Source organism: Chelon labrosus, assembly GCF_963514085.1.
Source record: "Chelon labrosus genome assembly, chromosome: 12".
NCBI lineage: Eukaryota > Metazoa > Chordata > Actinopteri > Mugiliformes > Mugilidae > Chelon > Chelon labrosus.
In genome coordinates, this window is record NC_140345.1 from 4,767,430 (window position 1) to 4,902,770 (window position 135,341).

Genomic DNA, 135,341 nt, shown 5'->3' on the forward strand with positions numbered 1-135,341 from the left:
TTGCTTTTGCTTAAGACTTGTGGCGCTGGTCAGTAGAAATGCGTCAGAAAAGCAAAATGGATAGACTTGTTTTAAAGCTGCATTACAATCAATGCATATAGTATTTCTTTTGACTAGTGTGAAAAAAATGTAATGATGCAAATTGGCATCCAATGACAATGTTGGTAATTTGATAAGTGCAATGCACAGTCCTCCAGGAATGTGTGTAATAAATTAGGTTTCATATTGCTAAAAAATATCACTGTAACTTTTGTGTTCATTATGTTGTGCGCACAAAAAAAAATATTTCTACCAGGCTTGGCTTCAGGAGTCTTGGTTGCACATAATCATCCCCACCAAGTAGAGGTGATGAGTCCTGATATCTTAGACCAATAGGTAGGTATTAATATACTCCTTATATTCATGTGGTGTGATTGAATCAAAAAGTGTGTGAGAGCTGCGATCAGGTGATTTCAGATCAAACTGTTCCTGGAATTCTTTGACGGTACCGACCTCTAGCACATTCTTCTGTTTGCACTCCCATCAATAGGAGTGCTGTAGTTGCTGGCCAGCAATTTGAATAACAACACCGCTTAACTATACGTAACCCAGAGCCTATACATCCCAGCAGTTCCTGGTGCTGCTTTCATTGGTTCAACAAAGCAACATACACTTAAAGGTCTCTCTTGTGTTACCCTGAAGAAAACTCTCCTAAAGACCCATCCACCTATCAAGCAATTAGCTTGTCATTCAACATTTGAAGCCGACAGTTGGTCACTAGTACACTTTCCAGTCACTGGTTGCCTTGGAAACACTCTTGCATATATTCAACTGTTTGACAGTTAAACCAAAATATTGCTGGCATACGGATGGAGCTAACTGTCGTTGTCGTCCCTGCTCTCTATTGTAAAAGATAATACGGTAAACAATGCCACCACTACATCTGGGTTCAGCCAATGCTCAATTTGGTGGTAGGGACCAAAGTCACAGATGATGATGCAGTTAATTCTGTACATGAGTCCTATTATATGTCAACCAGCCATAATAGACACTTCCACTGTGTATTGCCTCAGTAGCATCTGTTCAAAGCTTATTAGGTTAGTTCAACTTGATTCTCTCAATTTTTTTTCGTGAACCATTGCTACAACTCACTGAATTTCATTCAGTGGTCTCTTTCACTACATCGCTTGTAGTCACTTAAGCTCCTCGCATACACCCCTTACAACTGTAGTTTTAATATCCATGTCTGGATATATAACAATGAATGAATAGGTGACGAAATAACATGTATCAAAAAATAATATCTAGTAAATGAGATGACTGACAATACTGGTTGACTGATTTCATTGTTAAATTGAATGCAGTTTAGATATTGGTAAGATTCAGTAGTTTAAGTCAGTAAGTGCAGACTGGGTAAAAAAGGTGTTGAAAAGTTACATTGTATGGAAGTCTCTTTGAATTCTCTCTACAGCCCTGCAAAAAAAAGTGAAACATATCATTTACTGTATAGCCAAAGAAAATATGAAAGTTCAATACTGGATCTCTCACCAGATATTTCTGAGCAAATTGAGGCCACACTTCCAGTGAAAATAAGACAGAATTACCGGGGAACTGAGCCTAGAGGGGTAATACATCCTACTTGGATGGAAGACCAGCAGTGCATCTTGAAGCTAAGCTTTTGGAAGCAGCCACCCAGAAGAGGTGCCTGAAGCTAGAATTATACTGCTCTACTCTCTGAGTCAATCTTAACTGTGGGAAATGGGCACTTTTGGCCTCCTTAAGCAGGCTCAGTATCCGACACCTGCTGCAGTCTTGGGTTACAGGTGTGTGCTGTCCCTTAAGGGAATTGGTTAGCAGCTCAGACCATCTTCCAGAAGCTGGAAGATGGTCAGGAATGAAGCAAACTCATGCCAAAAGTTATCTGATAGATTCCAGGATACAGATCATGAGATGAGTAGTTGTTCAGAATGACATTTCACGAGTACAAGTACACAAGACTTTGAGAATAGAGAGAAAGAAAAGATAGAGAAAAGATATTTTAAAAGAATTCTCATGGAAAAATTCATTTTGAACATACTACTGTATTCCAGTGTAATAAGCAACGCTTAATGTCCAATTTTAATCGTGTAATTTCTGCCACAATGCAAACAGCAGAAGCAATGTAATACCCTTTCAGAACATGTCTAACGGCAAATTTTTCAAGGCAGCTTTTTCATCGCCTGCTTTCACTGTGAGGAGCTTTTCACAGCAAGGCTTAAATGCTTGAGATGGAACATGAGGGCCATCATTCACTGATGCCTTCTGCCAGAGCCACTTTGCACCAATGGAGATTAGCACATCTTTTTTGTACAGAGTCAAATTGCAGTGCTTTTAAAGTGTCAAGGCCTTTAGTCGCGTGCCTTCAAAGACAAAGAACGAAACAAGTCCAGGAGAAGTCGGATTCTTTCCTTTTCTTTCGTCACTTGAAAGAAGACAGTGTACTGTGGCATTTCTGCTGTGGTAGGAATTTTCTGAAAGCACAGGGGGGAGAACCAGATCAGTGAACAACCAGTGCTTTCCCAGGGAGGAGTTTTCCAAAGGTCATACCGCCCATTCACACACCAATTTACATTGATCAGCACTCTTCTCGACTGTATATGCGCTAGTAGTTTTGCCCACAAACCCCTCCATAAACCTGAATAAAGCACCTTCCCGCAACAATAGCTGAAGCAGAAGCTTTTTTTTTCTTGACGTATTTCTGTGTGCTGTTGGACGCCGTTTGGTTTTCCCTCCCCAAGTTTAGTTCGCAGTTGATGTAGATCAAAGCACAGAACATTTCACAAAGAATCAGGCAGTGAATCCCAGCGGTCACTTGAAAGCACTGACAAAATAAATAAAGAAAGAGGGGAAATGAATTCTCCTTGACATGTATCCAGTCACTCTATGTCTCAATATTATGGAGCTATTTGTCTAATTAATACATCAGTGTTCACAAGTTTGATCAGGGTAAAGTGAATAATTACTGTAATAGCTCAATCAGGTTTAACCCTCTGTTTTGCTTTGGGAGGTATGTGTCTTCTTTTTCTGTCTATCTACACACCCTCAGCTGTTTACCCATGATACTGGATATTAGACTTTCATGCGCTCCACTGTCAGCTGAATATATACATAATACAACACATAAGTCCATCAATATGAAAATTGTGCACAACAGGTGGTGACAGCAAAGAGCAAAGTTAAATTTTTTCCTGGTGTGTAAGAAAAAAAAATTGTCATGGGAAACCCGGTACCAGACCTTGTTCTAGAAGAGTTTGACAGTATTCTATATTTTCTTACTCTTAAAGAATAAATAAATAACAATAACACTAATAATAAATTAACCAACATGTATTGCCTACTTAGCCAAATTCAAATATAGTTTGTTTAACTACGATAGCCCTCCAATGGTGAAAGCTTACTTTTTTTTTTTTAATTTACATGCATTGTTTTTTCTGGGACATTTTTATTTTTGGAGATTGGTGCAATGTGCTGTAGCAGCTGGAGATTTACCTCCAAAAAATGTGCCTCTGGGATTAAGATATCTTTTGGTAACGAGGCTCGAGTTGAACCAAGCGTCACATGCTAACATGCTCACTATGCTAATATTTAGCTGATATATTTTTGTTGACCATTTTAGTGTCACCAAGCTAACAAGTGACAATTCGCACAAGTATAACCGCATTTGAAATTTCGTGTGTTAGCGTGCTAATATTTGCTAATTAGCGCTGAAATCCAGCTATAACCCCATTGGAATTTTGTCCTCATCAGTTTAGTCTGATATTATGTTAGCATAATTGCTAATTAGCACTAAACTCAAAGTACTTCATGTTTGATTTGCAGCCTGTTATTTTGTAGGTTTTGGTTATAAACAAGAGGATGATTTTATAGTTGGCATTGAATATATTTCAGTCTGGATCAAAGTGCTAGGCTATTTGCCATGCCATTAGCATAAGAAAATGAAACAAAATGATGCTGCATGATTAGACATACATATAAACAAGCTCAGAGTTACATTTCGTTAAGTCAGAGATTTTTTTATGTTTCACAGTTTATTTTAACACTTGTTGACGATAAGAAAAAAGTAATGATAATAGCCCCATTATCATTTCACTCAATGATTTTGTCAAACTAAATACATTGTTTCCAGAGAAGGTGGCCTTTTTCTCCAAACAGGTGGCACACTGCTATGATCCCAATGGCAAAATACATTATCCTAAAGGTGATGCAATTTCGCAAATGTATGATAATGAGATTCACGCTGAGTTGCAAATCTGCTTGCTTCAGAGATGTCAGTGGACTACGGTACAACAACAGCTGCTGGCCTGTCATGACGACTCAATCAAACAAGACAAAGCATCCAGTCTCAGCAGTCATTTTCGCTCCACACTGCTTCGCGTGGTTTGAGTAGGAACGTTACAGTTTGCAAAGTACCGCCAAAAACTTGGGACACGGCATCTGATTAGACATGATCAATGTGTATTGAGCAGAGAGATATTGAGGGAGGTCAAAAGAAATGGAAGAAAAAGCTGGAGGGGATGAGAGATAGATGGATATCAGCTGAATGATCGAGATGCAGAGCAACAGGGACGGACAAGTTGAGAAGCAGGTGATGCATCATTGATTGGCACTGTCATAGAGTTGAGACAGATCCCACATCAGCACTGAGGTATTCGATTCTAAATGTATTGACATGTTCCCTTGTGCTTCAGAAGGCTGGTGTATGTTTAAAGGGCAAAACAAGGGCTATATGTTAGAGGGCAAGGACAGAGGGGATGGACAAAATGATGACTCCTTTACGCAGAGAAGCTTGGCAGTGTCGACAATCAATACGCTAATTACGGTAGCGTGTGATAATCACGCAGAGATGTTGATGACAGTCCAACTTTGATTAATGAATTTACTGGGAACTGGTCCAAGCAGAAAAAGCAAATGTGCCAGAACCGTGACATTGATAGTAAAACATATCCGGTATACGACTGTTTAAATGTGCACTGATGGACCATGATAAATGGGTTAAGAGACAGCCAGTGAAAAGAATGGCAGCGCCATAAACAATCAAACATTTAATTGTACATTCCATTCCACTTAGCGTCTCTGTCTCTGAAAATAATCAATTTTAAAGCCCTGCGAGTTAAGTCTCAGGAGTGCTGAATCTGTTTCTGTGTAAATTTAATGCACTGTAGTCGTATCACCATCATGTTGAAACCCTTAATACTTCAAGTGTGTACAAAAATGATTGCATTTCTGAATCTCCGGCTCTGTATCTTCCTCCTTCCTCCTCTCTTCCAGATCTTGTTCTGCCTCTCTTCCTCTCTCTCTCTTTTATCTCTCTGTGAGCATTATAAACACAGCAGAAACCTTCTGAGAAAATACATCATGGCACAGATTGATTATAGGTCTCTGCTAATACATTGGAGACTGCCACTTTGTAGGGATGTCGCTGAGTTTTGAGGGGGCATGGATAAATCTAGCAGCACATCCCTGTCTGCTGACTGTAGCTTCTTTTAGAATTCTTTAAATCTACAAACTGATGAGAAGTTTACTAGCAGTGATGAGTGTATATGTTTCTCTTATGGTTCTGGCTGTCAATCCAAAAGTTGCTTACCAGTTCACTTTCACTACTCCCCCCATCAATCACACGTCCAACACTGCAGTACTTTTTCTCGAAAAATTTGTTTCCAAGCAACTGCTCAACAGCTTACTGAGAGACAACTATCAAAGTGAAGAATGAAAACAACTCATTTGTGTGCAGGACCATTTAGCTGCTTTCCACCATAGTTTGGGTGTTTAGTAGAATCAATCAATATCTGTCCTTCCCATTACTTGTATGGTTGTTTGCTATACAATGAGACAGTGCTGAAGTTAACGGTACAAAACAAGTGAGTACATGTTTAGTGTGCCTTTGTAGAGTTGAAAGCCCAATTTACTATTCAAAGGATGTTTAGAGATCTGAGTTTCAGGACAACGTTTATTATCCAGTGGACATTGTCTCTTTGCTAGGTTTAAACCAGAACCAAGAGACATTTTCAAATTGTTGGCGTTATTTTGAAAGGCAGCTAGAAGTAGCCACATATGGCTTCTCTCATAAATATGCTGGAATTTTCATTAAGCCATGAATAGAAGTCGATATGGTACTTACATGTTTGGCAGGGTTTCCTTCCTCCTGCTTTGAAACTTGCTCCATGTGTTGCCACGAAGCACTTGGCAGAGTGATGAATGTGTCCTTCCTCTCCAAGTATCTCGGATTCTGATATGTAAGGATCATACCAATGTTTCTGCAACCTTCAGCCTGTTACTACAGTTATCTGTGTTTGCTGCTCAAACATTTCGTGCAGTAGATTGGCTTCCAGACAGAGAATATAATATGTAAATAAGCTACAGTATTGTGCATGACATTCAAGCCCTTGCCAAATAAGTTCACGGAATACTGATTACGCTCATCAGTGGCAGGTAAAACTCTTTGTATCTGTTTTCTGTGGTGACATTCTTATGCTGACACACTGCTAGTCATGAATTTTACTAGATGGACAATGAGAGGCACTTTTCTTATTATTTTCAGATGTCGGACAGTCGTTTTGACGGATGACGCCGTTCGCCTCCGCGTGCACCCACACACAGTATGCCGATCTCTACCCAGGACAGATTAGCAGTCACACTGCCAATATTAGCATCTGCAAGAACTCCCAAACAAGGGAGTATGCAACGGCCTTAAGGCAGAAAATCAGTTACATGTGTAACTTGGATACTATGAATTCCCCATCTCTGATTAAACAGTACTAATGAAACTCCAGATAAAAAAGTAACTCAGGATTCAGAGGTAGGATTACCAAAAAATGAAATGACTGATGGTGAGGACGAACACAGAATTCCCCATATGTGTTTTTTTCTCATTGGAGAATGCTAAGAAACAAAAGGACTGAGGGACTGTAGCCATACTTCATATACATGCAGTATGTCCACAGTGCTTGTGTAGTCACACTCACCGACAAACAGGTTGGGGGAGTACTGCACTGTAGCTTCAGTGCGTCAATAAAAAACAAAATCAATCCTTCCTCATTAGTTTCTAGAATTCAATCTTCAGACATGCTGTAGATGGAAGACGATACGTGAAAAAACGTGTGATATATTTTTCATCAATAATGACGTGCAGAATTGTTTCATGTGCATTTATTTTATTGATGCACTGTTTTCTTGACATTTAGTTCCTCCACATACAGTTACTGCCGTTATTCCACTTAAGCTATAGGAGACTGAATGTTTTAACACTACGTGATCAAACTCTAAGATTTTCTGCTGTTGTTGCTAAGAATGAGCACTCAGTTATATATATATATATATATATATATATAGATTCATTTCCAGTGAATTTACATTTAATCTCACTGGACCTCACATGACTTGAACGTGGAGTTTATGATTTAGCTTACTGTGCCAAAGTCGCCACAGTTCAGCTTTGTCCCCGGGCGAATGCTTTTTTAATTCTGCCCTGTTGACAAACATGATTATTTTGCTGTCAGAGCAGATCTGTCTCTGGGACATGTTTGTATGAGGAAAAACATAATCTATACTACATAAGCGCTGGCCTTCTGTACACATGTTCACGAAGCAGTGAGAGGTAATAAATACAGTTTGTGCCTTCCTGAAACAAATGTGGTTTAGAGATGTTGAGATTAATGCACGGCAGCTGTTAAACTAGAACTGTTTTATTTATTTATTTATTCATTTATGTAATAGATGTGCATACAGAATCATTTGTAAACAAGAAAGTGAAATACTTTGGAAAAATGTTGTGCATCAGCATACTTTGAGAGAACAATTATGATTGGTAAAATATCCTCCCAGTTCTGTATATCAGTGCTCTGTTAATAATGGACTGCTGGCGAGGAACGTAATATCATATGCATGGCATCAATTCTGCTCAGCAATCCCAACCACATTCAATCAAGACACTGTTCCGCAACTCTGCGGAGGTTACCAAGTAAGGGGAGACCCATTTGTAATGAGCTGTAGGATAGACAGATAGATAGAGAACGAGATAGAGCACAAAAGAGCAAAAAGATAGAGCGGAATAGGACTGGATGAGTTAGTAACAGCGGATTGCGGAATTGTGTCCGCAAAATCAATTCGGGACAAAATGAGAACGATTGATCTGTGAGCGTGACAAAGGAAACAGTGACGAGAGAAGGTATGGGTTAGACCTAGGTAGAGGTGACAGAAATATAGATGTCGCCTATACAAAGCTGAACATTAACTTTCCGAGGCACTTGTTTTCGGACGAGTAAATTTCAAGTCTTTCACTTGCCTTGCTTGACAATTCTATCCATTCATTGAAAATAGTGGGACATTTACGGCCTGTACGTATGGCCACAATGACATTTATAAAACTCAATCAAGCCTCGTCCATATAATGCAATCTTTGTAGATGACAGTTAGTCGCTAATGGATGTTCCTATAAAACTCTTATTTTCCAGTGAAACAAGCACAACAGAAAGGTGAAAAATAAAGGTGGTGAATGGACCGATCTAGCTCTGAAAAATAAAATGGCGTCAACTGTGCCAGCTTGCTTTTTGCTCCAAGTCCACTAACAGCCTGATCAATTTGGTGGTATAGGAACCAAACTTGTAAGCTGTTTCCTTGTGGTAAATGTTTGCGGAACACTGTGTTGGCTTCATTTTGTTTGGTTGAGACAAGTTCCATCTGGTACCCACTTTGCATCGCCAAAGGGTTGTTTTTTTTTTTTGCCGCTACAACTCGCTGAACTGCTTTAACATTTCATGGTCTCTGGTCGCCACATCGCCGTTAGTTTTATGCATCTGAAGTCAGGTCAGGTCCTTTGGCTCACAGTTTGAGAACCCCTGGTCTGTTTGGATTATTTTCCCTGAGAGTATTTCCAACACCAACCACATGACAGATGTGTCAGTTTAGGTAACGTCAAACTTGGCTAGCACGTTATCGCTCCGCTCCTTTAGGTGACTAGAAGTCAGAGGAGAAAGCATTCCACTGACTATGGAGTCAATCCTGACCATTTTCCTAAGACATTTTTTCTGCATTTTAAATCTGAAAACCTATATTTTTTAAAAACTTGTTAATTTATTAATTCATTTACTTTTATGAATTAAATAAAAGCATTTACTCTCTGACTTAGCAAGTTCTAGTAATATTAGCAATCCCCAGTGGTCTTCCAGATGAATGAGAAATTCTGCAGCAGCATTACTCACCAGCCTCCTCTTAGCAGAGCTGCTGAACTGGGTGGGCGGCTTCATGTATTTAACACTCTGTCCTTGTTTGATTTTTAATTTTCACAACCACAGGAACCTTGGTGAGGCAATTAATAGATAATAATAATAATTCTGAAGATGGCTACATTTTTTATCAAACTGAATTTATAAATACATTGATTAATAGCACATTATGATTGGTTACAATTTTAAATTATAATCGCTGTCAATCTTAAAGAGCTGCATAATTTCTGACGCAGGGCCACCGTCACTTTCAGTTTGACCCTGGTCACGCTGTTGGACATGAGAGCATTTCCACACCAGCTGAATTCACCATTGCAAACATGAAAAAAAAAAAAAAAACATCTGTCAGTCTGTCTGTCTGTCTGTCTCTTGGCCTTGCTCAATCTTCTATCTCTTCTTCACTCATCAGTTTACTCTCTTTTTACACCTCGGGCAAAAAGCGAGGTTCCTATCCTCATTAACCTCCCTGCCTCTATCCATCTCACCTCAGGCCAGCCCCACCTTAAGCTACACTCATTACTGCTGAATCAAGCTGGGGAGATGGAAGCGAAGAAAGCAAGATGGGGCTAGACAAACGGTCTGCTGGAGAGGGAAGATTGTCATAATGGGTGAGAGACAGGGAAATGAAAATGAGGAGGGAGACAACAGCAAAGCAAAAGAAAAAAAAAAACAAACCGAAGTGATTCACTTTAGTGTGGTTAAATGAAAAAAAGTATAAAAGAGAGAGAACGACAGACGACAGGGGCTGAGAATCCATTAGGGAACTCGGGAGTGATGTGAGGCAGTCATAAGAAGACAAGCTCAAAGCTTAAACTATGGCACTTGGCATGGTTATCCATGATATATATATATCCACCTTCAGAAACCAGTTATTCATCAATGCCACATTTCTGTTGGCTCAAGACTACCAGTTCAGGGTCTGTATTAAGTCTTTCAAGGCATCTCCTGCTTTTGAGGACCTCTCTGCTGTGGCTTTATGGCTGAGTCTGAGTTCAATAATCCCAACTAACATATCATTGATTAATGAGTTGCTGCTTAAAGCGAAACAGTTATGGATACAAATGGATGCGAAAGTACTCTTGATGGTAATGAAGCACACAGTTTTTTCTTCCCACGACTAAAAAGTTCTGTTTTTCTGCTGCCCAGATCTCTGGGATATGAAAATGATTAATGGCGTAAGGAATGCTCTTGAAGTACTATCATTAAGAATTTTTTAATTAGCTTGGGGATGGTTTGTAGAGTGAGAAGCGGCACTTATTCTCAGACAGAGGAAAAACAACGGGGCTCATCGGCAAAAGCCTCCTCGCGGCCATTAGGCAAATAGTGGACAGTAAATAGCAAGACATGATGTGACATGAAACATGGCCGCCTGGTGTGACATGAGTCTGCACTAATAAAGTAATTATGCTGACTTTTTGTTTTGTCAGTGTACTTCAATAGCCCACGCCACTTGCTTGGAGTCCAAAGTCAGAATGTTGCAGTAATGGAAAAATTTGATGTGTGGGGTTAGGGTTAGCACTGATGACTCACAGCAAGAAGGTTCTGGGTTCGATTCCATCTGGGGCCTTTCTGTGTAGAGTTCATGTTCTCCCTGTGTCTGCGTGGGTTCTCTCCAGGTGCTCCAGCTTCCTCCCACTGTCCAAAGACATGCTGGTTAGGTTCACTGGTGATTCTAAATTATCTGTAGGTGTGCATGCGAGTGTGAATGGTTGTCTGTCTCTCTGTGTTAGCCCTGCGATAGACTGGAGACCTGTCCGGGGTGTACCCCATCTCTCGCCCAATGACAGCTGGGATAGGCTCCAGCTCCCCTGCGACCCCCCAGAGGACAAGCTGTTACAGAAAATGAATGAGAATTAAAATGAATGGAAATGGTAGGTGCATTTTGAAAGCCATAAACAGAGAGAGAAAGAGCAGGACAGAGAGTGCTAGGCAGCAGACATGATTAAATTCCGTCATCTATTACTGCTCGGCTCGTGGCTTTGATCTGGCTTCAAGGCCACACTCTCTGACATGCTCGGGCTCCATTCACTCCTTAAAAGGTGGCTCTCCTTGTGCCTTGTTTCATCATTTACTATCTGTCACTCTCCACCTACGGGGAACCACAGCCGTGCATATATGCCCATATACGCCCACACACACACTTAACCACACACTCACCCTTTGGTTGGAACAATTAGCAGTCTATACCACAGTCATCTACCGGTTAACCTTCAAAGAAAGAAACAGTGTTTGTCTTCATATTTTAATACCTCACTTTTCTCTCCATTTCTCTCGACAAGCTCTCTTAGTCATCTCATCTTCAGATTCAGAAGCAGTTCCTCGAGGATTTCGCGTTGGTGGCAGCAGCAATCAACAGCAATTCTGTTCTTAAAGTGGATGTAACGGCATCAACTTGTGAGACGCAAACAGCACGGGTTGTGTCAGGGGTGGGAATGAACCAAATTAATAGGTCCTGGTTAACAAATCAATTTATTTGAAATGAAATGTGAGGCCTGATCCTCTCTGATTTTTTCTCTCAATTTTAAAGGTTTACAGAGGATGAAAGTCAATTAAATTACAAAAGGTCCAGCTTTAATGTCAGTTGACCTCTTTCATCTTTTTATGACCTACCACTCCCTTCTTTTTTCGATCAAACATCCTCAACCCCTCTGTGCCTTTTCCCGTAGATCCAACTATCACTCTCTACCCATAATCCCCTACATGAATCTCCCATTTCTTCCAGATTCTCCTCATCTTCCATCTGCAGTCCTCCGTTTGTCTGGCAGCAGAGAGCTCACATCACATTCCTTCCCAGCTTCTTTTTCTCTTCCCTCCTCATTCTATATCTTCCTTTCCTGTGTTACCCTCCCCATCTTTCTGCCTCCTTGCACCTCTTGGGATAACACAATTCAGAGGACAAGCCTTTTGAGACCAAAGGCTCTCACTCCTTCTGCCTCCATCCTTCCCTCCTTCAGTCCTTCTCAGAGGGGTTCTCAGAGGGACAGTGATTACAACCAAGTGACTGCCGCCTCTGCCATGCCAATTAATGTGGGGGGCTTAAAGACGGAGCAAGGGAAAAGAGGGAAAAAGTGCCCGTGCCCGCATCTCCATACATTACCATACTAAACAGGCTGGTGGGGTGTCTCAGCCCAACTGGTAGCTCTACAGCAGACACTTCAGGGACAAGTTCCCTCAGCTAGACCCACTCCAAGCCAGACATGTGTGCATAAACTGCCCCAGCTCTCCAAACAAGCTCAGAGACATGTCCTTCTGTGTGTGTCCTCACAGTCAAGGTACCAACATTTGACATTACAGTATGGGTCTGTTTGTACTCTATTAATTGGGTCATTTCAGCTCGAGCCTTCAAGTTGTCTCAATGATTCTAGCTGTGGATCAGGGGTGCACAGACTCTGGTATATACTGCAGATTCTAATAGAAGCGTACACAGGCGACACACATATACATCTTGCAGCAAAAGGGTTTGTACGTTATAATCCATCAAAGTCACCGTGCCTCCCCTTGATGAGTAATGATGCACTCAGTGGCACTGTGGCCACTTATACTCAACTATGCATCAAGACCATTATCATACATTAGTTATGTTTCCCTACAACAAAACCACCGTCACTGTGACTCTTAGAGTTAACCGTAGGAAAGCCAAAGGAGGAATTAAAGAATCATACCAGTTCAGTGTAATTGCACCATGACAGCGCTGTGAAGCTTGTTAGCTCGGTACAAGAAGAGCTACAAGAAAATGGTCACTCACGAAAGTCATGAAACTTGGGAGATGGTGATAGTGTAACATTTTTCCTGAGACGATTGGGATTATTAAGTCAAAAGTTAGTTCCAGTAATTGGTTACCGCAGCCACTTAAAATGAAATTAAAGACTAAAAGTAAAAACAGAAAATCTGCAAAAGGTCAGTGCTCTGATATGATTATACTAATTAGTGTTACCTTGGAAGAAGATGAGGTCTTCCTCTACTTCTCGGTGAGTAAGTGGTGCTCTTCGTTCTATGGTTTATTACCTTGAACAAGACAGAAGCTTCCCTATCTGTTGCATTCCACCTGCTTTTAACATTATCATACCACAAAGCCACTTACTTGCACTTGTCTTTTGCATTACATTGCCATCAGCCAAATGCTTAAATTCCTGGACGAGTACATATCCACACTAATAGCTAACCTTTGGGAATGGACTCACTGAACCAACACCAAAGAGCTACCGGTCACTAAGGCCGACTCTGACGTCACCTCACTTCCCCTGTGCAGGACCAAAATGTTTTACTTAAACCCAACACAAAGGCTAGAGCCAACGGACAAATAGCAAGTGTGTGCTATGTCTACATCAGAGGAAATACAGGTAACAGGAGGGGGCAGTAGGGGTTGTACTGACTAGTCGACTTTACTGCTGTGCCATGACGTGTTAAACAGGAAGTCGTCTAGTCGCAGATCACGTGACAATAACAACACACTACTTGCACTACTGCAATGGACACTCATCTGAAAAGTCATCCGCTAACGCTAGCAGAGGAACGGTCCAAATCCTCTCGACAGCAGTCAATTAACAACTTCACCAAACATCCTGTGGTAACAGAGAGAAGGAGGCTGCACATAAACAATTTGATGGTGACTTTCATTGTCTAAAGTTATTAGACTTTTAGCAGCTATACACGGAAAAGGCTTAGGAGATATACCGCTTTTTTTTATCTCGACTACATTATCTTCAACACGCTGTGAATTATTATTAAACGTCACTGACGGTGCTGATTTTATATAGGCTAAACACATCTGCAGCGCACAGTATTGATAAGTGTTCTATCAGACACAACATTGTTGCTGTGGTTGTAAAGCATGTTTTTTGTCCTTGATGTCAGTTAATGCACCATGTGAGGGACAGACGTTGGCAGAGCTGAGAGTTTGCCAAGTGAGTCATATTAGAAGAGTCAGACTGACGGTGTTTATGGTGTTGGTGTGGTCTACTGCCGACAGTGTTCAAGCTTCAGTTACCATGCAGAAAAGCCTCCGTAGCTTCTTTTGTGTGAGACGCTACAATACGTATTCAGGTCAAGAATATAGATTTCATTGTTGCAAAGCATTACTTTCTACTGTGTTTTTATGTGTGTTGTCATCGACAAGTCAACGTCGACTTTCACCACATATTAGTCGACTTTAAAAATTCGGAAGTCGTTCAACCCCAAGGTGACAGTAGTATGTATTCTTCATTCAAAAGGGAAATCAGAAGGGATGGGATTAGCTGATAAACTAGAAAGTGCATGTACAAGCCTGGCCTCGTCTGAGTCACGCTGATCAGCTGGTCTATAGTTTATTCATTCTAGATGATCGTGTCATTGTGAAAATAATGAGATGATGATGAAAAAGGGGAGAAGAGCCGTCTGTGTGTGCCCTCTTGTCTTTGTCTTTTGTCACATCTGCTTCTCTTCTCGCTAAACTGATCAGCCCATCAGAATGAGTTCTCTCACCGATTCAGCATGCTGTCAGAAGTCAGAGTACTGGCAATGGTACAAGACTCACAGCCAAACAATAAAGGTCTCTGATGCTTCATGACTCCCCAGCACCAGCAAATGGCCTACCATTAACTTGGTGTGCCACGGCCTTAAACATGTACCTTCCAACGTCCGTTGTCTAAAGGTCTTTTCTTTCTCTTTTTGCCAATAACAATAAAACATTTCTTCCTCCAACATTTAGTCTGAATTGAGAATTCACTATCAATTTTTGTAAGTCCAGAGAGTTAGTGAGTTTAATCAGTCTCTGTGGGCTCTCCAAGTCTGCAGGAAGTCTCAATTCTGGAACAAAATCAGAGACAATAACGCTTTCAGATCAAACAGCGAATTAATAAAATAAATCGATGGAAATTTGAAAACATCAAACCAGACTCAACAGCCAAGATGACTCTAAACTGAGCAATCAGAGGATAAAAAGACATAATAACTCCCTTTTGTTTATTTCAGCCCTCAAATGATAATAGAAGAACCTTGTTTTTCCAACATGAGATATCCAGCATTTGATAAAATTGCCACCTCTCAAAAGATTATCTGAAGCACAAAATTGGGGCAAATTACAGTGGAGTTTGTGCAGCTTTCTCATCTCATGCCATTAACAATGCTGTTTGTCTCCTGTTTTGCTGTCCCAGTTTAAATCTAACTTGTCTGACATGTGCTAATAATTATTTTTATACCTTGTACAGCACCGGTCATAAAATGTTGGAAAATGTTAATTACGTTCTGAAAAAAAAAAAATGTTCAATCCTATAATCTTTTTTGCTGGACAAAGTCAAGTTCATTGGAGTGTTACTAAATTCAACATCCTGACCTACTGCATCCCTTTGTTCCATTGTGTTGTTTCAGTGTGAAACTCTCGTGCTTGGTGCTTGGTGCTTGGTGCTCATTTATTAGTCCAGTAATACTTGATGGCATTCTTCCTACACAAAGTACTATATACTGCCACTGGTTCACAGCAAGAAGGTTCTGGGTTTGAATCCAGGATGACTGGGCTTTTGCATGTTTGCATGTTCTCCCTGTGCCTGCATGGGTTCTCTCCAGGTACTCCAGCTTCCTCCCACTGTCCAAAGACATGCTGGTTAGGTTCATTGGTGATTCTAAATTGGCCGTAGGTGTGAGTGTGAATGGTTGTCTGTCTCTCTGTGTTAGTCCTGCAATAGACTGGAGACCTGTCCAGGGTGTACCCCGCCTCTCGCCCGATGACAGCTGCGACAGTCCCCAGCTCCCCCATGATCCTCCAGGGGACAAGTGGTTACAGAAGATGAATGAATGAATGAATGAATGAATGAATGGTTCACAGACAGGGCTGGTCAGAAGGGAAGCCGGAGACATACAGTATTTTGGCCTCACTATTGCATAATGGGAGAAAGTTGGAAATTCAACCTTGTTTCCTTTCACTGATGCATGCCGGTCTTTCCAAAATTGAGAAATATTCCTCACCCTACCTGCTTGTTTGTTTTCACTGTTCTCAGGCTGTCACGCAGTGTGACGGGAGCTGGCGAGGTCTGAGGGTAATTAGCTTTGTGAAATCTGAGTCAAAATGCAAATTTATGTCAACATTTTCTCAGGTGCTTCTACTTTTATCGAATAACTTGGAACAACTGAATACAAACAAACTGCTGCTTGTGACAGGTCTATAAATAATATCTGTGAGTACATGGGAACCCAGTTGAATTGCTGATTGCAATCATGATTGCCAGTAATGAAGCGTCACGAGCACAAATACTATATCTCTTGTTTGGATCAGAGCTTTTTAGTGTCACACGGATGCAAGGTTTCTGCTCTAATGTGGAGGTTGCACAATTACTGTCCTGCGGCATTTCAGTGCGAACACTGAACGTCCAAATGAAGAAGAGGAGGGGGAGGACATGCTGATTTGAGGAACAGCAGACCATACTGTGCTCAGCTTAATTGTTTTGTGCAAACAATAGCATATAGTCGAGGGTGTATAAGCCCATTTGGAAACAGTTTCCCTTAAGCCAAAGACTAGACCTGCTGTTTTCTTTACTGTACACCCTTTGTGATATATTTATACTGTTGTTTCCCCGTTTGCATAAGCAACTTTGCTGCTGCTCATATGAAGACTCTTATCAGCATATTGATTATCTATCTCTGACATATCATCTGCCATAAGTTATTTATGTTGCATCAGTTAACAAAAATCAGGAAGTAATGCTTAAACACAGCTATCTAATGAGCCAGAGGTTAACATGATAAACATGAACCCTGATTCATGGTTTGTATAAGACCTAACAGTTATTGAATAAGGAGTATTTGCAAAAAAACTCACCCAATGCATAACTAATGCTGGACTTTGATTAGCTGACTCATTAATCAGTCCTGGCTTCTCTTGCCCATTCGTCTTCCTCATCTCATCTGATGCAGATCTGCAGTTTATCCCCTACTGTATTTATTTTAATTCTGTCCGAATACCATAAATCAGCAAGCAGTGCTTTATTACTTGTGCACTCAGCAGTAATAAAGCATTAATTGGCTATTTAGGGAATAAGGAAACAAAGTGTATCAGTCAGAAGTAAAACAATACATTAGCTAAAATGGAAATAATCATCTCGGGGACACAGTAAATATTACAACAAAAAAAATGGACCCGAGGGCACTACATGAGCTGTGTGTTTCTGACCGAGGCCTGCTGATGTGATGCAACATGACTGCAATGAACAGCCAAATGTGAGGAAAGTGTGCATACATTTAGCAATAAAGTTTTCAGCGAGTTTCATGGCCTCTTGTCAGTCTCCGGTTTCTAGCTTCCGAGCAAGATGATTAGCTCACAGTGTGAGTGGCCGTTTATATCTTCACTAGAGGCAACAGCCTTTTACACTTTTAGTACCAGATGCAGCACAGAGACTAAGAGGCCAACATGTTTACAAATGGCTCATTAGTACCTCTGCATAAATATAAAGTGCCTTCCTAAATGGGTTTATGTTGTCTACCATTAAGTCAGCAGCAGAATCAGATGGTGTGTTTTCCGCTGTGCTACAGTAATCAGTGAATGGGCAACTTCTTTACAAGCTTCACCTCTTGTGATCTGTGCTCATCTTCAGCCACTAACATCTGCTCATCAAATGCAAAATGACTCCATACCTCACTCTATTTCATTCAGCATGGGAAACGATGGGCTATGGCTCCGCCTGACCCTCACGCACCCTCCACCTCTGTCTCTGTAGTTATTATGCCTGCCTGTCCCCCTGTGGACTGCTTTCTCCGAGTACTGCAGCAACACCAAACTGGCTATAAATCACATTGCATTATCACCGCGCCGTGCTTCGCCTCGCTCTCCGCCCGCCCACTGCACGCCACGGATTGGCCGGCGAGGCTCCTTGCTCGGCCTCTCCGAACGGGACATCGGTGCAATCGTAAATCCCGCCTCCTTCCTTGGGGCCGTTGATTGGGAGAAAGGGGCTCTCCTTGAACTGTCAATCATGCTCTTTCTTGTGCGCCTCGCATTCAGTGCTGCTGCCTGCGACGCGCTGAGTGCGGAGCGACGAGACGCGCTGCATACCAACAGAGACATACAGAGCAGGCTCATTTTTGGTCAGGACGCGCAGACTCGCATGGTGACAGAAAATCCATTCATGTCAAGTCATTGGGCTGTTTGAATTTTGCATTCCATTCCCATGCATTTCCCAGAACAGTGTCTTCTGTTCTTCAAGGTGTTAAGAAACTAATTGTCTGGGATATTTGTTCTTGCTGCTGTGATACATTTCTGGTTGAGTGTGCCTGCACCGGAGAGAAGATAAACAGACCTCCCTGCCGCTCTCTCCAACGGGAGTCATCTAAAGGAAAAGTCAAGACTGATGTTTTCGTCCACTCACATGTAGAAGCGTTGGACTATTGCTGTTGACATTCATCCACTGGGTCGTTTTTTATAAACACATTCCCTGCAGCGGCACCAAAAGGGAGGAATACCGAAACATTTGGCTGCAAAAACAAGAGAGAGAAAAAAAAAATCAATCAGAACTCCATCATGGGCTGCCCCCTCTTGCGGAACGCGTTTGCTGGTTTGTTCCTGGTTTTGCTGTCAAAAGGTAAGTTCTTACGAGCTACTTAGTGATGTGCTGACGGTTCTGTGTCCGCGCATGCATCTCTGCCTTTCATTTTCTATAAGTGGTTATGGAGGTGAATACTAATGATGAGGAGAGAGAGAGGGATGGGGGGGGGGGGATCTACCTGCATGTGAATCACGCGTGACTACTGTGCCACTACGCCTCAGCTTTCTGTTTGCGCGCACAGAAATGTGGCGTACTGTTGTGCACCGGTACGCGCGCCCGACCGAGGTGCGTGTGCATGTGAGCGCAGCGCCAGGTTCATCTCCGAGCCAACCTCGTGGTTCAGTCTAAGCATCGGGTGGTGCATGTTAAGATGTTTACTATGGGGGGTTGGAGGGGGGGGGGGCAGACTCCAGTCTTCTGCGAACATTCCTTTACGTGACATGAATGGCCCGGCATCCCCGCGCGCACGACGCAATATCGGTGCGGGTGGGGGTTGTGGAGTAAACGTGAGTAGAAGCATTGCAGAGAGAGACTCACGAGAGAGGCAGTGTTTTGTTGTCTGTCTTCAAAATCAAGGTCGACAGAGTCACAGAGAGATAGCTGGTGACGGATGGACAATTGGGGAGTCTTGGGCGAACTGGCTGGGTAGTCAAGCCTCAAGCCGTTCTTTTTTATCACTGGCATTAAACATCACTTCATCTGGGAAGAGACTAACACACTTAATTGAGCTACCCCACAGTTCCTTCAGTTGAAGCTGCTCATAGTTTCGAGATAAATTTCAGATTCGGATGACATTTTAAACTTCCTCATTATGAATGCTACAAACTGACAGTGTTCTTAGGTTGTTGTTCTCAGGGAGCACTGACTGGAGAATATTTAAAACCTTCTCCCATTTTTCATAAGGTCATCGTCTAATATTGTCACCGTGCTATGGGATGTCCCACTGTATATTAGCTGTATACACTACCATCATGTGATCTTATCCACCTGCCCTCCCTTCTAGCACGAACAAACACAAATACAAACCTGGCTCAATTAGTCCTGCTTTAGTCCTGTGGGAAATCAGTATATAAATAAATTACTCTGGTCCTTAATAACAATAATTGATGTGTCAGTGCATTAAGATGTGAGGTTAACAACCTGCAGATGCAGGCAGGCTATAGCCTCCTGCTCCTGAGCTCCTTGTGGGCAGGAGAGCCCAGCTGGTCATGGATGGCTTGACACAGCAAGCCCCTTCTCCACACCAGGCGGAGAGCAGACGGACAGCCCCGCAGGGCGCACACAGCACACAAACACAATGGGCTCAGCTCCACACAAACCAACCCCACAGCCACTTTTGAGTGTCATTTCAGGTTTCATCCCTCCGAATTTGTGACCTGTGGGGAAGGTGTGCCCAATCATGTAATCATGTACAGTTGAGGAATGATTGGATATTGATGTGAGTTGTGCACATTGTAGCACACGTGAATCAGCTTCATCTTGGAGAGGGTTCCTGCCTGCTCCTGGGAGTTCTCTAGGTGCACAACATGTCCATCTTTTAAGCATGCATTATGAAGGAAGAACATGACTGTTAAAAGGGCACCATTCCTTGCTTGATAAATCATGCACCAGTGGAATAATCCTTTGTATCGGTGGCCCTGAGTACTCAGTAAAATGTGGTATGCGGTTGTTAAACGCTTCACTCCCACTGTTTAGTAGATTGTGTTTGACTTATTATTGCCTGTATAATGATGTGTAAGACACATTCATCTGAATGACTGTGCTGCTCCTACATCGTTTTATTCACCTGAAGATATTTCATCCTCCGAAGACATTTGGTCCACTAATTATCACTCATTTAGCCACATTATTCATTAATCACGACAAATATTCTTATGTGAGCAGTATTTATCATACATATTCTCAGAAACATACTAAAATGTACATCAAATCTGAACAATGGCATGCCAACCAGGTCGAAAGGGGGCCTTTTTTTCTGCTTCAAAACACCATTAGGCCATTCAAAGGTTTCCTACGGGCTTGGCATGTAAATGCACAAACCACTCCATGGGTGTGATGACCAGCTACTGGCATGCCATTGTACCTTTCTTTCCCTTCCTCATTTATTTTCCCTTTTTGTATGAGTACACTGCTTCTAGAAAAAACTCCTACATAGGCCTATAATAAAAAAAATATCCAGATATTTCTGGCACACAAGTCGTCTGCAATTACTCAAAATCTGCTACATTAGTGAGACCAGACCAACAATGGAACATTAAGGCTGGAAATTAAATAAATTACCCTCTGCTCAAAGGATTTCTGTCATAACAGAAACCTGCAATATCTAATAATGAGAGATATTATTTCATTATTTCACTGTACGAAGTGTTACGTCACTAATGTTCAAACAGACCAACAGATGGGTCTTTCCACCGACATGATGAAGGTTGTGGTAAGAGGAAGTGGATGGGGCAGGAGCACAGGTGAAAACAAGCGGGGCCGCTTTGTAGCTTGCCATCCCTCTTGTTTCAGCAACATATGGAGGCCAAGTGGGGTCAATGCATGTTGCACATGTGGCACATAGCCACCCTCCTTTTCCCCTGCCTCCTAACACACACACACGCACACACACACACACTCGACTGGATCACCAGTCTTGGCTTGGAGATGAAGAGAAGGGAGATGCCAGCATCAACAGATGCCTTGCGCTCTTATTCTGGAGGGGCCTCTGCTTTTTCTCCCTCCCTTTGAAATCCACGATTTCTGTGTGCTGTTGTTCTCCATGTTTGGCTTAGAAATGCTCTGCCATTTTGGCAGGTTTTATTTATCTGCAAGTGTTGGAGTGAGAGTGCCTGGATTCGGACCGAAGAGCCTTGGGGACAAGGATTGGAGGTGTAACCAGGCTGAAGTGGGCCTGTGGTCTGAATGTTTTCCCCAAAGGTTTCATTTTTTTCCCCCCTTGGTGTTTAATGTGCCCTGTGGTGCAGTGAATCCTTCCCTCACATATAGTGGAGCAGATCCCGCCTTAGGAAAATCCAACTGTGTTTTAATACAGTATTGGCGGGGACAGGTGGTGTGATGGAAAATTAATCGACATGTCTGGGGTTGTATGTAAACCTCATTTCAATTAATGGTTGGGAACTGATGTGTCGAAATGAAAGCACTGTCGAACATGCTTACTGAGTGCTTAAAGGACAGACATCAGAGGATGAGAACAAACTTGAGATTTTCTGGTCTTAAAGCAACAGAAACATGCAGTACAAGTACAAGGAATTCTTTAAAATAGTTATTTCTACCCCCTCAAGATTCTGCAGAATCACGTCAATTAGCTGACTACTTTCATTAATTTACAAATTAAAGGGTTATTGTGATTCTAAATTGGTCGTAGGTGTGCACGTGAGTGTGAATGGTTGTCTGTCTCTCTGTGTTGGCCCTGTGATAGACTCGAGACCTGTCCAGGGTGTACCCCACCTCTCGCCCAATAACAGCTGGGATAGGCTCCAGCCCCGGCGTGACCCTTCAAGCGGTTACAGAAGATGAATGGATGAATGAATGAATGAAAGGGCCATTGTACCACGACTTTAGTCTGGTGAATGCAGTGCAGTCAGTCATATTATACTTGGCAACCAATGAAAGTATTTGTATTTGATTTCATGGTGTTAAGGTTCCACACAAGAGACTGTAAAATACAACCAGTTCATTTTGTTTTTTATAATGTCTGTAATGGGAAATTTGGCTTGCAGCATAGCAAAAACAAACATAGAAAACCAGCAGCAATGCAACACAACTTGACTTCTTTGAAGTTTCTTCCAGTTTGTTGCACACACTCAAAAGATCAGGTTGAATTTAACATCTGCAGTATGCAATGACAGCAGCAGAAATTAATATTTGCTCCGTTTCTTGTTATTCTCTCACTAAGGGAGTTGTGCAGCATTTCCAATTATTGGCTAGACAGAGATGAATAACCCCTGAGCCGGTGACCCCGCAACCTGTCAGGCTGAAGCTGAACTCTGCATCTCGCAGTGTTAGCAGCTCTCTGTCCGTAGCGGTGACTGAGAGGTCACTGGTTCAAATCCCTCGAGGATGGCTTGGCTCACCGCTACTGTCGATGATAGGTGGGTGCAGCACCACCTCGCTGCCCTTGAGATTTCTCCTGTCGGTTTTGATAAACACTTCGCCGGTCCTCACATATTGGTTTGGGGGTCTGGCAATTACACATAGTGTCAGTGTCATAAATAATGATTACAGCAGGGCTTGTTTGCAATTATAATTAGAGTTATGATATATGGAGTTCGGTGTAATGGAAAGGAACTGGGACTGCTTTCAGCTTGGGACAGGTGGTTATACTGTGTTTAATTACTGTTGTAATTTGCTTCCTTACATCGTCCCTGTGTACCAGTTCCAGTTTAAAGACCTGCATTGGTCCAGGTGAGAATATGAACATGAGCTCTGGGTTCTCAGTGTAACGGATGAAAATGAGCCATGTTTTATTTAGTGCAAGGGAAGGATCATTCAAGAGGGAGCAGAGTGGCTGTAGAAGAAGGAATAAGTGGTGGCTGGTGCACTCACATCGACCCCCACCCACGCAGGGAAACACACACACACACACACATGCACACATGCACAGATATAAACACATGCAAGCACAAACTGGAATCCTTCGCTTGGGCTAATGAAAAGATGTATTTCAGCATCTTCCTTACTAGAGGTGTTGGCTGTGAATCGATGGAAGGCCAATGGTTAAGAGACATCTTTATATATACATTAGTGTGGATATGAATAACTCTCATTGATCTGCTCAGTAGCATGCATATAGAGGAATCAAATTAGCTTCAGAGTGGTGCAAATTTCTTCCATTCGAAGCTTCAGTCCACTCTGCAGATTGAGCTATCTGCGGGGAAGGGGAGAGAGAAAGGAATGTTTTCTTGTTTGGTTATGTGCAGATGTTACACAGTTAGGAGGGATGAATACTGTTAGAGGGCGAGAAACAGTGCCGTGTGATTTTCTCCCCCCTATTTCTCTTCCTTCTAGTCTTTTTTGTGCCAGGGAGTTAGCATCATTGGAAACACAATTCAGATTAGTGCAGGCGGCTCGTCCTCGGGGAGCCGGGAGGGACGAGGGTCCCGCTTTCCTCCCTGTCCTCATTACCAAAAGACAAGGAGCTCGCCGGCAAATCAATGGAAAAGGCTTAGGCACTAATGCAGGCCATGTCTGGTGGTGGGACTTAGCTTTGCGTGTGTGTGTGTGTATTTTTTTTTCTTTTTCTTGTGTGTGTCCCGGAGTGTTGTTTATGTGTGCGATTCCCCCGTTTTGTGTGTATGTGGAAGTTTAATCATTTGTGCTACAATAGAAGGGCTGGAGAAAAAACATTACTTTCAAGCGAATGCTGACTTGCTCGCTTTTGGAGTAACCTCAAAACACCCGGTTAATGCGCTGATATATACCACGGGGACATACGATAGCACGGAAGCCCTTTAATTACACAGAGATAACGTCAGATTCATCTGCGAATCCATTTAGTCCAGCGCTAAGGTTGCTGTTACCATTGTAATTATAATTGCTCAGAGCATTGTTGCTATGACGACTGCAACTTCAATAGCTAGCACTTGTGTACATCTTCCTTTAGACTGACAAAAAAAGAGCAGCACCTTTGTGTTCCCTGTCAACAACCCCCTGCAGCGGATGCCGGCATCAAACTATGTCAAACCATCCACCTGTCTCGCGGCTCAATCTGTGCCGCATCTGCTCCGGCTGTAGCTGATGCTGCTGTTGTTCTCACATTTGCCTTCATCTCACCCTTGTGCCTCTTATTTTTGTTTACACAGGTAAAACTACTGGGTGCAACAAATGCTAAATAATGGGTTTTATGTTGTGGATTTTCAGCCCCTCTGCTGCCTCTGACACCTCGTGGCGCTTGAGGTGTTGCTGGGTCTGCGTGGAGGGGAAGGGAGAGCGAGAGAGAAGAGAGGGAAATAAATAAAACTGAGGAAAACAGATCAATAAATATTTCAGCAGCTGCTCCCTTCACAGACTCCTCCTGAAGCCATAAGAGGTGGAGAGAGAGACAGAGGGAGAGGGAGGGATGGATAAAGTGCAAGAAAGAAGGAGAGAGAGAGAGGACAGAAGTAATTGTGTTCCAGTGTCTCATTCATAGTGAGCAGGAGAGATGGGGGGTGAAAGAGAGCAACAGAGAATAGGGATAATTGTGTCCCAGACTTTAATAGACAGAGAGGGAAGGCAGGAGTGAGGGGTGGAGAAGCGACACGGGACGTGCTAACGAGCACCACATACCAACACTGTCTTCTATGGGAACAAAAAAAAAAAAGCCATGTGAGAGCCTGTGCTCCCAGACTTTGGCACTGTATAATAGTCGCTGTAAGAATCCCTCTTCCTGACTTTCACATAATTCTAATTCCCGTCAGGAGTAAGCGACAGGCTGTGTGGGTGTGTAAGTTTGTGCAGCGAGCAGTTCTAAATGATAATGAGCCGGTCAACAGCTGAGACGTCTAACGTGTAGCCGCGAACCAGGCGTGGCCACCGCCGGTGCCAGCGCGCTCCAATCACCGGCTGATGTGTTCTCACATTGGTGTGAAATTTGCACACACACACACACACACACATTACGAGCAGCTCGTGTAGCACGGAATGTATGTATAATGTGGAGAGCAGAAACAGCGGGGGAAAAGACAGGGAGCTTATGAGGATGGACAGGCCACAGAGATGGAGGAGTTATAAAAAAACAAAAAAATGATTGAAGGAGGGCTGCTGGGAGGAAGCGAGGGAAGAGAGACAGATGGTGTGAGGGAGGAAGGGGAGGAGGGATTCAAAGACCCGCAACAGGCAGTGATCGAGATGGATTGATTTTGCAGGCAGATGATTAGGTGGAATAAAAATACATGGCAGGTTTATCCTGCCAATGAAAACCGTGTTTGGGTGATATTGCTGTGAGTGGGAGTAGTAAAACTGTTTCAGGGTCACTTGTGGTGTGATATTGCGGCATTAAGGAGCTGGTGCTAATGTGATATGCCACCGGTGAGGGAGTCATTCCAGCGAGGCAGCACACCTCTAATAAGACGCTCATGCAGTGTGCCCACATGATAATAAGTGGGTTGGAGCTTGTCAAGAATCTGCAGATTACATAAAATGTTATGTTTGGATGCTCTTTAAAATCGTCCGCAATCAAATACAAATGTTACATGTTTCTGTGTTCTGCTCTTTGGAAATCTACATAATTAGGAAAACAGCCATGCCGATGCCCAGTGGTAGGCAGCGCTTGGCACATCCGCTGCCATCCACACACAGCTTACGCAGCGATTTAAAGATATGCCACAATTCTCCTGTCGTTTAAGGGCTGACACGTGGCTCTGGCTCCAGCTGTGAAGGTGCCAGTGGGACTTCTCGTGATAAAGAGTCCGTGTTAGCATGACATCCTGACAGTGAAGACTCCGTTATAGGCAGAATTTCACCAAGGATTTGGCTCTGACAGCCCCGTAAATAGACAGAAAATGTTCCGCACTGTCTTGAAAAAATGTTGATTCCTTTCTCCGTGCCCTCTGGATTTTGGGTGTTAAAATTGCGTGACACATTTTGAAGCAAAAGATCACAGGAGTGGTTTTTGAACAAACTGTGATATTGTGATCTTAGTGTGGTAATTGGGATGTTAGGTGAGATTTCATCAAACATGTGTGTTGTTGTAGACCATTAATTGGGTTTGGGGAAAGAGGCTGCTGTATTATTGTGTTACGATATTTCACTAATTAGATGTGGAGTTGGATAACACTGAAAGCCTGTGCTTCTCTTCCCAGTTCTGTAATGCGGTGAGTGAAATTCCATTAGTGTTTGGAGCTGTATGGGAGCAAATGCCAGCACGGCATTGGGCTGGATTGTCTAAGACATTTAAAGTAAATGCTGGGCTTTGAAATTGTTCGGCAATCACAATTTATTCCTTTATTCATCGAGGGATGGGGATGAATAGCGCTATCTAATTTGCTGAGTAATGTCATTCCTGAGGCGCCAGTGTGACTTTGAAATTCCTCTGGAAAAAAAAAAAAAACCCAAAACATTCTCTAGGCATTTTCAAGGCTGCAGTCCACTTCAAAACCCTTTTTTTTTTCTTCCCCTCTTGTGGTCGAGCAGCACTAAACACAAAGACATTTGGTCAAATTGTGCTTAATAAAAATGCGTAATGTGATTCTGGAGATGCAAGACAAATTTCCAATTAAAATTTCTCATCATGCCATCCTTGCTCAGCTGCTGTTTACTTCATGTTGCGGCAGTAATTGCTAGATACCAGAGCACACGTGAATGTATGAATAAGAATGATTACCTGTTCGAGGCTGGGCTAATGCTATGTTTGATATACTGATCAAATATAGAAGCTCCAAGTAGGTTCAGTATACAAACGCAACCCTCCCTTTAGAAATGGGTTTGTGAAATCATTTTGTCACAGCGCCAAAACATCTCACTCTCTTCCCATCAAGGGGGCGCCGGCAGTATCGATGTGACCTTTATCTGGCCAGCAGACCTCCAATTCCATTAAGAAATAATGAAGGTGTCAGAAAAGGGCAATTAGCTGCTTAATGTTGGGCAACAGTACTCTAATACAACATATTTGTGCTGACAAGTCAATATCTATACCTGACAACACCCACTGTACTATAGGACACTACAAGATGTTAGTGGAATTGTCGACATTATGGAGATAATTTTGCTGATTTAGCTTTCACTGCCTCCCATTTTTCTGCTGTAGTAGACAACTGTGATCCAAAAGTCTTTAAATGTTATCGTAAAACAGCAAAAATAAAGTTATAGACGGAGCAATAATGAGATAAGGTGCGGCCTATAAAAAGTTCAAGAGAAAACATGCACTTTTGCAAAACAACAAAACAGAATTAGCATTAAGCTGATGCCAGAGCAAGACTCACAGCGTTGACAATTTGAATCAGAAATTCATGAATCTGAACCATAGCAGACAAACAGCTTCATTCAGTAGTTGCTATCAAGCTTCGTGTTGGCCTATTTACCGTAAATATATGCTTTATTAAACCTTTACTTAGCTTTGTTTGTTATTTTGGGTCTGACAGCTGTAATCAGAATTGATTTGTATGCTACAGGGAGGCGGTTAAATCAGACATGACAAATGCGGGGCAGACGGTGCAGGTGGTCTCTCAATCAGGCTGACTTGATTGATCCTGTCTGGAATCTATCATGATCAAGCCTTATTGACACTGGGCTTCTATTAAGACTTCTTTGACAGTAGAGAGAAAGGAAAGATACAAGGTGATCGACTACTGTAGAAAAAGTTTAAGGCGCATTGAGCCCTGTGTAGAGAGCATTTCTAAATCCAGAAAGGTTGGAAGGACTTCGGCCCGTGATATTGATTTTACTTTAATTAGATTTTTTTGTTTGTTTGTTTTTTACCAGACTGGTTTTGTGTGGTGAGTTAATGTGAAGACTGATGATGGCAGGAGAACACTCGCCTTAAGGTTCAATTATTTCAGCAAAAGTAATGACATCGTATGCGTAGTATCTTGGATTTAACTGAAACATGTTCGTATGAAGGGCTTAATATGATGCTCTCACGCGGATATGATTGATATAATGTAGTGCATAAAAAGCGTCATTTAATGCTTCATTTCTGCTCCCCGCATCACAGCGAGGTTTTTTGATTCTCATGTATATACATGTCTCCTGTCAGCATTTTGACAGGGCAGTTTGATGTAGCTCAGTGATTTTCTTTTTAGAGACAGGGCTTCTAAATGAGCAAAGATTCCCTTTTATATGAGTGTGCTGCAAGGGCTGAAAGCAAAGATGGCACAACACAAGTTGTCAAGCCATATAGACTGAATGGCTTTGAAATACTGCGTCTTTGAAATGGCAATATTTCAATTCAGAGGACAGCAATTACACAGTCAAACATCGAAGTGGATAGAATTGCATTAGAGTAGTGCCACATTTATTATAATGTAAAACCCAGCCAGTGTGTGTACGCTGTAAGTTACGCCTTAGTGCTCAGCCCTGGGGACCCCGCAGCCCCTCTCCGTACCCACTCACCCACTTCTACTTCCTGCTCTCGTCTCACACTTAAAGACACGGGCGCACAACCTAAGGCCATCTGTTTGTTTTATCTGGAGCAACTGGGGGTCTACAGGGACGTGGGCATATGTGAAACGTAAAAAAAGTTGTCAAACCGCTATATGTGCTCTGATTACCTGGGGAACACCACATGTTCACATTCGCAGCGAGTTTAATGTGCACAGATATGAATGTCTTTATTTGTGCCATTCTTATTCCATTCAAGAGGTTTAATATAAGATCAGATGGTGGATCTACCCTCCGGGCTGATAACTTTAGTGCAGGGCAATTTGACTATTATCACAATAAGAAAAATGCTTTTCCATCAAAGTGAAAAACTGAGCCCCGCGTGGGAGCTCCGGCTTCCTCCCACAGTCCACAGACTTCTATGTTCAGTTAATTGCTGATTCTAAATTGCCTCCTATGTGTGAGCTGGAGTGGTTACCAAACTGCATAAATTTTATTTTTCATGAAATAGTAAATCATTCCATGAGCACCTCGCAGGAGACCCAGAGCCCAAACTTTACCCCAGTCTGCTGTAGGCGGTCAACACCAATGGCTTGACGAGGCGCTATCCATCCCTACGGCATATGTATGAGCCAGAGCCAAAGCCAGTAGGGTCGCAGGTGGAAGAAGGGACCTGAAGCACCTGACGAAAAAAAGCGTTTTTTAAATGGTTTTCTAGGAAAGTAAAAACCCTAATATATTCGAATAACACCCATTAAATGCCCTTTTTGTTAATGTTGAGTTAGATACTACCTCGCTACTACCTCGCTGTCTGTAAATCTGAATTCTGAATCCAGCAGGGATCAGCACATGCAGTGCCACTTACATGTCGGGAAGTGCTAAGAGTAAAAAATGCTGCACCACAAGAGGTGAGTGGCTGGGCTGGAAAGGGTAAGACCACTCCTGAGATGGACTGTGCTTTTCACCAAGGATGAATGAGACAGACAGAGTTGGTTGAAATGGAAGAACACCATATGGAGGGCTGGGTGTGGCTGTGGCTGGTTGTTTTATTTATTATCCCTGTAAGGTTGGTTGCTACATTCATTTCATGCATGTGTTACCCACCGACACCTTCAGCTGAATCTGCTGACTTCAAGTGGCTCCAAGCTTTTTTTGTCAAACTGCAGAAAAAAGCTCAGCCAATATGTAATATGTAAGATTAAGTGATCAATAATGTGTGTTTCTCTGTAATGTCTTTAAGCTCCGAGTCTTTTGACCTTATATATTCCTTTTTCAGATATTGTGGGCTGTATCGTTGTACACAGATTGTATACAGCTTTCATGTAACCATAAAATCCTGATGTGAGCAGCAGTCACAACATAACTAAGGCTGACAAATCAACTCAGCTCTCCTGCACTGACTAACGTTTACTTACATCATGTTCCTTGGCGCGTTAGCTTTAGTTTTATTTCTCACCAGTGTTCTATGTAGTTGCTCATCATCATGCCAGTCACCTGAGTCATGGCTGATTGGAGCCAAATTTGTTTGAGTGAAAATAAAGAATACTTGAAGGCTAAATATATTGATTGTGACAGCGCTCCATTTCCAGAATATCTTAACAAATAAAATGTACGGGTGGGTTTGAGTAGCATACATATCGGCCTCACACATCTGTTGTGCCACAAAGCGGGTCTGTGTAAATTCAGCCCTGGTCAGAAAGGTGAGCTGTTTATAAATTGCTAGCGACAGACTGAACTGAAGGGTGGTAGAGTCTAGTGGCTCAAGAGTGGAAAGGAGTAAAGTAGTCTGACCTCTTAACCAATCAGTGAGGATTTGGGAGGGAAAGAGAACCTCTCAAAGTTGTTTTTTTCTATCATACTGAAAATACACCCAACCTCAAGCATCTATCCAATACCACACCATCATTATGTCCCTCCTAAAATCTGTTTTTTTATTTTTTTTATTTGCAGGTTTCCATACATAAGATTTTCTGCAGCAAGTGTGTCTGAGAACTCAATCCCTACTTGGCCTCTGTTTGTGTCTGCCCAAAAAGACTGTCTGAGACCACAGTCGAGGTGCTCAGCCCCAGACTTGTCTCTTGGTTTATCAAAACCCACTGGGGAAACGACTTTCCCATCTCATTTCCCCTATTATTCCTTCCCCCATATCAAACAGACAGCCTCTACTAAAAGATTCATGTGTGTGGACTTTGGGGTCATTAAAGAATGATCCACAGCAAAGCTGTTTTTTTCACCCTCATAATGAAATCCAATATTCATGAAATGGATTTTCCTCTCTGCTCGCCCACTCACTCTAGCCACAGATGTGTGTTTGCCGGTGTATTTAGTCGGTGTTTGCTCAGCCTTGTTAGGCTGGCACGGGTTAATGGTATCCTAAAGGCGTATTTTCAGGCCACCCAGTTAATTACACAGGGCTGACGGATGATCTTGCCACATTACCTGTGCAAAGCAATGCAGAGTTACGCCATATCTGGGCTTTTCTAAGACCGGAGTCAGAGTAAAGAGCAGTTTACACAAATATGGTGCTCACCACGCAGAGCTTCCACTTAGAGGTTACAAAACAACATAATAACACAATTGGCACACGTGTATCTAAAACATATAATGTGTAGGTTTTGCCATTAATATACTATAATGAAGTCATTTTGTAGACCATCAATCATAATGTTTTGGACTGCCACCTGTGGAGAGGACTGAAGTGGACTACCTTAGAAAGGCAAGTCAGTGGTCCATAACATGCATGTCACATCCTCGTATGGTTGAGTGGTGTTATTGAGGTCACTACGTTGTGTTCATGTTCACCTCTCTGGGAAATTGTTTGATAAATGAAGCAGCCAGAACAAACCAGCAGAGCCCATGTGAGGCGCAGCAGGTAAAACCAAAATCTGAAGTGGTCTTAAAGGTCTCAGTATTGAGAGGTCTCAGTATCAAGGTATTGCTTTTGTTCCCAGTACGCTGGGCTGAGCGCCTCCAGATTTAAAAGGTATTTTCTCTTTTGAAATGTGATTCTCTCCAAATTATTTTTAAATGTCTGTCTTGTTTAAACAAGCGTCTACTGGTGGAGCTCCAGTATGTGTTTTGAATTTGATTTCCTGCATGTATCAGGTATTCATCCAACATGACTCAGACTTTAACAGACACAATTCCCCAACACTTGATCCTCTCAGTCCAACACAATGTAATAACTCTCCTGTAACATCCAGGGACACAAGTAAAGGTCCTTTATCAATTCAGTAGAAAGTAGAGTTGTTGTGAGTCTAACCACTAGATGGCATTACTATAAATATTCACCTACTTCTTGGCATTTGGGTTAAACGGACATAGATTGAACTAATCAAGAAAGAAATTATTCATCTATATTACCGATTTCCATTTTCTTCTTCTAACACACCTGTGCTGAGCCTTATGGATGCTGGCCAGCCTCAGGCGAGAGGGCAGACAGCTCATCAGTATGGGTGACAGGATTTGGGGTGGCACCTTCATCGACTGAGGGGGAAATAAGGGTGGAAAAGCTGGAAAGTTTAAAGTAATAATTCGCTTCTTGTAGGTATAAGTTGGTCATGTAAGTCCAACTTAATTTTTACGGTTGGCATTCATACTAGATTTAAAATAAAAGCAAGTGGGTGACACCAGTGTTGATACCTCAGGGCAGCATTGTTGGTTGAATATTCATGAAGTCATATGGGGTTACAGTGATCTAAAAAAAAAAAAAAAGAAGAAGAAAGAAGGGAGGGTGATTATGTGATGCAAAACAGTTTCCTCTTATGCCGCATTCTAGCAGAATTTGTGAAATCTGGAACCTCCATGATTAAAATTGTGCCAACAAAATACCACTATCATCGCTGGCATCAGTAGCAATTTTAATCAAGTCATTTTTATTTTGTCATATCATCAAGACATTATGCCGCATTTGATCTTCACCACCTTCATTATGATAACCACCAGCACTGTTATCCTCAGCGCTGATAATCAGCTGAATCTTTCCTCCCCATCTTCTCACTGTTATCTCCATCTTTATCACCGCTGCTAATTCCCAGCATTACACTCGGCTCTCTGTGGCACAATTGTGTTTTGTTGTCACAGCAAGTCACAGTGTTTTTTTTGTATTACAATTTCATACTCCACTGAAGCAAAGGAGGTAATCCTTTTTCTCACTTTGATTATATTTTATTGTACTCATTCTTCCACCCATGGTCACCGAGCTCCTTCGCCACTCCTTTGCACCTTCTTCTGGAACCTGCTGCCACATCAGATGTGGACATGTGTCCTGACCTCTTTCAGTTCTCACTTCAATTCCCATTTCCATTTCCTCTTTTTCTGTGTGTGTCCTCCCGAAACCCATTTCCATGTTTCTCTTGTGAAACCTCTTTCCGTGCCTTTGGGTGTTCCTCTCCGAACCCATATGCTGCCATTTCTGTTCCGTTCAGTTTGCCCTTCCCATCAGCGGTTTCTTCATTCGTATGTGCCGGACTTCTGTTGCTCTTCCACTCTCGCTGTGACATAAACTGTGAGATCGCTGTGCATCACAGAAGGTACTGCTCTGCATGGGGTTGCTTGGAGTGCAGATGGTGTGCAACAGGGGTGTGAGCTCTTGAAGTGGAGGGGCAGAGCGCGTTTTTACATTTTACATGCATGTGTTTGTGTAGATTTGTGTGCATACATCGCTGTCATGTACACGTGTACGTGCGCACATATGTTAACCAGGACTATTCTCTGTGTGAATCTAACTGAATACTAGAGGCCTTGGAAGAACAACTGAAAGAAACCATGAGGATCTGTGGCTGTACACAGGCAGCAGAGAGTTCATGAGCTGGGCATGTGTGTGACGAGGAGGAGGGGTCACGTCTGTGTCGCCTGAGGCTTTGAGTGCATAAGGAGGCTGGGTTAAAAGGTCACCGTGGGGTAAGCACTCCTCCTACGAGGCATGAGTCACCACAGGAAGTGGAAGCCAGTGGAGGGTCCTGTGCCTCATGCTCCCCCCCGCCCCGCCCCCTGAAGGGACCTTCACCCACGGGGGCAAACACGTCGTTATCTCTGCTACTGCCTTCCACACCTCCAGTTCCGTCACTGCGTGGGAGAATAAAGTCATCGCCCCCCCCCCCCCCCCCCCCCCCAACACACACTGTGGCAGGAGGGGGGAACGTTTGCTCCATTAACAAGTGTTTCCTAATTGGCTCTGAGCGCTGACATACAGCCATGCGCTGAACAAGAACAAGCGCTCTCTATAAATACAGTCTTGCATCGCCCCAATGTGAAGTGCAGTGAGGGGAATGTTCACATGCACACTGAATCATGCACACACCTGCCTTCACAGAGAGACACAAATGGGCACACACGAAGCAGGAGTTAGACAAACAAGTGAATAAATCAGTGCTTGAATAAATCTGGAGATCTGGATATGTTTTTCCCCCCTCTTTCCTTTCGCCTCATCCGTTCCTGCCTTCTGCTTGATCTTTCAGCCTCAGCAGGAAAAGAGAAATTGAATTAAAAAGTGCTTTTGATATCTCTTCCTTGCTGCAGATAAATAAAATGATCAGACTCTGTCAACACGATGACTTCCGCCCCTGTTTCACCCTCCTCCTCCTCCTCCTCCTCCTCCTCCTTCGAACAAGCCCTCATCCTTCCATCTTTTCACCCCTTCCTCCTATCCCACTCCTCTCCTCTGATTGGAATCTGGAAACCCATTTGCTGTGTTGCTCTCAGACCCAACTCAGTCCGTGTCAGGTAGTCTGCGCACGTCCCCTTCAGTGCTTGTTCCCTCGTTCCCCTCCCTCTCTCCTCCCTTCCCTTTTTTCTCTCTTTTGCTCTCTTCTTTCGTCTTTATCCCCTCGCCGTCTGCTGCAGGCTCTGTGGAGAATTTGCCCAAATTACCTGTCATACTGGCAGCTACGTGTAAATAAGCCAGGAAAGTGTGTCGCTTTTTCTGTGTGTCCCCCTCCCTCCCTCCCTCCTACGCTCTCTCTTTCTCTCCCCCTCCCTCGCCCCACCTCGACGCTATCTCGTCTCTCTTCAAACCTTCCCCTTCTGTTCAATCCATCACATCTTTCCCCCATTTCTTTTTCTTCGAGCTCTCAACCTCAGTCTCCCCTAGCTGTTTATTCCTACCTCTCTCTTCCTCCGTCTTTGCGCTCTCAGTTCACCAACAGAACTATGAGGAGGCTCGGGAAGACTTTGTGGTTCTTTCTAGAGTGGAAAATGACTATGTTGCTGATTCTGTGGGAGATACTGAAAGCAGAGAAGCATTGACTACCAGTCATTAGCTTCTGGGCTTAGTGAATTAGAAATTGCAGCCTTTGGTCTGCTGTTCTGCTCTGAGCAGCTTTAGATGGCGAAGACTGAGGAGCAGAACCAATAGTTCTCGCACTTATCAGTAAAAAAAAAGCACTCATCTAGTGCACGTATGTTGGGATACACATGATGACGAGTTCATATGTGCTTCATCCATTTATTATTTATCACGTCGAGCACCGTTGTTCATCCAGTGGTCGTTCTTTCCGTGTGATAGTCGAGACAGGTTGAGGAGGAGGTGTGCAAGCGAGGTCGGGGCCAAACTCTCTGTTCAATTTCTGCTTCGGAAGGTGTAATCATCAGTCACCCAGGGGTTACAGGTGCAAAGACTGTGATTTGGAGTGAGGGAGGTGGAGGCAAAACCTGGAGGAGGATGTTGTAGCGCAGTGGAAAAAAAATGATAGGATGGAGGACATGGAGAAAAAGAGTTCTTAAATCTTGTGATTGTAACCGAGTCAGACTCCAGATTCCAGCCATCTTGTGACATATTTCAAGGCGCCCCACACATGCACACGCTCTACAAATCTGCTTCCTCTAATTATAAACCGGAGGAGACGAGATTTCTTCCTAATAAATTGAGGAGGTTTGTGTTATTTCTGGGATGTTTTAAGGAGCCTGTTGGGAGCAAACACTCCCCAAACTTGTCCTAAATTGAGGACAGTGGTTTATAAAACACTGGGTACTTCTTTCAACAACGTGCAGTGTCTATTTGATGTCCCCAGGTTGATTCAACGTGGGCCAAATCACCAGGATTTGCCTGCACAAATCCAGAAAACCGCGTCCACCTCTGAAATTCAGCACCTTTTTTTCAGCTCTCATCCTGAAGCCCTCTTTTCAGTGTTCATCCAATCTGGGATTTCACGCTGCGCCTCTCCTTGTGATCCGATCATTTATACATTCGTCCATCTTATACACCTTTTGTGGGGATGATGAGTGTGAGGTGTTGGCAAAGGTTTGCAGAGATGATAGCACCTGTTAGCTAAAGGGGGCTCAATCATGAGCAGTCACGCATCACTTCGCTGCGATCCCACCATGTGGGAAAGAGGGCACGATATGCACACTCGGCCCAGGGCTGTGGTGGGGCGTGCAGTGTAAATCTCCTAACTGAAGATGGCTTGAAGCTCAACAAAATACATACAGAAAAGGAGGAGGAGGCGGTGAAACACAGGCAGGTAGACGATCAAGATTATATTTGCATGTGTGTTTCTCTTAGGGTATGTAACGTTGAGTTTCTGCACAAACGGCACACACATGCACGCTTCAACAGACTCATGCTAATTCATGTGTAGTAATATAATATATGCATAGCAGTCCGTAGAGGGATGGCACATCCGTAAGGAACAAAAACTAAGAGAGAAATTCCTCCTTCTAGAGAACCTTATTAGCATTCCTGCTGAAACTACACACCTCAGGCCCTTTTTTCACGTGTGCAGGTTCCCCAGACCTGCAGGATATAGGAGATAGAGGTGGGCGAATGTGGAGGAACATTCAACGAAAACAACAGGCGCTGTTGCCCCTGCTGGATCATCTTTTACCTGTGCAGCGTTTTCTCTGAACTTTAAAGATAACGGTGGATCTTAAAGGCGACAAGTGTGGCAGGGATCTGCACACCCAGACCCACAAACTGATTACATACTCACACCAGCGTGTTGCGGGCAGCGCCTTCATATCTGCGGGAGTATGCTTTGTTCACATTAGTCCGCGGCCTCTACTTGTCAGTCAGCCACGAAGGCAGAGACGAAACAGAGAGGACGTTAGAAACTGACAGCGAGCTGAGAGAGTCGCCTTTGATCAGGGCAGCTCTGTGACTCCACACAGCCCTATTTACTCTGGTCTCTCTGACACACAGCTGCCCTATTGTCACAAATCATGGCGAGGCTTCAGAATCCTCTTCCACATCTCCTCTACGGCCCTCTGTTAATTTACAAGCCGAAGCCAGGCTTGATTCCTCCCGCTGCTGGTATGCCGAAGAATATCTGTAGAACAAAAAAACAAAGATTTCGTTAAAAAGCATTCAGCAAAACGTGGGAGACAGAGAGAGAAGAAAAAATCTATCAGCATATTGTGTCCGGTTATGAGCAAAGAAGGAAACATGCTTTTCCTAATGAGCTCAGGATAAATTCCCCACCATGTCACGTTGGCTTTTCATAGCTTGATTTCACATCTATTTATCCGCCCCCTCACAGCAAATGGGCTTGAGAATTTATGCTTTTCTACGACAGTGCTGCTTTGAAAGTGGAAAGCTGCCTTTGGATGGAAGAAGAGATAATAAAAGGCGGTATACGACTGGATCAATACCGCCGCACTCGTTTGTGTTCAGGCAGCAGTATAAAGGTGTAACGGAGATTGAAGCTCTTGAGCCAGATGGCAAGAAGACATGGCTGTGTAAAGAAGTTTTGTAGGTTTAATTTTGTTTCCATTCCCTGAAAGGGTAATTTATGTGCACGCAGCCAGGACATCCTTGGCTTTTTGGAGATGGCGCTGTGTTACGTTTACGCTCTGCTGGTGTCTGGTTCAATGTCTCCTCTTTTTTTCCCCTCCGTTTGATCTGTTTTTTTTTCTTTTGTTTTTTTTTTTTTTTTTGCTCGTGTACGCAGGACACAGACACCAAGGCGGAGCTGGATCACATAAAGCTTTGGCTCTCCAAAGCTGATTGAATTCCTAAGCCCATTTCCCTTCAAAAAGGGAACGAGAGAAAGCAAAAAATTATGCATCTCCTGAGCGCTGCAATAGTATCTTCCTCCTTTTCATTCTTTTTCCAGTTTAAGTGCGTAACAAAATCCCAAGTTCAGACTAAACAATATGACCTTCATATTCACTCTGCCGCTGTACTCGTGATAACCAGAAGCCTTCTTTTATTCTAAACAGAATAAACATAACTTTCATTTGATTCCCTTCATAAACCTAGTTTGACCTTTTAAAAAAGGAAGAGCTAAAGGAGCGAGCTTTGAGTCATTGACTACTGCACATTTTCTTGATGAAAATGCTGTGCAGCTGTTCCAATGAGCACATAATGGCGTCCAGCATCCAGGAACATGTGGGCTCAATATGTTGGAAGTGCAGTAGTGAGAAGAGAGTGAGTGAACACGCTCAGATTGGGATTAATTTAGCAGACTGCGTCGCTGGAGAGCTTGTGTTTCCCCAACCGCCAAATTATCTGGAAGACCCAACCAAATTAGGCCTAATATCTGTAATAAGAGGTACGCCGAGTGGGCTTGTGCTGCACTGTCCAACAAATGCGTCCTGCATGGTGACTTGAAGCTAAATTCTCAGAAGGGTAGTTGCACTCGGCTACACAATTTAATGATAGAGAATCTGCAACGAGAAGTACATCCGCAGGACTATTAGTCATGCTTCTTTTTTTTTCTGTTTTGTTTTTTTACTACAAATGACACATAGGAGCATTTCTATTTGATGTGATTCCCCGGGCGGATTAGCACCGCAGCTCAGTGGGAGACTGAAGCCTGTCCACCGTTGCTTTCCTGTGCTGCTAAGAGGCCTTGCAGATCTACCACAGAGAAGTGCTGGGGTCCCGTCAACTCCCATACATTTTATTGGGCACAAAAGCGAGCTAAGAGGAAGAGCTTAAATACTAAGAGGGAGAGCAGAGAATCGGGAGGAACACAGACAGATGGAGAATAATAGAAGTATTTGTTGTAACTGAGATGAGAAGTCATGGCAGTGTCGAGGGAAAATACTTTGCTGATGACGGAAACACTGAAGAGTATTGTTAGACTTGGCAGGGAGAGTAGTGCAAGTGAGAGTTGGGGGGGGGGGCGAAAAAAAGGATTGGTGGAGGGAGATAATGAGGTGGTCAGAGTTGAAAAGGCAGCTCGCATTTTACAGTGAGCTTGAGAAAGAATCAGAGAGGCAGACGAAGAAAAGGTGAGGCGTATACGCGGCTCATGTGTTAGTGCTGAGAATATTGACTAAGATGGAAAGGCAGAAAAAAAGAAGACTGCCTTGAAACCAATGGATGGGAGGATAACAATAATGTTATTTAGATGATGGAGGCATGTGTTCTCTGCAGTGATCAAAGTCCCAGAGCCTGGTATTCAGAGGAGTGTATATACAAGAGTTCATCCTGACATCACATCGTTTTCTAGCTTACGAGGGAGTTGCTGTTATCCCTATTGGTTAGAGGCAGATGATCTGCTAACAGAATGATTGTCATTAACACTCCCAGGGAGGGCAAACTGCATGTTTACCATCACTGATTGTTTTTTGAATGACTAATACAGGCAAATACAACACGGTTGTTGTCTGTACCACTTTTCCCCCACGGGCCACAACCTCTTACAGAGGCAATTAGAAATCGAGCAAAGACATAGACATGCGAACGGAGGGAGTTGCACGTCTGGCTCTGTCTCCCCCTCAGGGTAAACCACTGTCTGTGACCTTGAGCAAGGTGCGCAATTTTCAGTCAGCGAGCATGTGACAGCGCCGCGGCAATTGCATTGAACGGAGGGTCTTATCAACGCTGGAGACGTCTCATCAAGCTGACGCGCCGATAATAATATGACGGAAGAACGAGAAAGACAGAATGTTGCAAAATGGAAGCAAATGCTCTCGGCTCAGCACGTCAGTCTGCGGATGAGCTCTCGTCCTTGGACCCGTTGTTTAGTTCACGTATGCGTGGATTCCGTGTGTGTGTGTGTGCCTGCGACGTACCTGGCAATGATTGTGTTTGTGTGCGTGCCAGTGAGTCTGCGCATGAGTGATCTGTAGCTAGAGCCATCCCTCAGGTGTCTGATATCTGATCGCCTGGATTGATCGGCCCAAGGAGAGCGTGACATTCAGCTCGTACTATCACGCCACAAGCTCACCCTGTAATAAGGCCGTGGAACAACAGCGGTAGAGCCCTTTGTTACTAGAAGTTAATTAGACCTGCTCAAATCACAGCGGTGAGAAAAAAGGAAAAAGGGCAGGGCAGCTACTAGGAGTAGTGATGATTTCCCTGCAGTTTCCATGACCATGATGCAGTCGGGTGGTGGTGGCGGTGGTGAGGGGGGGGGTTCCCTCTTTCTGCTGTAAGGCGAATCCCCAGGGATGCCAGCTCCATCTTCAGACGAGATGCAGAGGCTTTTAGGAGGGCTCCAGGCAGCACAGGTGGTACCCCTGCATGCATTGATCTCTCAGTGCCTTATAGGGAATGTCATCCCTGACAATGGAATAGACCCAGGCATGGCTATAAGACGCGGTGCTCTATAACCACATAGCGAAGGCTGCGCAGTATTACTGTCAACATGTCTTTATGTCAAATGAAAACTACACGAAATGCAGATTTTACTAATGGAGTCTAATAGCCAGAGTACTGAGTATACACTGCCATTTGACCTCACTGAGTGCATGAGAGCAGTCCTCCGGTCTATCCACTTACTGCAAGTATGGTGGGAGCTCACCTAGACTACAAGCATTCTATAGATTTCTGTACGTTTGGAGCAAAATCCGTCTTCTACCCAACCTTTTTTCATCTCACTTTTCATCCTTTGAATACATTGTCAGTCCCTTATACATATGTTATCATTCTTTTTTGATCTTGCATTGCAAGGAAGGTTTGGTGTTATGCACAAGGCTGCAATCGAGTCTAAATGCAAAGCACCTCAAATTATGAAATGACGTTGACTACTATTTAAAACAAAAGCACCTTTCGTGCTGGATCTAAGAGGATGACTGGAAACAGTGCAAGAGCCATCTGAGAGAGCAGACCAGGAATCATGGTCCAGTTGAAAGAAATGTGGCATTTCCATTGAACAGTGATACATGACTACACAGGAAGTTTAGTGTCCTTGTTGCTGCTCCATAGTCGAAGTTATTTTGAAAATAACTCCACGTGTTGTAATCTGTATTCCAACTGCTTTAATTTGTTACTCTGCAGCTGCTGCAATAAACACTTTACATGTTTCAGTTCAGCTTTTTCAAACGGAGGCTTTTCAAGAGAGAGACTGAAATGATGAGGAGAGAAAGAAAAGAGGGACGGTTTTAGTATGCAACGGCGGAGACAGAAGTGTGTAAAAGATAAAAGTAGGAGAAGATTAACAGAAAAGGAGGACGAGAAAACTGATTCATAACTAGTCCAGGAGACACATGATAGAGAGGCATGCAGGCTACAAAATCTGATAGAGCAAAAAAAAAAAAAAAAGTTTTATGGTCCAATGTAATTACTTTTTTAAGACTTAATCTGAGGGCCCGTCCACACGTACGAAAACGATCTTTTCCCTCTCCGTTTTCGATCATCGTTTCAAGAAATATCCGCGTCCACACGGATCCGTTTCAGCACGACCGAAAACGCTACTTCCTATTCCAGGCCTATAAGTGGCGCTGTTTCGGTTTCAGAAATTCACCAAAAATGGAGAGGAAGATGCGGAGCATGCGCATAAAGCTTGAGCGCTGTTTACAAATCGCCTTTTTTGCTCAGCGTGGTGGCACAGGAGCGTGATATTTTGCCCTAGTAACCCTAATAGGCTCAACATCGTCTCCAGCATGAAAACTAGCATGTAGTCCGCCATTGTTGTTGATGTTGTTACGAGACGTCTCGCGGGATGTGGAAGGCTGCTCGGGAGTGTGGCGATGACGTCATCGTTTTCCCCGTATTCGCCGTCCACATGAAAACGCAAGAGCTGCGTTTTCGAATTTCTCCACCCTGGGACCCGTTTTCAGAAAAGTGCGTTTTAGGGCAATGCGTTTACAGGATACGTGTGGACGAAAGGCCAAAACGATGAAAAACTTATGCGTTTCGGCGTTTTTGCGTTTCCGTGTGGACGGGCCCTGAGTCTGACCAAGTAATAAACGCACATGTGGAGTCATTCTTTTGTGTTTGGAGTATATAGATTGTGTTTGAGTCCTGTTTGTGTCCATCTCTCCATCATCATGGTCCGTGTGGCACTGTGATAGCTGAGGTGAAATAGGATTTAGACATGTTTTATTTTACTAATACGGCCCTGGTTATGGACTTCAGTGATATAATGTGTCGTTATGTGAAGGCGTTTAAGACGACAGATCAAGCCCTAGCCATCAATTCAATGAATGGTCTTTTCTTATGTGGTCCACAGGGCCACTTTCTCACAGCAGAGCACTGGGACACTGTGACAGCTCTCTCCCATTTAAAAGGTTTTTTTTCTTCTTCTTCTTCTTCTATAAGATCCCTCTGACAAAGCTTTCTCAGTTACTGCCGACAGGGGAGAAGTTCTCTATCTGCATACCCTGGAAGACCTAAGAGCACGTGACTTGACAAGACTGATAATATTCTTACTGATTTTTTTTTTTTAATCAAGAGTTTATGAATTATGAAAAATGAATTATTAGCAGTTATCAGAGGGCTCCTAGAAGTTGTCATGGATCCCCCTGGATGTAGATCAGGAGTCTTTACAGTGGAGGATCCCACAAGACATCATTAACATTATCTTGCTTGACTGGCTGGAGGGACAGAGTCTTTCTTTAATTCCATGTCCTAAATAATCCCCAGTTACCTCTTTAAAATTGGCAACCAAAGTGTGGTCATTACCGACTAAATGAGGGAATTTAAGGTTAGTAAAAGCAGACAAAGAATTTTATGGAAAATTGATGAGACGTTATTCAGTTTAATGCTTCCTGTGTGGATGTGCTGTGTTGCCGTGGTGCCGCCCATTGTATTTTTCTAGCTGGCATTGCCTTGTTGCAGCAGACATCGTGGTCCGCATTGTGCATTTGGTCTGGCCTGCAGCCATGTTCATCAGAGGCAGTTATGCCTGTCTTTGATCATCAGCTGGTGGGGCAGAGGCTCACACTTCGCAGCACCTCTCACCCCCACATACCATACACCTACCAGTCCTTCCTGTAGTCTGCTGTGTCCTTCCAAACTCCTTTAGCTACTGTTGCTGTCCAGATGGCCGCCATGGCAAACAGGATGGAGGCGCAAGGTTGTGTTATGGAGCAGGACCAATTTGTAAATATCGTCCAGTCGTACAGGTGCATGCAGCAAGGCTTGGTCAGGTTCGGTGCAGACTCTTTGTGCGTTTTTGTTTTAAAAATTTCCAAAAAGTTTCCAGTGAAAAGCAATGTTGCAAATATGCAAATTATGCATTCTGTGAAATTCTAACCGGCATGTAAACGATGAACTAAAAAAGCAGCAGGTTAAGGACGGGATGAATAATCCCGTGGTGAGCCAGCCTGTCTGTGACTCTGCTGGACATGCAGCCCTAGACGTTCCCTCGTATCTTCAGGCCCCAGATATCAAAGGCCGTGACCAACACTCTCTTAATGTGCGTGTTTTTTCTGAGGTCAGTGCTTCCCTTCCTCACCAGTCATATGCACGGCACCTACTAAACCTTTCATAATTTGCTAATGTAGCATTTGAGTTCTGAGGTCAGCCGTAATAACACATTTCTCTGAACATTTAGTCTTATCCTGGCTTTTTTGCTCAGAAAGCACTATTAATGTTCCATTCCAATTTGTTATTGGTAAACACTGTGAAATTGCATGAGTCAACAGCTTCACTGAAGACCTGATTTGCATGAGTTTGCCTTTTGAAACAACATCCTCCCTCTTAAAGTATGTTTTAGTATGCACCATCTGGTCTTTAGTTCGGCGCTGTATCAAGCACTGAACAGTCATTCTCCTACCAGGAACGGAAGGTTTCAATTTTCTCCTCAATATAGGCCTCTGTGGCATTGAGCATCAAAAATCTGTGCAAATTACATGATGTAGGGCTGCATTTCATCTGCTCTGCTGAGTTAAACCAAATGACTATTTTGCGGATGGACTAACATTCGTCTTCCCGGTCTATCTCTGATTTGTATCTTTTAGTTTTTGCTGTGAAGAGTGTTTATTTTCCTCATGCTGTAACGTCAGACTCTACACTCTCCGTAAAACTGTCTGCCACATAGCAGCTGCAGTGAATGTATCTAATGTGTATTTTTATCACGCCTTTGAAAATGGGTGACTGCCAAGTGGAAGGATAATAAGATGTGGAACGTGCGGGTGAATTTTAAAACAATTCCAATTTTGCCCTCCGTTTCCATTATCATAATCTTCAAAGATGCTTGTCTTGTTCATTTTGCTCATGACCCTGGAAAGTAAGTCATTGAATTTCCTGAAATAACTGCAAATAAGAGAGCCATCATTAAGATCCCCAGTGTGTAGGAGTGATAGGACAGCAGAGACTTTGGATATGAAAGGACATCCAGTTGATGGCTTTGCAAATGATCTGAACCCCACTCATGACATGAATGCAAATCTGTCAAGTTTTCCTCTTCCTTCTGCAGTGCTGACTGACCCCATAATTAGATGAGTACTGAGAGATGTGCTTAGCTTGTGGCAGTGCTGATGTGAAATAGAATGAAGTGTTTTCTATACACGGTTTAAAGGTCATAAGACACAGGGCAACTCTGATAGCAACATCGTACCTTGAATTAGCTCAGCACTGTGCTTCCAATCTCATGGGAATATTTTATTGCAGAAATACAGGATATGACTCAATTATCCAGCTTTCAAAATAGACTTTTGTAAGGGTGGGAATTTTTTTTTTATATGTCAGAGCTAACAGTAGTTGTGTAAAAATGTTTTACTGTATATCTCATCTAACAAAATATGCCAGCCTTTCTAAAACATTACTGCTGGATGTCATCTTTACTCATGCAACTGAGAGCTTTGCCGAAGGAACACAGTACATTCTAAAAGCTGCAGCATTATCCGATTTCTCAATATTGATTGAGAAACATTTGATCACAGAATGAGTAAATAGGAATCATGCTAAGAACACGGTTCAGTGGCTTAGATGTACACACTGTAATGCCCCTTGAAGTAAAATTGAAGTAAATTTAGGATTTGTAATACGAGGTTATATAAATGAAGCTGACTTGACTCGACTTGATATTCACAGCTCTAGTCACCTAAAGCACCAGCAATTATGAGTCATTCGCAAGAGGGCATACAAGTCCAGGAAGAGATGCACACAAACAGACAAAATCCCCAAAGAGAATGGGATCACGGACAGACAATCAAAACAGAAAGGGATCATGGTGGGAGGGGTATTTTAGGATAGAAAAAAATAAAAATAAAAACATCTCACAGAGGGCTGGTATTTGTAGGATGGAACATACTGTATACTCAGCAGGGTAGAACTCTAGATTCAGAATTGGAATGTGGAAATTTTAAACAAAAATATGGAGAAGTTGGTTTATTGTCAAAGCAAACTGGTACAAACCATGTGACACCACTGAAACAAATACATACACAAATAAAACTTTTGGACCTGGCATTCATGTGGATGTTACTGAGACATGTAGCACCCAGCTAGACCAGACCAGGCACCCCCACCCCATAGCAATGACACTCCTTGATGGCAGCAGCCATCCCCAGCAGGATGCAGCCTGACACAGACACACACACAAAAACGCTTTAGGAACAACTAAAAAAAAACATGAAGAACAGCACAAGGTGTTGACCTGGCCTCCAAATTCACTAGATCCCAAACTGATCAAGTATCTGTGGGATGATCCACAGAGGCCCCTCCCCTCAACCCATAGGACCCAAAGGCCCCCACTAACAACATTCTGTTACCAGACACCACAGGACACCCTCAGAAGGCCCATGTCCATTCTCTGATGAGTCACAACTGTTTTGGAGGCACAAGGGAGACATACACAATATTAGGAAGGTGGTCATAATGTTATGCCTGATTGGTTTATGTGTAGACTGTAAGCTTACTCAAATGAATGCATAAAACAAATATAAATGCCATATTTCCATTAGTTCATCACTGGTTTGAATGGTGCTCGTTTACTTAAAACATCATTCGACTTATTTTTTCAGCAATGGTCAATTACCACTCAACAGAACAATTAGTGTTTATCTTGATGATCCAACTCCAGACATTGAAAGCCACATTAATTTGTTCCTTTTTTACTTATTTTTTTTTTTTTAATTCAAACTGTGCTCCATGGGGTGCTGGGACGAATGGCTGCAAATCATCCAGATTGTCCTCAGTGACTGTCATATCAAGGCAGTTGTTTTTGTAACTGCAGACACGTCAGTACAATCTGAATGGGTTCTGGGAGGGCTCGTACTACGGCACTTTCCTTGCATAACCTTCATTTATTTATTTATTTCTTTGATAGCCAGTGAGCAAGCGATGAAGACGTTCCCGCAAAAGCCAGTGGGCCAGGAACGCTCTGGCCTCGCATTACATGGAGAAGGACCCAGTCAGAAACATGACTGATTTGATTTGAGAGAGTAATTTCACTGCTTTTAAAGAGAGACAAGCAACATTTTAAAATAAGTGAGTAATGTAATTTGAAAAGCCGGTTACATGATTGTTGTATATTAATTGCAGCAGTTTAATTATAAATGCTTCAATTAATTATGCATTATCAACCCCAGTGCCACTGCTCTTTATTCTGGATTTGCAGCAAAGTGAGATGTACTGTATGTGATAAACTGAATCAGATGTTAGGAAGGAGTCGATTCATTTTGTATTAATATTAAAAGTAGTTGCTTTTACATTGTAATGGGACTATGTCTAGTTAGCTCCCTGTTAATTTACCAACTGGACGGTTCACTTTAGCCATTATTGCCACTCTGTCCAACGTTGCCCCCCCCCCCCCCCCCCCCCCGTGCAGTCCAGTGTTAGCAGACCAAAGCAGTGGCATCATGTACGCTGAAGCAAATTCATCAAGTTTCTCCAACTGGAGGAGACAAAATATAATTATCTTTGTCTTTCAGACGATTATGAAGATATCATTAGGAAAGGATCATTTCAGACCATCAAGGGGAACTGGCCAATGAACCAAGCTAAAGCCATTCCACACAGAAATAAATTAACGGTAATACTGAAGTCGTTTCATTTGGTCCTATTTGGCGATAGTGTTTTTGTAGTCTACAGGCAGAACTTAAAACTTAAGTGTTAGATAAATGGGAGTATGTGTGTGGCTTCTTTTTTTTACATTAACTATTAAATTCAATTCAATTTATTTATGTGGTGTCAACAACAATACAAATCGTCTCAAGACGCTTTTCAGACCCAGAGCCTGAAAACCCCAGAGCAAGCACTAAAGCGACGGTGGCAAGAATTACTCCCTTTTAAAAGGAAGAAACCTTGAGCAGAACCCAGCTCATATGGAGGGACTCATCTGCCTGAGGCCAGCCGGGCCGAGGAGGAAAAAGAGAGCAGCAGGAGGAATGAGATAAACATACATCTGTCATAGATACATACGTCTGACTAAAGCGTACATGTAGAATCTGACGGTGATACAAATACAACATATAGCTGATGATGTTACATGATGGTTTGATAATGAATACAAATAGAACTGTTAGAGACAGCAGTTGTTCTATCACAGGTGGTTAGCTGCTATAATGATTGAATATAAGCACTATCACAGACAGGTTAAATAAACTAAATAAATAAAATGTTTTTATCCTGTAACATATTTAGAGAATGTTATCAGTAAGATAAAATTATTGAGCTTAGTTATTTTTTTTTTCCAAGTATTTTTTTTTATAATTAGAATTCAATATATATACAGATATTAATAATACTTTATACGTATCACTCATAATATTACCACTTACACGTTACATAAGTGTTATGACTGCAGAGCCTTGTTTCTGTTTCTGTAGATAGGGAATCTTTAGCTGGCCCGGGGGCTTCCGCTGCACGGTTTTACGAGCTTCCACCAAGATACACAGAGCCTCAAGGTGAACGGGAGCATCCGCACTTGGCCTACTTTGCTGAACTATCCTTGTTCTGTGCTGCTCTCGCAAACATTTCACATTCCCCTTCCCTTAATGTGAAATCATGAAAATTTATTAAAATGTATATCATTTTATAATGGACAAGAAAGACTGAAATACTACTTTACAAATTAAAAAATTCCACCCCGAGCTGCTGACCATACTGATCACATAGAAAAGTGATTTATGATTTATTGAGCTGCTGTATAGTGTGAAGGTAAGAAGTCAAACTGAGAAACAGCAATTAGTGATAAGCTCTTCCATAAATTATTCTTTTGGGTCTTTGCTCTAATTAGCTAATCCAGAAGTCTCTATTTTGAGGGCTGACTTTATTATTCTTGTCAGTTATAGGTCAACTGTGACTTTTTTTTTTTTAGAGGTCAGTCGAAATGTTTCTGATGAAAAATATCTGCGCAAATCCGCCCAGCACAAGTCCTGAACTAACGCACAAAGTTCCGCCGTAAGACTTCGTGGACAGCGGTTTGGGATCGAGGGACACAGCTGGGGACAAAGAAGGACTCTGATTTGCCGCGTTACGTACACACCAAGCGCAGCTCGACCTGGCGCTGCAGAAAACTAAAAGCGGTGGTAAGAAAAATGCAATGCAGCACTTTGATCCGTTTTCAGGTGTGTCACGGACACATGCCGCTGCAGGAAACAAATTGCCGTGGCGGTAGAGTAAATAAATAAATAAAAAAACAAAGTTACGAGACCACGTTTGAGGTTATAGGATTGTAATTTAACTCAATATTTACACAGAGGACAAGGTAACAAGCATAAAATCCCCTACACCTGACTGTGGCGCGTGTCCAACTGGCTGTCGGCAGCAAGGAGCCAGCAGCAGCAGGCCTGGGGACTAAAACAACATGCCACATGCTTCTTTTTTCCCCCTTGCAGTTGCTACTCATATTGAGACTTATTGTTTTATTCTGTCACTTATTCGCTTCATGGCTGCCTTAATCCAATGCAATTTATGCCACTTACATTTTTCATACAGTGCACGTTAGCATGTTAGCACTGCCTGAGCAGATCAGGTTAAGGACTTTCCTGAAGGGCATCGCCACTGTTACACTCTCCCTTGTCGTGGGACTTATGAGCTGTCTTATACACTCTCTTTCACTGTGCCTTTCTCCACTTTTCTGAGAAGTGGAGGCTGGCCCACGACATGCCGGGGTTCCTCAATGGGTGGCTCAAAACCCATTTGCAGGCTTGAATGGCCTGGTTCTGCTCCAAAATACAGCTCTTTGTTTTCCTGACTTTTTTTTTTTTCTTGTATTGACTGGACAGTATATCACACGGCGTGAGAGGAAAGGCCTAGAGTGCGGTAGTATGGGAAATAAAGACAAACATAAATCTCCCCGTGGCTCACCTAGGCCCGAGCATAATGCTATCTAGTAAATGGCAGCGTCGTGGCTTCACATTAACATTACACTTATAGTAGCTGGCAGAACGGAGGTGAGGCCTTGTTAAACTTTATGCATATGTGTCTTTATTCGTGTGGATTTATGGGCACGTCCAGCCCTGATGAGCATGTTCAACCTTGTACAGAGACCCTCCCCATGCTCACTTCCTACAGCTTATTAACGTATGGCATGGCAATCCAAGGTTCTTCATTCAGTATTCAGGAATATATAATTGTCGTGCTTTACTTGTGTGTGTGTCGGTTAAGGGCAAATGTGTCAGGGCAGGATATGTTTCAGAAAACAGATGACATCTGGACTTAATAAAAAATATATGCTGGTTGCAGCGGGTTCAAGGGCCTTGCACTCCATCGCTCCTATGCTCAATTTTTTTTTTTCTCGCTTTTGCTCATTCCCTTGTTTTGCTGCCTCCATCTTCCATCCCAGTGGTCTATCACACCATGGTGGAACTTGTCAGAGATGGAGGAGAGTATTCTGGCTATAGAAACTCACATCGATCCACTCGCCCGCAGTCCACACCCAAACCTGCTGACTCCCAGCAGAAAATAGAGAGAGACTACAAAAAAAAGTCAACCCTCAGCTTCTTTCTTCTCCCTCCACCCTTTCATTATCACAACTATCAACAATACAGGTCACTCTTTCGCTCTTTGGCTTCTCTTCCCCCCTGATCATACCTGCCACCTTCCGTGCCACCCTTTTTTCGCCCACAACCCTTTCTGTTCCATATATCGTCTGTGTCTTCCCCGTCTTTGCTCCCCCTTTGCACCATTTGTTTTTCATTCCGAGATCCAATTTTCCAATTCTCTTCCCCATCTCTCATATTCCTGCCTCACGCCCCATCTATCTTTCACCCTCTTCTTTCTGCATCCGCTCTGTTCTGCCTCCCCTCTGCACATCTATTGCTCTGTGTACACAAACACAGATGATGAAACGCATACACTCACACGCCCTCCCCACCCACCCCTGCTGTTTGTAGCCCATATTGGAGGCTCAGTCATAGGGGATTAGCCACAGACTTGATCAAAGTCTCAGTGGTTGCCATGGTTGAATCTGCGGCGTGGAGATTTTTCACCCGACACTTAATAGCACACATGTTGAGGTCCTGAGCTTGATGTCTGTTTGTCAGCTGTACGGGTCAGGTTGAACTGTTCATTCTATGCTTGTCTGGAGAAAAGCCTGCTTTGCACATGTCATTTCTGCAACCTGAATGTTTTCTGTCATGTGTCAATTACTTGATCAAATCATCTTTCATCACATGGTGCCCTCTAGGTATAACATTATTCCTGTCAGTAGTTACAAAAATATCAAAGGTCATAAAATCTGTGAAAGAGCTCACAACAAAAGATGTATCTGTCTTTGAAGCTGATCTTTTTGAAGACTGTAACACCTTAACACATCGTAGCCCTGGCATTTTGGAGATATTTATTCACGAGTTTAAGATAATTATTTTGTCATTCAGAACTGGAAATCGAGCCCTTGAAATATTATCCGATGAGAGAAGTGCAAGATTTACTTTTCAGAAAAGATGGAAGGAGAGCTTACCCACTGCTGTGTGCACACGTGCCCTGCAATTTACTGTATATGGATTTCATCTTTCTCCTAGCAGAAAGGCGTGATACATAATTTTTTGAAAGGGCCGACTAATTTCCCTGATTGGTGAGTCAATATGTTCCATTTTTCCAGATCAATCACCATTTAGGAATTTTATTGGAGTTGTAAAAGGATTCTCGACATGATACACCTCCATAATGGCTGCTCTTGCCCGTGTTTGAGCATTAGCACGGAGACCTGGTGATTTGATGCATTGCATATTCACTGTCCAATCAAAGCAAGGCGGGAGCGCATTACACATTCAGTTTTCCATCTTACAGCCCTAATTTATAGAGCGTTTTCATCCAGGCTTGCGCTAAGCTACGGGATCAATGGCCGTCAAGTCTCCTGATGTTGATTGATGCCGGACGACAGGAGAATCAGTAACAATTCGGCTCGCGTCTGTTTACAGTTTGGTATGCAGCCATGCTATTACGATACCGCGGCTGCCAATGAGTTGACAGTCAGAAGGCTAAGAGCTATCCCTACTGCGATAAGACAGATCTGATCCGCTCCTTCGCTTGGCTGATGTCAGCAGTATCATTAGAATAAATGAATCACCATATTGCATGGTTTCTGCTTCTTCGCTTCATGCATACAGGAGGAGGCGTCTGTTGGCAAAAACCTGTGTACACGCTCTGTTATTTTGTTTTTCGTTTATTGACCTCTGCGCAAGAACACACGCATTTGAGCCGTCCAAATGCAGTCAAAAAAAAAAAAAATCCCTGTTTATTTACACAAATGAGTGTCCATGTTCCTCATTAGGCATCTAAACGAGGTCTTAATTAGTTAATTGGCTTGTTACGCCGATTGCTCCCAGGGCAGCCGGTGTGGGTTGGCTGTCATTCATCGGAGGCTTCCATAAGCAGTAATACGGGCTGAGCTGTGCGGGCCAATGAGAAACAAGGAGAGAAGGAATAGGAGGAGGCACAGTGTGAAAAATGCGGCGACCGCTTGTTGATTTAATAAAGTGTGGCAGTTCAGTGGCTCGCCGTTCCAGTGTGGGATGGTCGCAATCTCTCAGTCTGCCCTCAGTCTCACAGCGGAACAGTGGGTGAGGGGTGACTTTCAATTAGCGGAATGAGCCTAATTAATCAGGGAGGAGGTGATCTGTAATGGGGACCAGCAGCATCGCCTGCTCATCACTGTGACGGGGTGAGAGGGTGGGTTTGCTGGTTCTGCCTCCGTGTCGTGGTGACCTTCACTGCTACAGATGGGGGACCCGCAGTCTGCGCACATGACAGCCCAGAATCACTATCATCCTCATTACTGAGCAATATGGTTGAAGTTTCTTTCGGCGTCGTACATATTGCACGTGGCCTGCGCTTGATGGAGTTGTCGGCTACAAGATTTGGTGCATCTTCTGCATTTAAGTGGACTCATCAGTTTGGTAAATCAGAATTATCCCACCAAAAAAAAAAAAAGAAAACCATACTCTTGGTCCCCTTGGTTCCCTTGGTCGGTTAAAAATGCAGATTTTTTTTATTTTTCTGTTGCTACTTCCCTCACTTAACTGGCCCAGAAAAGAGCAATAAACATCCTTTGATTAAAGGAGATTTATGTTGATTGACGGGGCCTCCTAGAGTGGTGACTTGGAGGGACTCAGGAAGACTCTCAGAGCAGAAGAATTTATTTAAAAAAAAATAAAATAAAATCATCAAGGGTATATTTCAGGGTACGCCCAACGTTGGCGGTTTATTCACTTGGAACCTGTGTTAAGTTTTTCATTACAAGACACTCAAAATAATGCGGTTCTAAAGAAGTAGCATAGCATTTATATTTCACAGTGAAAGGTTTGCAGTGGGTGAAAATGTGTTATTGTGGGGAATTTTGTTTTCACATTTGCCAAGTAGCTGTAAATAGTCATAGCTCAATAATAGGTTTGGCATAACAGGAAATGTTCATCTGATTAGTTTTTGGAAAGGTCATAAAATGTTCTGATGCCCTGGGAAATTTCTTGTTTTGTTTGGGGTGTGAGCATGAGTCAGTATGAAGGCAGAAATGATCAGACACTCAAGTGAATGTTTTTCTAGCTTTGGGTCTGTGCTCTGTACTGTATACGTTGATGTAACAGACTAATTACCCTGACGTGTGAATTTGCAAGTTCACATGCTTGCACATTGTACAGACATGTTGGAATCCACACAAGACCACGAAATCACTTACACATGGGGAAATGCGCATGTGGCGTGTGTCTGTTCGCATGTATGAGGCGCGTACTCGGCTTACTTGGAATGACGTGGGCGTTGATGTTGCATTCGTATTGGCAGCATACTCTGGCAGATCTCCCTCTTAAGGCTAAAATGTTTGCACTCGACTAAAAGCAGGACACCCACACACACCGGGGCTTTTCATAACTAGTTGGCTGTTATACAAGTTGAATGCTGACGCTAGCAGCTCCATGGGACCCGTCTTTTTCTGCCTCTGCTTCTTGCTCTCCGTAGTGCGTCCTAGATCGCTTCAGAAGCAAAGTTTCACAAATGGTGTTACAAGGGCGCAAATTATCGTCAAATCCATTCGCATTCTATTCATCACCGTAGCATTGTGTTTTGTTTAATTGACTGTGAACCTGCTGGTGTGCATCCAGCTCGTGTTCAGCAGACGCCAGGCCTCACAAATGAGTCTGGGGGGAAATAAGAGGAGGCAGCAAATTAGCCAATTCGCATGCATGTCAGAGTGCTGCATTTAGGGTGACGGTGGAATGATGGACTCGATAGACAGAGGGAAGAGAGCAACATAAAGACGTCCACAACTGCGAGATGATGTCACGGCTGCATCACTTCTTCTTCACTGACACCTGGGAGCATCGGAAGGAGGTTTCCGCTCCTCTTTTTCTGTTCTGCTTAGCAGCTCCACACATCACTAATTACTGAGGTACATGCACATGAAAACAGGAGTTTCAATTCCTGTTGCATTTTAAGTAATGCTCCAAAAGAGGTGAATACTCGTAACACTGAAATTTACCTTCATTACTAATGTGAAGAAGCGAGCAAAAGAAAGCACACCATATGAGTCAGTGCTGATATTTGTGATTTTCTCCGTTTGACTGTAGCCCCTAGAGAAATGAGTCTCTTTATGTCCGTGAAAAGGCGACCAGTGACATGGAGTGGCAGGGATGTCACAGATCACTGGGTTTAATTGTCGCTGATGGGTGGCACCCGGGGCATTGCCGGGACTGCTTTACTTGACTTGGTCAATATGAGCTTATGGTGTATGTGTGCCAGTGCATCTGTGCGTGAAAGAGAGGGACAGAAAGATAGAGGGAAGCGGAAAGTGAGTGGCATTTTCCTCCTACTTGCGTTCTGTTTTAACTCTCGTCCCATCAAATGTCCCATCACTTTAACATCACTTTGTCACTCCCCGCGCACGACACAACTCCGGGGCCTGTTTCATTAGCTGCTATTTTCAGCTGCAGCCCTTGTTGTCTTGCTTAAATTATACTTAGTTATGAGTAATGTGCCTGCAGACTTTAAGAATCCTGTCAGGATCTCATTTTCAGATGACCCTCTCCCCAGAAGGTGGTTTGTGAAGTGCAATCAAGCGTCGGCTGTCGCTCATATTGATAGTTGTTGTTTGTTTGCTTTTTTTTCTCATATCCTTTTACTGAGCAGCTGGCCACCATGCATTTTTATGTCTCCATCAAATGGAAATAGGACTTTAAATTCCCGTCTGAGCGAAGTTAAATCGTAAATCGTCTACAAGCCAGACCAGGACTTCTTGTGACAGTGAGGGACATGGCCTTTCACATCAGGACTCGTGTTTTCCGGAGGCTGTGGAAGTGGCCCGGCCTGTTCAGATAATTAACAAATGAAGTGGTTCTCCTATGTAAGTCCGTAAGCCCATCATGTTGGCCTCCTAGCATGCTGATACTGACAGTCATGCATTTAATAACTGTAATTAGCAAAGTCCCTCTTTCCCTCATTCTGACAAGAGTTTATCTGCATGCAAAAGGGATTGTTGCATCAAGATTTATGTCCAAGCTAATGTATTTCTCGGATGTGTAGGGAATCCTCATAATCCATATAACTGCGGTGATGATTATCATGGCAACTCTGTATCTATTAATTTTCTTACAAATTGACGAATAATTACATAGAAGTGGTAATTATCCACTATAATAGTCACCAGTATTGCAGTATCTATGACTTTGACTCATGACTGACTTCATAAAACACGTGGCTACACTATAATTATATGCTTCTACTGCAAAAGACCTGCACTCAGGAAGTATGTTATTGCTGATTTACCACGAATATTTGTTACAATTCATTCATTCATTCATCTTCTGTACCCGCTTGACCCTTTAAGGGTCGTGGGGGGTCTGGAGCCTATCCCAGCTGTCATTGGGCGAGAGGTAGGGTACACCCTGGACAGGTCACCAGTCTATCGCAGGGCTAACACAGACAACCATTCACACTCATTCCCATCTTCCCACTTTGAGAAGAAAGAACGCATCTAGGTATAAGTAATTCTTAAACTAGGGTACAAGGTACAAAGTCATATTTTTGAACAATTTCAGAGCCTAATTTAATTAAATCTCCTTAAAGATGTATCAACTAATAAAACTTTATTAGCTGATACACCTGGATAGGTTTCTTCTGTGGACAACTATAGCCTAGCATTTTTTTTTTCCTGCAGACCAACTCACCACCTACCGTCAAAGTCCCCTCCAACACCAGCGCCTCCTGCATCAGCCCAAGCTGTGCCAAAAACTCATTAGAACTTCCACCGAGCAGAATGAGAGTCACGGGATAGAGAGAACGGGATGTAAAGCAATTCCTCCGACTTTCAAAGATTTGAGCAAGTGGAAGCCGCATATCCACACAGAACCAGGTTTTTTTTTTTTTTATCACGGGTGGAATCGGATCAGTCACTTCTGATTGCCAAAGCAATTCACAACGGGGAGCATTAGTATGGTGGTCTAGGCTTGGTGGACTCGTCACCTAGGAGACAGGCGGTACATATACAGGGAGAATCACCAGTTTTGATGGGTGAGCTTCAGAGCCATACTAATACAAAAAGCATCAAAGAATCACAATGAAGCCCACCAGCACCCCCATACATCTTGTAAATCAAGACTGCAGCTCATCAGTGTTGCCTGTCCAGTCCATGTAATGATTAGTCAGCTCTGGTCTGCAGAGCAGGACTCTTAACACGCTTGAATGGGCTAATTAAAGGGATCACTGTAAATCATTTTCGTGTCTGCTTAGTGGTCAAACTTTGTCCTATGCTCTGACCTTCAGCCTTTTCCGGCTAACTGTACTCATTACACTGGACTAGTCCTCTGGATTCAGGCTAACAAGCTATTAGACCATCCAGATGGTTACAGTGGCTGGGGAAACAGACTTACGCAAGGCTGGTCCATTGTCTGCAGCAACTCTGTGTGTGGCAATATGTCTGATGCCATGTTGTCTCCCTGGGAGCCTTCTCAAACTCATGGTTGCAGGCTGATATGAAGTGAAAAAGATGAGAATTCCACACATTTTTCCTTGAAGTCATTTCACAAGCACTTATAATCTCTTTAGAGGGAAGAAGAAGAAAGCTACTGCTGCTGCTCCTTTTGTTTCCCCTCTACCCCTTCAGAAGCACTCTGGAAAGGAAGCAAACTGGAACAAAGAGACAACGGGGACCAACGCAGAAAAATAGATCTGCTGATTTAATCAGGCGGCTATGCCTGTCTCTCACCAAGTGGGTTTACTCCCTCCCTCCAAGACAGGAGGGAGCTCCGGCAGGGACAACCAGCATCTCACTGATCTACTGTAACCAAGGGAAGAGATAATGTCACTCCTCTGGGGGGAGGATGCAAGTTCAGGTTCTGTTTGATTATCATCTCATTAGGGTATGTCTTCATAATTTCAAAAACGGCCAGTGTGAGTTATTATCCAAATGACCAGATGAATTTGGTAATTACGGCCAGGAATGGAATGGAAATGAGCAAGCCAGTTGGGCTCTCAGGAGGAAGTCAGACCACACCTGGTGCTGGCTAACCTTCTCCTGTGAGATGCTCTAGCCCACGGAGCCTCAACATGCTCCCACAGCTGCAAGCCCAGTAGGAGATCCCGGCACTAGAAGACCAATTTAGAGCCAAGTTGGACGATTGAATCGTGGAAATAAGACTGGCTGAGCATATGAAATACATCATTTCTCGCCAGTCCTACTCACAGCTCTAATCATGAAATCCTGCAGGAGTGAAACTGGGTCTCGATGTGCTATGCAAGCATTCCAACAGTGCCTTGATGTAAATATGTGTTGGGTAACAAGGAGGAGGAACACAACGGAGCCAAAGCAGGAGGCAGGTTTTCCGGCCTCCGGGGAAATCAGATCTGTGCAGTGCCGGGCTTCTGACAGAGAGAGGGCCTCGGTTTCATAAATAAGGTTGGGGTACTTTGGTTGGGGGGGAAAAAAAGAGAAAAACCTACAAAACTAAAACAAATGGGGGCTTTGATTTAATGTGCGTCAATGTCAGGCATTTTTGGCAGCTGATGGGGAGATATACAGTAGAATGTGTACCGTTTAACCCACATGACACACTCCCTGATCCACACTGACTGTCTGACAGACACACTGCCTCAACTTGGTGAGCTGACTGACATACTGACTCCCAGCAACACAAAGTCTCATTACAGGTAGGGGAGGAGAGGAGACCCATGAGACTATACTCGGAACCTCCCTAACTCTCCATAATTCTGGGGGTGTAGGCCTGGATGCTTGGAGGCCAACAGAGGAGACTGTGTGCAAAGACTGTAATGAAAGACTGAGTGTACATCGACATCATCAATGGAGCAACAAGCTGCCGTCTCCTTAGACCTGAGGAGGCGTGTTTGTCTTTTTCAGATCAATAGCCACTACAATGGTGCCCTGGAAGACAATTTATGAGGCATAAAGGACAGACACTTTGGTCCAGTTCCAAATGCCCAACCCTGAAATTCCTCCATCTGATTCTTTTTTTATTTACCATTTCACACATTTTTACATCTGATTGTCCGTGATTGTCTTTGGTTTCTGCTCGCTTTGCTAATCTCTTGATTTGGCAGTCATGTCGCCTAAGTACTCCTCCATCTTTCAGTGTCTCTTTACTGTGGTCCCACTTCATGTGTCACTCATCATCGTCCTCTGCCCCTCCATTATCCCTCCACAGCTACATCTCTTTCGCTATGCCTCCCTCTTTCATTATCTCCTCCTCTCTTTTGCCGCCGTCCCCCCCCCCCCCCCCCCGCCCCCCACCCCTCCCTCTTTGTGCCACGGTGCCAGCTGTGTGATGAGCCAGGGGCTGATAAGCGGTGGTCAGCCACTCTCCAGATGGCAGCCTGAGCAGCAGCTGCCTGGGGGGTGGGCCTGTGGATGGTGATGGTGTGGGGGGTGATTACAGTGTTGTTGCATTTCCAGGTGAAAATGGGCACACACAAAAGAAAATCAATTGTCGGCGGCGCGCTATGGTGTGCCTGCCCGAGCCGCTGTTTGCCACACACAGAGGGCGTCTCTGTTGTGTGGTTTCTGCTCTGTCGCTGTGGGTGCTGTGCCGGATGATTCTGCTTCGCTGAGTCGTCGCTTGAGGACGCCCCCCGTTCTGGAAGTGGCCTGCTCGCCTCTGTATATGACATACCTCTGCCACGGTAGCCTGGAGGGATGAGCATCAATGAGGCTCGCCTCCATATATGGGAGAGACAGTGATCTAAGTGTGAGCAACAACATTTGTTCAGGTTAAGCGGAGTCGTTATGCAACCACATGAGTTTGTCAGATGATGTCTGGAACAAAAAAACCTATCCTCCCACAATATTTGCTTCAACGTGAGTCACTGATGTGCCATCATACCCTAGATCGTGATGTACCGCTAATTCTTTTCATCCCCAAAGCTGTATATGAAATCACTGGCCTTTTGTTTCAGTCAATGTGCTCAGTCACGGTCCTTGCTTGTCTCTATGGGTATCCACAGCGTGGGTCTGAGCAAGGGGCCATGGCAAGGGAAGAACACTTAAACCAGTCAGTAGTTTCAGTATTTTCAGCAGGGCCAAAGTGAATTTCCTCGCAAGACCTTTGCAGATGTAATTGTCATAAAACTTTTAAACGAAAGTGAACTTTGGTACAAGCATGATTTTGTTCTACCCACTGCATGGAAAAAAACTCGCCCACATACTATAGGTCTGCCACATTTGTGTATGTTTGCCTCAATGTCTTCAGAACGTTTGTACCATTTCCTCCAATCTCTGCCCTCTCTTCAGCCCCTACTCTATTACGCTTGCATCCTAACAAGGGCTAAACTCTCCCAGCAGCTCCTGCATCCACTTCAAACAAGGCCTGTTTTCTTAGAGCTGTCGGTGGGAAAAGCTAGCTCCAGCAATGGAGGGTCTCCAAGGAACTTGTATGAGAGGCATACAAGAGAAAAAGGGGTGGGAGAGTTAGAGTAGAAAGAGAAGGATTGGGAGTGAGGAGAGATACCCCATGTGCATGACAATGAGGAGACCATTCAATTAGCATCGCTTTATGGCCCCTGATGTTGATTACCTCAGACAGGCCAGCAAGTCCCATCCTTTTACTGATTAAAACCAAGAGGAGCACAGCAACGAGACACTTGGAGGGATTGGTCAGACAGTGGAGGCTTTCTAATTTCTGTTTCATAAGCAAGGAGAAGCAAGGTCAGTGTATTCTTGGAAACAGAGCCCACTTGTGTTTGTCACTCCTACTGCAAGGTAATTGGATGTAAATGACACACAAGCTGCGAAAAGCCGTCAGCAGTTGTCTTTTTTGAAATGGCCTTCGCAGGGCATGTGCTGCTTGATTCGCATCTGCTAAGGAAACCGGTGCTCGACATGTGATTAATTACACTTAGAAATGTCATTACCCCACATTGGGTAATCAGGCCGGCTTCCAGAGGGGTACTGTGCTGATTGCCAAATGTGTCAACAGCGCCAGTCTTTGATGATTGTCCGGTTACGCATACATTATAGCCGATGATTCTCAATTTAGGGGGTGGACGCAGCTTGACGCTTATAACTCCAGTTTATCAAAACAACCAGTAGTCTTGGTTACCCTTTAATGGACAGTTTATCAAGTCACTGCTATACACAAGCTTTTATACCATAGCAGATATTTCTCACTGTGCTGCCATTCCTCCGGTGTATGCACAGTGATGTGATAATTAGCCCCATTTTATTCTGAAAGAAAAACACTGTCACAGGTTATAAAATCTGCAGATATGTTAGCGACGGAGAACCTACATCACTGCTGTCTAGTTTGTAGTTTAGCACCATCAGTTAGGAGGGATCCAGTGACAGCAGGTAAATCACAAAGACATGCATTGCAGCTAAACGTCTTGTGCGCACCTAAAAATACTCAGTGTGCGTTTGCGTTCTCCCCCTGCTTTCATGTTTGTCCCACCCTGTTTTCATGGCTTCAGTCAAGGTGACACCGTCGTCAAATGTCGACCGGCGTAATTGTGGGCACCGGAAAATAAATACTGACACCGCTGCCTCAAAGGCCACTTGCAGTGAAGTCTGTGTCTTATCTGCCTGCTGAAAAGGACTATGACAGACAGTTTTGACATCCAATATGGGGGCTGACGCAAGAAGAAGTGGGAGTGATGGAAGGCGAAGACCAGAGCGAGGGGCCGTCACTAGCATATAGCGTGTTCAGTCGTAATTCGCCACAGCCGACGCCTGCATGTAAGCAGTGTTTGCTGCTTATTTAATAATTCATTCCAAAGTCACTGACCCACTCAATTAATTACCTCACAATTCCGTCGTACATTCTCCCTTTTTTGCAGAGAGTGGCAAAATGTGGAGAAGACAAACAAATAAAGCAATTTTCAATATTCAAACACTTTCAGGGAGGGATAAACAGGCGGTGGGAATTGGTAAATATGATTGCCTCAGTAATTAAAGAAAGAAGGCCAAAAATGCAGTAGAAGAAAAGGAAAGGCGAATGGACTGGAGGATGCGTTAGTCATATCTGAGACGTGTTTATGACAAGATTACATGAGGAAAAATAGAAGCGGATTACGCCGGGGGGAGGGGATGGGGGGGTGGTTGGCGGGGCATTGGTGGAGACGGAGGCAGGAATTGGATGAGGTCTCAGAGGCCCCGAGGTGTAGACTTAGATCCCCATGACCTCACTACTGAAAGGCCAGCGAATGAGGTGTGTGTTTGTATTTGTGTGTGTGCTAAAAAAGTGTATGAAACAACGAAAAACAAGAGGGAATAAGGTGAGATGTAAGGCAAATATACAGAGAATGTTTATCTTGGAGGTTTTGTCTGCTATGCAGAATAAATGGTGGGGGAGAGCTGCTGTTTGTGTATTTGTGTAAAGGTTTGATCAAGTGTGACTCGCTTTTTGGTAGAGGATTTTTTTTATTTATTTTTCAGAAAGAGGATACCCATCAACCTCCCCATTCAGTCGCTCTTGGCCTTTGCTGCCACAGCTTTGATGGGGGGCATATCCCCGCGCTTGTGCGTGCCTGTGTGTGTGTCCGCCGTGGGGTTTGCATGTGCGTTTAGTGTGTGTTCACAAGCATTGTGTGTGTGTGCCCGTGGGTGCACTATGGTTCAGCGCTCCTCTGAACCTCATTCAGTCAAAAGTGCGAGCCGCAATGGAAAGTGAACAGCAGGTGGATGTTCACTGAGGTGGAGAGAGGTTGGAGAGGTAGGCTTTGCGGGGTGTGTCTGAGGGTGGGGAGTGGCTGTCTTTATGTGCAGTGGCGGCCGGCGGTTGGACGTGACGCTGGCTGTGCAATGATGGCAGAATTCAGAGCCACGAGCAAGCGGCAACCTAGATCAATGACATGGCGGGCGCGGCTAGAACAAAGTGCTCCGGCCTGTGTGTTGATATGGTGGAAATTGCATCTTCAAGGAAACATGCTTGATGAGATTGCGGGATCAATAGAGGACGGGGGCTGCCGGGCTGCTGAGCGGCTGGAGAGGCAAGAGAGCCGAGACTGGACCTGAATGAGAAATGGGTAGGGGGGATGCAGACCAAGGCTCCATAACCTTCCTCTGATGGTCTAATACAATATGTCACCTCATCCACCAGAGGGGCTTGGGGAGCGGGGCCTGCCAACAGTAAAGGCTGTTAAGGTCTTTGGAATCCAGAAGTAAATTGAACAGATTCAATTCCACCACAGCAATCCCGGTTTGGCTGAGAGGTTTTGAACAGGCAGTGGTGCCTAATGGACCTGCCACGCACGCAGCAAATATAAGTGAAGTCACCAATCAAACATCCTGCCTCATTTACATTAAGGACATACATTAACGGGCAGGAAATTGGATCAGTGACACCACGTTCACAAGTCCGTGGATGGACAAAACCACACACAGACATTCGGAGCCGACAGAGAAGGATGATGGACAGTCTGTTTGACTTCAGAATAAAAATAATGAATAAGTGCACACTCTATTTTCCTCTCTTTCAAATGTGCATACAAAAGCACACAGCATTCTGTCTTTAGGGGTGCTTGATTACACACACTCGTTGATGAGGTCTCTATCAGACAAACGCACGCACACACACGCACACGGACACAATCACACATACAAAACACTCATCCAAGTCGAGCAATGCGGCAGAGATTTTTTTTTCCCCCTCCCTGCCTATACAAGGCTGTTTCTATGGCAACAAGCTTCAGTTTCTGGCACTGAAAAGGGAAAACTTACAGGAAGTACGAGCGGCCTCCAGTAGGCGGGCAGGGCTTTGTTGGAGGGCTGGGCTGTTGGTAGCGGAGGGTATGTTTAAGAGTTGGGGCTCATGAGGATGGCTTCTGCGTGGGGGCAGACTTACACTTAGTGTTCAGTTTAGCGCAAGGTCTCAATCAATAGTGACTAATTATTCTGGCTCATCCTTTCTTTCAAGCTTTAATTTAATCTCTCTTATGATCTGTTTGTGTCTTCCCTGCTTGTGCTGCTCATTCAGCTAAACCACTTTGTTTGAATTCATCAAGGACGTCGGACTGGAATCAAAGCTGCTGCCAAAATGTATCGCGGTGCAAATGGGGGGGCTTTGTGGCTCAGCCTCGAGGCCTGACATGTAGGTCAAGGGTGCCTGGAGGCAGACATTTCTTCCAGTGGGTCTGTTTTCTGGCTTTCTTCTACCACATTGAAATTCCCCAACCCGTTCTTTCCCTCCTCCCCCTGGGCTCGTAGAATTATTCTGCTCACTTTTGAGCTGGTTTCATGGAAGATTTATCAATGTCTCACCTATAATCTTGACAGCAGAGTGACCAAGGCTATGGAAGGGCTCGAGAATCCTTCAGTCCTGAATTATAACCCTGAGCATGGAAAAATGCATTACAGATGCAGCACCACGCATCTGCAGCTTCATTATCTGCCGCAAGAAAAGTTTTATTTTTTTCCTTCTCTCTCTCTCTCTCTCTCTCTCTCTGAATATGAGTGTCTGTTTGTGTTGTGGAGAATTTGCCTGAAGGGGACAGGCTGATAGCTTGGCAGTAGTACTGGCGAACAAACTGGAGGCCATTTTCACACCTAAGTCTTGCTTGACTTAGTGCAATATTAATATCTTTCTTCATCACCATCCTCTCCTCTCCCTTCACCTCACTTCCTCTCTTGAGATATTTGCAATGTGACTGCGACAAATATCCAAGTTTTTTTTTTTCCCCTTTTGCATCGTTTCGTTGCACTTGGCTGCTTCTATCTTTCAACTCCCTGATATTTTTTTGCTTCTTTTTCCCCACTCACTGCCGTCTCCTTACTCTACTCTGTATTGTCGTGTCTTTCTTTCTCTAGCTCTGTTTCAGCAAAATAACTATTTGACATATAACGCAATCCCATAGCATTCATAACTTTCAGTCAATCAGTTTTCACATTAAAGCGAGCCATCCACACATATTTAAAGAGGTTTCATTCACTTCCTTCCCCTCAACTTGATCCCAGTGGATTTCAAGTCTCACACACATAACAGCTGGTTCACAAGGTGAAGTGTGGAGCGCGTGGGTGTGAACTCAGAGTATTTACGAAGGATGAACTCAAACACTACACTTGCAACCAAACCAGAAACTGACAAGGAGTGCTGAGACATGTCATCATGGTTACGAGGGAGAATGCGCTTTTTTTATTGTGGACTTCCACTTCGATCTTCACCCCACATTAAGCTCTGCTACAGCACTCTGCCCTTCTGAAAGTAAAAATATTTCTGCCGACTGTCCTGGCTTTCCTGGTCAAAAATGTTGAAGTAGTATTTCACTATTTAGAGCTATAATTTGGACAGGACAAGATTGGAGTGAGCTGGGTTTGAACATATCATTTGCATGAGTACATAATGCGCCTCTACTGCCAGAGCTGTTGGAACCTACAGATATATCTTGTTCTCTTGGTGGACCAGTGTTCAGAGTGAGTTAGTGTAGTAGAGTAAGTGTTTTGTTTTTGTTTTTTGTTTTTTAGCAAAAAACCCAAAACCATTTAGGGTGCACGCATATTTCTTTTGTAGCCATTCTGAGATTCAAGAAAATTCCACAGAAATGAGAATGACTTTCTCAGCACCACTGTCAACAACTTCCATAAATGGCTCTTTTATAACTAGCCAGCTGTTGGCCCTTTCCCCATCCAGGAATTTCCTGTTTTGCCAAAAGTTTAAAAATTGATTATGTAGGAATTTGGTAGAAACGCATGACCAAATAAAATAAGCTCTCACCCTGGGTGTTCATGAACCACTAGAAGACATCAGTGCAAGAGAGAGCAAAATCTTATTGGTGATGGATAGGTAGTTGTTTAAAGCATGTAAGTTATAAATGTAATTTAAGCATGACAGAACACTTCAACGAGCACTTGCTTCATGATAAAAAGTGGAAGCGTATGGAGTCCACATATATGTTTACACGAGTCTTCATGTGCACCAGTGTGTATTATCTCTGCATGTGACAATAAGCATTGTACGGCGACACATCAGCTGGTGTAGCCTCACATAGCCAGGAATTAGGAAAAACATTGGGTTGTTCTGATTAAACCCAATCAGTAGTCCTCTAATGCCCGTCCGTTGCCGACAATGGCCTTCAGTCTGCCATCATTCATTAGAACTTGGGATGCTGCTATCAGAGGAGGGAGCAGTTTCCTCCTTTCCTCTGCTGATCTTCAACCAATCTGCCAATACTGATACCGTCTGCTTCTCTTCCTGGTCTTTGGACAGGCAGTTGTTTGGAGTAAACATCTGGGTGGGGGTCATAAACCCATTCTGGCATGCTTTTGCAGTGTCTGTCTTGCATCCAGGTTATCCTCCCTGCCACTTTTCTTTGCTTCTGTATCTCTGTCTCCCATATTTCACACTTACCCTGTTAATGTAATGCTGAAAAGACATTTCCAAAGCAGCACTATATTCGTACATGATGTCTTTACAGAGGTTGGAGTCAAGAATACCTGTTCTTTTTTTTCTAGCTTTTAATGCTCATGCAGAAAAGCGCCAGAGAAAATGCTTCCACCCACACCAAACCTGTTGCATCACATCATTTGCTGAGCTTAGCTTTTAGCTTTTATGGTGTCATTCATTCCCTCTCTAAACACCACTGCCACTTTCTGGAAGATATGAACACAGATGTTGAAACAGATATTTAGATTATGACTTGATTGGCAAAAGCTGCTCCTTTCTCACTGCTGGGTTCTGTGGGAACTCCACAGAAAATGCAACAGTCATGTGTTTTTAGTGAGATCTTTCTGTTTATACGTAGGATGTGAGCCAGCGCAAACAGTAGGACGACATTCCTTAGGAAATCAGACAAATCTGACCTTTTAGATTGACGCAGTATGCTTGGGAGAGAGGGATTTGCCGTATTCTGTCATCACATTTCCCAAGTAGATCACCAGCGTTTAACCAAACTGCAAATTAGAAAGGCTCGTCTTGTGACCATCATTAACTGAGATTGTTAACAATTCGACTGTGTGTTGCAGATCATCAGATCATTACCATAATGCAGGAAGAAATATTGAAATGCACACTATCTAATTGCATAGAACCATTAATTAATTGTGATAATCAAGGAATCTCACACAGATGTCATGGTGTAGATCGCTTCCCATGCACTAATTTGATCTTTTTAGCCCATTTTCCAATTTCTGTTTGAATTATATGAACGGTATTGTATGAAGAGTATGTAACCTTTTCTTACAGTGGTTGGGGTGCAGAGTTCACATTATCCTAACACCATTATCTGCTCGTTAGGCTGTTTTATATTCCTCATCATTTTTGCACAGTAATCCATACTGTGCAAATCCTAAATTAACACATTTAACAGTGACGTGGGTGCAGTCACAATCCCCCATGTATTCTCTATAATTATTTATTGCCTGCAATGCTCCCTTCTAAAAGTCTTTTGGGGCAACTTAACTGATTTGACGCGATTTATTGCTGTTTATCTTTAAATTACATTATCATTAGCATTTTCAGGATCTGATTGAACAAGTGGGGGCCATATCTGAATCTCCTGGGACCTACTGGTATCATATATATATATACTCATTAAATCTGTAAATGCAAACAACTATTTAGATACTTTGGCCAATGGAATGTTAAAAACGTTTTACAGAGATCACTATGAGAAATTTCACATTAGGATGGAGATGGGTCAGAAGTGTGAGTGTATGTGTTGATCTGGCATTAGGTTTTAGAATCTACAATATGTTAATAAAAACATATGGAGTCGTGAAATACCGTTTCTACTTTAAGGCTTTACGTCAAATAAATAAAAGTTTGAATGTGAGATGATTTTACCATTCCCACATTAAAGTTATGTTTTGAGCACAAAGTGTCGGGAACATGACGGGTCTAAGTAAACCTTGGGTCTATGTCTATCCATATCCATATCAGGTAATAGGTATCACTTCAGCTGGGTGATTGTTCCCAGGTGGGGCTTAAACCTTCTTTTTATTGTACAGCTCTCTCAGTTGTAATTGGTAGCGCTTTCTTTGAATGTTTCTTTATTGGTATCTCAGTGTTTCTCCACTGGGATCTTCCTGTGACTGACTCCGAAACTTTGAAGATGCCTCTGACTGGTTTCTGAAAATTAGTTTTTCTTATTTTCTTTCTCCCCTGCATTCGACCCCCAATCCTTCCATGAGCCAGTGTTTCTCTTTCTCTCTGTGTTTTAGCTCATTTCTCTTTCCAGGTTTCATCTCCACACTCCCTCTGCCCCTATTTCTCTCTGTGTCTTGCTCCGTGTCGCCCTTGTTTACCTTTGTTCTCCCTTGATCGGACTTAGACAGGCCCAATTCTTCTGACCCTAGGTACCCTGTCCTGCCTCCAGCCTTTCCACGGGAATGAACAAATCTGATGATCAATTCCCACTCTCTTGCTGCACACACACACACAAACCAAACTGCCACAGAGTGCAGAGATCGGCTAAGCCTTGCTGCCTGCCAGCCAATTACCACTCCACCTCACCTACACTGCTACCTGTCCCCATTCCCCACCTGTGTGCCTCCATGCTTCAGTCTATTCTTGTCCCCTTCCTTCTTCCATTACATTCCACACTTAGGAGAGTCTGCTTTTATCACCTTTAATTACCCACTGTGCCAAAGTTCTCCCTCCTACAGTGTTTGAGACTCTAGATTGTCTTACACATCCACACACTCCATCAATCCTCCACTAGCCGTTTACCCTTCCCCAACTTTATTCTTGCAATAATCACCTGAGTTCCTGTCTCTGTTTTGTTTTTACCCAGTTGTTTCCATACACTTTTTCATCATGCCAAACCAAGTCCCTCCCGAGCAAGCTCCCTGGTCCTCCATGTTTTTTCCCACTTCCCTCTAATTAAATGGTCTCTGATACGAACACGCCACGTACTACTCTGAGACCTTTTCCTTGAGCATGCAGCAGCCATGTAGTGTGATCTCATTAAATACATATCTGTTAGTTACATAATAAATGCCTACCACTCTCAAATGGATATCTCTGTCATTTAGTACTCGGTTTGTAAGACGATGAAGCAATATTAGCATTGCTGCATTTTTTTTTAAATCAGTTGTTTCCACAGTTAACCAAATGTGCTTTTCTTTCCGAGGGGCTGTGGAGCTATTTGATTTGCAGACCACTTTTGAGTTTATTTTTCTGCAGGTTTGTTTAGACAGGCCCAACCACTCCTGGATGTTCCCAGTCTTCCCTTCAACTTCAACACTTCATTATAGTAGAACTATTTTAGTATGTGGCCCCAGCTGCTTCTCCAGCATCTCCGCTGGAGTATTGGCATCATATGGAGAATTTAATGGCCAATCCAAAGCTCCCATGGCTTGAGCTTTCAGCTGGGTGCCTCTAGTTCTTTACCCCGTTTAATACCTAATTTATTTGGCCTGGTGTAGTTGGGTTAGACTTGACACTCTGCTTAAAGGCTGTGTGAGTCACAAGGTCAGTGGTTAACAGCTCTGTTCAACTATCCTGCTGCCTCCTGAAATACACATTTTTCAGCTGAAAGGTGTATTAAATGCACAAGGAAGGAGACCCATGGGCTTGGAGGTTAAAGGCTATGTCAACCAGTTATAGTTGTTTACATCTGAGCAAGCCTTGAGGGAAAGAGGCTGGTTACACGGTCGTACGGAAGGATTGTACTGTACAGATTCCAATCATTACTCCATGAAAAAGACAGACGCTTAGTAGTTCTGTGTTCTCATTTTAACCCTCTCCAAGACTACCTGAAAACCCTCAGTCCCAGTGGACATCCCTTTGTGCGACGAATTATCAAAAAGGCCATGTTGAGCAAGACTTAGCCTTTCTGTACAGGTGTCAGACTGTGTTAACAGCAGAACACTTATTTGTCCCACTCATCTGTTGCGTTTTTGACCTCTTACCCTCCTTCTGAGCAGCTAGCATCCTCCCTCTGACTCTTCACCTCAATTTGCTGCTTCACATCAGCAAGACCCAGGCTACAAAGTGTGAATGGCTACGTCTCTGTCTCCCCCCTCTTTCAGAAGTTCCTTTTGAAGTAAAAGTTCAGTGCAGAACATTTCACAACCAACTTATTTTCCAGCCATTTCCTTGATTTTCTATTGATCCCCATCTGCCTTGCTCGGGTGGAAAGGGAGAAGAAAAAGAGAAAATGAAAAAAGACAGGAAGGGGGAGATCGATGTTAGCTTGAACTCCCTATGGGTGTTGGTTCGGATGCATTTCTGATGAAAACCATTAACCGTTTCTGGTTAGCCAGTCTGAGCCAAAGAAACAAATTCAGCATTATAATTTGGTTTTCATTTTAATTCCATGATGAGGATGGTGTGACTGTGAGATGTTGGTTGTTATTGGAATTCATCAAAACACATATATTTGTGAGCTTAAGGCAAACTTTGGAAATGATCTGAAGGTAAATATCATTATTTAAAGTAAGCAATGACAGTGAATTGCATATCAAAATCTTTCTCTGCAGTCATTTCTTTACTTTTATTGTCGCATACAGTAAAACAGAAACAGAGAGTTTTTATTATATTAATATAATTCAGTGCAGGAGGAGGGGGATGCAAAGAACCATACAAATCAAAATCCCAGATGTTTCCCTTAGAAATGCAATCAAAACGACATGATGTCCATGCCCGCATAATCAGGCAAGCCAGCCATTAATTATGGTAGTGTAGTGGACCTCAAAATCTCAATTCACAAATGGCAAAGCTGCATGCAGCAGCAGTCTCCTCTGTGTACTCCGTTATCTCCATGACGTATTCCTAGAGCGGATCCCTCACCAGTCGTCCTCCATGGTCTTGGCCAAGCGTGCAAATGGCAAATGGACAGTGGGCACCCCAGCGGCCCTTTCAGCCCATGTCTTATTCATGAGCAGGGGTCGGCGTGATGCCCCTCGTCACACACCATGTCAGAAACACACTCTGCCCTGTGCACCGAAGCCTCTTACCACTCCCCCTTCAAACCTCCTCCTCCTACCCACTAAAACCCCCGTGACATTTTCACTTTATGTGCCGCTCCGCTGCTATCCTGCTAGCAAGGAAAAGTGATCATAGTAATAGCCGACCGTAACGGCGGGAAACACTCCGCTGAAATGTAATCCAGTGCAACAGCCAGCTTGCAGCTAGTCACCACTCCTCAATAAGTCACTCAGATGCTGCGCGAATATGATAATGTGATTACTCGTGGTGTTTCTTTATATTGCCACACATCAGTGAGGAGAATGCAATGTCGTGGTCAGGCTTTAGGCGAGAATGCAGCCTGCCCATCCCACCAAGCATCTCATGAAATAGCAGAGAGTGGAGCTAAACCACAGTGAGTTGAGGGGGTTAGATGATTACATGGCTCTATGGTTTCATGAAGATGGGTCCAGCTTCCCAGGCAACTATGACATCAGCAGTCTGACATTCAGGATGAAATGTCTACTCTGCAGCACTGGCACTACTAAGCCAGTGAAGTCAATAAAGTAATAAAGTTGTATTGAGCACAAGGCTTTGTTTAAAGGTCGGGTCGCTTTTGGTGGCCAAGCAAAGGTGCTGGCTGTAAGGAGGTGGCAGAATTATCAGCAATAACGGGTTTGACTCAAAAAGGACTACAACACCAATTGTATTAATTCTCAGAGCATAAATAGGTTTGCAAAGAGCCATTTTCACTTTGATGTGATGTTAAAGCAACAATACTGCTTTCCCCCTAAGGTCCTTTTTTCTTAGAGACTATGCGCGGGTGAATAGAGGCGATCCAAAATGAAGAATTTCACCTTTATATTGGCTTCATCTTTTTCCTAAGATCTGACAGCTATGTTGAGAATCAGCTGATCGATTAAATTTTAACAAGACGCCAGTGATGGGCTCTCTGCAGGGTTTAAACATCCAATCTATCATGGCCGTGGCACTCCTCCTTTCGCTTTCCACTCAGCTCTACCCATCTCTTTCTGTTAAATGGTTTGGGGAAGGGAAAATTATCTCTTGATTAAAATTTAATTAAAAGCCATTTAAAAATTTCCCTTCCTCCCTCATTGTCCTTAACAGAAACAACTTTCCCCTCCAGGTGGGGAGCATCTCACTTTGGTGACCGAGAAACCACTCAGCTCTCCTTGGGACACTGATTATTTCTCAGCTTCTTTTATTACACCTATACATCAATGCAATTAAAGTTCAAAAAGGAAGGTCATAAGAATGTCTTTTTTCCCTTGCCATGGCAAACAACTGCTCTCTGGGGGACTAAATGGAGATCACACCAACTATATGTGACTATCTATCCTCTTGCTGTGCCACCTCAGGTTCAAAGTGCATGGAAGCAAAAATTCAACTCTAATCCACTTATCTCATTGATTCATGCAGTTCAGACCCTTCTCCGGGCAGACTGTGTCTTGCCCGGAGTTCATATCTTGGCCCATGTCTCCATGCTGTCCTGCTTGGCCTGAGTAACATTTGGTGGCAAGGGTCAGAATGCAGAGCAACACTGAGGTTGCAGAGAGGATCCTATTCTCTCAATTAGCCTCCTCCTGGCTCTCCCGGGGCCTTTGGGGGCTCAGGATTTAATCAAGCAATTGAATAGATGATTCTCATTTGGCTTGCTCATGCCACCCCGGCTCCCCATGTTGAAGGTAGTGGAAGTGGCGTGTGTGTTTATGTGCAGAGTGCTGTATCCGTCTCTCAGTACCCTTTAGCCACCCTGGTAGCAAAGCAGAGGTGGTGCTTCTTACAAGTGATGCCACATTTAAGCATGTTTGCGCGCATGTGTGTGTCAGCGTGCGTTTACGTGCTCATGTGTGCCTGTGTGTGGTCATCTTCCGGCTGTGCTGCTGCTCCTTAATGACCCGTGCAATGCCTGGGAGCTGGGGGTGTCACAGCGTCGTGACTAACAGCCTGGGCAGATTGGCTGCTGCCAAAGCCCCATCCCCAGCCAAGCCCCTTTGCACATCACACACAAACACACACACACACACTGAGGCATATGTGCACAGAAAAATCCGCACGCACAAACAGACACGCCCGCACAAACGCACATGTCTCCTGCTGCTTATATTCCTTTAAATGTGTTTATGTTGCTGTGGGTGGCTGCCTTACGATGTCATTATGAATGCATGTGTCTGCAGGGTAAACATGTGTGGGAATGCAGACAACATGTATGTGTTTAGTGCAGCTATATGGAAAGATGAGATTGATTGTGGAGCTGTGACAGGCTGCGGCAGAAAGGAACATCTATGTGTATAGCATAGGCAAATACCAAACCAGTGTTAGGGCCCTGAAAAGAGCCCCCATTATGACCATATCTTGTTGCCTTATCCATTCGGGTAAAATGCACATGACAGAGCAACGACTCTGAACTATATTTAACCTAGATCCCCAGACAACCCGTCCCATTCGGGGATAGAATACAATAATGCCCCAGGTCAGTAAGTGTGTCTGCAAGCTTGTAACATGAATAAACACCAATAATTATTTTAGAATAGACAGCATGAGCTTAAGTAATTAGTAATATTCATTAAGATTCAACGGCATTAGTCGTCTAACAGAATGTGAGAGTGTTACAGAAACCAACGACTGTTTCATTTCTAAGTCAAATATTGTGCAAACACACAGAAGTATTCAATGCCACTGCCTAAAACCTTAAATTGATCCAAATTTGATTTGAATCAGAAACTGTTGGATCACAGTGTGATGACTAGATTACATAGCTGAACATTTAGTACTTAACAATCTTTTCTTGTGTTCATATTAAAATTCAACCCCCCCAAAAGAAATAATAAAACGAATATTACTCCACAGTGCATGGGCTCCTCGGAGGCTGTCGCACTGTTGACGCTCTGCTACAATTGTGCATATCCATAATCAAATTTACGTGCAGTTTATTTTGTTCCACAAATGAATTGCCACATTAGCGGCCGCTATACATGAAACCGTAGGCGGATAACAAGGGTTACCGTGTCGCGTGTGCGTTACTGTGTTGTGGGGGCATAAATCAGCTTAAACAGGCTGGGAAGCTGCATCCTGTTTGGGGACCAAAAGCAAGTCCTCTTAACGTTCATTAAGGAATTGAAGGCCTTTAAGGTTAGGCAAGAGCTAGTTTGGTTAATATGGACATGGTATGGTTAATGTAAGGTTTCATGAAAGGGTTTATTTAATATGACATCTTCCTGTCTGTGTTTTTTTTTTCCATGCATGGTGTCAGCGTATGTGCACATGTACTGTGTGCATGTATGCTGGCCAGGTGAGTGATGAGCACTGCAGTGCTTTGGCACTAGAGCCTGTGGTTAGAAATCACAGTGGGGCCTCGAGTGACTTGATCCGCCCCGCGCCTCATATAGATACACCCCCTCCTCACCAGACACACACACACGCACACACAAACACACGCACACAAACACATCCCTTAGAGATATAAAAAAGCAGAGTGAGAGGGAGAGAGAGAGAGGTGAGGGGAAGAGAGAACCCTCACATCCTTTTAACTGGGTCTCATAAATCACAGACAGCAGCATGGCTGGATTATGTCGTCAAGTAAAAAACTGTGTGTGTGTGTGTGTGTGTGTGTGTGTGTGCGTGCGTGTATGTGTCCTGTATGAACCTAATGTGGTGCTGCCTATGGCGGGACAGGTGGCGAGGCACTGACATGGCATTGTTCGGTTGTTGTTTGCGGAAGAAGCGATACATAAAGCACCTCACACGGCGGAGACAGCTGAACAACTTGAAAAGGCTCATCTGAAAACCTGAACAGGTGGATGAAAAGCCGAAAAAGAGACGTAAAGGTTCTCACAGGGAGCCAGAGGAGCGCGTTTGTGTATGTATCAGCGGAGACTGAGAGCGTGAGAAAAGCATTAGGACGGTTCAGTTGATTCATCAAGAGAGACAGAAGGAAGAGAAATGCTAGAAAATGCATTTTGATAGCATAGGGGAAGTGAAGTGGGAGTATACTTAGAGGCGGAGGATAAAAGATGGAACGAATGAGAGTGAGAGAGATGGAGGGGGTGCGAGTCCATCATAGATCTGTGGTTGCAGCTTTCAATCAATTATTAACGCCATGCAGATTAGCAGTCGAGCCGACAAACGATGCAATGATGGCTGTCAGTTTCCCCCGCACCGCCGCCTACCTCGGGGAATGATGGAGAATGGGAGAAAGATGGGAGGAAGAAGGCAGAGAGGAAGAGCATCGATGAGAGATGAATTGGAGAGAAAAAAAGTTAGCCTAAACTTATTCTTTGGTTTGTTTATTACTGGAGGAGAGAGATAGAAGAAGAGACAATGTGTGATGTGTTCATATGGGCAACAAAAGAAAGGTTAGTTCAGTTTAGAGATGAGAGATGGGCAGGAATATGTCCTGAGGCAAACAATATTTAGATTTCAGTTAGTCAGGGATCAAGCTAAAGGCTTTCTCTCAGGTACCCTTTTTTGTGAAGCGGCAATTTAAATAATCAATGAATCGTTTAAGTAATTTATCGGATACGATTTTCTCTCGTTTACTTTCAGATGATTCAGAAAGATTTGCTGTTGGTGGGTTTGTGTGGACGGCGCTTTGAAGACATTTTCCCGCATGATGATCCACTGATGTAAGAGCTGAATGAAAAATAAAAGTAATCATAAGCCGCAGCCCTAGACTCCTATTGGATTTTCACTGCAACGTGATCTGGTTCATTGATTAAAGGTCTGCAATGTGCTGGAAAAGCTAAAAAGAGACATCATGTGTCATGTCTGTTATTACGTCTCACAAGTAAAACATCTTTATAAAGCATTTGGAACCGCTGATGGTTTTCTCTTGAGTTTACACCATTTATTTTGTTGGTAAATCTCTCCTTGCTCTCATTCATTGTCTCCTTTGTTTGCTTCATCCAATTCTTTTCCTTTTTTGTTCTTCCAGCAAAGCGTTTTACTACTGCTTTTACAGCTATGTAAATGCTTTTGCTTGCATTACTACTACAATGCGAAACTGCATATAGAGTGAACTGCTAGTTCAGTTTAAGGTTCAGAGCAGCACAAAAAACACTCGGTTTTCCTTAAAGAACTGAAGCTCTGCAGGTGCGAAAACATGTGCGACAATTATGAAAAATAAATAAATAAATAAATAAAAAATGTGGTAATGTTTCAACATGTAACCCAGCCATCACACCACCAGGAAAGGTGTGAGTTTTTAAATTGGGTGCAGCAGCCGCACAGAAAAATCGTGTAACACCAGGGAGTACAGATATAACTTCAAGTCTGCGTCGATACTGTGTGTTGTTTCTCCGAGCATCCAGAAAACCCCTGAGTCTGGGGATTTTTCTCTGTCTCTCTCTCGCTCTCTCTCTTTTTTTTTTTTTTTTTTTATCACAAGTACTTTGTCTAAAATGTCAAGAGTACAAAAGCACAGGAAGGTGATGTTGTCCACTTTCCAAAAAAGTTTGGGAGTAGACAGAGGACTTGAACTTTTGACCTCTGCATAAGGGAACAGCTTTCACCTGGGGCAATGAGAGCAACCAACGCTGTCAAGGGAGATGATGATGATGACGAGGCAGTTTGTTTGCAGAGGTGAGGAGAAAAGGGAGGTTGAGAGAGGAAAAGTGGGTGAAAGGGGGAGAGGAAGGCTTTGGTGTGGGGGGGGGGGGGGGGGGGGGTGCTTCTTTGGCCTTAAATTGTATAATGGTTTAACTCACAAGGGCACCACAGCTGTTAACGCCCTTGAGTTAGGACAATTAACCTTTACGCCCACTGGTACTATACATAGATCTCGGTAGAGGTACATGCTGTAGAATAGTGTTGAGCAGTACATTTTGAGCATGTTAAATCTCCCAGAATTCATAAATCATTCAGTGTTACCTCAGGATGTGCTGACCATATAGAGACCAAAAAAAAAAAACACTGAGTACATAGTCGCCTCTCTGAAGGTTCTGTATTTACAACATTATCTTTATTTACTCAGTGATCTTAGAGCTGATGCTTGGGCAGAGGAAATCAAATATGCTCACCTTGCCATTACACCTGAGCTCTGTTCACCCAGCAGGCATTTCACATTTCATCATGTCGGGGAAAGAGAAAGTGAGCTCACTCAAAATGTAAATTTGGCCACACTCACTTTCAGTTTGACCAAATAATGTGTTTTAGATCACGCTTTTTGACTTATAACGTACAAAATTCAAAGGGAAGCAATGCCTAATGGTAACCCTTCCTCACATGTGGTAAGCAGTTACTGCGAAGAAGGATTTTCCTTCTTATTTTCAAACTGTCTGTATCGGATGAGTCATTTTGAAGGCCTGAAGGAAAAAAAGACAAAAGGCAAGAAAAATGCACAGCTTTGTGTTGCCACAATAAATTTTGTCCTCTGCTCTGTAAATCATGTCGTGGTACCTCAAGTTCCTCCTGTGAGTCCCAGAACTGATGATGAAGTAAAATAGTGAAGTAGCTAAATTCCCTTTTTATACTAATTTCTGTCATGTCTAAATTAGTTATAGCGATCTTCCAATATTCCTAAAAGTCAAAAATAATTTAGGTCAACACAATTTGGTCACAACTGATGTTAATGACTGAGTAAGAAAAACATGGGATGTAATTTGTACTAACCAGCAGTTTATGCTCGACATCTTCAGAGAAGAAATATTAAAAATATTCCACCTTCATCCATCATCTTATGCATGCTTCTCTTATTGATGTCTTCACCCACTCCTTGATATGTTTTTAGGTTCTCAGAGACCAAGGGCAGAATACATTAAGCATATATTCCTGCAAGGTGTGGGAGATAAATAAAAAAAAGGGTGTGGTGCTGGTTTTAAAAAGCTCAGAGAGCAACACAATTTCAGGGTTGTTTTCTTTGCCCGAAGGCTCCCTTGCAGGGAAAGAGGTTTTCGAGTGTGCCAGAAAAGGAACATGGCTTTGCAATTAACCAGAGTGCCACCAAGAAAAAAAAAAGATGAGAGAGTGGAGGGAAAAAGAGCAAAAACATTAAATGCTCCAGAAGAGAGCCGTTGACACGTGTGCACAGGACAGCTTTCTGGCTGAAATGCGTAAACCGGTACCTCGATGCACAGGAAGAAGTGTATTTCAGGTGCGGGCAGAATCACTAATGTGTTGATTTAAAAGAAGTGATGGCAGACGGTCTATCGCTGCAGCACTCTGTCTTCCCTTTCCCTCTTTGTTAAGCCAGGGCCCTGCCGCCAGGGGCTGCCTACTGCACCATCTGTGGCTGCAAAGTGCCCAAAATTCATTAGTGGAGACAGGCAAGGGAGACGATGAGCTAAAATCTACCAGGAGAGCGACACAGAGGGAGAGAAAGGCAGGAACGGAAGAAAGGTGACCAAGAGGGCAGGCGTGGAAGGGGCAGCAGGAATGGACTTTTGAAGCTTTTTAATAAGGCATCTCTTCCCGAAGAGCGTAGAAAGAGTAGAAACGAGAGAAAAGAAGAGCGGGGAGGAAGGAGACAGACTGACAGCGTGAAAATAGAGTCAAGTGGGTGCGCTGGGAAAACGAGAGAAGAGCGAGATGATGCAGAGCAAAAGAGGAAGACGGGAGGAATGGAGTGAGGCAAATGGGGTGGAGAGGAAGGGAACACAGAGAAAGAAGCTTGAGGAGAGGGGAACCAAAGAGGGGGAGAAGATGACGAAGAGGAGCGCGACAACTAAGAGTCGGCTTCTGCGCGGCAGCAAGATGTTCTTTGTGCTTGTCAGAGAGTCTGACTAAAGATCAGGATTTGTGTGACACTTTCGTACTAAATCTCTAACGACATTTTGCCTGTCTCTGTCTTATCCCAGGGTGGTGTTTTTCACTCACTTTCCTTTCTTTTTTACCACATTTTTTTTAAGTGCATGTATTTATCCATTATCCTTATACTATTTCTCTCCTCTTTAATATTACATCATGCCATTTAAGCTTTGTTTGATGTAATCTGCAGTGACAGGTAACAGAACGCATAGGAGAGCAGATTACAGTTCTGAACCTGAAAAGCTCACAGGTAGATGGATTCATCCTGCCCTTCCAACACCAGGTGTCTTTCATTTCCCTTGCACAGCCTTTATTTTATTTGTGACCCCTCAGATTCCTATTATCTTTGCCCTCTTTTCTGCACTTCACTGCATTTCCCCCCTCCCTCCTTTTTTCATTCTCTGACTACCTCAGCATTTCAAGGCAGCGTTTCCCTCCCCTCCTCCACTCTTTCTGTCACCTCAACCTCCCACCTTCCTCTTTACCCCACAACCAGCTCTTACGCCATCATCTATCTGCCGCACTGACTCATGATTCCCACGAGGGCTGCGGGGTGACAGGGATCATAGAGCTTTGTGGAACTTGTATGCTCAGATAAGCGGCTGAATTAGACAGAGGGGAAGATCAGCTGTGGCATTGCAGGGGAGTGGAGATGAGCTAGCAGGTGAGAAGATAAGAAAGTAGAGACGGAGAGAGAGGAGAGGAGTGAAGGAAAGTGGCATAAGGAGAGAAAACAGAAGACAGGGGTGGATGGGATGGAGGATGAGGGAGTGTTAAGAGCTCAGGGGGAGCAAGCACTGAGATGATGACGATAGACTTGCTACACCTGTTGAGCTCCGCTGACGTATGTGCTGGCTGACATGACGTTGCTGGCAGATTACCAGCAGGGGCTAGCTGCTTTATTAAGCTAGTATTTCAAGGCGTCATGAAGTTGAAATCGCAACGTACATTTCGCTTTATGTTTTATTCTGATTCAGTTCCATTCAGTTCATCATGTTGTGAAGAAGAAAGGGCAACAAAGAGAAATATGCTGTGCAGAGCTAGTATTGTATAGAAAGATTTGAAAAGAATAAAATGAAAGACCATGCTGGCCTGGATTTGCTGGATTGCCGGTTTATGGCTCTCTGTCAATTTGACACCATAGCTACGGACGCAGCGCTGACTAGTGTTTGGGTGGCGTTTTTACAGAGTGAGCCAGACTGACAAGCACACAAGTATAAATTCCTCGCACTGGCACAGGCTACGTGTGTAGGTTACACCGTCTACGTCTGTTTTTTACAACCTGGACCTTATTTCTGGCATAAAATACGATCGTTTACTCACCCATATAACTTTGTTGTTATTTGGAGTCGTTCGTCAGATATTTAGATTCACGTATATCCATAACAACGAACCGCTGCACGTCCGCGAATAGACAACAGGTAACTCTGGACTCAAGGGGGAATAGCACTACCGTTTCATAACAAAATATTGGTGAAATGAACGAGTTTTGCGGCAGATAATGTGTTATTTAGAGGCTGCGTTGCGGTGCCCCAGTCACTCCCACTATGTGGATATACGCGGATGTAAATATTGTCCGAATGACTCCAAATGACACCAAAGTTACAATCGTATTTTATGCCAGAAATAAGGTCCAGGCTGTAAAAAATGGTAATCCCCCTTTAACAAGCACGAAAAAGCTGTCTCCCCTTACACAAAGACTGTTGATGTGTGCATATGACCTATACCTACTTTCTACACTCACTGCAGTCTCCTACAAGGAAAAGCCACGCTGACTTTTATTTGTATTTGTCCTCTGGAATTTAAAAGTTTCTCTGAATGTCAAGTCTGGAGCCTCAGAAGCTTTTCTTGCTATTAAATTGGGTGAAGGTGAATTCATAGAACCCAAGTTACATTTGTAACTCTTGTCACTCTGCAACAGGCGTTGACATACTCCTATAGGGTATTCCATCTTCGTCACTGTGACCGCTCTTCTCTTCAGCTCTAGCAAAAAGGTATTGCTGGGTGACGTAAAATGTTTGTTGCAGAAATGTTGCCTCAGAAAATTTGAAATGTTTGTATACTGTAAAGAACGGAGAGATTTACTTCACACTAATATGCTTTATCAACATGTGTGAACTTCATTGATATTCAGAACATACACACCAAAGATTTAAGCTAAGGTCTGAGATCCAGGACCAGCCTCCATACATAGGGTAGGCTGCTTTATCATGACCTCAACCCCTAATACTAATGGAACTAGCTAAGTTCTTTTTTCTTTGAAAATGTTCTTCTGCTCTTCTTTGCCACCTTTAGTTTGTTCAAAAATTTTTGCGATCAAGATCTGAATTTACTGAGTCGGGCACAATCGCATCTTCATGCCAGTGGTAAGCTTAGGTCTCAGGGGTATGAATATATTCCTTTACTCCAGACTCTTGCGCAAATGCAGGGACTAAACATCTGGCTAATGTTCTGTCGGGTCATTGGCAGACGAAGTCGGTGCCGATGCAGTATGGAGTGAGTAAAGATAATGAGACAGCTTGTAAAAAGGTTAGAAATGATGTGTTAAAAAGCAATCTCGCTATGACACAGTCACTTGCTGAATAGTAATAATGAATGACATGTAAATTAAGCCACCTGTGTGATAGCCTTTAGCGTATTTTATGCAGAGTTGAGTCTATTTAAAAGCTGTTACAATATATCAGCATGCAACTTAAAAGGAGGATACTTGCATTTCCACTTCACAAAGCTTGTGCTGCTTTTTGTGGTAAATATTCCCTGTAGCACAGAAAATGCCTTCACCAGCACAGAGTCATTGCCATACGCACTAATTTTTACAGCATCTTTGACATTTGTAATACACCTTGGCTGTTTGTATTTTATTATTAATATCTCAATTTATGACTCAGGGAGATGGCTGCGTTTTGATGCCCCATTGTTCTCCAGTGCATTGTAGGCTGTAAATTGTAAGACACTTGCAATATAAATGATTCTTCAGGTTTTCTTGCCGTGGTTATCAACAGTTACAACTGTCAAGATGACAGAGCAGCTGAAAACGTGTGTGTATGTCTGTGTCTAATACCCTCTATTATATTTTCCTGTGGGGATATGCATATGCATCAAGAATGTCTGCAGCCTTCACACGCTCGTGTGTGCGCTTGCGGCATTGTAGTAAAATTGTTTTGCGGCTCCTTCGCACATAAGGGAGAGGGGGGCCAGATATCATTTTCAGTGCTCCACATGAAGGAGCATTAATCCAATTCAAACAGCTCCAAGGAGACGGTCCTCTAATAACTTATGGTGACTTAAGAATTTGTTTATGTTTGTAACAGTGCACTGAAAGATTAATAACCTCCACAATAGGAGTTATACAGCCCTTTCTGTGAGAAAACACAATAAGAATGTGAAACCGATGTGCACAGATAAATGAAAGGCAAATTAACCAGTGGCAGAGTATTTAATTACACATTACTTCTGTCACAGCTTTAGTTATGCTCCTGATTTCCTCATATTTCTTAATAGCCTAAGGCTTTGGGAAAATAGCTTCATCAGGAACTTGAGCCAGCAGATTCGTAAGCAGCTCAGTCCACCAGGGCTGACGTAAATTCACAGCTTAGTTTTGCCCCAAGTAACTGGCTGCATGCTTAGTGCGTCCTTACAGAGACTATGACACATTAATGCACCTTTACGTCTCTTCTTTCTGTTTTTCAGTCTCTGTTTTTTCTCTGCATGTTGTACATGAGACCCGTCTCAGCTTTGCTCGGCTACAAAGATTAAATGGGCTCTATATTGATTGCTCTTCTCTATTGCACTGGCCTCTCTAAAGAAATACCAAAAGCATACCATCACCGGTGCTGAAGGAGGAGGCTGGAGGGTGAAAATGGGGGCAGACTAGTCTTCAAAGTCTAGAATATTTTTAACTCAGAGGGCCTCTTTGCTCAACAAGATGAAGAGGGCAACCAGGGAACATGTGAGCAAGACTGCCATGCTGTCGAGGGAATGGGCAGGGGCTTTTCTGCAATTGAGCAGCGGCAGCAGCACATTGGTGGAGCCAAAAACTAGCCAGGGTGTCATCCGGATCCCATCTGGTGTGACAAAAGGATCCAGAGAGAAAGAGAGGGGAGCTCCAAGATTTGTTGAAGGGGAATACGCTCAAGCTCACTGAACCAGGTAGTTCACAAAGGAAAGTGACATCAACCAAATGCATCCAAAATAACAGACCAAGGCCTGAGCTCGTGGTGGTGGTTTGAATGCCTGCCACATGCTCCAAAGCACAGCTGTAGCCAGACATAACTGGCGCGGGGGTTTTGTGTGCGGAATCTAGCGGTGACGAGTCACAGCAGTGGAGCAACAATGGCTGATGCGATTCAGAATGCAAATGAACCCCATCCACAGCTGTAAGGACGGCTGTGGGCACAGCCAGGCGGATTCGAACTGCACACAGACAGACAAACGTGTGCAAACACATGCACGGCACACACGTTTATAAAGTACACTCACACACACACAGATTTGCATGCATGCAGCAAACAGATTTACACAAGCTCGCAAATACACATATTCACATTCACTCCCTCTGACACACACACGGATGCTTACTTCATCTGTACTTGCCAGCATCTTAGTGCACTGCACCATGCCTCCCTCCCTTTTCCCTCCTTTTCCCATTCCATCCCTCTGGAGCTCCCTCCTAAGCAGGTGTTAGCTGATTTCTGTTCCCTCGAGTAATTCTGTTTTGTTCTTCGCAGCAAGTACGGCTGCTGTGAATTATCCTGACAGCACCTTACTCATGGGTTCTGGCCTACACCCCCCCCACCCCCACCCCTTCTTTGTTCATTCTCTGTACCTGCACCCTGCACCTCCATCCTCCATCCACCATCCCCCTCCCTGCTTGGATCTGCTCCTTTCATCCTCACTTTCGTGCCACCCTCTGTGGCACAGGTAGCGAGACCCCTGGACAAGCAGCCCAGTGGTCAATACATATACAACCACAAACACAAACAAATACTCACGCTGCTATGAGCCTACACACGCTCAACGATGTCCTCTCAAATACACATGCTTGAAAAGGAACTCGCACATACACAATTTCATGGGATGTGCTTAAGTGTAACCCAGATGCACTTGAAACCAGAGACCAGCCGTGCACTCAGTTATTTTTGCATTCATTGAGCTTGAAGTGTGTTGCCGCTTTGCTGTAGCCAAAATGTTGTCCCTGTGTGTTTTGCTGCTTGCTGTTTGCAAAAGGCGGAGACAAAGAATCACTTATTTTAGATTGCTCATTACCATAGAAGCTTCAGACAGCGACTAATAGCCCTCCATTCAGTCATTACAATTAACTGGTCTTATTGCTCTGTTTGAGTATATTACATATTTTGCATATTTCCACCAAAATATGTCATTATCAGAACAAAATGAACGGTGGTGGAAAAATCAATAGGCTAAGTGGTGTTGTAAATGCTTATGCTTGCTAAAAAATATCTAAACAAAAGCTAAATTAAATCTTTTATTTGGCTCCACAATGGCTTGAGATTTTGTTGGAAATTCACTCAATGCATTTTCAGCGCATTATCTTCGGTCTTTGAGGGATTTTGCATGATTTCAGCTCTTTCAGTGTGAGATAAAGTCCAGATTGACAACAGTGACAATAATTGAGAAGCCCTCGTCAAACTTTCTTTTTCTCATTAGTCCCACTTTTCGAGTGTGTCATAAATGACCACTGGCAGCCTGTATTGCCAGGTCATCCATTTCACACGCATGCCGGCCGAGCACTCAACTGACTTTTTGACGCCTCATTCCTTTTGACTCCACTTTACAGCCAATGGTCCTATCGAAAATAACTGCTCCCATGCCATTACATTTCTTTGTCTCCTGTCACTATCGCCCGGTAATTGCTGTTTTTATTGTAGCCTCTTAGAGGCTCAAGTGTAAACTATAAGGTAAGCCTCGCCACTGTGCTGGAAGCTTAACCGCATGGCTGGAAATATTTGTTCAGTCTCACTGCATCCTACAAACAGCAGAAAAAAAGGAAAGACACACAGGCTTCCTGGTGAAATAAAATCTGTTTTCCAGAATCACTGATTACAAGGAAAATTAATCACTGAAGTTTTTGTATTGCATGTGAGCTTTATCTCACGTAACGGTGGATTAAAATTCAAATGACATTTCATCATTACAAAATAATATTACATGACTTTGTGTGACTGAAAAATGAAAGGAACACTTGCTTTAAATGACAACTTCTTCCAGCAGCTGCAGAAAGTCTGCTTCTTGTTAGATGAGTAGACTAACGAAACGAACGAAAGGCTGCTGTTCGTTCTCAGTTTGCTATTAACATTTTTTGACGGATAAAGGATACGTTTTTCTTACTGTCAGAAAATCCCACAAAAAAAAAAAAGATTAAAACTAGCTATGTAACTGGAGTTAGGTTCTTCCTTTTTGCCATGGAGCTTTTATGTTATCCAGAAATCATTTAAAAAAAATAAAAATAAAATACATAACCGAATATCACACTGGAATTACATATTTCTTCATTACAATAGATATGGGAATTTAGCTGCACATATTAAAAATTATCTGTTTTGCTGTCAGAGAGCAATTCCTGTACAGCACATACTCAGACACAGGGTTTCGGTTTAGAACTTAGTGTATATTAAACTAATTTTTTCAAATTTTCAAATATCAGGGGCCAAGGAAGGAAAAGTAATATACACCAAACATGTTTGTAAGGCTTGAGCTGGTCTCAGACTACAGGAGTTTAAAACTCTGAGCTCAACTTTAAACAAATGTTGGCGGTAAACACAGCTGTATCCACGTGGTGCCTTTAATACCAATATATAAAATATGACATGAAAACCAGAACATACCGACAGTGACATGAAGATACAGCAACTGTACACATGTCCTAATATATCAATAAACTACATATATAAACTATGTTCATGATTTGCATGGTGACATTGAAGGCAAACATTGATTTTAATACTACTAATACATTACGATAAATTATCGTCAGATGTTAGTCACAGAGCTTCTTGGTTTGATCCGTATTTTGAGCTTCTCTTTTAAAGCAGTGACAGCACTTGCCCACAAATCTGTCAAATTACCAGCGCACAGGGTGTATTTAGGGGAGTCTACAGGGCCTTGTGTAAGGCAGGCGGGCATGTGTGTGTGTGTGTACTCAGTGAGAAAGGAAGTAACAGTTTAACTACTATATTGATTTCAACAGTGCTAAGGGGTTTAGGCGTCAGTTCAAGGAAAATAGGGGGTAAAAGAAAGCGTAGTGGGGCTCGTCCCTGGTTTTAGCAAGGCCGGCTTTTCTCCCCAGCCTCGCTTGATTCAATGGTAAAGATCTGTGGCTGCCCATTGAAGTTGTACAACTGCTGCATTGAGTACTGTATGGCTCTGTGCACTCTGCAGTGCTCTATTGATTGATGTGTGAAGAGGGATTAGTAGGTGGGAGGGAGACGAGGGGAGGAAGGGAACGAGGGAGATGCTGGCTGCGAGGAAGCAACCAGAGGCGGAATTGTGGACGCCGCATGTGTACAATAAGAAGGGGCAGATGTCGCATCTTTGGTAAGGCCAAGTTAGACACCCGAGGACGATGACCTGCTTCTCTGTAAATTCTGATTGTTTCGGCACGACTCGAAATCAGGCTGCGTTAGCACTTACGGATATGTGTGTCAGAGCACCTGGAATATCTGAGCCCTATATGATCAGCTTAATATACGAGCCTGAATACGAGCTGCAAAATGTCCAACGAATCCTATTGACGCCTCAGAACACGCTCACTAGACCACTTAATGTCAAAGTAAACCACAGGCACGTAAACACTCATTTTTGTCATTCCGCTACTTTCCTCCACTGGGGGAAAAAAAAAAAACATATTTGGTCTGAGAGGAGAAAAATGACATTACCAGACAGATTCAAAACAATTCATTCACCGTGACTTCTCTGACATTTCTTAGATTTCCTGTCAAGTGGAATCCTGCCGACATCCATTTTGCTTCACCAGCATTTGTGAAAAGCAAGCGACCTGCATATCCATCTTGTTGTGCTGTTTGAGCGAGGCATCCAGGTGGTTTCTTACTGCTTGCCCATCACTCTCTCCCTGCTCTCCTGTTGCTCCGTCCCTGACAGGTGGTGCCGAGGGTGGGAAGCAGCCAGGAGGGGAGTCTGGGATTTCAATGAGAGGACGAGGGGGCGCTGAAGGAGTAGTGGAGTGAGGGGGAAGTGGAGAAGGAGGGTGAGGGAAGGAAGGGGGTGGCCTCAGAGAGGTGGACGTGAGGGTGGATTTGGGCCGTCCAGAGTTAATGGGATCAGACGAGGGAGAGAAAGGAATATCTGTGGCGGTTAATGTTTAATCCCCCATCCCCAACCCCGTGTCTCCTGCCTGCAGCTCCCGGCATCTGATAATCCTTGGGCTGCCTCTCTTCATCATCAAGGTGTCGAAGGGAACTGACTCTGTAAATATTTAATTGGCTGCAGCATGCCGGTGTTAATTATGCGGGTGTGTCTTTTCTGTGCTTTGCACTCTGTCCCAGCGTTGCTCACTGCGCCCTCATGCTTCTCTCTTTGCTTCATATGCTCCTTTTCTGCTGCCCCTTCTTTTATTCCTACCATTAACGTCACTACTGCTACTATCACTTAATACTACCACTACATCTACTTTTGCTACTGTTGCTGCTATTACTCTTACTACATCCTGTAATTTTACATTCAGCTACAGCCATTCCACTTTCTCAGTGACTTAACTTTCCAGGACCTCACCTCACCCTGGTTATCTCCCCTCACCTTTCCCGTTCACCTTGTGCAATACGTCTCTGCTTTCAATTTGAAAACCACAGCAGCCCCCGTTGAAACGGATTATTGTTATGGGTTTCATTATAGCCTCCGCCGTTATCCGTCTTGACGCCAATCATGCTTTCAGAAGTAGCTTTCCCTCCTCACTGTGTTTATTTGATCGTCAAGGGCAATGCGAAATAGATGAACAGTACAAAGAAAGCCTTTCAAGGACTTTGCGGGCTAAAGTTATACAGCTCAATAGAGCTCTACTCATAAGTGTCAGCCAGTAGCAAGTGCAATTACAAACAGGCGCATGTAAAAGTCAAGAGAATACAAATCACATAATAGATGTCTCGTGGGTACTGAGCAAGGAGCCTTGCAACGCTTTTGCAGACAATGACGGGGAGCACAGAGACAAAAACACCGGAACACGAGTGGACAGAATTGTAAGAATGTCTACACATGCACCAGAAACAGATATGGTGTTATCAACAGATAAGCAAAACAGGATTCTGCTTTTGCAAGAGAATTGAGTAGCAAACAAAAGCCCTGCAGCACGGGTGAATTAATGGTCGGCCAGCCCAATGTTTTCTGTGTGTAATCCCTCAGGCATGTCCATAAAATGTTATTCTCTTAAAATATCAAATCTAGACTCGAGGCTCAGTCCTGTGTGCGGGGAAATGCTTGAGGGGGTCGTTTGGACAGCATTTAAGTGTGTATTTGTGCCTGTGCATGTATGGTAGGTGGGGGTTCCATTTGTGTGCAAAGCAGGTCATAGCAAGGACAAGAGCCACCGGTAGCCAGACCAGACTGTATCTGCTGTAGACAGGAGTGAGCGGGGAAATTCAATATGCTGGTGGCCACACTAGCACCAAGGGCCGGTGTTCACCAACAACACCGTACAGCACTGTCCTGAACGGTTATTTATCAGTCAGCCTCAGCTAAGTATCACCAGCTAGGCTCACCGGTCTTCTCTCTTATGTTTCTCTTGGTGCATTAACACGGTAAAAGACACAAAAGCTTGTTTTCGTGCATGTTTCCACATTTAGAGTCTGCAGGTTTACTGGTGGTTTAAGCTTCCCTCTTGGCAAGTACCCTCCTGCTAGAGGACAGGTCTCCTGAATCATCCTGGTTGGTGCAGTTCATCAGCTTGCGTGCCAAACCCCAGAAGGGAGAAGAGAAATGGGAGATTTTGAGATGGGGATCAATAAAGCCAGAAGTAACACAGAAATTGAAAGTGACGCTTGAATATTCTGTTTTGGCCATGCTGCTGCACAGTAGTGGTTGCACTCTTGCCTCATTATTGCCCTGTTTGATCTTGTGCGTAGTGCTTGGCTGGAAATGTTTGAATGAATTGCCAGAAAGAAAGACATTATGGGGTGGACACACGTGCTATCATTCATCCAGATGAGGTTTACATTTAGTTTGACTCCCAGCATTTCCACTTGATGCTGCACACTTCACATTACTTCATCCAAAGAAACAACCATCTATCTGTACAAATAAACAGAACAGACCAATGCATTACTGTGTTTTATCTTATCAGAGTACCTCTGCCAATTTTCACACAAGCACTAATGTGCAGACACTTGATACATAATACTATATCAGTTTTGGGCTTGAGATCTCATTTACTGAAGCATGGATGATGGAAACACTTGTGGCATGTTAGATGATGCATTATACCAAAAAGGGTTATTGTGAGGTGATAATTACAATAAAAAACCAAAGCAAAATACCTTATGATGGGTTCCTTCCTCTATATACTGTACGTCTGTACGTGTTGACTAGGGTTTCAAATTTTTCAACCTTACCAATAAATGCACATCCACTTGCCAAATACTGTGTCCACCGGACATGTCTGCGGGTTTGTGTTGTATGCATCATGGTCTGCATTAGGTTGTGTTATTATCATCAAGTCATCGAGTTTCCCACCTGTCAGGCTAATGATAGTAACAGTGTTGCTAGTTCTCACACAGAGCTTTGCAGGAGATAAAGAAAAAGCCAGCTATAAATCCCAGCACTGCCCTGAGGGCACCTTCATCTCAGGACAGAGGTGGTCTCTCTTAGCTCAAATACTGGTCCTGTATAGCCAGATCAACTTCCCCGTCCAAAAATAACTTGTGGTGGAAAGTTGATCCGTTGGGAACTGATTAAGCTCAGGCAAAGATTTGAGGTTATTTGAGTGGGCTTTATAGGGTGATGGACAGAAGAGTAACAGCAACCTAGTCGTACACATCATCTAAGCACCACAGAGCTGAATTTGTTTAAAATATCTGATGGGTAGCAGGACTATCCAGTTGGGTGCAGTGTTGTACTTTTCCCCTATAGGTTGAAATGCTTGAATTATGCCCCATCATAGAATCCAAATACCAGACTCATATTCTGATAAGAATTGAGCCTGGCTACAATACTTTAATGAAATCAAAGTGAGTAACACATTCAAAAAGACAGTAGAGAGGGTGTGCATTTATCAGGGAGTGTGGATGCTAAATATCTGTGTGAATTTTACTTAAAAGCTAGAGTCACATTTTATCTCACAAGGAAACTTTTTTCAGTGTAGGTTGTCACAGCGAAGCCCTTCATCTTCTCTCGTTTGGTTTATTGATGACTGTGTTTCCGTATGTGTGCGTAAACTGTCATGTTTGCGATTTGTCGCGTGATTCAAAATGTGGTAGAGGAAACGTCGGGGTGAATGTGTTGACCTGGTTATCGTGTTGTGCGGCGCCCGGGAGTGGAGGCAGAGTGGTACAGGTTTTAGAATGCGAGGTGCCAATCGAGCTGCGAAAATGGGAATTGAGTAGGGAAATGGGAATAGCTCCCTGCTGGTTTGTAACCTTCGCAGTGTTGTTTGGAGCGTTCAGAGTATGCATACATCATTCAATCAAAACGAGTGTGTGCGGGTGTGTTGCATGTGCGCCCCTGTGGTTATATTACGTGATAGAGAGCGTCTTTTCTCTTTGTGTATGTCTGTGATTGCTTATGTGTGCTAGTGTATTTATGACAGCGTGTCACACACGTCTACGGGCCCCAAGCCCTGGAACTGAATTGAATTAACCTAAATAAAGTCTAGTGTGTAGAGAACAGAACACTTGAAAGGGAACAGCTGAGGGCTTGAGCTGAGGACTGTCTGGTCTAAGACAGGACGCACAGGCACAGCAATGCTATGCAACATTACTCCATAATAATAACCACAGATAAATGAGAGCTTGTGGCTTTTTTTTTTTTATTAGCATTGCACACAATAGCTAATATGCTCCATCCATCCCCCAAGCCTTTTTGAGAGAGAGGGAGAGAGGGGGAGAGAGAGAGAGAGAGATAGATGGATGGAGCCAGTTCTTGGATCCTTGGCCGGCCTAGATAGCACAGCAACAGTAGCAGCAGCAGCAGCAGCAGCAGCACCCATTAATGCGATTACAGCTTTTAGTGGGAGATTTTCAGGGCCAGTTTTCTTTTGAAGCGTCATTAGTTTGTCCTCTTTTCTTGTTCCCTGTTGGTATGTCAGCAAACAAACGTACACATTCACACCCAGGAGCCACAGACATCTACACACTGGAGCTGTTTATACGCACTATGAGCTATATGCTGATGCACACACATGGATATATGAATACATATGGATGAATGCAGCCTACATATACCATAGCACATTCATGCGGAGAAGCTAAACCAGACTCAGAGAAGCTGCAAAGGGGAATATTCATAGTAAGTAGTCTTTATTTGAGAGATGATAAATTACTATTTAGTTTAGCTGGCAGGACGTTCTGCTTTGCAGTTTGAAAACCTTTTGATTAGCGATCCATGATATGCATTATAATTCAGAAGCCTCTCTCATTATCCTTTGTAATTAAACCATAGTCAACCACCACAAAGACCTCTGGTTAATTTGAAACCCACTTTCTCAATCCGTTTTGTGTTGCATTGCCATCATTTTAGATCTCTAATTTTTGCAGGTTCCCACACAGCATACTCAACATATCTTTATGCGGCTCTTTAACAAACCTTGAGGTGCTTTCTAGCACCTGACTGCAGCAGCTTCCTTTCATAAAGCTACCGTTTATGTAAACCTCAAGGCTAGGCAGCAGAAGCCTGTTGAGATACTGAGGTTGTCTTGCAGGTAAAGAGAATAAAAGATTGTCCAAGTTGGAAGGAAGGACAAAAGCGGATGTAACTGATGTAAAGAAGTGTTTGAACGGATAAAACCAGCTGTCTTGTGGAGTGGTCTGTCTCTGTTGGCAATATCTCAGCCAGTATATAAGTTCTATTATCTTTGTTTGCAGGCCAAACTGAAATGATTTCAAACTGTTGTGTCAAGCATTCACGCCAAGTTTGTGTTTCCTCTTCAGCTAATGGCTCTCAGTATGTGTGTCTGTATGTTTGTGCTTTTGTAAGAATGCGCCTCTGTTCGCTGCGTGTGTGTTGTGTATGCGTATTGGTAGGCAGGATGAGCATCCCTTCTGTTACCGTTGCTGTCCCTTCATTTCACGCTCCGGCAGCTCCGCGTGAATCCTCTTCCCTTGGCTCATTATCAGTGCTGTTCAATGAACGCGCATCCCACCAGAATGCAGGGTAAAACCAAATCATTATTCAAGTATGGGGGTCAGTGCAGACATTGTGGCTCTTTTGTTTAGTATATTTATTCCTTTCCCTTTGGAAATAAGAAATCGAGATGCAGGACACATCCACGCCCCAAATGACTTGGTGAGGTAGTCGATCTTCAGGCAGCTGACCTGAGATTGATGAACACCAGCGAAGCGTCTGGTGCCGTTATTGGATACTCATTGCACTCTTCTCTCATTTTTCTTGGCAGGGTCCAGTGTACACGGAGCAGAATTCGGACACCTGCCGGACAACATTACAGTGTTGGAAGGCGAAAGCGTCACTTTGAGGTAATCCTTGATCCTGCACCTGCACCAACTGATTAAATGAAAACATGTTTGCCCCTCCACCACCTGTCAAGCTGGTTTAATTGCCAAATCTCTGTCACATAACTTCAATTAGTCACCCCACCTTGTGCCATATTTTCCAGCTCAGTCTATCCCTGCTAATTTAATAATAATATCTGTCATATGTCGCTGTAGTCGCCCAGTCTTCCTGCACTCTTCCTATCTTTTTTACTTAAATGTAACAATAATGATGCACTGGTCAGCTCAGCGGGTGGAACCCCACCACCATCCAACCACACCTGCCTAACTGTGAGTGATAAAGTAGAAATCACAGTTTTCCCGGCTCCCAACCAAGCAGAAAAACAGCCAACTTGCTTTTTCCCCTAGCGTGGATGTGACCTGGCTTGGCAGTACACTCAGCAGTGCAAAATAAAAATCCAAGTCAACATTACTTTCATCACCTTTAAGCCTTCGCCTCTCCAACAAACTCTGAACAAATTCCTCCTCTTCAAGTCCCTTTTTTCTCTCGAGTGAGTCTTGAACTAAAATCAAATATGTAATTCGGAAGCCAAGTACAGTTCCGTCAATATTTGTTGGCGTCAACAAATCTCTCTCAAAGATGGAAATCAAAGAACAAGGATGCTGATCTATGTTGTCATCCCAATGTGTAGCCTGGAGGTGTTCTATGGATGCTGTGAAGTCAGATCTATCAGATTTATAGGGAATTTTCACACCTAAAACCCAAAACCAAATGCACTTAAGTGATAAAATCTGTGCTCTCAATGTGACATTGTCTTTCTCCACAGTTTCACAAAAGCTGTGCAGTAGTGTTACATTACGAGCATCCTTCTGACTTTTACCTAAAAGTTAGATGGCTTCATTAGTGCAGTTGTGTTGGAATATGTCCTAATCAGATGCGTGTGCAAGTTTAGTCTGCGCCAGACGGCAAATAGCCGTCAAACAAAAGAATAAAGAGCTTTATAAATAAACCCCATTTTAATGTAAAATCACTTTTGCCCAAGTGGCACAAATACTTGGGTTATGCTTGAGACAATGCTGTTGTGTTGGCTTTGATGCGGGCCATTAAGAAGAGACACATTTGATGCTATTATGATGCTTATTTCCTCTGGGCTTGCAGTTCTGTTGCAGCATCATCAGTGCAGAAGTGATTAATTTTAAAAATAGATTAACAGAGCGTTTGTACTAGTGAATTTTAATTGTGGGATTTTTTTTGTATTTTCTGTCTCTCTGTTTAAACCAGCCAGCCACAATCAGACAAAAAGTCTAGTAATATAATGTTTTTCCTTTTCCTGTATTCCCTTACCTGCCACGACTGTACTTGGCTCTTAGCTTGTAGCCTGTTTGTTAAAGTCTTCCAGGCTTACCTGTACCGTGGTTGTTACACATTGCAGATCTAAGATCCTCCTCAGAGATGTTTATTCAGGTCATATCAATTAAACACCAGCGCTAGAGAGGATGTCATGTACTAGCTGAAGCTGGGTAAGGACATCTAGTGGTGAAGCCAAAAATTGGAGTCACACCTTTGACATGTTTTCCACCACCATGTTTTACTGCCATTTACTTTAAACAAGGGTTTAAGACCAGGACAGTTTAAGGAAAATGGCCAGTTGACATACTTATCTTGTACTGCATTCATTTTCAGAGTTGTCTTACAAACAAAACAAAGTAACCAGTCGTAAATAACGGCAATAATACATGTTTTGCTCATTTATCATGTACTGCCCATGAGTTTGCAGACAAATCAAAGATTTAAGATGTGATTATACTGTGTGAAGAATTACTTATGATAAAATGTCTCTCTGAATTAATATTCATCTATCTAGAAACATAACATTAGCAGGTATTAACCACTTCTCGTTGTCTCACAGGTGTCGGATCGACGAGGAGGTGACCCACAAGGCCTGGCTGAACCGCTCCAATATCCTTTTCACGGGGACAGATAAGTGGTCTCTGGACAAGCGCGTGACCCTCGTCAACAGTAACAACAGTGACTTCTCCATTCACATCGAAAATGTGCAAGTACATGATGAGGGGCCCTACACCTGCACCTTCCAGGCCAACAACAAGCCCCGCATTGCCCACGTCTACCTCATTGTCCAAGGTCAGCAGCTTAACAGGAATCTGTTGTAAGCAGTTGTTTACTGCATCCAGTAGTCCTGGATAATTTCCCTAATATATCAACAGTCTGCAGATTTGATTGCCGCCGCAAGTGCAGACACAAATAAAAAAATTAAATAAAAAATAAATATTTACTTTACTTGTGGTATTTTAAGCTGCTTTGGATCAGCTAAATGGTTTAATTATGTGTATTGTTATTCATCCAAGCGTAGTGCTGCCTGTTGGGTGTGATTGAGGTTTCACATCAGCGGCAGCAATTAAGATTTTTTACGGTTATATTTCATTCCCTTTTATGTTAAATTATGCTTAAATATATGCTTAAAATTTATTTTTTTACGACATACATCCTAGTAGTAGATGTTTACGATGTCGGGGTTTAATGTTGGAATTTATAAAACGACGTCTTAAAAGCTTAGTTGGCCCATGTGTGTGCGGTCACAGCGAAGTACGTCTAGTGCAAGGGACAGAAAACCACAAGAGCCGAGCCCAAGTTCATTAGGTATTTCCGTGCGGCCTGTAAAGATCGCTTGTCTTTATAAACAGAAAATCGGGCAGATGAGATGGATGAGGTCGTATGTTGAGTAGATGAGGTACACAGGATGCTGTCCGACTGCCTAACTAAATAACTGACAGTGCAAGACCATGACTGGGGTCACTCATCAAGTCAGCAGCTAAGTGAGTGAGAGTCAGGCTGATCCTGAGCGACGTGATGTATTGACGCAGGACTGCCCGCAGGATGGAGGAAGACCCTTTCCCCTTTCATTTGTCAGTTTTTATGCATATTCTGGACTGTGCAGTGCAGATTGCAGTTACATACATCACTGGCAGAATGACACAGAACATTTTTAACAGGATATATTCGGTACATTCTGCTGGAATGAGAACACAAGACCTGGCTCACAGCTCACAGGTGGCGGAGACAACTTCGGCCGCTTTACTAACAGAGATTTCACATTGTGCTGCTGCCAAACCAACCGTGTTGTCTGCAGGGTCCAAAGCTTGGCACAGATGACCATATATACCCAATTATATACCCAATTCCAAGTTGCCTGCAATTGCAGCCCTTGCTTGATATCACACAAAATAATTACACCCTCAAGTCAGTGCATCAAGCAAGAGCGGCTTCGCCACCACTCCAATCTGTGCTCTATCGCTGCAAGTATTCAACTCCAGCAAGATAGAGAAAAAGGATCCTCAGTAGATGTCTAAGAGAAAAGAGAAAAAGCAATCTCAGGGCCAAGCTCATTAAAAACAATGATAATGGGCTATTTAAATTCAAGGGCCATCTTGTTATCAAACTAAATACATGCATAGCACCCCAACACTCTGCTTGCAGGGGTGGTCACTGAAAAAGTAGAAGCAAAAATTCCTCCAACTACCACTTTTACAAATGTCCTTTTCTTTAAAGATTAAATTAGATTAGAAGTCAGGAGAAGGAGATTTTAACGGCCATTTGCAGCAATTTAGAATTCGGTGCATTTTAAGTAGTCGGTCAAACATATTGCTGCACAGTTCAGTAAGCGCTCGGGTACAGATCATTAATCAGCTGATTGCCTGTCTGTCCAAAGCCCAGTGATTTGCATCATATTTTAAACACATTAATGGGCTGTAAGGGTATACCTTATCAATAATTTATGAAATAGAAAGGTGATTTTGAGGTCCCAAATTAATAGCGTAATCTTGTTTTCCAGTGCCAGCCAGAATCGTCAACATCTCAAAAAACGTGTCCGTGAACGAGGGAGAGAATGTGAACCTCTACTGTTTGGCGGTCGGCCGGCCCGAGCCCACTGTCACCTGGAAAGACCAGAAATGTAAGCTACTCCGTCGTGTTTGCTTGCCTCCACATCCAGAGCTCTCTTGTTCACAGCTTCACCTTCATCTCCCTGTCTATATGTTCATCCCTAACCCTGTTCCGCCTGTTAACGTCTTTTTATTTTTTTTTCCTTCCGGGCCTCAGTGCTTATCAGCATTCAGCTCATGTTAACATCTTTATCCCCCATTCCTGTGTCGTCATTCTTAAACCCAGCTGTTTTAGTTTGTCCCCATCTTAAATTCATACCCCCGCATGTCCCAGTGTTTTGTCCCAAATAACCACACATTACACATAATTATCCCCACCGCGCCACCCGTAATCATCAGCATCTGTCTTCATCCACCCTGTCAACCGGCATCACGAAGCCAGGAGCCAAATTTGGCATTAAATCGGCTATTTTTATCTCCTCTTGGTGTGAGGAAACAGAGCTGGTTCGGGGTGGCCGGGACGCACGGCTTGATAGATGAAGTCAGATCCATTTAATCTGATCAGCACAGCATTTATTCCATATATGCTCCCACCTTAGTCATCACTTATGTCCACAGCCAGGCAGATAACCATTACATGGTCTCTAGACGTTGTTACAGAGAGGGATTTAAGGGTTTTTTAGAACTGTAATTGGTCCTGCTGTGTCATCTGTTAGGTGCATAAAGAAAATTGCTATGTACCCAATACACCGCTGTGCTATGACTCAATATCCCTAAGTGTGTTTTAGGTGATTGCTTTCCGAGAAAGGTTAGAATATCATTTTATTGTGTTCCACTTTCTGTTTTTACGACTTTGAATTGTGTGTGCACAAGTACATACATGTGTTTCATGCACCCAGTACCTCAGGAGCTCAGTGAGGGATTTTGATGAAATTGTGCTCATTTAGACTTAAGGATAAACTTATGCCTCAAAATTTAATTGTCAAAGGTCACTGCGACCTCAGACATATTTTACCACACTCAAGAATTCTAGTAGTCGGTCTTTCCAGACAAAAAAAAATTCTTGGGACTCTCACAGGGAAACTACATGGCTAGATACCTTTTGCGTTTTTACCTCCAATAAGACTGCTGCAGTGATGTTATAGCCATAGTAATAGCCAGTGGTACGTATAGAAACATAAGAGCGGCGTGATGTATAACATCGTACAACAATGTCACAAATGTTCTTGGCAAAGCCTAGACCAATTGTTGTTGGTCGATTCCCACGTGTTTTATTCAACATTAAGAACAGTTGTCTGCATGGCTCAATGAGGGCTGCCATTGCCATTACGATACTTCTGTCCCTGAAGATTCTTCTTGTGCAGGATAAGTACCGACACCTGAAGAAGGAATGGAAAAAAAGACTTTTCTCGGTTCTTGCACTTGAACAGTTATAATGATTATGTAAAAGTCCCTGCAGTCGGAAAGCTCCTTACGATAGAATTTCACACACTGGATAATGACAGTGGGGTTACGACAGTTTATATGCAATAGGTCATAAGTCAGCTTCCTTTCTTCTTGAAGTTCTGCAAAAACACTTTCATTTCTTCACCACATACTGCATATATTTCTAGTACAGTTGTATGTTCTAGTGCAGTTATAGTGCAGACTTTGTTGTGTGTGTGTGTCTTTCTGCGTGTGCATCGTTCACAGTGTCTTGAACAATTTTTGATTTGACGGATGAATTTCACAGCAGGCTTTAGTCTTTTTACTTTGAAAGATAGTGTCACCGGCCATGGTTCAATCCCTTTTTCCCCTCACAGTACTACCGGCTGAATTGTAGCTTCATTACAGCAGGTCCAATGCAGCGGCGAGACAGCAATAATAAATAGGTCAGCGTGAACTACTGCTCAACACAATGTAATTATACTGTTAGGCCAATAAATGCACAACCTACTGTACTGCTGTATTTACAGGCAGATTTGGGCTTGCTCAGGGGTCTGTTCCTCCTCCTCCTCCTCCTCCTCCTCCTCCCCTCTCCTCTGTTCGTCCCTGGGTTAGCTTGCTGTTCACTCCACATCCTCCTCTGCACAGTTTGTGTCTGTGAACCTACACCATACAGTACTTCACCTCAGGCGGGGACAAGCCCAGTAGTGATTGCACACACAGGCACGGACACACGAAAATATAGAAGAGAAAAGGAAAGCATGCATGAATGCTCACCTGCAGCAAATACACACACGCGCACAACCTTACATCACAAACTCTGAGCAGTTGTCCTCTCTTGAAAGCCTACAGCATTTCTCCTCTGTCAGCAGTAATCCTCCCTCTCAAACCGCCCCTACCGACCTGCACACCCACCACCCCACCCCCATAACCCCACAGCTCGCAGAGAAAGAGATAGGGCCCACATTGCTATTCTGTGGGAGTCTCTGCAACCAAGCCATCAGTTGCAGAAGACTTGGGGCAGTGGAGATAAGGAGAGGGTGGTCGAGCCCAAAGAAACAGCAAGAAGCTGCTGGCCATCTGTCCCCATTACTCAGAGACAGCATAGAGAAACTGCAGGGAGGGGCCGCGAGGAGAGGAGTGTACATGGAAGCTGTGTGGAAAATGTGTGGAAATTGTGTTTGCATGCACCAGGGGGTGGTAGAATAGGAGGAGCCGCACCACCTCAGAGGTGAGAGGGAGCGTCTGAGAGTCCTCCACCCCTTTGCAACTCGTCTGCAGTCACCAGTCCTCACTCACATACGGCTAGAGATACTGCTCTACTCCGTTATTTGCAGGCGCCGCCTCCTTCATCTTCACCAAAGCGCCGATACAATCTGTCGCAGCCATTCACTCTCACTGGCATCCATCAGTTGACCCACACAGACACATACAGGCATTTTGTCTCATTCAGTTAAATACACCAGCGAAGCGCAGGCTTATCATTTGACACACCATTCTTTAAAGCCCACAGGCACACAGACTTAGCATGAATAGATGTGTGCGGCAGCGGGTAGGAGGAGCGATGTTGGTGCAAACTAAAAAGTGAGTAATAGGATGATAAGCTGACGAGCATGAAGGTTTCATGTATGGCTGCACACTATACTTGAGGGGTTCTTGTGTGGAGCCATACCGAGCCGAATAATTAAAGCACAGTTTGATCAATTTTGCGCAGAGGTTGGCAACTGAACAGCAAAGGCAATCAAATACATATCGAAGGAGGAATGGCAAGTGTGCAATGTATAAAGGTGCATAAAGGGGACCAGGCATAGGTGGTGTGGGAATCGGGAGCACGTGTGCAGGTGGGTGGGGACATCAGGTAACTGGAAAGGAGGGAAAGTGTCTCCATAGACAAGTTTGTTTCCACATCTTTATTAGGATGTACAATGCACAAATTATGATAAATGTTAGGGCCAGAAAACAGACGCAAAACGGGTTGATCATCCGATCCGCTGCCCTGCCCTGCCCTGCCCTGATGTCTGAACAACAGTCGAGTAGCCTAACTGAAGCAGCGGGTTTGCTAAATAGTGTATTAGCCTCAGCGGAGACTATCAGCACTTAACAAGCATTGCCGCTCATTGCAAGTGCAGCTCCAACTACAGAGTCGATTCTGCAGCAGGAGTTACAGTGACCGGTTCCTACCTGTTTGTTTAGCGCCGCTGCTTCCCTTTCGACTCAAACAACTTCCACTTCAACTCAAACAACTTCCGCTTCTACTCAAACAACTTCCATTTTGACTCATACCTGACGTGTGTATGTGTACATTTGACGTGTGTATGTGAGAGCGTTTGACGTGTGTATGTGAGAGGCTAATTCTGAATAATGTCCCTAACGCCCCCTCATAAGAAATCATGTCAAGTCTTATTAAGACACCTGTACCTTCAGTCTGAGTCTCTGAGGTCTGAACATATTTCTTCGTTCTGCAGCCAGAAAAGAATAGCCTCAGTGGTTTATTTTAAAATTAAAAAAAAAAAAAAATGTTTTAACTATTGTAGGTTGGAAGTGGTTTTCAGCTGCTGATTAACACGATGGATTTATTCATCCCCAGCTTGCTTTTAGTCTATGATGCATCTCAGCGGGAGCGGAGCAGGCTTTACCCAGGCTTTGGCTACAAAGACAATACTTGTTAGGAGAATCATCTCATTGTTGGTTTTTATCTTGTTATGGGATTTAGGGGCTATGAAAACATAAGTAAACATAAAACAGATTTATTTTTTCACTTACTGAAACAACATTGGTTCCAAAAAAGGAACTGGGAGAAGAAAAATATTTTATTAACTGGCTCATAAAATATAATATGTTGTCTGTGGTGTGTGGTGCGCAATGTAACTGGTTAAGAGGAGCAGAGAAATCAAGGGCCCTGATGATCTAGTCTGGCTCAAAGTGCTAGCGGAGACATAGGACCGGCCCAGAACTCGTGATCCTTTCCGTTTTCCCTCATTCACACACCCCCTCTCTTCTCAGGTGCAGTCCAACTATCTCTGGTGGTCAGGAGTCAGGCTGCTTCAAAAGCCATAAGTGGTTGATGGAGCTGTATTTTACAGACCATTGTAGGAGTGCCAGGGGCCGGCTCCACTCAGATATGATCTCCCACCAAAGTGGAGAGAGGTGTGCAATGCTGGTCCAGAGATCTCAGGGGATGGAGAGAGAGGGAAATAAAGGGAGTCTGAGAGGGCTGCTTTGCGCTGTCATATTACATCACACGTAGATGCTGTGGATGAAAAGTGCATCAAAGAGCAAACCACGTCACATAACCAGCCCGTCATCTCTCACTGTTTCCCTCTTTATGCTGCTGTTTCTCTCTTTTTCCTTTATCTTCATATCTATGTTTCCCTCCCGGTCTGTTGCACAGTATCCCTAGCAAATTACCACTTTTTTGCGCACTCTAGTGCTCAATTGCGCTCAATTTTTATTTTCTTTGTCCTTTTTATTTCTTGGAAGTCTCTCTGGAGCAGCCTTGTATGTGTTTTCTCTGGTGTTAGCTGTCTGATTGTATCTTTTGTTTTCCCCCTTTTCCATTCTATGCAGCTGCAGCTCCCTCATCTTGGCAAAGTTGGGCGCTCCTGCCTGCTTGACAGAGATGTCACAAGAGAGCTATATTTATTAGACTAATGGAATGAGTGAATAACATTGCACCCACCCCAACCCCATCACCAAACGCCTGCCCGCACTCTCTCGGGTGGCACAAGCAGCCATCACTGCAGTTGTCACTCGCTGCTCAGGCTCTGCCGCAGCAGCTGCAAATAATCGTCTCCAGCTCAGTAGCCGCACTAATAATCCTCCAGTATAATCTTCAATTAGAACCGCCGCGCTAATCTCTGACAGGAATAAACGTGGCGTTTAGCGTCTTTTTTGTGTGTATGTGTTTGCGTTGGTGTTACTCAGGAGCTGTTTTCGAGGGGAAGTAAAGGTCTGCTGATTGACAGTGGTTCGGTGTGTTTGGGTGGGGGCTTTGAAAGGAATAAAGTGAGCAGCAATTTAAGAGCAGGATTTCCTTGTTAGTGGTGAGATTATATATTATGTCATGTTCCACAGTCTGGCTTCTTTAATGGGGTAAAGGGGAGAAAAAAGGCCTAATGGTTTTGGAGGCTGTGAGACAGCTGCCTGCTAAGACTTGCATGGAAGGGGGGTACAGTCTCACTCACTCGTCTTCTCTCCATATTCTCTCTCTCTCTCTCTCTCTCTCTCTCTCTCTCTCTCTCGCTGCCTCTGTCAAGCCAATAACACCCCCAGCATCCATTCCCCTCACATGAAGGAGCAATAACTTGCAGCTCGTCCCCTCGACTCTCCCCGCCGAAGAGATACTGTGACTCTTCATTGCCCAAGGAAAAAGAGTGAAAGTGTGAGGGTGGCTAATTTGGTTTTTGGAGCACCTGGGAGTTTGTCAACATCAAATAACAGCCAAATACTCTTCTACACTACATAATATGGTGAATGAGCTGTCACCCCCTGGTGTGTCCAGTGCTGGGAAACCAAGCTTACTATTTCCCCTGATACTATGAAAGTAATGGTGTCACTGCTGTCAAATTGTGTTTGCTTACACTTACACTCTGAGTCACCAATTGACCCATTATTTTTCTGAACAAAACAGCCTGAGGGTCATGTGACAAATTCTGGAATGTCACAGATATTTCACCTGGGCTTGATCATGATATATTATATCATTGTTACAAATTTTTGTTGTGTTTTATTTGTGCAATCCCTCACCACATCATATGTAATTTCTTGTAGGCTGTGGCATGAGTATTGTCCAAAATACTTCTGAATGATAGTTAGCATCCCCATGGTCTTAAAGTTCTCCCATGAAATATTTGTCTCCCCCTTCTGGCAGTGAAAGTTATTACACAAACAATGTTATAATCACATGACCTAGCGTGTAGCTCCTCGGTTCCTTCTCATCTTTCAAAAGAAATGAGAAAAAGTCAAATCAGTTGTTTTGTGTTTGTTCTCACCATTAACTGATTTATTTATTATGCTCTAATCCCTGGTGTGAAAGAGTTTTTTTTTTTACCTGAAAAATATTTTATTTAGCCTAGTTCTATATGATACTTCCTGACCAACAGTTGTGAATTCATAAAACCCAAGTTACTTTTGTAACTTCACAATTGTTTCTCCACCATATTCCTAGGCTTTAATCTGTGATATCCTTTATTTAACGTTAAATATAGGTTCTGTTTCATTTCTCCCAAACACCAAAGACAGTGAATTCATAGGAGTCAAGCTATTTGGAACTCTCTAACTGTTGCAATTCCATACCTCTAGTTGCTGGAGTCTGTTGCTATGGTTGCTCCATTCTTCAACTCTGGCAAACAATCATGATATAAAAAGGATCGTTGGAGTGCCAATGTGGGGCTGTCAACTAAGAAAACATGTTTTAAATTCTCACCACAGTGCAGAGGTTCCCTGGTACGGATTAGCTCCATTGCTCATCTAGCCAGGGCTTGAGTTTCACTGGCACTTATTCATACTTGAAAGTTTAAATTGTCTTAATAATAAGGACGCATGCACTTGCTGATGTTATCTCAATTAGATTTGCAATTTGTAGCTAGAGTTACCTTGCACTTGATATATAGTGACCTTTGCCTTCTATCTCATGTCATTAGATGGGCTGTTGAGTGATGGGGAGTTCCTAGACATCACAGAGATCAAGAGGCAGCAGGCGGAGGACTACGAGTGCATCACCAACAACGGCGTGGCTCCCCCCGAGAAGCGCAAGGTCAGAGTCACAGTCAACTGTAAGTATCCCTCGGTGTGTGACACAGCGGCTCAGTGGTGATAGCTCAACTGAACCTCGTGTGTGCAATGATGTATTACTAATGTATGTTAATGCTGTAGATGCATTATCATGTATACATTTGGTTTTTTTAACCTCTGGGCAGCCCCGGGCATGCCTGACTTCATTTTTCAATGAAAGCAAGTGTAGACTAATTACTGAATCCCCTCTGTATGTTTGTCTGTCTTTCCCTTGTTTACTCTGCCAGACCCTCCCATGATCACAGACATGAAAAACATGCCAGCCCATTTGGGGAAGACAGCCATCTTACGTTGTGAAGCCATGGCAGTTCCTCCAGCCTCATTTGAGTGGTTCAGAGATGACCACAGGTGAGACCACTGACAAGTTCCATGCTCATTTATTTGATAATGTCCACCCCAAGCCAGCTGGAGCTAAGACGCTTGTTTTCTTTCCATTGCATTTGGTTCACAATTGGAGTGTGCTTTTAAAGCCAAGTTGGAGCTTTTGGAAAAAGGTTCTGCAGAGTGGATTTTAGCATTAATCTAGAAAACAATGTTCACGGTTGGCAACTGCAGGGGTGAAGTTAAGAAGACAGATTTCCCTGTAACCCTCCACATGAACACTCGTTTTTATTGTCGATCACACAATGGAGGCGTCTTCAGCCTGTGTTTTTGTTTCCGTGGCATTAACATGGATTAGTCAGCACCTCTGTGCAGCGGGAGTAACAGTTAGCCTGGTTAACAGGGAGCTATTTTGAGCCGCAATCAAACCACTGTTTTTTATACCTATCAGTTGTCTGTCAGCAGCAAAACAAAGATATGTTAATGAGAGTAATTAAATTGTGAGTTGAGCAGTATTCAAACACAGTGTACAGCGGGTGATCACAAAAAGAAAAAGAGAGAGGACAGATTCAGAGGAGTAGCTGTTTTTTTCTGTCCTTCTTCTTCTGCCATTTGATGTTTGACAACCCGAAAGAAGATATTACAGAATTTTTCACACAGCAAAAAAAAATACTTGCTAAAAAAGCAAGTGTTTTCTTCATATTCAGACTGAGCTACTGTGGATATGGTCTCGGCTACCGTCGATGTATTTTACCTATGGCATCTGAGATAATAACGTATGTTTTGCCACCTCTGGAGAAATATTAGCTTGTTGGCCACATATTTTCTCTATAGTACCGACACATTACTGCCCCTCCAACTTTGTAAAAGGTCCCACAGAGCACAGAAGAGTTATGGTGATTTGGCATCAGACACAGCAAGACGCTGACGCACTTAGACAATGCCAGAGAGAGCTGTTAATAGAGTATTATGGGACCCGATAGGAGATCTCCGTTATTTATGGACTGTGAGATTTCACTATTAGTACAAGGTGAGACAGTGCCGATGTGTTGAGGGGGCTATGTTGTGTGATCATCTCCAGAGAGACTGAGAGTTTTTTAAGTAGTCGCAAGGTGTGATGTTATGCTGGGTTTTTTTTCTTTTTTCTGTCTCCCCACTTCCTTCCCCCACTTCCTTCCTTTACTCTCTTGCTCCCCCACCCAGGCCGGTAGAGAGTGACAACACCCTGAGGATCAAAAACGAGAAGACGCGCTCGCTGTTGCTGTTCACCAATGTGACAGAAAAACACTTTGGCAACTACACCTGCTTTGCCTCAAACCGCCTGGGGGCTTCCAACGCCAGTATGCTGCTGTTTCGTAAGTTAACGCGCAGAACGAACTACATGCGCTCAACACACACACGCGTACGCAAGCCCGAGATTTGACAAATACACTCTCATTTATCTCGTCTGACTATCAATCAACGTGCGTGAGTTATAAGAGACATGACATACTGTTTTCCCCTCCTCACCCATCTGTTTTGGCTCTGCATACATCACAGCACTTTCTCAGCCTTCTCCTCCCTTCTCCTTCCCATTTCCGTTATTCTCCGCCCCATTAAAGCTTTGCTTGCCTGTATTACCGTCTCCCTTTCTCTCCCTCCCTCTCCCTCTCTCTCCTTCGTTCACGCTCTCCATCTCTCGTCCATACAGACTCCTGCCTGCACACGCACAAAATATTGCTCTGCTCTGTCCCGTTACCCAAGAAGTTGTCATTTCTCTCGGAACCCAATTCACATTAACCGTCCCCAATGAGCGATTTCCTACCCTTCCATTTCCCATCACCCTCCCTCCCTCCTTCCCTCCCTCTCTTTAGTGCATTCGGCATTACCATCTTAAGTGAGTCCTTCATCTACCCCCTTTCTTCTTTCATTCCTTTACCCATTATCCCGGCCAGTCTCCCTTCAATGACTCACTCCTTCGTCAGACCCATACATCTTCCAGCTTTCTTTTTCCAACACCGCTGCCACTTCTGTCAGCCTATCTCTCCATCATCTGTCCCTCTGCCTCCTCTTTCCTCCCTAATCTACTCCTGCCGTCATTAGAACACAACAAACCCCTCTCCGTTCGGGACGGGGCACGCAGAATCGGACCGTAATCGGATGCTTTTGTGGCATTTCTATTCATACGCCGTCCCTCGCCGTCATTGCCTCCAAGGACTATGTTTCGGTGCTTTTGTACCTCTTTGTTCACAATTTTAAAGGTGCCACGTGTAGCATTTTAACATCAACAACCCACCATCACATCAAAATGGGCACATTATTGTAATTACCCTCTACCAATGAGTCCATTACAGAGACCATTGGCAGGCTGTACTAGATTTCACTTTACAAGCCACCGGGTTTGATTTTTGAAATGCACTAGGCTGTTTAAAAAGACAGAGAGAGAAACATGTTCTTGTTGGGCCATTAAATAATATTAATTAAGCTGCTGTATATACTGTACTATTCTTGTTTTGCTTTATGTTTTTCTTTCTGGACAAACACTCCTGAGCTGCATTAAGAGTCCCATGCTGTGGCCACATGTGTAGTGCACTGCTGCACCATAAGTGCTACCCCTCTACAATGAAACAACACATCACTTTCCTGCTACAGCATCACAAATCAGTGATATCATGTAGCTGGCGTACAGCTGTTTATATATTCTTCTTCATATGCCTGATGTCATTTGAATCTGTTGAGACTAAAGACAGCATTAATGAGGTTAAGGAAGGGCTCGGTGTTCGTCTCCTTAACAAACATCTGACAGACAAATTACACTTCAAAGGTTCTGCTCACCACAGTCATCACTCTGTATGAATGAATGCAAACATAGCTACTTCGAAGCAGCAGTCTCCTATTCATTAGCAAGACATGGTGACATAACATTAGAAGTTACCTCCAGCGCTATTAATCTCTGTGCGTAGCTGATGTCACTCCTTATCACAAAAAAGAATGTAAACACTGCTACTGTCAGGAATATAAAGCACAGCACTATAGTGGCCCTGAAAGGCCTGCAAATTAACACGTGCGAAGAGACAAAGCACAAACAAGCTATCTTGTGCAGCATTTACAAAAAAAAAATGTGCAACTGAATCAAATGACATCTTTCATTTCTCTTTAAAGAAAGCTGAGGGACATACATTTTCCAACACGGCTGTTTGTCTATTTCAGTGACCTCATGAGTCACCGTGTCAACAGCACGCATGCTGTGTTAATCACCTGTTAGTGCACCCTGGAAACATTCCCACTGTAGGCTACTTGCATGTGCTTTCATTCTTTGTGGCTTGTTTCCACATTTGGAAGTATTGTGTCTGTATTTGCGTTCCAGTTTTAGGTTGCGTTTTTTCAATTTTTTTTTTCTCTAAATGCTGCACATGTGTCATCAAATTGGTGAAGATGTATTGTTGTATATCTTGTGTGTTGTTTGTTTGCCCGTGGTTTCCTACATTGCAGTGTGTTCTCTCAGCTCCCAGAGCCGCCTTATTACAAACATCACATGCGTCCAGAGTTGCAGGGGTGATATCAAGGGCTATTAAACCATAAATCAAAATCTGTGCTGGAGGTACCTGCAGTGGGACCCCGTCAATCTTTACTTTATCTTCAGCATTTAACGGCTATGTAACTTAACATGAACATACTGAATTATACATGTATATATACTATATACAAAGTTTTTTTTGACACTATATGTGCAACTAATGATTTGCATGCCATATGTGGTTTCCTTTTCACATTTTTTTTCTCTGGAACAGTTAATCAAGTTATAAGTGTCCCCCGTGAATGCTGTTGAATACAGGAATAAAATTTATGACACATCCTGCCATGTATTGTCCATTTTAAGTACCCACTGCGTCCTAATTAATTCCAGTTCTTCAACCCCCGCCCCCAACACACACACACTTTAAATAAACTGCTTCAGTTGGTGAATTGAATGTAAAGCTGTTGGAAAATGAGAAATGGAATAATCCCATTTTGAGAAACGTCATAACACTAATGTAAAACACAGGGAAACTCTTAATTGTTTACAGTAATTATGCCAGGGTGTCAGAATTAATTTGGTTAATTAATTGTAATATGATTCAAATTTTATACAAGCTGCCACTAACAAATATCTGGCAGGGGTTGTAGCTTTCTGTGTTTTTAATGATGAATTTTTCTCTTTTTTTCCCTCCCCTCTCGTTTTTTTCCCAGGACCGGGAGCCCTACAGGGGCGAGGGGCCGGTCTACATGCATCGATGAGCGTCAGCGTGTGCGCTTGGGTTTCCCTCACGGCTGTTCTCCTCCTGAAGGTGTAATGATCAAATTCCGCCAGGAATTGTCCTTAAGCGCCCCTGAAAGCCCCACCTCTCCCTCCTCTCCTTCTCTCCCCGACTGCGGAAGGAAAAAAACGAAATGAAATTCTTTAATTACGAACCCATCACTGTGAACAAAAAGAATATGCATTATTCCAGGAGCCATTGAATCATTGCATCAAACACACAACTTCCCCACTACCCCCCACCCCTAAACCCCAGCACCCTCAATTCAAGTTTGAGGTCAACTCATTGTCATTATCACCTCCTCTATTTCTCTGTCTCTCTTTTTGCCTCCCAGAATGCCTTGCAGATTTGTCTGACTTGGTACTTCCCTTCCCCACCTTGTTTTGACCCATTATTACCACTGGGCAGATGTTAATAGAGAGTGTAAATTAATGAAAATTGTGTTGGTGATCACTGAGAAAATAGAAAATCTAACAACTGGATGATCATTTATGTATCATAGACTACGGACTGACCTACAATGTTTGCCTTATGGAAATTATACATGAAATCACATTATTACGGTGGGTATTTATGGAAGTGATAGTCACTGGTGGTCATGTGACCTTGAAAATTGACCAGTAGGTGGCCACGAGAAGCGTCGCTCTTTGATCACACACACCAACACAAACACACACATATTGCTTTTTATTGATTTTAACTGTGTAGCAGTGAAGCTGCTCTGAATGATGTCAAAATGTATAAAAACAAAAAGGTTGGGTAGTGATGCCGTCAGTCTTAACTGCCCCTTTATGTAATTTAGGGGTTCATGTTAAGATTTCGCATGTAGACTCCCTCACTACTCAGACCTTTTTAGCCCCTCCCTGCCCCTCTGTTCAACGTGCTCTGTCTAGTCGCCCTACGCATTGCTATGGTGTTCTCTGCTCTGTGTCACCCCCCCCTCCTCCTACTCCTTCGCTCCTCCTCCTCCCCAGTGTAAATATATGCAGTAAAGAGGCCACGCCGGCGACTTAGAGTTGCCTTGCGCCGAAAACCACCTCCCACGAGCCTCCACTACGCTCCAGTCCTCTGAAGCAGCAAGAGACTGTCCACTGACAACAATATCTTCTGTTTCAAAGCTGCGGCTCCATCCCCTTTGTCGCTTGTTGATAGCATGTACTGGTTAGAGATGTTCCTGTTGTGAGTCCATACACTCCCTCCCTCCCTCCCTGCACTGTGTCTGTTTTACTCTGCAAGGTTACCTGCTTTTACTTTTTTGGTGTTAATAATACTACTGATGATGATGATGACGATGACGATGATGATGTTATTAAGTATTTGAATAACTATGAATTCTATGTGAGAAAAAAATCTGATGGTGAAGAGCCGTGCGTGGGAAAAATAGTTTTTGTACTCACACACATCAAAACGACTACAATGGAAAAAAAACTCGACAAAAAAAAAAAAAAGGTGTAAAGTTTTCGAAGTGATGTGCTCTATTTTGCCATGACAAGCTTTTTAAAAACACATTTGAAATATGTTGAGGGATCATTTCATCCGAGGCCAGAAGTGGTGGGTGATGATGTAATTTATAATTTGTAACAGTTTATGTGTTTGACTCTTTTTGTCATGCTGTTAACTGCATTACACACACATTTGTCCTATTATCATAGTGTGTCTTTCTCCGACCAGCTAGATAAATGATTTGGATCCATGTCAGTCTCTGGTCGTGGCCGTAAGTCAGTTCTTGTTCTGCCAGACCGCAGGGAGATAAAGATGTAATTAGCCGTTACCTGTGGCTGGCTAAGTGAAGGAGCCCGGGCTCCACCTGTCCTTCCTGCCGCCCAGTTATGGCCCCCATAAATCAAGCTCAATCCTGCCACTGACAGGAATCCTCTTCAAGGACAACCTTTCCTCGGTGCATCACTACTCCCTCCAATATGTACCTGTGACATGCAGGCATGGGCACTACAAAACCCCCCACGGCACAATTATCCAGCCACTTCCCCCGCACAGCACAAACAGTGGGAGGAAAGCATGTATTTCCCAAATGGCGGCACTCGTTTCTCTCCTGAAAACCTGTTCCACTCACACGCAGCGACTATATGCAAATTTGCCATAACAAGCCTGCACAGAGAGATGAGTTCACCCCAGCTGAACCCTGACTACTGCCATCTGAACGGGGAGTTACTCAACATTGAATCAAATGTCTGAATGTGTCTGATTTTATTGGAATTTTGTTTCAAAGCAGCAATAACCCCTAATACTACTGTGCAAGAGATATCAGTCATGGTTAAAGCTGTGTTGTAATATCTGGAAATCTGCCATTAACAAGGTATATGAAATAAGTCTGTTGTTGTACTTTTATCGTGTACAGTACTCTAAGATGATTGTGAAGCTCTGTTTAAATGGCCCTTAAACTAAAACATTACATGTTGTACTCAAAAAAAGTCTTGCCCTCTCTGCGATGTATTTGGATCGTGTGCCATCGAGCACACAGCGTGCATGCATCTTTTTGCTCCAAAAACAACAGTGGATTCCATTTCAAGCACAAGAGCGGGTCGTTTGGTCAGCGCTCCTTTTCTCTGTCTCAGCCATCGTTTCACTCTCTCGCTGTTCCTGTCTTTTACGTCACACTGTTTCTGTCCGTCACTCAGATTCTGTTCCACGTCGGCGTCCTGCTGTTTTTTTTTCAGTGGCATATAACATCTGTATGTACATAATCTGTCCTTATGTTGAGGAAAAAAACAAAAAAAAAGAAGATAAAAAGAAGAAAAAAAATACAAGGACAAAAAATAACATACTGTCATGTTTTTCAGTGTGGGTTTGAAAAAAAGCACGTTAATGTTGGTGTACGGCTGGATTTTGAAAAAAAAAAAAAAATAATACATGTTTATTTCTGTTCAGGTTTGTGGGTAAAGGGTCCAGACGACAGGAGGGGAAACAAAGTAATACAAGTTGAAATGGCGGTGTGGTTATAAGTTGAATGTGAGCATTTGTACAAACGAGCGACTAAATGGTCCATGATGTACAGCTGTACAGTGCTGTGCAAAAGTTATACAAAGTGCAGTAAACCAAATTTTCTTTTTGCACCTGATCTCCTCTGTACACATTTTTTTCCATGACCAGCCCTCTGTTGGATTTAGTCTGTTGCTCCGTCTTCTGTCTTTTCATGTAACCCCATACTGACTTGATGACGTTGAGCTCAGGTCTCTGTCGGGGCCATGGCATCTGTTGCAGGTCATTTTCTTGTTACTGTAAGGTTTTATGGCTGGCTGTATGTTTGTGGTAGGGGTCATACGTTAATAAGGGAATTTAAACCAATTAGAAGTCATACTCTAAACATCTGAAGTTAAAACCTTTGCACAGTACTGTAAATGAATCACCCTTGTGGTGCAAAAGGAGGGGAACTGGAGAGGATGGGGGGGAAGATGGCAACAGCTCCCCTGGGTATAGACTTTGAGGGTAGATGAGGATGCTGCTGAGTGAGCACCCCATCTGACGGGCCTGTGGGAGGATTTCCTAACAATTCAAATCCAAATGCCGAGAGCCAGAGGGAGATGGGATGACACTAACCAGACAGTGAACTCTCCATTTAGGGAAAGAAGACAGACAGGCGCTCATATTGCGTTTCCAAACTTGAGAGCTGTGGTCTTTCCCAGGAGAAGGTGTACCACAAACTATTTATGGTTGCACTATGTAATGTGAACAGCATTAACATAGCCTTGATCACAAACACAGTCTGGCCTACTTCAAGTGTATAAATAACACCCCAACTGGGGTTCAGTGAGTTTACAGTGATATAAACAAGACGTTTCCTCAGCCCCTAATTACATTCTGCGCACCCTGATGAGAATGTGTTGATTGGCTCCTGTAGCTGAAGGTTATGATGATCTGTTTACAGAGTTGTTGTTAATAAGGTGCCACAAAGCCGTTGTTTAGAGCTCACAAAACTAACACGTGTCCCAGTTTACAATACATTGGATTGTATTACATTTTAACAGCTATATTTCTGTTAGTTGTTTTTTTGTTTTATTATTTATAGCGAAATTAAAGTAATTGGTTTCAAATGTATAGTTTCATGTTTGCAGCATTATGAAATGGATTTCAGGAGGAGGAATTACTTTGAAGTAGGTTTCAAAGCATTGTGCTTTTGCTGCGAAGAGTCAGGTAATCAAGCTTTTTATGGTGTGAGGACAGATACTGCACACCGTTCCTCAACACAATTTAATTATTATGGTGCTTTAAAGTCGAGACTGTAAAATAGCAACAGAGGTACTGATAAGGTGTGAATGCACATCTTTCTTTGTGTTAGGCGTAGCAGCCCGGCTCCAGCTGAAGCCTTTCCTACACCACCCTGGCCACATAGAACAGATCCTGGACAGACTTTCAATTCAGTATGCAATGGTTAATCAATACATTCGACTGAATGGCTTTGGAATAGAGCAATTTCTCCCCGGCCTGCCTTACCAGGTCCCCAGAAGCTAAATTGATCAAGTGTCTATAGACCAGCCTTAGAACAGAGAGCATAATTCATCATGCCTGATACAAGACACCCCTAATTGCGCATTGATTTTAAGCCCTTCTCTGAAACTATTTGGGCAAGCTGTAATGTCAGCTCAGTAAACTATGTGTTCAGAGCTGTGGTTCAGATCCAGAATGAAGAATTAATCATTTGTTTTTCTTTTCAAGTCAATCCAGGCAGCTGTTTTTCTTATTTTATTTTTTGTGTGTTTTGTTTTTTCGCTACATGCTGTACTGTTATCCACAATCGCTCCCTTTCGCACTGTACGTGTGATTTGGTGGTGTGTGCGGTGGTATTTTTATTGTATGTCATTTGCAATCACAGCAACGTGACCGAGGGATTTTGCAGAGGCCCGCTGTGTGGTAGCAGCCACTGGAGTCCTGGAGGTTTATATCTGGATGTGAAACGGACAAATATAACGTGTGAGTGTGCAACACAATATTAAGAAACCATGTGTGATGTGAACATTTGCATGCGTTGCGTCGGTGTAACGAAATAGGATATGCAGAGTTACAATTATATATGAACGATTAGCATTGTTCCAAATCCCCTGCTCATGTCTTTTACAGCAAAGCACGGCTAATTCTCATGTATTATACTAATTAGCCATTATTTACCAAGTATCTACAGGCTCATTTGGTTCTCGCGGGCAAAGCTGCTGTTGTACGTCTATTAAGGCCCAGTACTTTTCCATTACCACAGCTAATGAGTGCACTCTATACAGGATCATGACAAAAAAAGGGATAGATAGATAGATAGATAGACAGATAGATAGATTTTAGTCTTAGTAATTAAATAAGTAAAATAGATGCAGTTCAGTTCAGGTCTTCTTTATATATACACAACCTCTGCTTGCAGCTAAGATGTTGGGCCACAGAGCCGCCAGCCTCACCCTCTCCCTCACTGTGACCGCAGATGTGTCTTGTCAATCACTCACCTCTCCTAGAACGGGAGCGCCTGGCTAATTAACGGCGTCCCGCTCTCTACCAGCTGAGCAACAGCAGCGTTCACACGGACCATGCAACACAATGGAGGCATCTCGCCCACCAAGTCTCCCCTAGTCATTAAGTCGCCCACCTCACATCTCCGACATAGAAAGAGTCCCATTTCTTGGCCTCTCTGAATTACCATCCCACGCCTGGCATTTTCCTTGTCAATCAGTCAAGGGGTAAATATTGGTTGTGGTGCTGAGAGCTGACAGGGGAAACTTGGATTTCTTTCACAAGTGACAGCGCCAACTGGTGATTTATATTGCAGTTATGTGATGGAAGGACTGCCAGGCTGCGGCGAAGTCACCGATGAACCCTGCACAAGTGTCTTATGTAAGGTGTGCTGGGGGCTGAGATATGTGACAGGATGTATGATGGGGCTGGTCCACGTGCCTCAAGATGAGACATAGCGCTGAGAATTAGGTACTCACTGCAAATGTCATATTTGGAAACTAATTTGAATTTTTTACCCAAAGAGACCCATCAGGTATAATCGCAGGAATGGGCTGGCTTAGGTTAGTGTTTAATGTTGAAATCCTCTCTCTTCTTCTTTTACTCTCGCTGCACAGATTCCTTTAATCTTGCTGTCTTCAATTAAAAAGTAGGGGATTACCTGTAAAAATGCCCTCCCATCCCACAGTGCTCCAGGTTTGCCCACTGTGCAAAAGCTGATCTAAACGGTGTGTGTGTGTGTGTGCCTGTGCGTAACCCACGTGTCTATGTCAAAGTGTGCAACGAGCTCCACGATGAGCATGAGTAATTCAAGGGGCCTCGCATGCGAGAAGCATATGTCAGCATCTGTGTGTGTGTTCGTATTTCCCCTGAGCTCCACCGGACAGGTTGTTCGGTTCGTCCACAACACACACCTGGATTACAGGCATTTATTACACCTCTCAAAGTCCTATCGATGTAAACACATGAGACAGAATGAAAGGATCAAAACATTTGTCTTCCACTCCTGACAGATGTTCTGTGCTGTGAAGTGATGATTGTACTTCCTTTTGATTCCTTTAGTTGTCTTCTCTGACGCTTTATTTCAGTGTATTGCTTTTCCTTTTTCTTTTCTTTTTTTTTTTTCAAAATCCATGAAGTGGAGTTAAAAATGATATCAAGTGGAGGGAGGCAAAAAAATAAAAATCAGTTTTGTTTTTAACAGAACTCACTGTGTGTGTTTTTTGCTCGAAGCAGCTCTCTCCGTCGGGGTGAGGTCGGGTGAGTTGCTTCAGTTTGCTTTTTGCTTCCTGCTGAGTAAAGCGTCTCGGCGTTTGTTGCCGTTGCAGGTTTGTCCCCGAGGGTTTGTTAGGATTTCGGTGGGACGCTCATGTCAAATCATTTTCCGTCAAAAAAAAAAAAAAAAAAACGTCATTAGGGGGGATAATAACTTCATGATAGACGTGGCCAGTAATTAATAGGAAAATAATGGCGAAAATGACGTGCTGTGGTTAGTGTGAATTCATAAGTGGGAGACTCTCCACTTGTCCTCCTCTTGTCAGTGACGAACATCTGTGTTCTCATCTTCAACACACCTGCACACATTTAGTCATGGATTATCAAACAAATTGATAACGGCTTTGGGGAGCTAATCTTTTCTAATTAATTACAATAATAGCCTTTGTTTAAATCTGTCCTGTGAGGAAAACCGTCACGTTGTAATCATCATTTTGCCAACATGTGTCCAGTAACACATTAGTAACAATACAAACAAGTGTTTTAATGGAGCCATCAAAAAAATATATAACGGAGGAAAACAATAGAATAACAGAATAAGATTTGTCTTTCTCTGTATAGACATTAAGCATCCTGGGAAATCAAACTAGACTATGCCTTAACCAGTGCTACGTCAAATGTCTCATTAAACAATTACGCTGGTATATAATAATATATAAAGCTGGTATATAATAAGCTATTGCATAGATGTGTGGGATCCCAAATTCGACTCTGACCATGTTTACATGGATGAAATCCTTCAAATCCAGCTTAACTGTTTACATAGACACCAAGTAAAATGGTCTGATAAGATATATGTGTTAACTTATCCGGATACTTCGAGCAGAGTAGAACTTTTCTGAAATGCAGAGAGTGGAGCGTCAAATCTGCAGAAAATATAATAGGAGAAGACAAAAAAGAAAGAGTACTTTTCCTCAACGTTATCAACAACACTGATTTACTTAAGTAGAACAAGATGACTGAGACGGAACATTATACAGACACTTATTCGTATCGATTCCAGCTTCACTCTTTCCGACACGCACATGGCGGCAGCCCAACAACAATGTTTCTGTCCGTCCTGGAAACTCACCGTGTCACCTGATGTTTACCCCAAGAGGGAAAGGGGAAAGCATGTACTGAAGAAATGAATTCATTCCAACCCGAAAGAAACGATCCGATTATTTGTTTACATGGCTATGATTATCAAAAGCTTTACACCAGCCCTCTGAAGTCCTTCCAATCAGGCCAGTCTGTTCCGCTTTCTGTCTGAGCTGCACAGTTATTTTTTTGGAAAGTCGGGTCATATCTGCCGTTTTAAAAATTTCCTTTGCTCACAGACAGGAAAGTAAGGCCCTTTAAGTCACTGTGGTGTTTTAGAGGAGACCATCTGCAGTTTCAATTAAATATATTAGGTTTAAAGCAGGCCTGTATTTTTCCCCACTTGAAGCCACATTTTTCAACTTCTCGCATTTCGCTTTGATGAGGGCGATTTCACCTAGCGTCACAAGTTTCCTCTCCTCAGAGATCTGAATTTATTATACCGTCGCTCATTAGAGCACTGGCGACATTCATATTTACAGCTCTCGCACAAGAAATACTTGTTTCCACTTCTAAACATGCTTGTCGCAAATCTGTTCGCTGCTGATTTATCCTGCTTTCTTCACACCAAGGTTTCATTGTAATTCCTTGTGTACGTTTTTGTTTCTTAAAATTGGCACACGTGTCTTACAAGTCAAACCGTTTTCATGATTCAGAGAGCCTTGAGACTTCGTGGAAACCCACGGACAACCTGTGGTTATTATTTGCCGAAACACTGACATATGTAGTTCACCCCACAGCCTCTCTCTTTTCTGCAAAAGTCTGACCTACTAACCGCTAACCACGGAGTGCATAGAAAAAAAACTTGTTGACACCATTACATTTGAATGCTCGGCAAGCTTCACACATAAGAGTGTCTAAGAAATTATTTTCTCAGGCACTAGAATGGAGGGGAACAGCAGCGTGACAAAAACCATGACCTTTGCGTGCTCTTTCGTTAGCAGAATGAGACTTGTGTGCGTATGAATATGATTCATTAAAAGAGGGAGGAAACAGGACGGTAGCCTTACAACAAGATGCCTAAACAAGTGTTTGTAAAGACGAACAAAGCCAGATCAAATATAGCGGACCCAGGTCTGTCCCAGTCCGTCCTGGTCAGCGTTTCCTATTGAACAAATTCAGTATTGTCGTATTGTCAATAAATCCAAAGAAACAACTGATGGAATGAGAGCAGAAAATCCTGCCTCTGCTCTTTATTGAATTCCTCCAAACAGAGGGAACAGAGATGAGACTTGTTTCTCAACAATTATTTCTTAAGCTTGCGAGTTGTTTTTGTCATCTGCACTGCAATTGTGAGTGACCGAGTGTTTTGCTGCCTATCTTATCTGCGGTATTTCACCATCACACTTAATAACCACTTCATCACCCTTGGCTAGACAAGCATTACAATCAAACCTATTCCATGGCAGTCTTTTGTGTTTGAGTGTGTCTGCATCATACTTTGCAGTCCTTTGTTTGGTGAGGTTTATCACACTGGAAGCTATTCAATAAATGCTTGGTGGATTGAGAAATTATACTGGATTGACTTCCACTGTTATTCTTCTTCTGGTTGTTAGAGATTTCTCTTTGATCGCCTTGGTCTGGGAAACCTTGCTATTAGCTGTCATCCAACCGTACCGCACACACGTTTAAAGTAGTTGACCCACAGGTCCAGTCTGCACTTTTTAAAAGTTCCTTGTATGACACATTGTATTAATGGCTCTGTCTTTAGCCCTGACAGCAACCTCAGTGGGACTGAGGGTTAGACAGTATCCTCCATCTCTCGGTGTGACGCCGCCTGAGACGGCAACTCTGTCATGTCATTTCAGAGTTATATCCCTCAAGTATGGGGTTCAGCGGTTCAAAATGAAGTCGGAGAAGCAGCTCATCCCAAAGTCATCCAGGCAGATCGTTGTGAAGGAGAACCAAGCATCCTCCCTCGTGATCACTGAGGTAGCACTGGATGATTCTGGGTGGCATTTCTACGAGGTGACCGTCCTGCAGGATGATCCAGCGTGGGGCAACGGCACCGGGCTGGTCGTCTTGGGTGAGAAACAAATAGCTGGTTTCAGAAATGAACATGCTCGCAATTCATTAGGGCTGCAGTGCTTGGGTTGTGTTGCCATGCTCGTAATTATGTCTCATTTGTATCTCCTGTGCACCAGGGCCACAGCGTTTAAAGTGAGGCAGCTCGATACGAGCGGCGTCGGGGACTGAGCATCGCCATAAAACGAACGGCCAGGGCATAAAAATTCAAGTCATGTGAAATTCCCTCAGAGTTCATCTTTTTGCCTGAGCAGTTTCATGACAGATTTAGAAATAATCACCCCAGCACCATGCGCAGTGCCTTGTATCGATCTTGCCCAGGGAATTGAAACTCACCAGAAAACAAGGCAGGGAGGGATGGCCAAACTATTATGTGGAAATCCTTCATGCGGAAGAAAAGCTTCCTTTTGATTTCCCCTGAATGCAACATCGCCTCGACCAAATAACAAGTGATATTGCAAGTTTTGACCAATTTTATTCCTTAATTGTTGTATTTGGGCTGCATTCTGTGTTGCATTTATTTAAATTCTCTTTTCATCAATTATTATCATTGCTATGACTTCCTGCAGCATGTTGTAGGTAAAGCAGTTTGTAACATGCGTCTTAAATGACATACAGTTCAAATGGCCATTATAGAGATTAATGGTAGAAGTAGGAGGGGCAGCAGTAGTCAGAGACAGTGGGTACAGTATGATTCAGAGTAGCAATTTAGTGGAGGAGCTTTTATTTATGCAGCATTTTTTTTTTCGTCACATAGCATATTTTGTACAATGCCTCTTTTTTCTGTGTTCCAGAATATTCTGCTGATGCATAGTTTGTGCATATTACTGCACATTGTGAAATGTTCGCCTTTCATTAGTCACGTATTTCTTCTTGTTTACTCCTTGTACTGAAGGCTGCATTATGACTAATACCGCCACATTTCTCCTTTCATATTTCTGTCCTACTTTACCTTGCTGTATATCATTATTTGCATCTGCCCTGACCCAATTTAGCAATTTGAATGATCTCATTTGATGCTTTACTTGCTTCATACCCTACTTCTACTACTATCTCCACCTTCTGCTTCTAAAATGTACTTCAGTATTCCCTCAGATCCAGAGACCGGTCAATAGGCTCTGCTTTTGTCTCACTGGGGGATCCCATCAAAGCAGGCTCACCCTCACCTGGATCTCCCAAAGTGCCAATATCGATCACCTGTCAGTCACCAACTGCCCCCTTCGTGGCAACAGCCTTCACAGCAGCCTGTCTGAACACCCAGCTGACAGAGCCCTGCTGTCTTCAGACTGGTTGGTGAACTCCATGCCAGCACACCAGTCAAAGTGTTTCCAGGTGATAGACAACCACTGCCAGGGAATCTGTCTCTTCAATTACTTTTTTCTCCCAAAAATGCCATGCCACCTTCATTTAGGGTAAATTAAGAAGGAAAATTAATTCAATTCCCAAGCATAGGCATGCTATATAGCCTAGGAACTTGACTACAGAATATTCAGCGCTGACTATACGTACACTGGTCACATTATGACCACCTTCCTAATATTGTGTAGGTCTCCCTTGTGCCTCCAAAACAGTTGTGACTCATCAGAGAATGGACATGGGCCTTCTGAGGGTGTCCTTTGGTGTCTGGCAACAGAATGTTGTTAGTGGGGGCCTTTGGGCCCTATGGGTTGAGGGGAGGGCCCTCTGTGGATCATCCCACAGATACTTGATCAGTTTGGGATCTAGTGAATTTGGAGGCCAGGTCAACACCTTGTGCTGTTCTTCGTGTTTTTGAGTTGTTCCTAAAGCGTTTTTGTGTGTGTACCTGTGTCAGGCTGCATCCTGCTGGGGATGGCTGCTGCCATCAAGGAGTGTCATTGCTATGGGGTGGGGGTGCCTGGTCTGGTCTAGGTGGGTGGTACATGTCTAAGTAACATCCACATGAATGCCAGGTCCAAAAGTTTCCCAGCAGAACATTGAATTGTCACAAGGTGGTCAATGTTATTTACTTCTCCGGTCATAATGTTGTGGCTGATCGGTGTATGTACTATGTATTATATATATTTCATGTTAAATTCCCATTTAGGAATCTTCATTTGATCAAATGTCCCTCAACATAAAAAGTGACACATTACATAATGCCCACCAGTTTTCAATTATTCAACTATCTTTCTGATAAATTCAGTCAGTTTGGTGTGACAGATGGCTCCAAATATTACCATACATTTGTGAAGGAGACGGAAGCTGTCAGAGGGATGAATCACTTCTGTGGCAAATGTGGAGCACATGTCACTGCACACTTGTTGCTGAATTCATCTAGCATTGACCCAGAATCTAAAAGTGTAGAGTCTGCTCTAGCATTATGTTGGCCCTAAAAAAAATCACTCTCTGCTCATAACTGAAGTCACACACAGGACACAAGGCAGTCAGACGGATCTAGCAGTAGATGGAATATCAGTGCAATATTCAGGTGTGTATTAACTACGTGTCAGTTTTATCCAGATGTGCAAACTATCAAATTATTAAATCACACAATTTTAAAGTCTAAACAGACACTGGTAGCTAGCTAACAAAAGCCAGTTTATAAATTATAAAGGATGCTTGCGTAACCTACCTTGATAGTTTTTCTGGTATACTTGATTTATACAGTTCTGCAGAAAATGTATGGCTTTTTTGCTGCATCACCAGCCAAGCCTTCCCCTTTCAGAGATGCAGTCTTGAGGGTAATATGCATGTAGATGAGTGAGTTTCGATAAAAAGGTGTCTCCCAGAAAAGTGTGTGGGTAATAGTATATAACTAAATTACAATATACAGCATTAAGTCGCCATTCGCTTCCGCAGTTTCCGAAAACATCAGTAAACACGTCACAACTATATACTGTATAAAAAAAAGGACAATGCGTCCAACACTTCCTTGCATTGGTCAAACTGACGCTAGCTTCCCAGGGATACGGGTGGCGCCATCTTGCGAGTTTGGAGCCTGTGCATCCTGTTTATATAGCGTCAAATAACTATGCTCGGGAAAAGAATTATTTGACGTGTGTTTTAGTGTTTTTAGTTTAGGCTCAAATCCCATCCACTAACATGGAGGAGCTGGAGCTTATGACCTATACTGCAGCCAGCCACCAGGGGGGGCTCTACTTGCTTTGGCTTCACTTTTGAGGAACTATCTTTATACAGTCTATGGTCACAACTTGTGAACTTTCCAACCTCAAGAAGTTCATATGGACTGTTCTTGTGAACACGACAAACACAACACCATTTAAAGGCATGAGACTTAAAATAAAGGCCTGGTTCCCCGAAAGCTAAGATGGTTTTTTCTTAAAGGTGAAGCTAGTTACCGGCAACGAGTCAAGATAGAGCAACTGATGCTAGCCTAAAACCAGGGGTTTACCTTCTTCTAGGGTACAGGGCTGCAAATCTAGGCAGGTAACAGCTGTGAAACCAGAGGCTACCTTCACTTAATCTGTTTGGTGCTGGGTAGATAGAGTATAACCAAACCAATGAGCTGAAATATGCTAGAAAATTGATTCAGTAGTATAAATATATAGATTTAGGCAGGTCAACATTTTTTGCACGCTTGTACCGTTGTTAGTCAAACACTGCGTAATACAGTTGCTCTTAAAATAATAATTCATTGAGGAGATTTTCAAGCCTCCAACAGCAGGCTGCAAGGCAACCGAGCCATGTCTATGCAGAAAGTAAATTGGATATTTACTGGAATATATGCAGCTCCCTTCAAAATAACACAGCCCTCAGTGACGGAGAGTTCATAGACGACACGGTCTAACATACAGCGAGTCACATGCTCAGTGTTTGCCCTACTTGACTACTAATGTGGGTCAGACATTGATAATTCCAAGGCAACAGATTGCCTGCAATACTGCATACTTGAACAAATTAATGATTTTTCCAATCAATGTTTAAACACCTCTCCTTCCGGGGAGGTGGAGAATGTCCATCACCCAAAGCCAGTTTAACCTCCGTGATTTAATTCTGTCATGCCCAGTAACATGATAAGTCAGTGCTAATCAGTGCCGGGCTTTTTTTCTTTTTTTTTTTTCCAGATGCCTGCACAAATGAGCTAATTGTACACTTGAATATACTCAAGATGTGTTTTCCTCTTGGCACTGACCATGTTTTTATTGGAAGGTGAGAGAGTGAATGTCTTTTGCGAGAATTACAGGATGTTGATAAAAAAATAATTTAAGAAAAAGCATGTTTAATTTATGTGATATTGCTCTGCTCTCGACTGCAGTGAAACATTTCTGGGTACAAGGAAAATGCTGTCTGCCATGTGAGTACAGTGTTTTCCTATGCCCTCGGCAAACACACGTACATGCGCGCATACACACACTAATACGCGGCTGTTTTTCTTATTGCCTTATCCCTGTAACCTATCACACATTGTTCAGAAAAAGTCAACACTGACGCAATAACCAATTATCTTCTTCCAGGAAACACAAAATGAAATGGCAGAGAAAACAAAAAAAGGACCGCCGGGCCTTCAGTGCAGCTCATCTCAGCTGACCAACCTTTGGCAAACAACATCATACAAATCGAAACCCAGAGTCATCACGGAGGAAATAGGATTCATTCTGCTTTAACATCTTCAATGTAATAAATGGTTCTCTCACTAATTTGAAGCCACATAACTGGGCTATGGCCAGTGGTCTTGTTTTTTTATAGCGCTTTTCTACCTTGTAGTACTCAAAGCACTTTACAGTCACAGTGCACATCTACCCACTCACACACACAAGCACACACACTTGCCAAAGTGTCTTGCTTAAGACATTGCATCACGTAGCATGTTCCGGAGGTTGAACCACTAACGGGTTTGTGGACAACCCGCTCTACCCACCCAGCCTCAGCCGCCCCACATGCTGTGCTGTGTGCCACCTCAACACCGAAGCGCCACTTATTTCTTTCTGCGCATCAAAGCTGTTGATCTCGGTAACTTTTTATCGCTGTGACATGCTGACTCGCGTGTTTTTGGATTTGTTTGTTGTGTCAGTGGCTGCTACCCGGCGCATCATAGTCATTCACTCGAGTCTGTGTGTCAAAATGAATGCTTCATGCATGACGCACCTGTCAAACAGATACAGTGATCATCTCAACCTCCGTGCGGGCCTAATCCTCCCACAACAGGATTACAGCCGATGCCAGCGCTTGCTTGTGTGATAGCATTGTTAATGTTCACAGCGTGTGGGGTGAGATCTTGATTCACGTGTTGGAAGAAGTTTAAATTTAAATTTAGGCCTGTCCACACCGCCAAGGGAAAAAACTACTGCCAGAAATAATGCAAATTACAGTTAGAGCATGCTGATGTATCTACAATATAACCAAATAAGAGATTCAAAAGAGGGTCAATAAAGTTTCTATTGCTCATACTATCCATATTTTTGCATTACAGCCCACTTAACATTACAGACAAAAAAGCTTTCATGACCGATCTGGTGATCACATCTAAATTTGGGTGATGCAGGAGGTTTATTCCTGTCTTCACTCTTCACAGTCGTCATTCACCCTTTCAAAAATAAATGAGTCCTTATCGCTCCTCTTGCATGTACACACGGACACAATCACCTTGCGACTGGCCACTGCGTACTCACTCATAAATGTTTTCCATGATTCGGTTAAGAAAACAGTGTCTGTGCAGTCCGTGTTTATCACCGGCTTTTCTTCCTCTTCCTTCAGGTGCATACACGCGTATGGGCACACTCAAAATCACCTGTGAGTCATAACTTATGTAAAGTGTACACAATTTGTATAAGAAAATAACGCTGCTTTATTTTATAATATAAAATGATACATACATAACTCCTGTCATACAGATTTTAGACACGTATCACCAGCATGTTTAAATACAAATAAGTGCTCAGACAAAAAGCAAATTCCAAGCTGTATATTACAGTTTTTCATTTGTGTACAAATGTAATTTTCATCATTCTCCTCTTGTACCACCAACAATTGACATAATAAGTATGTTTTTGCAAGCAAACAACAAATCTTGTTCCCGAGTGGAGCTGGAAGGGAATCTTCCTCTCTTTTGTTCACATATAGGGATGATGCGTGAAGCTGGTGCTTAGATATTCATTTTGTTGCCCCCTCTTCCCCAGCACTCTACTTCAACACTTGACATGCATTAATGTGGCTCTTCTAAAGTCCTGCTGCTTTGTATAAAAAACAAAAAAACCCAACATTTTTTATTTCATGTGACAGCTCAGAGTAGTCCGTCTCTGTGGCTTTACATGTTGCGCTGCATAAGAAATTGGAGTGGATTGCTCAGGCAGACAGAAAGTTACCTGTCTCGTCTCATATCCAAACAGGAAGTGTATGAGTCAAACAAAAGCGCCGTGTGCCGTTTACAGCCGAGTCCTTTTCTCACGTGTAAAAGCGGAGACATTGCATTAATTTCCTGCTTCGAGGGATAAGAAATAACAAACATAGCAACTGTCTGGTTGCTCCCTTTCAGTTAGCTCAGTTAGTATTGGTATCGTCTTGTTTGTGTTCCCTATCTTCTGAAGTCTTGCTAGTCTCCCCCCAAAAGGTAGGGCACGTGTAACAGGGCATCCACCCATTGAAGTGACATTTAATCCCTTTTATCATACGACTCACAGTCTTTCTCACGGCAGAGGAAGAGAAGTAGAAAATAATAGGGTCTAAACAGGCGTTAAAGGTGCTGCACAGCAGGGCACTGTCTCTCCAGGGAGGATTTTTCCATGTAATAAAACCCACAATGTGTGAGACGTTGTAGGGGCCGAAGCATAAAGCAAACACCAACAGGGTTCCTAAAGCCATGCCAATGGCCCGGACGCGCCGGCGTCGGCCGATGTTCTGCAGCCTACACAAAATCCTGATAAAATTGATGTAGCAAAAACTGGAAATAAGGAAAGGGATGCAGAAAAGCACCACGCAGAGCTCCAGGCGCACAGGCAGGAGTACATTTAGCTGAGCATCAGTGAAATTGTCATAGCATACCCTCCTCTCCTCACTAGTGTTAGAGTTGTTGTCAATGAAGGGTACGATGAACACAATGCTCAGGTGGAGGATGCAAAAAATCCAGAAGAAGATGCTGGCAGCAACAGCATACACAGGGCGCCGCTTCAGAGTATGCTGAATGGGAAAAGCCACACCTAAGTAGCGCTCTACGCTGATAGCAGTGAGGAAGAAGGTGCTGTTGTAGATTGTCATGTAGAATATGAATCCAGACAGTGGACAGAGGGCGTAGGGCAAATCCCAGCGCATATCGTTCATCACTTCTTGCATCTTGAAGGGCAGGAAGAAGAGAAAGAGCAGGTCAGAGATGGTCAGGTTGAGAAGCAGGATGTCAATCGGCGTGGGTTTCTGTCTCACTTTCTTGGAGAAAGTGTAGAAGGCCAGGATATTGGCCGGCAAGCCCAGAACAAAGGTAATGATGTAGACGGACAGACACAGGCCGGTGTTACAGCGCTGCGTGGTGGCCTCTGTCTGGTTCATTGTGTCCTTGACTCTGGAGGGAAGAATAGACTGCAGCGCAGGGAGGTTTGATCAGTCAGGCAGTCTGAACCACAGGAGACAAAGGCTTCTTATTGGGTCAGTGGCCTGGAACAAACCCGACGAGACAGCGTGGCTATCCTGTCCTCACCAATAAACCAGGGCTCATCGTTTCCTTGAGCGCTGAGAGCACTGCCGATAAGAGAGAATGGAAGGAGATTACCACACTGCACAGAAAAGTATTTCAAACTTTAGTCCATTTGACACTTGATTTACAAATGCACTGCTGTGCTTTTTATACATTAATTTTTAGCCCAGAAGCTGAAAACCTTAGTAAGCATCCAGAGATAAACTGTAATTTCTTTTTCCTCAATATTCCTTCTTCATTTTTTTCCCACATCCCTTCTTCGGTTTATTGTGGCAGTGTATTATCTCTTAATGAGGAGCCAGTGTTTCGGTCTGGCACATTTGGAGTTTCTATACAAACCATAAGGCTGTGTTATTGCTTGCTTCATGTTGTAAATACATTATATATATACAACAATGCTTTTATCATTAACTCCCAGCGCCTGTTTTCATAAAAAGCACAAATAGTGGACATGTTGTGAAAATGATGACCCTCATAAACATAATGATTTAACCATGCCGGGGAAATTGTGTGTCTCAGAGGTTTAGCTGACACGCTTTCACTAAAGAGTGTTGTCATCAAAACAATTTCTGAGTGTACTTCCTGCATCTTATTATAGAATAACTACAGTATAAAGTCTGGAGTAAGTCAATTGGTGCACTCTATAAGACAAATACTAAGAGAAAATATTTTATAAGCAACACTGCAGTGAAAAGAAGAAAAGCTAGTTTCTTACCCTTGATGGAATGAGTGTCAACAGAGAGTGAACGTGTGTGACAGGAGTTCAGCTTTTATAGTCCTCTGACAAAGCAGGGGGGAGTCCTTCAGTGGAATGTGACGCAACCAAAGAACTGCCACTAATTTTTAAGCAACTCAAAGACTTCCTTCTTGTATTTGCCTGCTAGTTAGTCATCTGACAAATCTTTTTTTTGTTTTTGAAAAGAAACTCCCTCTATCAGCAGAGGAAGGACTTACCTCCACAGCCCGCCTCTTGGCACACCCCGAGTGGTGATTGCTCAGCAGGTTTATTTGATCTCGTTTATTCGCCAGCCTTCATCTCCAACCTGCTGTCAACTGGCACACCCCCCTATTTACATGATAATCTAAACATCCAGTGCCGATAACAGAAATTATTATTAGGGAGAAACTGCTGCAATTTATCTCCCCTGCTCGCCAAACACGGTTTCCCCGGCAACAAGAGGCCCGCTCGCGTATGAGTGGCACAGACGGTGTGCAAGGCTGTTTGATCGTGGGTTATTAAATCAAATTTAGTTATCCATACCCACTTGCTCTTCGTGGACATGTTTTCATTCTGCACGGGGGGTGGGGGTGGCGTTTGACTAAACAGATGACCTGTTGTCAGCGTACTCCCTCCCTCCCTTCGCATGTGGTGAGGGTAGCAGGGAGAGCTATAGGGTTGTCCAAACATGGGCTGGCTGTTTGGCTAGTCATATAGTGCACACAGTGATAAAGAATAATAAACCATGATTGACTGCTGCTTTATTCAAAGAACTGATGAACTGATGGAGGATGTTCGAAGTCACTGGGCCTGTTTGTATCGACCACCTTATGCGCCAGCAAAGCTTATCTCGAGCAGGTGAAACACACGTAGTCCTGGTTTTAATTTTAAAGTCAGAGACAAAAGCTTTTAAAGTAATAATGACTGAAAGAGTCCTCCTGATGTTGCTGAATGTATGTAAATCACTCTGAAGCAGAGTTTCACTTCAGCTAAGTCCTCCTGCTGCTATTGATCTTGTTCAAAAATCTCCTTACCAATTCTCTCCACACACTAAACCCAAGAAAATATTTGAGTTTCAGGCACCGTGCTTTATCACATTCAGATTAATAAACATAAATCTGGACATCTGGAACTCTGGTTGCGTTAAGCAAGCCTGTGACTTCCACAGAAAGTATCAGTGTTACGGAGTGACATCAGGGGGTTTCTAAGATGCTGTCTGAGCATAAACTTTCTTGCAACGCTTGGGGTTATTTCACCACTGCAGGATAACCCACTTCTGTAATTAGCCGGCGGCAGAGGAAGAAATGAAAAGAGGCATGTAGATGGGGCTCCCGTTTTGCATATTTTACATTTTCTTACTTTCTAAAATGATATCAGAGTCAGAATAGTATTTTTCACATTAAAGCTGTCCTCACTGCCAGTAAAAATCTTAAATGTAACTTTGAACGCGTGGCAAGGTTAGATCAGAACATTTTCTTATTCAGTTGGTAACTATAACAAGAATCATTTTTATTTCATCAGAAGCAGAAGAAGAGGAGCAAGACCGGGGTTTTTGGGAGAAAACTCAAGTGTCCGCACCACTTGACCCAGGCGAACATTGAATGTTTTTCATTGTTCATCTACCTTTCTGTATATCAGGTGTGTCAAACATACGGCCCACGGGCCAAAACCGGCCCGCCAGAGGATCTGCTACTGCTAATCTGGCCCACAGCATGAATATACAAAGTGTAAAATGCGTAAATTACATAGAAGATTACTGGTATTTGGGATGGTTCATTAAGTATATGAAATGTCCTATGTTCAACATGGTTCCCGAACGCACCATTTTCTTGTGGACAGGTGTCAATCTGTTTGATTAGCCAATTAGCAGAGGTGGAAAAAGTACTAAAATATCGTACTCAAGTAAAAGTACCAATACTTGGATGAAATATTACTCAAGTACAAATGAAATTACCCATCTGAAAAATTACTCAAGTAAAAGTAATAAGTAGCTAATTTAAAATGTATTTTAAGTAAAAGTTACTTAGTTACATTTAAAAAAAAAAACCTGTAGAACGGGGCGGGAGATCTCTCCCATGTAGTGAAAATAGGACAAGGGGTCATACATCCAAAACTGTTTAGTTTTTAATTAAAGAACAATCTATACAAATGTATAAAAATCTATACAAATGTATACACATGTAATGACAACATAACACATGTCACACATGACATGTAAAACCCTTAGAAAGGTATAATGTGCAATTTTAGTTCTGACCATCCCATAAAACTTTTTCAAACAATCAACTGTCAATCAAACTGTCTCTGAACCGTCGTCGCTCTTCTGATCCACCTCCATCTCGTTCTCAATCTCCTACAGAAAGACTTGGCGCTTGGTAGTGGTAGCCTACATGCTGACCATACGTCACTCACTACGTGGTTCCGGGCGCGATTTTTTTTTCGGTTTTCGTTAGTCAACGTTTTTTTTTTTACTCAGTAACGGATGGGATTTGTAATGTAGCGAAATACAATACTTCACTCAAAACGTAATCAAGTAAAATTTAAATTACCGATTTTAAAAACTACTTGAAAAATACAAAATACACAAAAAAACTACTCAATACAGTAACGTGAGTAAATGTATTTCGTTACTTTCCACCTCTGCCAATTAGTGATGTCCAAGTTAACCTACTGGGTAACCAGGTGGGTGAGACGAAGAGGAGAAAGACGGAGTGAGAAAGCATAACTGCATAACTTAGTGTATTTGTTTGCTGGAGAGACTGGACGCTCAGTGGGAGCCTTTTTCTGTTGAGAATTCTACTTAATTGATGCTAAACCGTGACCACACTGCAGACTGTTGCTAGCTAGCTCCTCGTGCTAGCAGTAAGAGAGACTTGTTCTTGGGAAACACTTGTTGCACCAAGCTGCTGAGAACCTACTGGTAGCTTACGAACGTGGATGTAGCCTAAGACACGTTTGTTAACCACAGTGACGGACACTGCTGAAGGCGAGGTTTACCAAACTATATGTGACAGCATTCTGCTTCCTAAAAACTTTTTTTTGTTTGTTTGTTTTGATTCCTAATTTATCTACTGTTTTAGTAAGAGTACCGAACAGAACACAACATCCAGAACTAAACGGCAGACAGCAATGAAATTGCACTTTATATTTTTTAAGAAATTCCAGGTTGTTCATAAAATGTTTGGAGATGTCGTTATTTATAGATTATAATACTATTATGTTACTGGTCTGGTCAGCTTCAAATTGGGCTGTATGTTGCCCCTGAACTAAAATGAGGCTGACACCCCTGCTGTAAATAGTGTGTACACACTCCAAATTCCTGACTTTACCTCAGTTATAATACAGCCTTGGAGACAAACAAGAAAGGCAGCATTTGTGATTTTGATAAGATGCTGAAATCCACATCTGTTTATGGTCAAAGCCTGCTATTAGCAGCCAGCAATTACTGCTGGAGGAAAGAAAGATGACCTTATTATATAGGGACAATTCTGAATATTGAGGAGGTTCAGGTGGATGGATGGGTGAAAAAAACATGAGACCAAAGGCAATGATGCTCCAAGCTGATAATCGGCCAGATGGTTGATGAACATCTATGATCAATAGTCGGACCTCTGTCAGCAGCTTTTCAGCTGATTCAACATACTGAATCAGCAGCACAGCTTCAGTCACAAAAAGAGAAATGTATGTGACGAAAGTAAACAAAAAGTGAGGTCAAGAGGGTACACAAGTAAAGTTCTTCTCCTTTTTCATTTTGGTCTAATTTGAACATTCAAACACACAGGTATTCACGTGGTCAACTAAATCCAAATAAGATGGAGATCAACTGAACAGCATGATTCCGTAGAGGAATCTGTGTTGTGATGGTTTGTAGCTTCTTTTATCTTTCTACCATCCCAGGAATACAGACTACTGCCACCTGCTGGTACGAAGAGTTTATTTCTTCTCATATACTGGCAGAACTTGCTGTAAATATCAGCTGGCCAGTTGATTTCTGGTCCTCCGTTTTTGACTGTCTATCAGTGCTATGCAACTCATCCCTCAAACCCAATCCACTCACTGCTATATTTGGAGTCACAGAAATGTGACCACTAATACACAAAAGACAGCAATAGGATTCTGCAGTCTTAGAGCGCGCAGGGTGATTTTAATGAATTGGAAATCTAACAAATGCCTGCCCTTTAGGAGATGGATTCAGGAGGTTCTATCTCTACTTCAGCTAGAAAAAATAAGACATACTCTGAAGGACTCTTGCAAGTGTGGTCTCCCTTTATTGAGTATGTAAAGAAGTTAAATCTCTAATTAATCATGTCAACTAATACACTTTTCTTGTCAACTTGTCCGACCAGCCCATTGATATTTCCTTTATGCAGCATTGGATTTTTATTTATTTATTTTTCTTGTACTCTTGGTCCCAAGCGAGGGAATATGAGGAGGAAGTAGGGGAGGGTTTTAGTGCGGGATTATGTTTATGCATGTGTGTACTCTTTTGTTACTATAACTGAAAATGACTTAAATAAAGTTGTTTAAAATATATATACATATATATATCAGCTGGCCATTGGCTTTAGAATTCGCAGTATTTTGGTCCAGACACAAGTGACGTGAGGCAACGCCACAGTCTGCCTTTGTTGCCAGCAGTTAGGTACATTTAAATGTCATGTATTTCCTGCTCTAAATGGCACTGATAAACAACATGTTTTGATGTTTAACTGGGTGGACTTGTTAATAAATAGCCATGCATATATATAAATTTACAGAGTTAGATTTTACAGTAGTTGTAACAGCACAATAAACGGGAAACAGGGGGTTTTCCCAGCAGCACTGGACAGGAACAACAGCAGAAGACCCACAAATCTGCTTTTCATTGCTCAGAACACCGGGGATGTAGTCAGACAAAGCTAATGCAAGAGGATGATATTTGTGACAGAGAACACAGAATGGAACAAGGACGTGCTTCAGACTGATGAAGTACAGAAAAAAAGTCTGTGGTTTTTGAAGCAGAACAAACAAAAGCAGGCATTATATAATCAAGAGTAGAAAATCTTGGTGCATCAGGCACCAAATGCAGATTCCTCTCTTCCCTCAGAAACAATCCTTAAAATCACTGATGAGTTATTTTTTTTCCTGTTTGGTTCTTTTGTAAATTCATATCACCAGATAGATACAGTTTATTGCCCTCAGGAGAGTTTTATTCCTCCCGGAGGTTAAGTAGAGAGTGTGAGCAATAATGCGTAATGGAGCTGCTAACTATAAATGAATTACTTTGGTGAGCCTTTCAAAGGAGTGCTTTAGTGTCCTGTGAAGTTTATGAATATTTAAATGCAAATCAAGAGAAACTGAAGATTTGTTTGACTTGCTGAAATTAATAATTCAAATATATCCTAATAAAAATAACTCCTAGGCATTAGAAACCTGCTTGAAGCCGACCACGCTGCGGCACAATAATAAATAAACCGGCCTTCGCTGTATACATTCGCTTGCGCTCGACGGGAAAGGCTGCCCCCCGAGCTCAATTGTCCCGGCTGTTATGAACAAAGCGTCAGACTGCTTGCGTTGTTGAAGAGCGCGAATATGGGAAGTAGAGACAAGAGCTGCTCTGTTGTGTTATCGGCAGCCTTTTGAAGGGCCAGTGGAAAAAGAGAGATGATCAAGAAGTGCAATCAAGTGAACGTGACTGCGCGCACGACCATCATGGTCTGCTGTTAATGGCGTTGATAATAAAATAGTCTCTCTTATAAGAAAGGGGAAGGGGAAGTTCCTGTTTAGGTAACCGTGCACGCAACACCGTGTTTCTGAAGAAAGAGACTACTCAACACTAAACTTTACGAGTTGTCATTGGTGGACGACATACTCAGAATCTCTGCTTCAGTAAAAATACCAGGGTCACTAAAAATATGAGATCTGCATTTTTGTTTTCCGTGAGATGGAATATTATTGAAAATCTTCACCTGAAAAGTGTCCTTGTAGAGTGTAGCAGAGTAGGTATACTTTACTCCACTGTTTCTGCATGTGTTATTGTTTCTACAATATGTAATTGCTGCATTCTATTGATCTGATGAACATAGTAGAAACAGAAAAGCTTGCTTACGGCGCTAATTCATTCAATTTCACGGTTTGTCTGACCAGCGTCTTGCAGGGACACACTCAGCTTCCTCTTATCAGTGAATTTGTTGGGGTCCAGATCAAAACAGACACATCCTTTTCTGAAACAAGTCTGTGCATCTGCAAAACAGGTTTGATTCCACTCACTGAAATCCCCTTCCATCTTGCCTCTGTAAGACCTCAAAGCATTTGAAATAAATAGTTAATTGTGTTACATCAAGTAGATATCTCGACAATGAAGAGATTGCTGCTCTGCGCTTCACGGATTTAAGAACCCCAGAAGCTTCCTTCCTAATCCCTCTGTTAATACTCAGAGCATGAACCTATAAGCCTCCTTATATTTGTGGCCCGGGAAGAAAAATAACAGCATAATTCTCTTGTCCCGACAGAAGAGTTCAGTGGCTGCTTAGCTACCGCATTGCTATTTGAAGAGTGACTTTGAGACCAACGTAACTGGACTTGTCTTATTCCTAGTGACACGTTAATAAAATCCAGCTTGTTGAAAAGATAATCCTGTACGTATGGCTGTCAGCTTTATTAGCTATGACCTGAGTCCAATGAAACAACCGCTAGAAGACAGAAATCTGTGTGAAAAAGAGATGTAAGAGCCGTGGCGACAAAATAGATTTTTAGTCCTTGGCTTCTCCCACAGAGCAGCTAATCAGTTTTAAAATGATCACATCAATTCTTTTCAGAAATACCTAAAGGGAACTCTTCTGCAGTCCCCTTTTAAAGCTCTGTGCAGCTCATTGCCAAACATGTGCAAATAATATTACAGCAAAAGATTGTCCTTTGTGTAAGCCTTGTAAACACACAACCCAAGATTGAGTTTCTGGACAAATTGCGATCAATGTGAACATTTTTCAAACATCTCCAACTACTGGGAACAAAGCCAAGTCACACACCTGGGCAAAGGACCCAGTTGTGGGCGTTTATTGGATTATCTGGTGTTGCTGGGAACGCAAGGAGTGGCTGTAAAATAAAAAAGCTGATATCGAGGCTGCTGGATGTGTTCTCAAAGTGGTCAGAGATCACGGTGGCGGACAGCATTAATGTTTGACGTTCCTAAGCAATAACACAGTCGCGTCATCAGCCTGCGTTAGAAAAGCAGCTGTTTACTTGTTGTCAGTGTTGTGCAGGGTCACACTAAACAAGAACTAGCTCAAAGTTCAGTTCACACAGATGAAAGTGAAGTAGTTCACGTTCACAGTTCACTTTTTTTAATTTTGAACTAAATTCACGAAATGAACAGTTCGCGTTTTTTCCATCCCATGGATCAGTTGTTTCTGCTTCTCTCTCAGCTGCACCAGTCATGCTGTATGCTGTAAATCGCACGTCGGCGGACAGCTGTCGTAAAACTTTTTTACATTTTTTTTTCCTGATTGGGGATGAACTTTGTTATTTCCCTCCAGACTGAGCCAAACTCACGTCATAGCTGGAGCCGTTAAGGTCACAACTCACAAAAATATGAACGTGTTCAATAAACGTTCATGCACAACAATGTGCAATTAGATTCTTGATTACCCGTTCTGGCTTCCACTTATATCTCAGTGGCTGAGGTATGATTCAGTCTTGAATACAACATGCTTTTCAGTCAAAAAGTTTGCAGTGTAGCGTAGAACCGCAGGGCGAGAAAAATGTGCTGAACCAGAGGGCCGTGATGTTGAAAAGCCGCCGATGTTCGGACCAGGGGTTCGGATCACAGAGATAAAAATGCCTCGAAACATCAAAAAGCATAGCACTTAAAATGCATATCATTATGGGAGCAAGAGCTGAATCAATGATTTTGTCAAACAGTGAGTGATTGGCCAGATGAAAGGAGCCCCCCTGTTGGAGCAGAGCCACAAGACAGAGGCATCACGCTCGTTCTTTGAAGCCGATGAAACTTGAAAGTCACTACTCTTCTGATTAGAGTATGAAATTGCTCAACAGATGTACAGAATACACCTCTTTAATATCTTAGCTGTGTAATAATAGGAAAGGGAGCAGGAAGGCAACAGTGCTTCCACATTAAGGAGAGATGAAATTTTAATGATTGCCATAGGGAACATTTGCTAACATTTGGGAACATTTAGATGAGAAGTCAGCCAGAGATGACCTCATATTCTTCTGTAAAATAACCTCTAATACCAATAATTGCTCTGACTTATTTCCTTTCTTAAAACAAACTACAAGAAAGGTGAGTGGAAATTATTTTTTTAAAGACCTTCATTATAGAATATTATTTTGTGCAGATCTGAGGAAGACCTTCCTCAGTTAAGTGTCTGAGTCTGCCAGAAATAAAGAAAACTATAAGAAGTTTTAAACTTCAGCTACATTAAATTGTTATTGCTGGGAGAAAGCAACCAAAACACATTAAAAAAAACTTAACCCACCTTATTAGTAGTAACCAAAGTCATGACCAGTGTTTCCTTGTGGTGAATGTTTGGGGAACTCATTGTCTCTCAACTTGGTAACCGCTCACTTCGGGTTGCCACAGGTTTTTTTTGCCTTCCATAGCTACAACTCACTGAACTTAATTTAATCAACATATAATGGTCTCTTCGTCTTGTCACATGCTGCTAGTCCCTTCCTGTGTGTACACCCCTGTGATGATATTCAGTGTTCAGCAGTGTCCTAACTATTCTCAGTTGGTAATCACCAATGGAAGTGATTGATACAGTTAATTGGTAACCCTGAATGTTTGCCGGAAGGAAACACCGTGCATGGCATGACTGATTCCTACCACTAACGTCACCAAGCTGACCCTGATGGAGCGGCAGTGGCAAGGAGAGCTACTTCTTTCCATCCATAATGCATGGCTTTGATCTAAAAACTGTATGAGTCTACGGAAAGGTGGGTAAATTGTCAGTCTAAGTATAGGCTAGTTCTGCCCATACGCTACCAATAGGTCCTGTCTGTCACCGATCAGCCACAATATTATGACCACTGACAGGAGAAGTAAATAATATGTTCTGCTGGGAAACTTTTGGACCTGTCACTCATGTGGATGTTATGTAGACATGTACCACCCACCTAGACCAGGCCAGACCCTCCCCATAGCAATGACACTCCTTGATGGCAGCAGCCATCCCCAGCAGGATGCAGCCTGACACAGACACACACACAAAAATGGTTTAGGAACAACTCAAAAAAACATGAAGAACAGCACAAGGTGTTGACCTGGCCCCCAAATTCACTAGATCCCAAACTGATCAAGTATCTGTGGGATGATCCACAGAGGCTCCTCCCCTCAACCCATAGGACCCAAAGGCCCCCACTAACAACATTCTGTTGCCAGACACCGCAGGACACCCCCAGAAGGTGAACATTTGGGACTCTGATGAGTCCCAAATGTTTTGGGGGCACAGGGGGAGACCTACACAGGGGAGACCTACACAATATTAGGAAGGTGGTCATAATGTTAAGCCTGATCGGTGTACGTACATTTGAGATGAAAAATATACAAGATGGTTTTGGCACTTGTGGGCCTTCCACTAGCGGACTAGCAATAAGCAATGAGTAAATCAATTTACATGTGGACAGACTTAAACTTTAAAACTCTAATTGGTAACATAAGGATACAGAACGATGACATTATAATTCAAGTGAAATGTTTCTGAGCTCCGATCAGTGCACAGAATATTTGACAAACAAAACAAAATGCATAATATTCAAAGTGACTGGTACATTTTCAGACTGTGGGGATTTTTTTGTGCATATACATTTTTAAACCCTTGCCGCTGCAGAATGTAAAGATAGATAAAACATGATGTATATTACAGTGTTTCCAGCTTTTGCTTACTCAGCTCTGTTCTTTGAAGGCTAGTGGGACAAACAGCACTTTTTTTAGTACAGCAGAAATGTCACTTTCTAAAGACCTTCAACATCCCTTAGAAAATACAGTCCTTATCAAAAGCTGTTCAAAAATATATGATAGTGAGCAATTTTATAAAAGTGAACTCTGCCAAAAAACAGTTGTAAATGTCACAGTTAACTCCCCTAAAGGCCTGCTTAACATGAGGTCACATGGCACAGCAGTGGCATTTTGGAGAGCGGAGATATTCCAAGACTCTCTGAGCCACAGAAATAAGCGGGACCATACTCGCGAGGTCTGTAAACAATGCTGGTTTTCAATATCAGTTGTTTCTGACAAATCATTCGGTCTTAAATGCCAGAAATAATGACAAAAGCCCATCAAAGGTTTGCAGAGTCTATTAAGTGATGTCTGTGCATGACTTTTCGTCTGCAGAAAAACCAATTAGCGATTTCACAAATGAAAATAAAAACCAGAAAATACTCGCTTGTCTTTGTGTACGAGCAGCGCAGCAAAGAAATTCTCTTTCAGATTCCAATTAAACATTTCAGCGCTATTATTCAGCAACTATTTACCTGGGCATGGCTTCCACTTATTGTAGCAGCAATGTTACAGAATTAGCTAACTCTGTCAAAGAACATTTTA

The 135,341-nt window shown here is 43.1% G+C and overlaps 2 protein-coding genes across 2 annotated transcripts; one reads left to right on the forward strand and one right to left on the reverse strand.

Moving 5' to 3' along the window:
• The first annotated feature begins 18,371 nt into the window (after nt 1–18,371).
• Nucleotides 18,372–107,040, forward strand: iglon5 (IgLON family member 5). Its single transcript, XM_084558023.1, has 8 exons — nt 18,372–18,784; nt 90,882–90,960; nt 92,847–93,079; nt 94,788–94,907; nt 101,904–102,035; nt 102,282–102,402; nt 103,579–103,730; nt 106,585–107,040. Exons 1-8 carry the CDS (start codon nt 18,724–18,726, stop codon nt 106,686–106,688), a joined length of 1,002 nt encoding a protein of 333 aa, XP_084414149.1. The 5' UTR covers nt 18,372–18,723; the 3' UTR covers nt 106,689–107,040.
• A 15,215-nt stretch (nt 107,041–122,255) lies between these two features.
• Nucleotides 122,256–123,990, reverse strand: LOC311496446 (free fatty acid receptor 2). Its single transcript, XM_084556314.1, has one exon. It carries the CDS (start codon nt 123,933–123,935, stop codon nt 122,937–122,939), a length of 999 nt encoding a protein of 332 aa, XP_084412440.1. The 5' UTR covers nt 123,936–123,990; the 3' UTR covers nt 122,256–122,936.
• Between the last annotated feature and the right edge of the window lie 11,351 nt (nt 123,991–135,341).

What these genes read in the sequence shown, in the direction of transcription:
- iglon5 (XM_084558023.1), top strand. Translation starts at nt 18,724, where the DNA reads ATGGGCTGCCCCCTCTTGCGGAACGCGTTTGCTGGTTTGTTCCTGGTT. An exon ending in GGTCAGAGTCACAGTCAACT is followed by an intron (nt 102,036 to 102,281) that starts GTAAGTATCCCT and finishes TTACTCTGCCAG; the next exon opens with ACCCTCCCATGATCACAGAC. An exon ending in CGCCAGTATGCTGCTGTTTC is followed by an intron (nt 103,731 to 106,584) that starts GTAAGTTAACGC and finishes TTTTTTTCCCAG; the next exon opens with GACCGGGAGCCCTACAGGGG.
- LOC311496446 (XM_084556314.1), bottom strand. Translation starts at nt 123,935, where the DNA reads ATGAACCAGACAGAGGCCACCACGCAGCGCTGTAACACCGGCCTGTGT.